The sequence below is a fragment of the Conger conger genome, chromosome 8 (genome assembly GCF_963514075.1).
Source record: "Conger conger chromosome 8, fConCon1.1, whole genome shotgun sequence".
NCBI lineage: Eukaryota > Metazoa > Chordata > Actinopteri > Anguilliformes > Congridae > Conger > Conger conger.
This window is the reverse complement of record NC_083767.1, coordinates 6,220,733-6,343,232: the sequence shown is the minus strand read 5'-3', so window position 1 is coordinate 6,343,232 and position 122,500 is coordinate 6,220,733. Positions and strand designations below refer to the sequence as shown.

Sequence of the window (122,500 nt, the reverse complement as noted above, 5' to 3'; positions counted from 1 at the left end):
CAAATGTGGCCTTCCTCTGGCTGATGAATGTGGGGGTGGAGGAGAGCGGGGGGAGCAGAGGCGGGTGTGTGGGGGTGGAGGAGAGCGGGGGAAGCAGAGGCAGGTGTGTGGGAGCAGAGGCGGGTGTGTGGAAGCAGAGGCAGGTGTGTGGAAGCAGAGGCAGGTGTGTGGAAGCAGAGGCAGGTGTGTGGAAGCAGAGGCAGGTGTGTGGGAGCAGAGGCGGGTGTGTGGGGGTGGAGGAGGGCGGGGGGAGCAGAGGCGGGTGTGTGGAAGCAGAGGCAGGTGTGTGGAAGCAGAGGAGGGTGTGTGGAAGCAGAGGAGGGTGTGTGGAAGCAGAGGAGGGTGTGTGGAAGCAGAGGAGGGTGTGTGGAAGCAGAGGAGGGTGTGTGGAAGCAGAGGCAGGTGTGTGGAAGCAGAGGAGGGTGTGTGGAAGCAGAGGCGGGTGTGTGGAAGCAGAGGCAGGTGTGTGGAAGCAGAGGAGGGTGTGTGGAAGCAGAGGCAGGTGTGTGGAAGCAGAGGCGGGTGTGTGGAAGCAGAGGCGGGTGTGTGGAAGCAGAGGAGGGTGTGTGGGGGTGGAGGAGAGCGGGGGGAGCAGAGGAGGGTGTGTGGAAGCAGAGGAGGGTGTGTGGGGGTGGAGGAGAGCGGGGGGAGCAGAGGAGGGTGTGTGGAAGCAGAGGAGGGTGTTTTCGGGCTGCCTTCGCTGCGGTCGGCACCGGGAGCGTTCTCACGAGCGGTTTAACCACTTTTCCAAACGCTCCTCAGTGAGCCTCCTCCCGCTCTGCGTTATTAACCGCGTGCTCTCGGCCGGCTGCGGTTTGACTGTTTACCGCTGCTGTTCTCTGCTAGTTAACGCAGTCAGGAGCATATTGGCATGGCACAGAGACAGAACGGCATGATGAGTTCACTTGGGCTCTTTCTGTAAGGCTCTGCTCCAGTGTGTGGATGGGCCCCATGGTCTGGTATCTGTTAAGGCTCTGTTCCAGTGTGTGGATGGGCCCCATGGTCTGGTATCTGTTAAGGCTCTGTTCCAGTGTGTGGATGGGCCCCATGGTCTGGTATCTGTTAAGGCTCTGTTCCAGTGTGTGGATGGGCCCCATGGTCTGGTATCTGTTAAGGCTCTGTTCCAGTGTGTGGATGGGCCCCATGGTCTGGTATCTGTTAAGGCTCTGTTCCAGTGTGTGGATGGGCCCCATGGTCTGGCATCTGTTAAGGCTCTGTTTCTGTGTCTGGATGGGCCCCATGGTCTGGTATCTGTTAAGGCTCTGTTCCAGTGTGTGGATGGGCCCCACAGTCTGGTGTCTGTGAAGGCTCTGTTCCAGTGTGTGGATGGGCCCCACAGTCTGGTGTCTGTGAAGGCTCTGTTCCAGTGTGTGGATGGGCCCCATGGTCTGGTATCTGTTAAGGCTCTGTTCCAGTGTGTGGATGGGCCCCACAGTCTGGTGTCTGTTAAGGCTCTGTTCCAGTGTGTGGATAGGCCCCATGGTCTGGTGTCTGTTAAGGCCCTGTTTCAGTGTGTGGTGTAAAGGTCTGAATGAATGGGTCAGCTTTTTATCATCTTCAAGCCAGACACTTGTTCTGTGAGTTGAGTTTATTTATTTTCACATGTGAAAAACAAACACACAGACGACAGTGATAGTACAAAACTGCAGTATAAGAGTAAGAGAGGAATGTACAGCTGAAGAAAAGGGTTTTTGTGTTATCCTCCGCCCGAACCAGACACAATAGTAATAATGACAATAGTGATAATAATAATGATGTGAATATAACAGTAATAATTACACAAATTATATAATAATAATAATAATAATAATAATAATAATAATAATATTGGTAGAGTTCACAGTCAGACCGACCTGCTGTGTTTTACTCGCAGTCTCAGGTGAAGGGATGCGAGTGTGTTGCCATGGCGTCTGGTGACCCAGATCCAGAGGTCGGAGGTCAGGCGGCGCGGCGCGTCTCCTTGGCGAGGGGCCCCAGACGGGTCCGCCCACGCAGACGCCGCTCACCGCCTCTCCTCTCCCTCAACCGCCCGGCATCCGCGGCCCAGTCGCTAGGCAACCGCCCACCTCCCCGGCGCCTGGCGGCGCTGTGACCCGGACAGAGCCGCTGACCCGCCTGGGATGGGCTCGCCCCGCTGGGGGGGAGGGGTGTCCTCACTGAGGGGGAGAGAGGGGGGAGGTGTCCACACTGAGGAGGAGAGAGGGTGGAGGTGTCCTCACTGAGGGGGAGAGAGGGTGGAGGTGTCCTCACTGAGGGGGGGAGAGGGTGGAGGTGTCCTCACTGAGGGGGGGAGAGGGTGGAGGTGTCCTCACTGAGGGGGGGAGAGGGTGGAGGTGTCCTCACTGAGGGGGAGAGAGGGTGGAGGTGTCCTCACTGAGGGGGAGAGAGGGTGGAGGTGTTCACACTGAGGGGGAGAGAGGGGGGAGAGAGGGTGGAGGTGTCCTCACTGAGGAGGAGAGAGGGTGGAGGTGTCCACACTGAGGGGGAGAGAGTGTCCACACTGAGGGGGGGAGGGTGGAGGTGTCCACACTGAGGGAGAGAGAGGGTGGAGGTGTCCTCACTGAGGGGGAGAGAGGGTGGAGGTGTTCACACTGAGGGGGAGAGAGGGGGGAGAGAGGGTGGAGGTGTCCTCACTGAGGAGGAGAGAGGGTGGAGGTGTCCACACTGAGGGGGAGAGAGTGTCCACACTGAGGGGGGGAGGGTGGAGGTGTCCACACTGAGGGGGGGAGGGTGGAGGTGTCCACACTGAGGGGGAGAGGGCGGTGAGGGCTTCATTACACACACCGCTGCCTGTTTCATACGCCCTGACTGGACACACCTGCACCCTCTCCCTGCATACTACAGCAGAACCTTACTGCTCACATCTGCCATTCACATTGAACATTTACACTTGCATTTGTCTTCTGCATTTGCAATTTCCATCACATGCTTTGAAATGGGGAGAGATATTCACTTAGTTGAATATCTGAAAATATGTCCTGTATCCATAATTTACTTTTATTTACCTTATTGTTTTCAATCTCATGAGACTAGATATACTTAAAATAAAAAAACATATAATAATAATAATCAAAATTAATTATAATAATGATTAATTAATAAAATCATAAACGCCCCTCAGGGTTAAATGTGAAAAAACATAATGAGGTCATCTGAACCTGGACAATGTGAGGTTGATGAGGTCCAAGGCGTGTCATTGGCTCTGGGTAGCGTGCTGTTTCTCCAGGGCGTATAAACACATGCCTGTACCGCCTTAAAGCAATGCTGCTCCTCGCCTTGAGATCATGAATAAAAAATCATAAAGGGGAAAATCGGGCCAATAATTGCCCTGGCTAATAACCAAGGAAAATAATAAATCCTTTTTGACGAAGGTAGAAGGGCTGTTGCCATGCCGGTGATTGCCTCGATTGAAAGTTTGCATCACTTAGTATTCAAAACCACAGTTTTCCCTTCAACTGCTTTATTGAATAATGTATTTCAAAATGATAACGTAATGTAGCCTAGCAACATCGCCGATCCAGCCAACCGCTGTGAATTCTGCTCTCGGGGAGGAGATGGCACACAGCGTGTGTGGAGGGTCCTACATGTGCAGTGCACACTATGTAGTGCACACTTTCTGTGTGTGGAGGGTCCTACATGTGCAATGCACACTATATAGTGCATACTTACTGTGTGTGGAGGGTCCTACATGTGCAGTGCACACTATGTAGTGCACACTTTCTGTGTGTGGAGGGTCCTACATGTGCAATGCACACTATATAGTGCATACTTACTGTGTGTGGAGGGTCCTACATGTGCAGTGCACACTATGTAGTGCACACTTTCTGTGTGTGGAGGGTCCTACATGTGCAGTGCACACTATGTAGTGCATACTTACTGTGTGTGGAGGGTCCTACATGTGCAGTGCACACTATGTAGTGCACACATTCTGTGTGTGGAGGGTCCTACATGTGCAGTGCACACTATAAATACAGTATAAACCCACTGTGTGCTTGGGAGTATTTGGAGTATAGTGACACACAGTCGTGTATTGTGTGTGCTTGTGTGTCGGGTGGCGTAGTGTGTATGGGTGTGAATTTCTGGAGCATGGTACATGTGAACACAGGAGAGTGTGTGGGTTTGTGTGTGTGTGTGTGTGTGTGTGTACATGTTACAGTGTGTGGCACTGGGTGTGTGTGTGTGTACATGTTACAGTGTGTGTGTGTGTGTGTGTGTGTGTGTGTACATGTTACAGTGTGTGGGTGTGTGTGTGTGTACGTGTTACAGTGTGTGGGTGTGTGTGTGTGTGTGTACGTGTTACAGTATGTTCGTTGTACGTCGCTCTGGATAAGAGCGTCTGCTAAATGCCATGTAATGTAATGTACAGTGTGTGTGTGTGTGTGTGTGTGTGTGTACGTGTTACAGTGTGTGGCTCTGTGTGTGTGTGTGTGTGTACATGTTACAGTGTGTGGGTGTGTGTGTGTGTGTGTGTGTGTGTGTGTACATGTTACAGTGTGTGGCACTGTGTGTGTGTGTGTGTGTGTGTGTGTGTGTGTACATGTTACAGTGTGTGGGACTGTGTGTGTACGTCCTACAGTGTGTGGCACTGTGTGGAGGTGTGTGTGTACATGTTACAGTGTGTGTGTGCATGTGTATGTGTTACAGTGTGTGGGTGTGTGTGTTTACGTTACTGTGTGTGGGTGTGTGTACGTGTTACAGTGTGTGGGTGTGTGTGTGTGTGTGTGTGTGTGCATGTTGTAGTGTGTGTGTGTGTGTACTTTACAGTCTGTGTGTGTGTGTGTACGTTACAGTGTGTGTGTGTGTGTGTGGATGATAGTGTGTGTGTGTACGTTACAGTGTGTGGGTGTGTGTGTGTAGCTCCAGAGTTCACAGGTCCTGATAATCTGCAGTTTTGCTCATTTCCTCCAGCATAATTACCAGCTGATGGTGAATAACTGAGAAATGTGGGCCTGCAGTTGAAAAATTAATTTCCTGGAGCGATTATGAGTGTGTGAACTCCACTGTCCCTGGTCAGAGTATTCAGCCTTACCGAGAGTATTCCACTCATCCCGGGTGGAATATTCATGGAAATGCACTCGGAACTCTATTGGTGTGAGCAGCGTTATGGAAATTTGCTTATTTTATTGATAATAGTTTCGTTCCGCTCAAGATCCACAAAAAAAGCCCCATGTGCCCGTTTAAATATTGATAGCAGCACAGTTCCAACAATAATGTACTTTTTGTCTTATTAATTTTCAGTTTTGCTCTTAATTTGCAAACAGTTATTCCGTGGCAATTGTGCATGTGTAATTACAAAACAAGTAGGCAATTATCTCTCTGGGTTGCCCTGTTGTGCCAGTCCTGTACGAGTGTTGACCAGCAACAAGCCTTCAGCCTTCTGGGTGGTCCATTCCGTCAGGCACCGCACTGCGGTGAATGAGACCCACTGGTCCATGCTTTATTTTATGTTTTAACCGTTACAGGGAAGGCCATGCTTAACAATTGAGAGCCTGTACCAGTACTGACTGTGGCCAGTAGCTCCATAAGGCGATACGCTATTGGCCACTGCGTTGCCCAGGTTACGGGCGGGTCCAGTCAGTTCGGGGGCCGCCTTCATCGCTCTGCGGTGACCCCCGCTTGTCGACCGGACTAAAGCCGCTTGTGAAAGGTCCTCCTCCGACTCCACTCTGTGTGAGCTCGGCTGTAGCCTGGCGAGCTGACTGGTGACACCACGAGTTTCGGAGGGGAACCGTTGTTGTCTACACTCTCCGCAACACGCAGTGGGGTTTGGGCATTAACTCGGCTGTGCTGGCGGATAATTTGGACGTTCCAAATTAAGGTGGGGATCGGATATGCGCAGACTACATTTAGCACCATTTATAAAAAAATAAAGAAAAATGTATACGCTGCTATGTATATATCTTCATAAACAGGACATGTACATTCAGAATTGTTTATGCCAATAACTGCTAGTATACCTATGGAACGTGTAATTTGATATGACATGTTAATGCCACTTTCTACATCAATGCTAACATAAATCACCTGATAGTTTATTGACATAAATATTTATGAATGTTTTTTTTATGTCTTATAAAAGTGCTACATACTGAGTTATAGCTCTCATTGAAGGACCGCTGACATGAATTATTACCAAATACAGTCATATACTGTATGTGACTGCGCAAGTGCATGGGCGGGAGACTAGAGAGTTATTTTTTCTTTAACGAGCGAAAGACAATTAGAGAGAGGGTAATGAAGGTGGGGGCCACGCTTAAGTGAGCATTCAGACGCGGTTTGACGTGGTTTGAGGTGGCTGACACGGTGGAGATGTCTCGTCATTCTGCTGTCTGCAGAGAATGCCTCACACCAGGCCGCAGACACACGCGTCTCAGTGCGCTTTTATCGTGATGATAAATAATAATCATTTGTTATTTAGCTCACGCTTTTATCCTCAGAGACCCTGCAGGGTTAAGGGCCTTGCTCAAGGGCCCAGCCGCTGTGCGGATATTATTGTGGCTACACTGGGTCTTGAACCACCAGTCTTCCGGGTCCCAGTCATGTACCTTAGCCACGAGGCTACAGGCCGCCCCTTCCATCCTGCAGGGCTGTCTCCCCCCTCTCAGGGTGTGTGAAGTCAGAGGGGCATCTCACACATTTCACTAAGCCTGACATCATTTTATCTGAAGATGCAATTTATCTGTGAGTTCATAAAGTCCAGTAACAACTCACCTGCGTGCACGTGTGCGCTTGCACTTGTGTGTGTGTCCGTGTGTATGTTTGTGTATATTTGTATGTATGTGTGTGTGTGTGTGTGTGTGTGTGTATGTATGTATGTATGTGTGTGTGTGTATGTATGTATGTATGTATGTATGTATGTGTGTGTGTATGTATATATGTATGTGTGTGTGTGTGTGTGTGTGTGTGTGTGTGTGTGTGTGTATGTTTGTGTGTATGGGTCTGTGTGTATTGTTTGTGTATATTTGTGTGTGTGTGTGTGTGTGTGTTTGAGTTGGTCACGCACAGAGAGACACACACACAGTGCATTAACCTCAAACCGCCTTCTCTCACATCCACAGCACAGCGTACGAGTGTTTTCAAGGTCAGCCTGCTTTACATAAACACAGTGTATCTGAGGACATTTCACTTCTGCATCTTGTTTTACATTCTGCTGGGAGTCTGCTTGCCGGCCGTGGTCACAAGGTTGATTCATCTCTGTGATTTCTGGATGCAGAGCGTGTTAACAAGGACCCCGGTGTGTGGGCCTTTTTATTCACACACACCTTCACAACAATCTCAGTCTGTGTGTGCGGATGAACCAGACCTCCAGCAGCCTGGAACCTGAGGTAATCACGACACAGCCACGCTACGGCAGGTAGCTTATATAAAAGGCTACGAGCGCCACGCTAGCGCCGTTAGCGCTTTCTAAATGCGGCGTGACCTTTCGGCGACCCTCGCGGTGACCTACAGCGAGCCGCACCTGACGGCCGCGGCCCACGTGGAGCAGCCCGTCTGCGCGCGAGGCGTCCGCGTCGTCGGGGTGTTTCTACACGGGAAGCGCTTCAAACGAAAACGAAAATAGACCGCCGACTCGGGCCGACCTTCGGATTTAGCAGCGCGGCACGCAGGAGAACGTTCCGGCGCCCGTCGGCGAGAACAGCGGTAAGAATAGCGGTACGAGGGTGAGGTCAGATTCAGAAAACTTTGTTTACCCCCCCGAGGGGCAGTTATAAGGGCAGGGTAGTCAACGAGACGTTAACAAACAAACGATTCGACCGACTGTAGGGGAAGGAAAAGGAAGCGGAATTCAGTTAGGTGGCAGTTGAAATATGAAAAATGTCCAACTGCCGCGCGTCTCGTTCACACTGCCGTTCCGCGCATCGCGCCCCCCCCCCTTGGGGACGGCCGCCTGGTCTGACGTTCTTTCCCGCGCGCGGATAACAGAAGTGCCAGTCAGACTCATGACCGTTTCATATTGTTTTGAAAGGTTTTGTCTCTCGCCGAGTGGTAACGATTGAACCCGCGGAGTGCCAACGCTGCACTGAAACAAGTGCATAATTATATATAAAGTGTCATACTTAATGCGCTCGTTTTCAAACAGCCAAGGGCATGTTCTGAAGTGCCATTACAGCCGGCTCTCTCCCGCGCGGATGTTAAACACTGAAGAGCAGGTTGCCCAGGCACTGCGCGTTAAACAGAATCACAAATTCCATTACATATTTTCAGCTGGTGTTTTGTGCTACATTATGAGCCGTGTCATTTATCAGAAGCCTTTGTCTCTGTATTTATGTGTGTGTTTGTGTACGAGGCTCTTTCAGGGTGTGCTATAATTGAGCTTTTATGTCCGAGCTGGCAAACACGGCAAGCCGCGCCCCCTCCTCCAAACTGTAACCATAGAAACCTGGAGTCTCTGGAGTCCGGTGTCTTGCTGTGTCAGGAGACTAAATGCTCCGTGAGTCTGAGAATTATGTCCCCTCTGGGTGAACCACTCCTCAGAAACAGTCCAGGCCATCAAACCCTCACCGAGCACTTTATTAGGTATTTATTAGACTTATTTTTTATACTTTTATACTTTTATACTTTATCCACTTAGTGTTATGATGCATTGTGTGTTCAGAGATGCTCTTCTGCACACCACTGTTGTAATGTGTGGTTATTTGCGTTACTGTCACCTTCCTGTTAGCTTTGACCAGTCTGGCCATTCTCCTCAGACCTCTCTCATTAACAAGGCGTCTCGTATCAAAATGATAGATCAAATCGTGGTGAAAAGAGAGATTTTGTGATGCGTTGTGAGGTCAGACATTTACACCCCTATGCCATTCAATGGAATTAGCGTAATTTTATTTTTGAACAGCATATGCACATATGCAAAGTCCTTGAAAGCACTGTGAAGGTATTCTATGCAGGTCAATATTCAGTATTTTATATACTATGTACTATATTTCCAAGATAATACATCAAAGTATAAATTGCTGATTATGTCAACAAAAAAGTTCAAAAAAGGTTCCATCAAAACTGTCAGTGGAAAACATTCCCCGTTAATACAACACAGGCAGACGCATGTATCGTTGTTTGAAACTGTGTTTAATAATTATTGTTTTTAATTCAATTGCACTCTTCCTAAAGATGGCCCGCAGTTTTAATTGAAACCAGGAGTTGTTTATTAATACCGTCTTCACTGTACAGCAGAATTTAACGGTATTTAAAAAACACACGTGCTTATACTGTATGTGTGTGTGTGTGTGTGTGTGTGTGTGTGTGTGTGTGTGTGTGTGTGTGTGTGTGTGTGTGTGTGGGTGTCTGTCTAATTGAGAGACAAGTATTTTTTTTATGATTTGTTGAAGTTAAATAAAAGTATGTGCATAAGCATATATTATTTTTAAATACTCATGCTGCATATTAAGATAATTCTGACTGCAGGGCCTTCAGCTGTGACCTGAGACTGAATAATTCTTCAAGTTTAATTCAGCTGAGGTTTTCAATCAACTTTTCAGCGGCGTCTTTGAGTTTTCTCTCTCTTTTCATTCTGTCTCCTCAGCTTTTCTTCACCTTTTTAACTACAGTGTGTTTAAAACCCGAGTAGAGTTGTCTAAATGATAATTACCTCTGACAGCTTGATGTGTGGCTGTATCTGGGGCTAAGTCATTCCCGGCGCAGTGTGGGATTAGCGTGGATTTGCCGGGTTTATCAGCGGAAGCACGGATTAGCCCAGCGATGAAGTTAAACTGAATTACCGGCTACCACATATTTTAAAAATAAGAAGTGGTTCTGTTAGCTCAAGCCATTATCATCCTAACATAACGTTAATCAGCTTTTTAGAAAGCTAATTATTCTTAATACGGATTAGATTTAAACATTAATTAAACAATGTCGGCATTCAGCGCTTAGTTCTTGAAAATATTTGAGTCAAATAAATTTGTCTTTAAATATACCACATCTGTTTTTTAGCCAGCTAATCGAAAGTTACGGAAAAATACAGGAACCTTAGTGATTGATCATAGATCTACAAGTTCATCATTAAACTCCTGAAATTAATCTGGACAGTTGGACTGATGAAATAAATCATGTGTTCATTGGGAGTTTGTAGTTTGTTTGTACATATAGGGGAGGGGTGGTGTGTGTGTGTGTGTGTGTGTGTGTGTGCATGCATGTGTGCATGTCTGCAGGGGCAGGCTGACATACACACACATGCACACACACACACACACGCACACACGATGGGCACATTGATTTTAATGAGTTCATGAAATTAAGCTTAACTTTACCAATGTACAATGACAAACTAATAATTAATGGTTTAAGACCGCTTATTAAATGTTGAACATTTTAATCAGTTTCCTGTGAAGATTTGTTCTCCCTTTTTCGCCTTAATAGCAGCAGATTTAATTGGAAAACAGTAATATTCAGTAAACCTTCTCATTTGTCTGACATTAAAAAACCGAATCCGTAATCATCAGCGGAGCCCTTTGCATGGAAGGAGTCAGGAACTGAAATAGCTAAACTGAATGAAAACAACAAAAACATGAACTGAATATGGAGGTGAATTCCTGAATGGAGTAGTTTCTTTATTGAAAACAACACTGGAGGTATAACCCTGCTCTCTGTACCAGAATCACACACTGCACTGTACACTCTACATATTCATTATTTTATAATATGTAAATACATATAAATACACCCAGAGGTGCAGAAACACTCAATATTGGCCATATGTCCTCCTTACTTTTATTTTCAGGAATTATTCTGGGTAGATATTTTTATTGATTTTCAGTTTTTAGCCGATGCATTGAATGGACATAGCTTTTTTAAGATCCTTGCTATGGAAGAACAGAGATAAGGACAGACTCACTTCCCATGAGGCTGTGTGTGGTACTCAGACAGTTTAAATACAGTATGTCTCATGCGCCATCAGTCAGTCAGAGCGCGATTGAACTCTACTCCCCCCCGGTCCGCAGTGAAACTACCCGCTCTTTCATTTCACTCAGTGTTAGTGTGATAAGCCTGCTTTAACAACGCCACTGCAGCAATCATGGACTTTTAAACAAAGAGTGAAAATATCCTTAAATGAGATTTGTTTTATATTCAATAGATATACGGTGTATGCGGCTGTAATTGTTTTATTTCTCAGGAGAGTGGGAGGTTGTGGAGATTAGCAGTATGTTACTGCCTGTTTAAGAAATTTAAAGGTGATTATCTTAACAATGGCAGATCTGCATGCAGTTGGCTTCTGCCTGACTTTCCATTAAATCTGCATTAAAACGTGGCCCCTCGCTGTGGCAGAGGGGCATGATGGGAGCTCAGTGTGGTGCGTGGGGTGCGGTGGGGGGTAAATCCAAACGCTGGCGGATTACTGAGGGAGAGCGGCTCGAACCCTGTCCAATCCCGATCATCCCAGGCATGCCATTGGCCCTTTCCTAACGCGCAGGGAAATGTGTTACTATGTACTCCTAAAGAAGGTCAGATTAACCCATTAACTTAATTTATTATTATTATTGGATTGCTTATTAAAGGGGCAAATAGTAATGGGCAGTTCTCTGTGTCCTACTGTAAAAGAAAGAGGAATGCTTCACTGATTTGCTGAACACACTCAAGAGTCTGTGTTTTAGTTCTGTGCGTGCCCGGTTTCTGTGTTCCTGATTTTGGAGGGTTCTGGGTTTTACTTAGTGCAGTTACCCAGCTAACCCAGTGCTACAGGGCCCTGGTACATGTAATACCTCACAGAAAAATTGAACAGGAATTGAACATGAAGAAGCTAGTCCACAGTACAGGATAGTTCATCGTGCACAGAAAGCCATTCCTGTAGGTTGTAAGAGGGGAAGGATAGCCTGACAGGGCTTCTTCGTCCTACAGCTGTAAGAGGAGCTCTCTGAAGCTCAGTGTGTCTCAGGTGCTAACGCTAGTCCAATCGAGAGTTCCTCCTGCTGTCTCCTGACCCCACACTCCTCTCCGAGGTGAAAATGGCAGGCGGGGGGGGGTGAGAACGGGTTGTCACCTGTCACAGCGGGGGGTCTGTCCCCTGTTGTTTCGGCCGTGACGCATCAAGACGTGACATGACATGTCCATTTGACCGATTCCCAGCGCTAACGGGGTGCTAAAAGCTAACCGGAGTGGGAGAGACGATGCTCGAGTCTTTCTCCCGTTCGTGTGAGCCACTCCCTTCGCCCGTCTCATTTCACGTCTAAAACCCCCCAAAAGATCTGACTCACTCTCGTACACCTCAGAGAAGCTAGTGCTAAAATTCCCCCCAAAAGATCTGACTCACTCTCGTACACCTCAGAGAAGCTAGCCCCCGTTTCAGCTGGTCTTTAAAGGAGCCTCTTACAGGGGAACTTTCATCAGCGAGGCCTTCATATGAAGCGGTGATTTCATTATTTATTTGTTTGTTTGTTTATTTATTGCCAACAGTAATTAAACTGATCTCCCCTAATCTGACCCCCTGATAAGCATTTTGTAGACATTTTTAACATCTTCATAAACTTGGATTATGTTATTCTAGTAGTCTGGTCAAATCCCTAAATAAATCCCTGGACAGCTTGGCTACCGCCATTTGGTTTCAGAATTAAAACATAGTTAAACACAGACCTGGACATGGACCAGATTAGTTTACAGTGCCTAATGTCCAAATCAAACTGGACTGGTGTTCAGTTTTAATAAAAGCTTTTTTTCTATCAGTATGATATTATCAGTTCTCTGTTCAAATATTCTGTTCATTCAGTTTTAGTTTTCGTTTGGTATTCCCAAACTGTAGGACCAGTTTCCCTTCCTTTTTCCAGGACTTTTACTAACAGTGTGTTAAACACTCGCTGTGTGTCCTACATTTCCAGAGCTGTGACTCATGAAAACCCAAGTGACAACCCGTCTGTGTGATCATACACTTAACACTTTCCAGGGAAAACACGTTCAGTATTGATCTCTCTCTCCCTCTCTCTCCCTCCCTCCCTGCCCGTCAGCCTGTCATGGTTAGTGGTGGAGCGAGACGCTGATTTTGTCCGTGTGTGTGTTTCAGAAAGTGGGGTTCTTGGACGGGTCACTCAGAGAAGCGCTACAGTCAGATGCTCTTTGATGGCGGGGAGCTGTGTTGGCTGGGACCTACCCGCTCAACTGTGGTGAGCAACAGTAGAAAATACCGGAAACACTGCACAATAAGGTTACGTCATCGTTAACTAATGGAGTTAACTAACTACCGAGAAGCCAATCTGTACAGCTTTGTTTACGTATTTGTACATCATTAATTAATGTTAACAACTACATTAACAATTCCAATTCATATTTGGAATGAAAAAAAACAGTTAATGCAAACTGTTAAATTGCTAATGCTTTACTAATTGCACTAATTTATCCAACAGTTTGCTTTCAGGTAACTAATACTTTAGTGAGTTAACAAATAGATTCAATATTGGAAAGTCAATACCATGTTTCATGCATTTGTATGTCAATTAATTAATGTTAACAACTACATTAGCTAATGCCTTAATAATGTACCTTATTTTAAAGTGTGACCACACTGCCTCATGTATCACCATCGTTACATTAGATTAGATAAGATTATGTCATGTTTTTACAGAGGTTTTTTGTCACGATGCTCCATTACAGGCAACTAAGGAAAAAGTGTCTGAAATGACACACACACACACACACACTCACACACTCACACGCACTCACACACACACACACACACACACACTCATACACACACTCACACTCTCACACACACACTCACACACACACACACTCGCACACGCACACACTCACCGGCACACACACACGCACACTCACATACACACACACACACTCACACTCACACACACACTCACACACACACACACACACACACTCACACACACACACACAAACTCACACACACACACACACACACTCACACACACACACACACACAAACACCTAACCTGCTCACACACAGTTAGTTATGTTTCATTTAATGTTGCATTTATTGAACCAACAGGTGCCGCTATCCCTGACCTTGAAAGAAATGACTGCATCTGTCGCTAAACAGCTTCCAAATGTCACGTAGCATTAGCTGACTTTTTTTTTTTCCCTTCGGAAATAGGGTAGGAAATGTAATAACCTGCTTTAATTCAAAATGCAAGTAGTCATTCTCAAAAAATGTGTTTCAAGGCGATTAAATCAATGACCGATTGATCGGAGTGATAGATTCATCGGTACAGCCCATCGATATATCAGAGGTGCCATTGTAGTAATGCTGAAAATGCACCTCGAAAAGAAAGTGGGGGCTCTTTTCCCCGTGCTCTGTCTATCACTGAGTCATGCGGCCAGTGGGGGGTGCGTCTCGGTCCTCATAATGCTTCACAAAGTTATGAGATTCAATTTTTCCCTTGACTCTTTTCTATTGACTCAATTAAATAATATAACACGTTTAATCACATAATTTCTAGAAACCCCTTGAAACCGATTGCCGTGAAAACGCAGTCTAAAAACCTACCGTCACCCGTCTCTCGGCTTTTCAGAAATGTGATTGAATTCCTTTGATTCTTTCCTTGGGTTTCTTTTCGGTAGCGGCATAATGGAGTGTGTGCAGAAGTCACGGCTCATTATGTGTGAATACCTGGCCCCGGCTCTGTCTCTCAGCGCTGAAAGGGGCTCCTCTCCTCTCTAATGAAGCGCCAGGATCAAGGGCTGAAATTGCCAGCGCATTGTTTCAGAGCTGCAGATTAAACTCATTTCCCATCAAAGGTCGTCACACCGTCACTAATCAAGCTTGGACGAGACCTTCCTTTCTCTGAAACGCGGTGAGTGGTCGAGTTCTGCGAAGTCTGTGGATCACTGTCTGTAATTACTTCCCTGATCTGGTAGTTATATCTCTTATTCCTGATGATGAAGTCATATTAGGTCTGTACTGTGACTGAAGGGTCATTTCATATGCATGGAAGTTATTTTCTTCTTCTTACTTGATACAGTAATTGAGTCTCACATACATACATACATACATACAGTGGCTTCATAAAGTATTCAGACCCCTGCACTTTTCACAGTAGATTGCCATTTTTGCCCATCAATCTAGACTCAATGACCCATAAAGTGAAAACATACTTTTAGAAATCTTGACCATTTTGTTTATTGTTAATAAATGTAGATTGATGGGCAAAAATAGTAAATCTACAACACAATAAAGTGTGCAAAAAGTGAATGGGGTCTGAATACTTAGTGAAGCCACTGTATGTCTGTGACAGGGCGATATTGATCAGCCTGGTCGTGTACATTTCTGTACACTGTTGACAGAGGACAGCCGTTCCTGGAGGGGGCTTCAGGTTTATGGGTGCGAAACAGAAGCGTATCGAGCTACAGACCCAGAATTTGCGAGCGTAACGCTGGGTTTTTCAGCCTGTGGCAGAGTTAATCATGGGGTCTCGTGCGACAGAGCACACGTCGGGGGTGTGGAGTTCACAGGTAATCCTTCAGAGGGAAGGTTCCCTATTTCTGCAGAATTCCCAATCTAGGAAAAAACAGGGATAATAAAATGTACATTTCATAAATGTAACCTACATGTATAGTGTAGGCTGACTGGGCACACATGCTCATTTAGAGCCACGCTCTTTGTTCAGTTTCTTCCTGCCATTGTGCGTTCGGATTGGTCGTGCTTTTCTGTGGTTTCCAAGTGAAGACTGCGGACACCAGCGGCCTATCTCTGTTTGATTATTCCTGCTGAAAAACCAGGAAGTAGCTGTCCTCCTCAGCCATGAATTGAGCGCGGTAACGCTACAGCGAGCCTCTCAGGTTCCCACCAGGTAGCTTTGTACCGAGGCTGATCTGTCAGCGTGGAACGGACCCTGACGAGCGGGTTACTATGGAAACTGTAGGAGAAGTAAAAGTGAATTTACTTAAATAAAAAGAAAAGAAGCAGAGGGCATCCAAAAGTCAGCCATTAAAGCTCTGTGGCAGTAGTCATTTCCCATAATCCCCTCTGAACAGGCGCCCGTGACAGGATGTGGATGGCGCCCCTGAGTTGACATATCAAGCAGAAAAAGGCACATAAGCCCTCGAGAAAATGACTGTAATTCAAGACGCCACAGTCAGGAAATGTGATCAAAACAGCCCTGGAAGCAGGAACAGTGAGGATTCAGCTTATAGATGAATGGCTTCCATGTAACAGTAGGTTTGATTAATCAATATTGTCTGAAATTGAGTAATACTTATACTTAAGTCTGTAGAACTTGCCATGTATAGTATAATAGTGTAATGTTTTTGTCTGTATTTTTCCATGTGTGATGGAATAATTCACAATTTCACCTTCACACTCACTAGGGCTCACATCGTTTATAAATAACCGCGACATGTTAAAAAATCCCTCAGTTGAAAGTGCGAAGTAGCATGGGAAATATGGGAATTGTAGTTCTTCCCCAGAGACTTCTGTAAGGACAGCGTGTTGTTCTGCCGTATGTGTGAGGAAAGTTGGGAATTGTAGTTCTTCCCCAGAGACTTCTGGGAGGACAGCGTGTCATTCTGCCGTGTGTGTGTGTGTGGGGAGAGATGGGAATTGTAGTTCTTCCCCAGAGACTTCTTGAAAGGACCGTATGCCGTTCTGCGGTGTGTGTGGGGAAAGTTGGGAATTGTAGTTCTTCCCCAGAGACTTCTGAGAGGACAGCGTGTCGTTCTGTCGTGTGTGTGGGGAGAGATGGGAATTGTAGTTCTTCCCCAGAGACTTCTGAGAGGACAGTTTGAGCCGCGGGGGAGTCTGGCTGGCCGACGCTGACCACGTCTCCTGCGGTTGTTTGCAGGTCACGCTGGCGTGCGGGACACGGACGGCTCTGCGGGCGGTGAAAGAGCCCAGGAAGTGCCGCTACGTCATGGAGCTGGAGAGCCCCGCCTCCTGTGACCCGCTGCAGGGGAGCAGGAAGGTCCACAATGAACTTTGACCCTTGGCTGGCTCCCGCCACAATCGCAGGGCCCCCACATCCGCCAGAACCTGCCAACGGTCCCGGACGAGCCCCCTTTCATTATTCCTGTTCTGTGTCAGACCCCCTGTTTATCTAATCCTTATTCTGTTCTCCAACCGTCTTCTTATTCTGTTCTCCAACCGTCTCCTTATTCTGTTCTCCAACCGTCTCCTTATTCTGTTCTCCAACCGTCTCCTTATTCTGTTCTCCAACCGTCTCCTTATTCTGTTCTACAACCATTTCCTTATTCTGTTCTCCAACCGTCTTCTTATTCTGTTCTCCAACCGTCTCCTTATTCTGTTCTCCAACCGTCTCCTTATTCTGTTCTCCAACCGTCTTCTTATTCTGTTCTCCAACCGTCTCCTTATTCTGTTCTCCAACCGTCTCCTTATTCTGTTCTACAACCGTCTCCTTATTCTGTTCTCCAACTGTCTCCTTATTCTGTTCTACAACGTCTCCTTATTCTGTTCTCCAACCGTCTCCTTATTCTGTTCTACAACCGTCTCCTTATTCTGTTCTACAACTGTCTTCTTATTCTGTTCTACAACTGTCTTCTTTACATTCTTTTTTTGGTTTGCAGTTTTTGTTCCTTTTCTTTTGGAGACAGGGCTATCTTGGAGTTCATCTGAAAGGTGCCTTACTGCGGTGTTACCTCAAAAGGGAGACATGAAGGGTTAATATCCATCTTTTTCTTTCTAATTTGGCTTTTATTATGAAGAATTTCTTAGACTCATATGAACCACGGTCTTCCTTTCCCGAGAAAAGAATTGCTGGATAGATTTTTAATTCAGCCGTTGCACCGGGGAACATCTGCTGAATAAAATATAACGGAATTTGATAGGGCGAGAGCGCTTTTATTTGACATGCAGTGTTTTTGTGTCAGTTGAAGGTGTACTGCGTTAACCTCTCTCCTGAAAGACAGCACCCATGTGCTTTTCAAACTGCCGTTTGCAATCTGCTTTCTGCTGTCATACACCAAGAGAAAGGCATCTTAAATGCTGTTTTAAGAACAATGCACGACTCTCATCTATGTATTATTCTCACTTTACTTCCAAGGTAGGCCCTGATCAGGCACAGACTCAAACAGCAGATAGAGGATTTTACTGTTCGTTCACTATTTTAGCAGGACGAGGAGAATTTAATGGACATTTCTGTTGAGGCAGGTGTTTAAAAAATGATGAATAGCCAAATTGCTTTACCTCGGGAGCAAGAGTGTGTGCACCAAAGTGTTGAAACGTTTCGCTTCATGTGAAAAGAGAATGTCTCTGATTATCTATTTTTATAAGCTGGAGATCATCATCCCAGGAGTTTTTTTTTTTTTTTTGTACAAAACATGGAGGGTATAGACCAATTCAACTAGCTTCTATCTTGCTTCCAGTATTCCAATGTGTTTTAAAGTTTCTGCTCGTGGATTACAGTAGAAGCAGCACTTGAGACGGTTATGGAAAGATCTTATTTTAGGAAGGGCTGGGCTTTGCCACTTCTTTCCAAGTTTGAGTATCCGTGTTTCCACGTTTGTGTGTTTAAAACGGCTTTCAACTAAAATGTCTGTTGACTACTAATTGCGTTTTATCCAGTCCACACCACTGAGAGAATGTGCACATTTTTATGTTTTAAGATAAAAGGCTCATGAATAAAGTTTAATTTTTCCAACCACTTTTTTTTTCTCCCTCTCATTTTGTGTTGCATATTCAGGGAGAGATGCTGTATGAAATATGAAATAAAATGTTTTTTTTCTTTTTACCATTGCAAACAAATTTCCTAATCATGAACATGAATGTAAGGCAGAGCTCCAGGCTGTGGACCCCGCCCCAGAGCATTCTGGGAAGAGTGGTGAATATTCCTCAGTGGGCCAGGGTTCGAGGGGGAAGCATGTTCACATTCAGTCTCGTATCTGAGACCGAGTGACCCGAAATACCCCGTATGCGCGTTTCTCCTGACTAACACGAGCGCTTGAATAACCTGGCCGATTAATAAGAAACGGTCTCGCACACCGTCGCTGAGGTGTGACGTCCGTTTCATAAAATAAACACGAGCGTTCACTTCCAGCAGTCCCAGAATGCACCACCACCGATTTTCATTCAGCTGTGACCTTCGCTCCTGATGACAGTCTGAGGGGTCATGACCTTTGGTGTAGCTACAATGAGCTGTCAATCATTGACTATGGAAGGACACGTATAGTGTGTTTTTATAAGAACACCAGAGAGCATAATGAGGCTTTCAGCACGTCAAGGATCACCATCTCCCCCTGGGTGTTCCCCTGTCTCTGTCCTCGAGTGACATAAGAACATCATCAGAAGGATTATGGGGCTTTAAAATGGCTGCCTTGAACTTTGGTTTGGAGGAAGAAGAGACACTGAGGTGAACGCCAGAAAATCCCACTGATTCAAGCCAGCGTGAGCCCCACTTAGTGCAGCTTTTGAAAATTAAACTCAGATTCCTCCACCATATGCCATTCATGTATTCTTTGAGAAAAAAAAGTCTTAAATTGGGACAGCCAGACTTTTGACTGAATGTTAAGTACACCTAACTTTCCCCACTTCAGATCTCTCCGTTTAGATGCTTTCAAAATTATTTCTGCATTATTTTCCAGTTAAATGAAGGGTTCCGTGATGCATATTATTTTGAATTTCATCCAAACGCAGGGATACACACACCCATGGATATTATTCATTAAGTGTTTTGAGGCACCCCGCACTAAAGTGTAAGACACGCTTAAAACGCCTACTGTCCAGGCTCCCCGGTTTGGTGATTGCTTATTGATTTTTAATTGGCTTTGGATAACGCAGCCCGGAGTGAAACAGTGAGGTCATAAAACCCGCAGGGGTCCGCTGCGGACGGCGAGATCCTCTCTGCGAGAGGGAGGCTCGTTCCAGGGTCGTTCCGGGGCTCATCGAGCCAGGCGGGCAGAGACGGCGCGGTATTCCGTTGTCTCTTGCGCTCTCAATTCCCGGGAAAAGTATTGGGAAGTGGGCCCCCAAACTCTGGGATACACTGACAACTCCGTGACGATGGCATTCAAACCCGACTCCCTTTCCCTCACTCCGCACACTCCTTCCCTTCCTGCTGTGTGTTTTCTGTTAAAGCTGAATCCTGCTGCGTCTCTCTCCTGCTCTGCACACTGTCCTTGGCTGTGGGAAAGGTGTGACATAAATAAAGCATTGTTGTTGTTGTGTATTTCTCTTCTTCTGTGGTTAAAACAGGGACGTGAAGGGAGGTGGAAACCAGGGAGAGAGAAAAGGAAAAAAAAAAGTGGTCTTCCTCCGAACCCAAGTTGAGGGAAAAGCCGTTTTTAAAAGCCCAGTTTTCCTGAGAACGCTGCTGACGTCATTGGTGGATTATGGGTAAGATCCCCACTCAGGACTCCCTGGTGTTCACATCTTCATAATGCTGATGCTGTAGCCTTCTCTCCAGCGTCAGTCAGCACCACAAGTGTGACCACACAACGCTCTGTGCACTGCACACAACACTGAAGCCACGTCCACACCTATAACTACAACCATGTGAGCATCCACACTGACGAATGATAATCCTTCTCTCCACTATGTCATCTTCCATGCTTAAGGTGACACCCTGTAAAATTGGATGGATTTCGATTGGCTGTTTATTGTTCATGCAGCTGGAAAAAATGGCTCTGAAAATGACTCCAGCGATATTATGCGTCTCTGTCATCGTTGTTATAGTTGTGGTGGAGACCATCCACTTGAGTTTTAAATGTTTAAAAAAAAAAAAACACATTGATAGTTGTGGACGGGCCGTTACTGCTGTCGGTCTGTAGCGGTAAACGCAGAGGAAGCTCGGTCATCTTCAGAAGCTGCGGTTAGCGGCCCGTCCTCCGCAGCGTGAGAAGCACACGCAGGATTAACGGGATGTCCGAGCGATGCTCCGCACACGCTTCTTCATCTGTGAGCCAAGAAGCACAGCGAGATGAGCGCCGATGACCTTTGAACCCGGAAGTCATAAATCCGCGTCCGGGAGCAGCAACAAGGGCAGCGCTCTCAGATCGAACGCTGAAATCCCGTCTGTCCTCTCCGGCTGCCGTTTAAAAACAGGATGGTTGCCAGATCTTCGGAGTTATATGTCCTCCTTGGGCGACCTCTGCGTGCGCGGAACGCCGCAGGAGAAACGGAAGAGAAACACGACAGATTATCGCGTGTGAGAGGTGCAAATAAGAGCCGACCCAGGGAAAAAAGGCAAATCTGGCGTGTGAAACGCTCACCGTCTGCCGGTGTCGCCGAGAAACTATCATCGTGACCTTCGGGGTTCTCGGAGGGGACGCGTTGCTTGATGGTGAATTCATCAGGAGAGGGCATTCAAACGCCGTGGATTTCTGTAAGAGGGAGCACACTTCACTGAACAACAGTGCGTCTTCCAGATATTGTTTTGTCTCTGAATATTGATATACAAGCGATAAATCTGAAAAGAGCCAACATGTTTGCCACAGCCATCTGTCCCCTGGTATAAACAGATTGTTTCGCATTGTAGTTTGCACACACTTGGCTTCCTCTATGGAATTTATTTCCTTGCTTGGTGCAATGTTTTGTGAAATAAAACATCATCTTTCCGCTTTGATCCCCTCAAAATTAGACTCCGTGGGCCGCTGATCAGGCATGGCATAATTATAACTTACTTCGCGCCCAAATGTTTGTCAAATATTACTGATCTTTTTGTAACGTTTTGGCTGACGTTTCTCAACGTGACAGAGGAACGTTAGCTTGTTTGTGCAGTTAAGCTATTGCTGTAAAACTTGCTGGAATAACAGTTCCCACAGCGCGCTTTATAAAGCGGCCTCCTGTGGACGAACTCACGCCCGTCGATGGTATCGATGCGCTGTCTGTGAGTCACCCGATTGGGCCTTGGGGCGCCACGGAAACCTGAAGACCGTGGCGGTACAGGGCGGTAAACCCATTAAAATTCAGTGTGCGGTGAAACATCAATCACGGCCTGTGTCCTTGCCGGGCGACAGGGGGGGCCGTGGGGGGGCCGTGTGTGTGTGTGTGGCTGTACCCCCCCAGCACCCCCACCCCCCACGCCCCGTAAATAACGGCGGTGTGGCCCCTGCTCCCGGCGGACTGTTCTGGATCAAACGTTCCCCATGCCCGCCCGCCCGCCCGCCGCTGCAGCAGAGTAAATGGTTTATCCCCCCAGTACCCCTTCAAGATGATCAACGAGGAGACGCGCAGAGAGGAGGGTCAATGTTCTCAACAGACAAACGGAGAAAGAGAAAGAAAGAGAGAGGTACAAAGAGAGTGAGCTACAAAGACAGGGGAAGAGAGAGCCAGAGACAGAGTGAGAGAGAGTGAGATACAGAAAGCGCGAGAGTGAGAGATTGAACGTGTGAAGCAGTTTACTCTCTGAGATGTTCCAGGAGGTTCTATGAAGCCTCCCTGCCCTGCAGTATCTTCAGTAGGGAGCTCAGGCCCAGTGTGTAATTATCAGTTATCAGCCTGATAAGACATTGCTTAATTTCACCCTGCAGTCTCCACATACAGTACTTATACAATTATGCTTCATTTGTTGCTTTGTTGCAACACCTCCGTTGCACATTCTACGCTTCTGTAATTTACGCTGTCTAACCACACCTCTCCGTAGATTCGCTGTTATTTTGGGGACAGTCAGTGATTACCAAAAGTAATGAGACCGTACATAGAGACACGGCAGCCATTTTGTGTGCAGCAGTAAAATTCACTTACCATGCTGTTGTGCCTTCAGTGTCAGACCTTTCTCCTTTCAATAAAGTTATTCAGGTGTAATTCTGTGGTCACCTGTGTGCTGAGGGATTAAGTGGATGCAGTGCATCAGAACAAATTTACTAATAATTTCACAGCACATTTAACACTGAAAACTTATTTTGGACACACCTATAATATATGGGTTTATTAAATTGGTCAGGAACAAAGAAACGTTAATCATTTTGAAATAAGTGCATTTGATATTTACATATTTTGTGTAAATCTATATCTGTGTGTACATAGTGTGTGTGTGTGCGTGTGTGTGTGTGTATTTGTATTTGTGTGTGTGTATGTGTGTGTGTGTGTGTGAGAGAGAGAGAGAGTGTGTGTGTGTGTAATTGGCTGGCACAGGAACACACACACACTCTGATTGATGAAACACAAATGCAGTCACAGCGGCTGCTGTTGGAATCAAACGGCGGTTAATATTCCATCAGAGCTGAACCAGTCCGCTGTCACTGAGTTAACTGACAACAAATAAAGCTCATTTAAATCTGCATCAACAACAACAACATAATAATAATAATAATAATACTTTGTTGCTTAGTAACATTGCATCTTAATATGTTTGCTGAAGTTTCAACAGTATGACAGTATCAACAAGCATTTCTAATGGCACTAAAAGCACAGATTTTGTAATCCACCTTAATCCAAAATTAATACAGTCAATGAATTTGCAGTAAACATTTGCAGAACCGAAACCCAACAGGTAGCGCTATCGGCAGGCGTGTAATCGATACAATCACTGCCCGCCTGTCTTTCTGGGAAACGTCACCAGTTCACTGGCCGCAGTGCGTGTTGCCAGCGTTTCAAATCATTTTTCCTGGATTATGTGAACGTGCACTGCACTCGTTCAGACTAGCGCCAACTCGTTTATAACCAATATTCTGTGTCTGAATGTGTTGCAGCTAAATAGCGCCTTCCTTACTGCTACAGTACGTTGGCGGGTAGTTATCGGGTATCGGGCGTATTTTTTATTCACGTTGGTAATTTCTAACTCCAGAATTATAAATGGCTGCACACAGGTAATTAGACCATAAAATGGATTTTCGATTGCTCAAAAGAGCAATTTTAACATTCAACACAGGCAGAAGCACGCGGACTTGCCTCTTCAGCTTGAACCAATCAGGCCCTGGGACCTTGACCGTGCAAAAATCTATAAGCCCTTTAAGATCGGTAATGCATTATAAACAGCCTGTCTTCCCCCACATCATCATTAAAACATATTTCAATATTTATGCATTTCTGTTACAGGATTGCCATTGTAATGTTGTCAGTTATTTACCGGGGTGGTGGCGCTGCATTGTGCGAAGACTGAGCGAACGGAGACTGTTGCTTTGAGAGGGACAAATGACTCAACGCAGGAAAAAAAGCTCCGGCATTATTTTTAGGGGAAATTACAGCTGTACATCTCGGTAATTACCGGTCCATTGGAAACTGACTGATAGGATTCAAGCCTCGCTTTTTAAAGTCTTATCTTTCTCCCACAAACCCCCGAGTCTCCTGCTTGCATTTTAATACAGTAATTATAGAATGAATTCTAAACACCATGCCTGGAACACTCGTTACTCCATTTAATGGAAGGCGCTATCGGTCTTCGCTATCAGCTACATTCATACTGTAATTACACACTTTTATTTCCTGCGGACGTCTTCTTTACACCGCTGTTAAATGTGTTTATACTGTACATTTCCACAATCATTCCTCTACTAAATTAATCCCTGACGTTATTTATGTCTGCGCGCTTGCTCGTTCATTTTCCTCAATTCAGTGGATGGATTTGCTCTAGATGAGTCCATCGTAAATAATAGTTTACGTTTGACATTCTTTCAGCGTGCAAGCAGCCTCGATTAATCAATTGTTATCAGCGGACTATTCCTGCATGTAAAACCTTCACGCCGTCTCTCCCCGGTTTATATAACTGCAACACATTTGTATTAAATGTGTTTTAAAAAATATATTCTTCACGGGAAACTTAAGTTGGCAGAACTGTTTTTTCCCCTGCCGAAGAATAGGCGAACCTGCGTCGTAATGCGCGGTTTGACACCCCCATCTCCTGGGCCACCGTACAGCGGCGAAAATAAATGGAAACGGAGGCTCCCCGTAGGCCTCCCTGTCTCCAGGCAACTTTTCTGTAGTTTTGATGGAGTTCAATCGACTGAGCGCTTTCCACAGAGGAGAAGTTAAGAATGTAAAAAAGAAACCAAAAAAAATACACCCTCTCCTTCCACTGTTGAATAACGCGGTCTAATAAAATACAGATAAGGACACCGAACAGAAGTCTGAGCATACAGCTCCACTGTAGCCGTCATCAACATCAATAAATCTGACAGCCTACTGTTGTGTTGTGCGAGCTCACTTTACTTTGGATGTCGACAACTATGATGTTTTCACTCATTAGGTTAAGCTACAATGCTGTGGTTCAGTTGTGACCAGCTAGCTAAGCTAAAACACAGACTGTGAAGACGCTGCCATCGAACGTGACACGATAGCTACAGTGGAGCTACTGTCATTAATTACAATGGATTCGTTCCTCAGCGCCCAATGGCTGATGGCGATGGCTAACATCGTGAATCCACCTCCGCCATGTTGAGTTCCCTTAACCCTTTAAGGATGCGAGGTCACAAATACAGGATTAGAACATTCTTAACTGAACATTCTAACACTGATGTCACGATCACTACCGGTAATTGAAAGCGATGGCGTTCTAGAACACCGACTTAGAATATTGAGACAAAAGAAAACATTCCAAACCTACTCTTCAGAGGGTTCATTGCTAATTAATCCAAACTGGAGTGGGCTACACTGTCTTTAGCCCCAGTTGACCAGTAAGACACAAGCAATCGCTTTCCAGGTAAATGGCTTTGTTCATTGGCCACGAGATGGAAAACCCAAATGATCCAGACACAAACATGCCTTCGTTACACACTGAATGTTGGTTGTGGTGGTGTAGGTGGATATCACAGCAAAGAGCATTACTGCTGTTATAACATTATTATTACATTATACTACACCTATTACAAGTAGTGAGATCATCGTATACTGTACGTGCATTAACTCCAAACTCCTTCTCTCTCCTGTGATGAATTTTCCTTGTTGGTAGACTTATCTTACTGGCAGCATTTGATCCAATTACATTCCACTAATATCACACACACATACACATACAGACACACACAGACACATACAGACACACACTTACACGCACAAACACACAGACACATACAGACACACACACACATTCGAATTTGTATCCCATCTGGTGGGTATTTCACAGTGAGATTAGAGTTGGCTGGATAACTGCAGATTTCAGATGGTTCCAGGTTCCAAACAATACATGCATGCGTGTGTGTGTGGTACACAAACCACAAATGGATATACTCACATGCATACACACACACAGGTAAAATAACTTGGTGTCACTTGAGTCATAAATATTATCCTTAGCTTTTCTTTGCTAAGTTTATTAAATTAAAAAATCCAATGGCGAGCACTTATTTATATTTGTCAATATTTATGTCCCATCGCTCCAAGTGAGCAGAGGAAATAGCAGAGACAGCGCAGAGTGTGTGTGTGTGTGTGTGTGTGTGTGTGGGAGGGGGGGAGGAGAGGGTGTGTGTGTATGTATGTGTGTGTGGGGGGGGGAGGTGTGTGTGTGTGTGTGTGGGGGAGGGGGGGGAGGAGAGGGTGTGTGTGTATGTATGTGTGTGTGGGGGGGGGTGTGTGTGTGTGTGTGTGTGTGGGAGGGGGGGAGGAGAGGGTGTGTGTGTATGTATGTGTGTGTGGGGGGGGGAGGTGTGTGTGTGTGTGTGTGTGTGTGTGTGGGAGGGGGGGAGGAGAGGGTGTGTGTGTGTGTATGTATGTGTGTGGGGGGGGGGGGAGGTGTGTGTATGTGTGTGTGTGTGGGAGGGGGGGGGAGGAGAGGGTGTGTGTGTATGTATGTGTGTGTGGGGGGGGGAGGTGTGTGTGTGTGTGTGTGTGTGTGGGAGGGGGGAGGAGAGGGTGTGTGTGTATGTATGTGTGTGTGGGGGGGGGGAGGTGTGTGTGTGTGTGGGTGTGGGGGGAGGTGTGTATGGGGGTGTGTGTGTGAGTGTGTGTGTGTGTGTGATGTTACACACAGAGGCTGCAGATATTATATTATTTTTATTTTGCAGGTAAAAGGAGCCGGTCTCCTGGGGCTTCTTCACGCTAAACTCTGATTAGCCGCACTAAACGACTAAACGTACAAGAAAGGGCTGCAATTTGAATAAACTGTACTGTCAGCAAACAGAAATTAATTAATACAGGGAAACATGTCCGCCCCTCAAGCTCCCCTGACGGCTGCTAGCCGGTGGGGGCAATCAGCTGTGATTGGTTAATAAAGTGATGACAGCAGCTGCTAAATACACCAGGCCCCGCCCACTCCTCGGACATGTCACTTCCTGTCGGGAGGATGGAGACTGTAACAGTGCTCAGAGTCAGGAAAAGTACAATACGCTCAATATGTGTCTGTTTTCTAGGCTTTTGAGGAATTAAATGCAAAACGTTTTTTTTTTTTTAATGCAGAAGAGACATCTTGTTTCATGTAAAGATGTTTAAAAAAGAGGTCAATTCTATATTTGTAAAAATGAAAAAAAAAAAGATATATATTTCAACTTTAAAAGCCTGGAAAAGTCATTTGTTGAATTTGAGCATAATTTAATTCAACTTTAAAAGCTTGGGAAGAAGGCAAACTTTAATAATACACTTTATTTAAAGCGCTTTTCAAAACAGCAGACGAGAAAAAAAGTCACATAAAAAAAAAACCGTCTGGTGGGTGACGTTCCGTCTCGAGCCACGGAGACTCGCCTCTTTGAAAGGCCATTTAAAAAGCAGCAGCTGAACTCCGTCTCCTCATTGGCTGAGGCCCGTCGATGATGTCACCAAACCCCCATCTGAGGAATCTCAGCACCGTGTCAGGTGGTGAAGAGCAGGCGGATGTCTGTGAGGAGAGTCATGCGTATTTTAGACACTACAATAAAGAGGCTCGCAAATACAAGCCAACATGCCAAGTTCTCTAGGCTTTGCACATCCTCACTGGTCAAGATTGGTGACGTTATTTTTTTTTTAATGGTTTTTCATTTTTGCCGCAGTCATAACGCGGCCCTCAGCCGTCTGGAGCCCAGAGTGCCGGGGCTAGAAGCCCTCGCCCTGGAGAAGCCCTCGCCCTGGAGAAGCCCTCGCCCTGGAGAAGCCCTAGACCTGGAGAAGCCCTCGCCCTGGAGAAGCCTCCAGCTTCAGTCCCCGCTCTTAATTACAGCGGTTAATTAGTCAATCAGCGTGAATGAACACAGGTAACAGTGTGCTGGAGGTTACAGAGTGGACTATAAACACAGTTATGAACATCAGCACGGCGGTGCGGTACAGTGCTGCAGCTGTACATATTTATCATGGTTATATTAAGAGCAGTCCTCACTGAGATAAAACACAGACACAGCCGGAGGGGGTGCTGGTGTGGAGGGGCCGCCTCCTAAATCAGCCCTTATTAAAGATGGAGGGAGACAGGGGCACCGCAGGCTACAGCTAAATGCGCACGCACACACACACACACACATATACGCAGACGCAGACGCAGTCACACGTACACACACACACACACACACACACACACACACACACACATATATACGCAGACGCAGTCACACGTACACACACACACACACACACACACACACACACACACACACACACACACACACACACACACACACACACACACACACACACACACACACACACACACACACACACACACACACACACACACACACACAGCTCCTCGGAGGCACGTGTGAATAGGAGCAGTGGGTGTTGCTCGGAGCCCCAGGGGGAGCAGGCTGGTCCGATTCTCACACCAGGGATTACAAAACACAAAATGGCCGAAGCTATACTGTAATTCAGTCTCTTATTGTAGCTTTTTGGCCACATTTATTTATTTATGAATGTATTTTCGGCGGATTTGGACGGGGAGAAAGGATTAAAAGACGAGTCAGAAGATGGCGTGGGGCGCAGTGGATCGACCCTGCAGCACTGGACTGGGGTCCCCAGGGGAAAGTCACCGACTCCAGGCCACACACCAGCTCTGAGCCCCGCCAGACTGAACCAGCTGGAGCCCCATCACACTCTCACTACAGCCACTCACCACAGAGCCGCCAGCACTGCACCAGGACAAACAATTAAAAGGAGTAAAATGAGGAAAAGGTAAATGAATCACTATAATCCTGCTGGAAGTTCTGTAATATTCACCTCAATTCCCTTTTAATATACTCTGCATTACATTGATTATTACATAATCACCGGCCATTTCTGAGCTCCAAGCTAGGATTTATGTCTCTATGCGTGTGTGTATGTGTGTGTGAGAAAGTGTGTATGTCTGTGTGTGTGTGTGTGTGCGTGTCTGTGTATGTGTGTAGGTGTGTGTGTGTGTGTGTCTGTGTATGCGTGTGTATGCGTGTGTGTGTGTGTGTGTGTGTGTGTATGTGTGTGTGAGAAAGTGTGTATGTCTGTGTGTGTGTGTGTGTGCGTGTCTGTGTATGTGTGTAGGTGTGTGTGTGTGTGTGTCTGTGTATGCGTGTGTATGCGTGTGTGTGTGTGTGTGTGTGTGTGTGTATGTGTGTGTGTGTATGCGTGTGTGTGTGTGTCTATGTGTGTGTGTGTGTGTGTGCATGTGTGTGTGAGAGAGTGTGTGTATGTCTGTGTCTGTGTCTGCGTGTCTGTGTGTATGTGTGTATGTGTGTATGTGTGTATGTGTGTATGTGTGTATGTGTGTAGGTGTGTCTGTGTGTCTGTGTGTCTGTGTGTCTGTGTGTCTGTGTGTGTGTGTGTGTGTGTGTGTGTGTGTGTATGCACTGTATCAAAAGAAAGCTGTCTTAGGTAAGAACTGTGAAACGGGCTGTAAAATAAAGGATGAGCAGAAATACCAGGCCCATCGGAGAGGAGAGGAGAGGAGAGCGGGTCAGGACACTTTCACTCTTCCCTGGTCACACTCCCTCCATCGCTCCCTCCCTGGCCGCCAGGACGCCGGGGAACGCCCCGGAACGTTCCGCGCTACATCACAGCCCTCGTGCGTTAACTTCACCGAGTGGAGTGTCTAGAGCTGGGTGCGAGTGATGATTTCACACACGGCCGTTTCAGGAGGTGCTCGTGGCGAGCGCACGGCAGAGTGACCCTCTCGGGCTCCTCAGAGAGGCGTCGGCGACACGGCGCTGGAAGCACCACGGCGCTGGAAGCACCACTCTGCACCACTCAAACCCGTCCAAGGCCACGCCACTTAATATTCTCAAGAGTTTCCCAATGGTGCACAAAATATTGAACTGTTAAATTGTACTTATAGACAGGCACAATTAAGTTAATCACCTGTCTGCACTTCAACACACACACACACACACACACACGCACACACGCACACACGCTTTAAACTAAATGCTGTCATTTCAACCGCACTTAGCTCTGTATTGCACTTGTTAGAAACACAGAAACAAAGACCAGAAGCCATTTTGGCTCAATCACAGACCCACTGAAAAATTTTGTTTTGAAGATTAGACTTGTAAACGTATGTAATGTCATTACCGTATAATTATTTACCAAATGCCCTCCCTCACGGGGGCCAACTGCCATCGCCCAGGACTCACCTCCCGGCCCGGGGTGCAGGACGAGGGCAGACTCGTTTCAGGTTTCCGTGCCAACGCCTGCTCCTTAAAATAGTGTCAGATGGAGAGGTGTCCATCTTGATGGAGTAAACCATGCAGTCAAGTACCATTTCTTAAGCCCATAACATCATCAGAATGGTAGCAAGCTATGTTGCATGGATATAGATTAGGAAACATGATTTCACCAACAACTTCAAGACACAATGAATATGAAGGTGTGAACAGGCTCTTAAACAAACAAAAAAGAATGAATAGACAACTGATGTCACAGTAATCCGGTGCCGTCGCCCGATTGGCTGTCGTCGACGCTCAGCGATACAGCCCGTCCTGTTGCCGGTCCTCTGATTTAGAGCAGGGGGGGGTGTGGGGGGATGGGACAGGTGGGGAAATGTAGGGCGGAGAAATTCAGAGCACCGTAAATTAAACCAGCAGGCAGAAACGCATGTGCGTACAGACATCTGCTGAGCTCAGCACTTCCTGCTCAAATTTAAGGATATGGTTTATTCATCAGGGACACTGAGGGGGGGGGGGGGGCAGAAGCATCTGTCATTCACCCCCACCCTCCCCACCATACATCACGCAGGAGACGGGTCTACACCAAGGCCACTGGCCCCACAGGCAGCCGCCATGAAGCTTAAAGTGTACTTCAGATCAAATCCACAATTTCACGCTTAAATACTTGAGAATTTTATTCCCTTCCAAAAAATGTAAGCAAATGAATCTTAAGTAAAAAATTAATTCTTAACCACCGTACCAAAGCGCGTTCCCAATTTTCCGGACAGCATCTCCGCACAGCACACGGCGGTCCTGTTGCGCTTGGCTGAACATCAGCGTTGTCTCCTTATCCAGGGAACTGGCAGAGCAGCTACTATTGAGTAGGCAAGTTGCATACAAGTAGCCCATTTGCCTACTATTGAGTAGGCAAGTTGCATATAAGTCGCATGAAACTTGGAAAAAGAAAAGATGAAAAATAAAGGAGGGTGGAGACCTGGGATCAGGCCTTCCTGCGTTGCCGTGGTTTCGGACAGTGATTGATGGGCTCTGACAGACACAGGTGAGGGTGACCTACCTGAAAGACCGCCGGCAGGCTGAAGTGTCAGTCACACGGTGGGGTTGGCGGGGTGGGCGCGAGGGTCCAGACAGCCGCGCCGATCTGCTAACGCTTAAACGGGTCAGCGCCTCCCGGCTCTTAGGACCCGTGTCTCTCAGCCGCACCTGCGGCACGGTGCGGTGAGGCCGGACCAAAACACAACCTGTGAGAGAGTACTGAACAAACACTGCCCTGTACCTGCACAGACACTGAACAAACTCTGCCCTGTACCTGCACAGAAAACACTGAACAAACCCTGCCCTGTACCTGCACAGAAAACACTGAACTGCCCTGTACACAGAAAACTCAGCCAATTCCAATTCAGTTAAACTTATCAACTGTATATCAGGGACATTAGTCAAGTTATTAATGAATTTCCGATTCACTGCCTGCATTTAAATGGAGTCGATTCCAACCTCCCTCTATACCTGCAGCATTTCAGGGTTTCTTTGAAGATACAATGCTTAGTCTTAGGAAGAAAGCTAAAACAGGGAATCCATCTTAGTCAATCCATCAAGTGTGTCACTCTTAGCACTTACCTCTAGGTATTGTATGGACCCCCGTTTCGCTGGATACCACTGTACACTAGGCCCAAGTACAGACTGGACATAAAACCAAATATGGCCAAAGAAACTGGATATTGGACAGGACATCCAGTGGCTTGGGAGAGCAGAAGGAGCAACACGTTGCATGCTAGCACAGCAGTATGCTAGCGCTCTTTAGTCGGTCCTGACTGCAGGCCACACAGAGGCCATCGGAGGTGTTGGGTGTGTAGCCTCTGCAGCCAACTTCAGCACAAAGGTACTGCAGTATCCTACTCAGTGCACAAACCCAAAGCTTGCATTAAATGTTGAACAAAAAATGGAAGCAAATGTTTTTTTTATATAATCAGGGCTGTAGAAGTGAGGAAAGTAATGTGACTGAAAGAGAAATTTAAGATGCAGGAAATTAAGTGTAAAATGTATATACTCTGTATGCGGTACAAGGTTCAAGGTCATTCCTGCACCAGGACATTAACAAGATTCAAAAGACTGCTGTAACTCTACTTCAGTAGGGTCGGTGTAACTTTCCAAAGTTGCGTTGATCTGGAAGGCGACAAGCCAGATTGTTCACTTGTGCCTTGCAGTCTAAACACAGACAACCAAAACGCCATGACCTACTGGTGCTCTCACTTCCGAGGCGTTTCTTGTTCGCGTGAAAAGACGACGAAGCACAAAACGCCATTTTTTTTTCCCTTCAAGTTGTTTATTGATGTACTGAACATGAAAAAGTATCCAAACACAAAGAAAAGAACATGTACATCCTTTTAAATACTCAACAAAAAAAGATATATTCCATCCCAACAGCTGAGAACTGAATCATACTGTACATACATAAACTCCAAATAAATATCCAACCTTACATTTAGAGTCTCCGTGGCGGGCGGCGGAGCGGAAGGCCAGCGTTCCGTGCCGCGACGTCAACGCTTCCAGAACGTTCCGGGCATGCGCCCTTTTCCGTACTCCCATTCCGGCCGAGCGTTCCCGGCCTTGGAGCCGGACCGCCGTCGGCGGGCACGGAAAACCCGCCATTCCGCATCGGCACGCACACCGCGGTTTAACCTAATACTCAAATTTTAAACTTCTACGGTTTAAAAAAATAATAACACAAAAGAAAAAAGGAAAAAAGCAGTTGCAAAGATAAATATATAATGCATAGCACACTGCTCGTCATTAGGGGAAGCATGAGTATTGGTTTTGTTTATACAAAGCAGGATGTAGGTACAGTATTCAGTGCATCTAGGCTAGCTCAGCCTTCGTTTGTCCCATAAGATACGCGAGATGGTTTCGCTCGAAACGCCATTTCGATATGCTCGCAAAAAACTGCTTCATTTCTCCCCCACCCATTGTGAATTAAGCAATATACACCTTTTACATTTTTAAGACAGGTTATATGCATTACGTTTCCGTATGAAAAATGTAAGCAAATTGTTCAAAACTGTGGTTTATATCCATTCTTTACCACATAAGTATATATTTGTATAATATTTATATAAAACAAAACAAAAACCAAAAAAAGAGTCTAGTTTCTTCAATAGCAGAAGCAAGACTATCTACATACCAAACGATCAACAAATCCAATACACTAATGCCAGTCCATGGGACAACAACTCAAGTATTTCAACTGAATGTAAACAACTTTCAGAATAAAACAGAAAAACAATATAAGGCAATATATATAGATATATAGATCTCCAAAAATGATATTTTACATTTAAAAAACAAAAAAAACAAATCAAAAAGGTAAAACAAATCAAAAAAAGAAAACCACTTTGCAATTAAGTCCAAAAAAAAAAAGAAAATAAAGAGCCGAAAGCGTATACTCAACTTAAAAAACGAGGACTTATTTACATAGCTCCGAGCTCGGGAGTAAGTCCCACCCCGAGGTCAGTCCATCCCCGATGTTTCCCTCCGTCCTCCCCCCACTGCTGCTTCGGTAGGCCTGTTCTTTTCTTTTATACAAAGCAGGTAAAACCCTTTTTTTCATTAGTTTAATATAAGGACAAAACAATTTTAATATAGCAAGTACATCACAAAACACCATGAGCTTTGTCTGAAGGGAATCCGCAAGGAAGAACTGATTTTATTCTGCCCGTTTAACCTTTAACCTTTTTTTTTCTTTGTCCCCCTCCCCCCCCCGTCCCGCCCCCACCCCACTTTATAATTTGCATGCACTTTTGCAGAACTGACCTTTGTATATACTCTCTTTTTTTTTCTTCCAAAAATCATAGCCGAGTGTGATCAGGGTCACAAGCGCTAACTGGGGAGACTGTGTGGACGAACTCCCCGCGGTGATTTACCTACCCGATCCCCACGCCGCCCGTGATTCTAGAATCTTAAAGTAATACAAAGATCTCAAAAGGTTATCTCCTCTACGTCATAAATCTCTCCGGAAATTTCAACCACTGCAAACCTCCTGGTAAAGTTCAAAAGCTCACGAGGTGTCATATGAAGATATTTCTCAAAGTATCCAAGTCAAAATATTTGTTCCAGGTCCAGTAAAAAGTTTCTCCAAATTTTTTTTTCTTTTTATAAAAATAGACGCTTTTTAAACCCACATCAAAGAGGTTCTTAGCTCTTTGGCAAGGTACTGCTTTAAGAAAAGTTAGTTTTTCCCAGTAATTGTACAATAAGCAACATTATGCAGCCAACCAATAACCCAACTGATAATACAACACCAAAATGTTACAAAATTAACCAAAATGTAAACAAGAGCTTCAATACAAAATAAATACTATGTTAATCACTTAAGAAGCAAAATGCACTCGAGGCAAATCAAGACACTGAGAAAAATGACAAAAGAAAATCACCACACAAAGGCGTACGAGACTTATGCTTTCAAAGGCAACAAAACATAAAACCTTATCTTTAACATTTTAAAAGGTCCTCCTTTAAAGATGGCAATAGAACTCAACATTGCAGGTAAAAAGAAAACCTGCAGCATTTCCTCTATTCAAACATAAAATATATTAAGAAGTTTTTTTCAAAGACTAGCAATAAAAAAACAAAAAACAAACAAAAACAAAATCACATTGTTGGACGCTAAATATTAATTCTGATTTCCCTTCGTAACACTGATTTACAAAGACTTTTTTTCATATTTTTTTTTACTAATGTATAAAGTTTTACGTCAAGTGTTGATTGTTTTTTTTCTGCGTTTTTTCGTTTTTTTTTTCAGTAGAATAGCGTATAAAGGATCTGAGAGGAGACGTTAGGCTTTGTGCGTTTTGTTGGTTTTGAAGGAGACCTGCAGCACGCGGTCGCCCAGGCGGTAGCCGTTCAGGCTGGCGATGGCCATGGCGGCCTCGTCGTAGTTTGTCATGGTGACGAAGCCGAAGCCCTTGCACTTGTTGGTGTTGAAGTCGCGGATCACCTTGACGTTGGTGACGGCGCCGAACGGGCCGAACATCTGCCACAGGATGCTCTCGTCCGCGTCGGGCGCCAGGTTGTACACGAAGATGCACCAGCCGGTGCCCGCGTGCCCCGGGATGTTGATGCCCGCCAGGCTGGTCACGCCGTCGATCGCCATCGGAGAGAACCTGCTGGGGTGGGGCGGAGAGCCGGGTCAGCGCACGCGAAGACGCACCGCAGACGCGCAGACGTGCAGACACGCGCTCACATCACGCGCTCACACACGTACCATGGCATGCATATTCATCGCACGCATACTGGCACACACGTCATACCTGGGGGCACACACACACTTGTATGTAACACGGTTAAACTTTACAGTCCAAGCCTGAGGCTAAAAACACCTGATGCAATCTAATGAAGCAGGATCGCAGAGTTAGCTGGATAACTGCGGAACATTCCCCCACCCACCCGCAGCGATTGTAATGGGCAACAGATAAAGATGGGAATTCTGTTAGTCTAACATTAGTTAGTCTAACAGTATAAACATTCAATAAATTGGCTGCACAATTCAAAAATAATTATTCTATGAAAATTACCGCACCTCATCTGCGGAAAGTGAGCTTTCGCCCGACACATAAAAACATGGGGGGGCAGACAGAGAGCTTTACTGCTCTGAAGAGTCACTCATCCCCTCTACAGTGTGAGAGGGGTAGAGAACACTCGACTCTGCTGCAGTGCGTACCGATACCTTTACTAGTGTCCCGCTGAACTCCGCTCAACATCAAAACTCTACCCCCGTCTGCGTCCTCACCCACCCCCTCCCCCATCACACCCCTGTGCGGCTCCAGAACCAGCTCAGGACGGCAGTAATGGGTCACACTGGAGCAGGAGCGGACGGGGCTCATTTTGGCCCGTCTCTCACCACGGCTTAAACACCAATCAGCCGAGTGGGCCGCTGGGTCCGGGCCCAGGGTCCACACTAACGGGTCAGGCAGGTGGAGTCGGGTCACAGGGTCCACACTAACGGGTCAGTCAGGTGGAGTCGGGTCACAGGGTCCACGCTAACGGATCAGTCAGGTGGAGTCGGGTCACAGGGTCCACACTAACGGGTCAGTCAGGTGGAGTCGGGTCACAGGGTCCACACTAACGGGTCAGTCAGGTGGAGTCGGGTCACAGGGTCCACACTAACGGGTCAGTCAGGTGGAGTCGGGTCACAGGGTCCACACTAACGGGTCAGGCAGGTGGAGTCGGGTCACAGGGTCCACACTAACGGGTCAGGCAGGTGGAGTCGGGTCACAGGGTCCACACTAACGGGTCAGTCAGGTGGATTCGGGGCACAGGGTCCACACTAACGGGTCAGTCAGGTGGAGTCGGGTCACAGGGTCCACACTAACGGGTCAGTCAGGTGGAGTCGGGTCACAGGGTCCACACTAACGGGTCAGGCAGGTGGAGTCGGGTCACAGGGTCCACACTAACGGGTCAGTCAGGTGAAATGTCCCCACTTGCCCGGCCATCTCAGGTATAAACAGTCAGGAACTGACAGCAGTCCCACACACTTCGTGAAATCATTTTACAGAACCTTTTTCCAGGACTTGCATAAATAGCCCAGAGCCAGGGTGAGGTGGACAATGTACAATCACAGTAACCTGTGTGAACTCAGCAACATACAAAAATATGAAAAAAGGGAAATGGGAAGAAATTGCAATCTCAGCTTTAGAAATACTGCTTAATAGTCGAGGGCACAATTTTCCTGAAACTCACAATTATTTCCATGACATTTTGTCAATTTTCCAGGAGTATTTCAGTGACTGGAAAACTCGTCTTTAAATTCCCAGGTTTTCCAGAACAAGCGGGAATTCTTGATTGCGCTATCGGAGAAAAGCTTGACGGAGCATTCAGGAGTTTGGGAAAGCACTGGAACGGTGAGCCGACACCAGCCACCAGTCATCCTTAAACTTGTTAAAACTCCTCCTAACAGCAGGAGGGGAGGTGAATTAAGGACTCCCTCTCTACCCCACGCTCTCCCCCTCCCCCCCGAATCCGCACGCTAACAGGATCTCAGGCTGGTAAAGAGCTGTGAGGGAATAATGACTCACCTGAGAGCTCCACACCTGAGTTTGAGTCACCTCACCCTGCTCAACTCTGGTCCTCATCCGACAGACATTTACCACACCCTGATACCACAGTGGTCCTCATCCGACAGACATTTACCACGCCCTGTTCCCACGGTGGTGCACAGTGCCAGAAAAACAAGCTCCGAAATGACAGCGGAACTGAATGAGAACAGGTCAACCGCCAACCGATCAAACAAAATGGCCACAGGCAAGGAGTGCAACTGAATGATAACAGGTTAACTGTCAAACAACCCAACAAAATAGATCGTATGGATAGCATTTATACAGCGCTTTTCTAGACACCACTTACGATGGTTGAGGCTAGTTTCCCCCTCATCACTAAGTGTGCAGCACCCACCTGGGTGAGGCACGGCTGCCGTTTTGCACCAGAACACCCAGCACACACCAGCTGAAGTGGAGAGGGAGAGAGCAATGCTTCTGCAGATTGAATCAGGGGACAATTAGGTGGCAGGGTGAAAGAGCCAGGTTGGGATTTTAGCCAGGAGGACAAATGGCAGGACAAAATGGCCGCAGGCACGGGATGCAAATAAAGGGCAGTTAAACGGCGGAGCCATTTTAAATGAGGGGCACTGTCGACGCTCTGACAGCAGGATGAGAATACAGAGGCAGGTTTAAAAAGAGCTAAATATACACAGCGCTGGAGAGAGTGCTGTGAGGGGAGCCTGGCGCCCGGATCCTGCCCCAGCGCTTACAGAAATAACACGGCCCATCGCTGCAGGTAGGCTGCAGGTAGGCTGCAGGTAGACTCTGGCTCCGGAGACTCGGATCGCTGGCTGGCTGTCGACCAGGCGTGGGCCGGAGTCTTCTCCATCCCCGCGCTCTCCTCCGTGCTGACTGGCCCAATTAACCAGGAGAGCGGTGACAATCCTCCCAAGAAAGCCCGGCCGTAAACGGCTGCCAATTTCACGCCAACATAAACTTTTCTGTCAAAAAGTAAAAACGCCCCGACGCCCCCCCCCCCACCCCCACCCCCGTCAGGGAATCTCAGAGAATTCCAGCACTCATGGTCTATCCAGGACTTATTACGGAATATTTTACGGGACTCTGGAATAAAAATAAATAAAAATAAAAAATCAGCCAAGGAAGGCATATTAAGCCAGTCTAGCTGCTTGTGTGAGAGTTCACAGTGCGAATTTACACAGCCACAGCCTTGAACAACACTGCTAATGTGAGTCCCCAAACATGGCCATGCTCTTTCTGCCTTCAACCGCAGAAAGATCAGAAACATGCGATTAGAATGTTCTCCACTGATGATTCTAATGCTGATGTCACAATCACCACTGTGACTGAAAGCAACAAAGTTCTAGAACACTGGAAGACAAGTCCAGCTAGAACACAAGGGGGAAATAATACCCCTTTTACCCCTTGAGGAGTAGGTTAAGTTCTCACATTGAGCTCAGTAGCAGTTCAGTTGACCAGTCAGCATAGCCAGAGAGCAGCAGGTACAGGAGCGTGCCACTTCACATGCTCAACACTAACTTATGAAGGAGACCAGGCAGTGCAGCTGACAACAGTAATTCTGACTAAAAAGGGGTTTTCATTCAGGGAGATGCGCTTGACTAAAGGAAGTGTAATTAGAAATGTCTGAAGTGAGACTGGACCCGTTTTTGTGTTGAAACCATCCATGTCGAACACATTTTAAAGCCTCTGTACGGTCAAAGAAAGACCCGTTAGAATGACCGATGACAGAAGGAAAGCCAGCCATCAAGCCGGCCAATCAAAACAATCAACTCATATCAGACCCCGACCAGCCTCTAACCATGGGTCACCACTACCTGCACGTGTGTGTGTGTGTGTGTGTGTGTGTGTGTGTGTGTGTGTGTGTGTACGCCCAAACACTGGTGGACAGATGGGCCTTGAAAGAAATGCGCTGCGTATAAAAACAAATTTAAAAAGTCAAGCGTTTGAGGAGCTGAATCAGGCACCCGTACACGTACAGCACATGCACCTCCATGTGAAACCTCTAGTAACTCCCCCGGGCCAGCATGGCAGGGAAGGTCACACACCTCACACACCGCAGGTGAATCCTGAAGGGCTGAGGGCCCACTTAGCCAGCGTAGCACCCACTCCAGACAAGCACATGCCTGATTATACCCTTCACTTCTGCAGATTAACAGGTACAGTACGCAGCGTGCACTCTGAGGAAAATGTCCTACTGCCGATACAACGAAAAAACGCATGAAGATTAGAGCACATTATAGTATTATATCAGCCAAGTGCCAAAACATACATGCACAGCGGGTAAATGCAGGCTGAACTGAACATTCCACTGCTGGAATTAACAACAATTAACAACATCTCTGTTGCAAATTGAAAGCAGCGGAGTTTAGAACAGATTTTGAATTACATATGTTTAAAAAAAAATAACCAAAGGGTTAATGCACAGTACAGAAGAACGGCAAATAATTCACACGGTGCTGCACGACAGGTACAAAATCCCATCTCATGGCTTTTTGCTCAGAAAATACAAGCCAACTACGTACAAGGAAGGAGTGGAATTAGCAGACTACCTCTCGACACCAAGCGCATTAGCATTAGCGCGCGATACGGACATCAAAGTACCGCCCGCTTTCCTCCGCCTGCATCGCCACCTTTGAAATCCCAAAATACCATCTGCCTCCCCAATTAAACGCACCTGCCTTACGCGGGTATACTTAAAATTATCATTACATAATCCAGCGACTCTTTCAAGTGTCACACTTCAAACAATACCAAATAGTGATGATGCCAACCGTAGGATTTCACAGAGCGCTTTATCTCAAACAGTTACTGCGTTACCGTCCCATTAAACCTTCCCAGACGAGCGCTAGCTTACCGCCTAAACTCTGGGCTATTTATTCCATCAGACGCGTTTCTGAATATTGAGCGGGGACGCACGATTAAAAACAGAAACAGTCTGCATTTATGAAGACGCTGAAGAAATGTTTATACGCACTGGCTGACACCCAAAATGGGGTCAAAGTGAATGAAAATGGTGAACATTGTGCATAATAAGACTAGCAATCGCAATCGGAGGCAGGTTTTTAAGCTCGATTCATGGCTAGAATGCCACGTGCCCTACAATACAGCAGTTTATTGTTCTGACGCGAGTGTATATCATTCCATCGCGTTGCGCTGTAAAAACAGTCTTAGACACAATCCATTTTCAGATTAATCAAATAGGCCCTAGTCTTTATCTTTGTTGTACTCTAAGCACTTGAAACTCTACTTCCCTCGAGGGTCTTTCAGCGCACTTGTCCCTGGTTATGGGTATGCGTTTTGCTGTACGTCGCTCTGGATAAGAGCGTCTGCCAAATGCCTATACTGTAATGTAATGGGTATACACCCCCCCCCCCACCTAAGAATCTTATGGCTGCATTATTTGAATTGCCAATTATACACGTCTCCCATACCGGAGTACCAGGCAGTTTTGTATAGGCAGCACTTAATCACAGCTCTATCAGCTAATGAGCGTGTTAATAATTGATGAGGTATCCATGTTCGCTTAAGAGGCTGCCTTTTAAGCGCCATCAAAATTTCAGGCGCCATCTTCACTCGTGAATTCACCGGTGTAACTTCGCCTGCAGAACTCCATTAAAACCAGATGTGAACAGGCACCTGCCGAAGTCGACCTCTGAAAGACGAATTAAGCAGCAGTTTGCCAACATCCAGGCGACTCTGGTTAGGACACACCTGACGTGTCCGCTCTCCTGATTACAGTCTTTACCAGGCAGATGTCAGAGTCAGACGCTGAGCTCCGTGCTGAATTAGCATTCAGCGCTGGAGTTTATTCTGATCCAATCCCACCCCGTCTCGGTGCCCCTTCCCAACTCCGTACCATCCTCACAAGCTTTTTACAATTTCCTCAAAACTATTCATTATTATTTCTAACTAGGCACACCTCCTACTCGCCTTCCCGTCAAGTTCTAATCAAACAGATGAAGAAGACTGTTAAAACATTGCGTTTAAAGACTTGCATCAAACACTGTTATTTCTGTTTTGATCTTGAATAAGCTACCTGATTTGGCCACAGGCATGTTTCTGCAGAAGTCCAGTCTAATTGCACCAGCGCAGATAAGACTGACAATTTGGTATTTAAAAGGAACAAACGCAAGCTTTAAAATGGCTTGTGTGGGGAAAAACAGACCCCAAACTTTAAAATGAGGATTTGAGAATTACTTCACACACATTACGGAAAATCACCAACTGCTGATGCCAACCTGGAATCCATCTAGCTCCACTGAATTCCTGCTGGCGACATTTATGGGTAAAATACATATTTAATGTGTACCAAGGTAACGTTGTGACCTAAAATATGAAACTATTAGAAATACTTTGGCATCAGTTGGGTTGCATTTTGAGCTTCTAAAAGCTGCAGCGTGAATTATGCACATTCGCATAAGACTGCACACACAGCACAAAACTCTCAAAGTGTACCTGCCTGAGTTACACCCCGGTTTCAGTCTCACAGAAAATTAGAGAAAACTGTGCCAGCAAAATGGCGGAAACAGTGAAATAAAAAAAAAAGCGCGCACACACACACACACACACACACACATCCAAACTTCTCCCAAACTGCACAGAAACTCTTACATTAGTAATGAATAATTACCTCTTGACTCCATACGCCATGTTTAAGAGATTATCCAACCTGAAGGGACATAAAACACAAGCAGTGCATTAGCAGAAAACACCGGCATCAGACTGCAGATATGAAGGCATTACAAAACCACTCCAATGCGCCGCTTGGGGGTTAAAGTAAACTGCTGGACTTCCAGAAAATTCCTGAAACACTTCCATACTTTCCTTTTCATAGCCTGCCGTGAAAGGGGGAATCTGACCAGCAGCTAATAACAATTTGAGAGAAAATAAAACTTTCAATTACCATAATGAAGTGCATTGAATTTGCTTTGATCAAACCCTGCAAAAAAACAGCCTGCAGGAAATCGAAACTTTGTTTAATTATTCAATATTTTGTATATTGGAGCGCGTGTTCTTTCATCGCAAGGGACAAAAAAAAAGAAAATAAAAAACTTTTAAAAAAAGGCGAAACGATGCGGATAAAAGGTTCTTCATGGCACGATGATTTCAGCGAGCGCTTGGCTGCCCCCTTTTCACAAAACAGTTTCTCCCTTATGTTTTAATTTGCAAATAAGCCGGAGGAAGCAAATCCAAAACATAAGGCACGGGCAAAGAGACACACACACACACACACACACACACACACACACACACACACACACACACACACACACACACACACACACACACACACACACACACACACACACACACACACACACACACACACACACACACACACAGTGGCAGAAATGACATCGCCTGCCACAGTAACAGTCGCACACAGCCGGCGCGGTAAAGGAGCTGTCCGTAAACTTGGAGCAGCAGTCCCGCGCACACGGCTCGGGTTCAGCCCGCTGACTCGGCACTTCCTGCTCTGACAGCGCGCTGTCAACACGGCCATTAGAGACGCGGCACTCCTCCTCCACTCCGACGCCCAGCCGCACGGTTCCTAACTGCCGGCTGAGTTTAAACCCGTCAGAGCGGCTCGTCATAGGCCCCACTGTGAGCGGAGGCGCGCGGTAAGAGTTTCACACCCCCGCCCGGTCTCCAGGAGAAGGGCGTTTTTACCTGAAGCGCTGGGCTTGCTGGGCCAGGGGTCCAGGGTACCTCCGGTTGGGGGACTGGTAGAGCTGGGAGAGGAGCGCCTGGCTGGTCTTCTGGCTGGGGTTGTTGGCGAACTTCACCGTGATGGGCTCGGTGGCGCCGGGGGGCTTCTGCCCGTTCAGGCCCTTGATGGCCTCCTCCGCCTCGATCCGCCGGTCGAACCGGATGAACCCCACCCCCCGGGACACGCCTGAGAGGAGAGACCACGGCAGAGTATGAACCCCACCCCCCGGGACACGCCTGAGAGGAGAGACCACGGCAGAGTATGAACCCCACCCCCCGGGACACGCCTGAGAGGAGAGACCACGGCAGAGTATGAACCCCACCCCCCGGGACACGCCTGAGAGGAGAGACCACGGCAGAGTATGAACCCCACCCCCCGGGACACGCCTGAGAGGAGAGACCACGGCAGAGTATGAACCCCACCCCTCGGGACACGCCTGAGAGGAGAGACCACGGCAGAGTTCACATACGCCGTTAACCCATTATGGACCAAGGCTCCCTATAGAAAACCCCATAGAAAGCCCCATAGAAAGCCCTATAGAAAGCCCTGGGGATCACAATGCAGTTCGACCGCCATGTGTTTTGAAAAACAGTCATACGATCATATGGTCACAGATGTGACGCAAACACAAGTGAATCTTTGGGAGTCTGACACACGTCAAATGAGGAGGGCGAAGAATGTGTGCCACTGCGTGAAAGGATATCGTTGAACAGCACACAACGGGAATTCTGAGGTTCAGTACAAGAGGACCAAATGTACGATTTCAAATTAGCGAAATAACCACAGCCTAATCAAACTATGAAGTACTTATTTTTATTAAGCTAGCCAGAAACTAATGCCCAGGGAATTCTCATTAGCTGAACTTTAATCATAAAATAACCAGGACTTATATTTTTGTTTTTATTGTAATTAACAGCAATTATTTTTAAAATAATTTGAAATCGCATAATTCATTTTTATAATGGCATGGTTAAGCATTTAATAACCGAATGCTTACATTCCAAAGTTTAACCGGCTTTCCGTTTATTATTGCCATTTAATAAGGAGCACAGGAACTCATCGTTTATTAGCATTTCATACGAAGCACAGGAACTCAATTCTCTCACGGCAGCAGGGAAATGATAAAATAACAATAATTTGAAAAACATTATAAAAGCTGCAAACGCACGGCATGACCGGCACTGACCCCTAAACCGCAGTGTGGGGGGAAAGGCCGCGTTGCAGCCCCCGTGGCTGGATTGGCCCCCGCGGAGGGCTCACCTGTGACCTGGTCCACCAGGATGCGGGAGGTGATGATGCGTCCGTACTGGGAGAACAGCTGCTCCAGCTCCTTCTGCGTCATGGTCTTGGGCAGGCCGCTCACGTACAGGTTGGCGTCTCTGATGGAGGCCGAGCTGGGCCGGGCGTAGGACACCTGGAGCCCGACCAAGCAGAGGGGCAGGGGTTAAAGGTCAACCTCCCCGCACGCACGCGGGATGGATAAAATGTCACTCCTGACCCCTGGCGAGAGTGCGGAGGGGGGTTTTGCATTTTAAAAGCCGGACGCTAAAAGGCCCCTGAAACACACAACGCAACACGGGCCGGTTCAAACACTAGTCGTGTCTGAGGATTAAACGCTGCAGGAGCCTCCCCAGGGCCAGGGAGGCCTGGGAACGGGACGGGCAGTTTGGGCCAGAGTGGCGCTGACGGTTATTAAACACAGAGGTGTGTTCAGCCGCTTCAGCTGCTGAACCGTCATACGGAAACCAGGGAAAACCAACGGGATGGGGGGGGGGAGAAGTGTGAATCCCATTCCCGTCCGCATCCGCAACATTCCCAATTACACACGCGAGATCACACCTTACGCTGCTGACGCACGGGAATAACGCGAGTGCCCCCAGGAACCGGTCCTCCAAAAATACCACTCCCCAGAGAGCGACAGAGCCATTAGTGAAGAGGGCGCAGCTGAAATGAAACGGCGTTTCTACACCGAGGAGCTGGGGAGCGTACATGGCCTCGGGACTGGAGACCGTACCTCCTCCTCCTCCTCCTCCTCCTCCTCCCTCTCCTCCTCCTCCCTCTCCTCCCTCTCCTCCTCCCTCTCCTCCCTCTCCTCCTCCCTCTCCTCCTCCTCCCTCCGTGTTGGGGCAGAGCCCTGACAGAGGCTGAGGCGATGCAGAGGTATTTAATTACGCTGTCAGGCCTGCTAAACGCCTCTCCTCCACCACCTCGCCCCGTGGATGGCATCAATAAAACTCACTCGCTTTAATTAAATCTCCAAATAGGCTCCCTCTTGGTGCTCCCAGATCAATAGACCCACCCTCCCACCACCCCACCACCCCAAGACCCCTCTCCCACCCCCCGGATCTCACCCCCCATGTCCCCCCCCGTCCCCCCTCACAAGCCCAGGCCTAGGGGAACAGCCAAGGTGAAACACTCACACCCCCCCCCCCCCCTCACCTTCACACTCCATTTGATGATAATACTTGCAAAGTGTATTCCGCATCTCGCCCAGGTTATTTACGCCTGTGACAGGGCGGCTGGGGAATATCTCAGGACGGGGATGTAAAATTGCCCCTTTGTTCTAGTTTTTCTTTTCGTCTTAGTTTTTTTTTTTTTTTTTTAAGACTCTACATTGAAAAGGCAGTTTTTTTCTTTTTTTGGGGATTTAGTACATGAATGGCAAGTCTCTTATCCCCGATTCCAATTTCAGAGAACTTCTTAAAACTCAACAGGCTTAACATAAATTAAAAAAAGTATAGGAGAGGGAACAAGGAACAAGTCAACCCACTTCTGGGGGAGGCTTGAAGAACTGGGAGACCAGGTTCTTCCCTTGCCTTGGAAAAAAAAGCAGAGACAAAATAACCCAGAGACTAAAGTGCGTTAAAGCAGGATACTGTGTTTTTATCAGACAGAAAAAAAAGCCCCAAACCCATATAAATGCAAATATATATTTAAAAAATTACAACAGGCAATGACCCAGACTTGGTGTCTGACATTTGTGTGGTTTATTGACGCTAATATTTACACAGCCATTGGTAGCTTTGCGAAGTTCAAATAGAAAGCTCTTTGATCAAATCTAGGGGGGTCAAACCACATCAGAACACCTCGTAACTCTCCAGTTATCATTAATTTTTACATCATACGGGGCAGCTCTCAGACCGTAAACAAACAGCACCCATTCCATTTAGGCCTGCACTGCCAGATCTGAACACACTCAGGCTGAGTACTTAATGCATGAGTATAAAAATCAGCGCTACTCAATCTAGGGTTAACGCAAAACCTGCATTAAGTGTGGGACACATGGACTTCATTAACCCCGGCACTAACGCAGCTCTTCAAACTCGGTCCATGGTCAGCGGCGCTGAAGGCAAATAAAACCCATTTCAGCACATGAGTAAATTTCACTTCACCACTGGAGGAAGCCACTGCCACTATACTGATACGGACGAGTCGAAGCACACCTGAGTTCAGTCCCACTGCCGGGCGAGGCTCTGAATCAAAGACCTACTCGCTGTGGCACAAATACAAACCTCAAGCCAGGGGGGGCCAATCTGATGCCAACAGGGCCGGCGTGGGTGCAGGTTTTTGTTTCATCCCAGCATCAAAACACAACATCACTCTACTTATAGAGGTCTTGACTGAAGTCCATTAGAGAATTGAATCCGGTGTCGTCGTGCTGTGCCAAGACAAAAAGCCGCCCCCACCCTGGCCCTTTTTCGGATAAGACCATACACCCCGGCTCCAGACAAAAGACCAGGGAGAAAAAGCATGGGGGGGCAGATCCACGATTCGTGCAGCCCGCTCTCCGACACGGAGGGAGGAGGAGGACGGGGAAGGCCTGGCTCTCGCAGGCCCGGAGGGAGGGAGCAAGTGCTTACCTTGATGGTTTTGGTCTGGAGCCTGAGGCCGTTTAGCGTGTTGATGGCTTTTTCTGCGTCTTTCGGATCCACGTAGTTGACGAATCCGTAGCCTAGGCTCTGTCCTGCAGGCAAACACAACACACGCCGTTAAACACCGTCCCCTTCGGGACCCTGTCCCCCCCCCCTCCACAGTACAAGCCCTGCCCAGAGAGCACAGCCACACCCTTAACCCTTAAAATAGGGGCGCACCTCTATATGCTGGATTTTGGTTCTGACCACTCTATAAACTACACTGGTTGACTTCTGTACTGGATCAGTAAAATCTACTAATAAGCAGCCTGTGACTGTGGCTGGTGCTTATACACATATCAGATTTAGACACGATTGAGCCAATTAAATAATTAAGAGCAGAAGTTGCCACAAAATCCTGAAACAGATCGGCCCTTGCTGTGCACCCCCTGCCTGAGAAGAATTCAGCAATCAACTCCATCTATATTAGTGGAACTGACTGCCATCTGCTCACACTCCAAAAAGCCGTCTGTGGAGGCTATAATTTAAAAAGCCACATCTCGTTTAAAAAACACTGGTTCTGTAAACAACCACAACGTGAACATTCATGAAATGGGCACCGGGACATTGGCCTGTAAATGTTAAGCATGCTTTGAAAGAACTGAAAAAGTTTTTCTGTTTGGTTGCGCGCTGTAAAATTGGCTCCTACTCTTCAGTTGTAGGAGGTTAGGGTAGGGTTAGAGTAGAGCCCCAGCATTGCTTAACCCAGAGACCTCTTTCTTTAAGCAAACAAACCAGACCACGCACAACCAAAAAAGAAACCACAAGCTGTTCATTGCAAGTCAAAGAAACACTACAGTATTTAGTATCAGATGACACCCGTTTTCACGGCCCACAGAAGAAGGACTCTTGTAGGACCTCCATTCAGCAGATGGTCTGATGCAGAGCACCTGACTCACGCAGAAACACACAGGTCTGCCTGAGGAACAGAGCCTGTGTAGGGTCATCAGGACCACAGCCAATCAACCAGAGTTTTTGTGAAGTCATCGGGGTCAGAACCAACGGTATTAAAATCGATAATCTTACAATGCCACAGGAGATGAATGAGGAAACCGCATTTAGTTGGATCACCAACCCTGGCCCTCAAAACCAGCTCTGGTCCTCTTTTCTCCCAGGTAATTAGTGCTACTGACCAGCCTGACTCCCAGGTAAAGGCAGGGTGGAAAGCCAGCAGTTCCCTGCCCCCCCTGAGGACCACAAGTTGTGGATCCCTGGTATATAATATTAAGCGGCAGCTATTCACTGCTCTCAAATCAGCCCCGTGCTTCTTCTACCGCATCATCTGTAAGAGACACCAGCGCGGGTTCCTGTCAGTATAACGGCAGCGCTATTTCCATGCGTAGCGCCGGATGCTAGCTCTTGGCACGGCAGCTTCAGAAGAGCAGCCTTCGTTCCTGGATTAAGGAGGGCTGTTTTGGTGAAAACAACGCGAGCATCTTCTCCCAGCCACTCATTGTGTCTTGGCCTAAGCTGATGAGGAGAGGCGCGCACACACACACACACACACACACACACACACACACACTCCCTCTCTCTCTCGATGCTCACTTCGAGGCGGTGGGGAGACGACTCGCGCTCGAAACGCGGGGAATTACGGCGGCGCGGCAGATGGCGAAATTAATTTGAGTGACAGTTCCAATTTAGCGACGGAGAATTCGTTCGCGGCGTGGCCCAGTAAACGTGGCCGCTCGGCTATACGTTTAATCACGAGCCACAGCACTGTTTTCAGTTTGGAGGGGGTGGAGGGGGGGGGCTGCAGGTGATAGCATTTCTGTCTGCAGAAGAGGCTTCTTAAAATCCTGCCTCTCGGGTCTAGAATCCACACTGTACCGAAGACCCCAATCACAGGCCAGCGATACCTTGGGACGAAGGTTTCACCTTTAAGGCATTAAAGCTAATAGTCTGTAATTGTGAATTAGCCCGACATGCAGTAATTGGATGACCATAATCAGTATTTAAATGGCACTCCCTCCCTCTAATTGCACTGTAATTCAGTCTCCAAGTCAGTGCCAAGCTGTTTACTGGCCAGTCAGGTCACGACACCAACAAAAACAACATCTCCGTTTTCCCCCAAAAATAAACTCCACACTCGCCTCTCAGAACAGCGGTCTGCAGGCTGCTGGCCAATCACACCGTGCATGCTGGAGCATGTCTACTCCCCTTCACACAACACGTCCTTGGTCTTCCTGTCTTGTTGTGCAAAGGGCAGTAGAGGTTCCTCCGTTTGGCAAAGCGGCTCTAGCATTAACACTTTTGGGGGTAACCACAGGGCCACGGGGTACAAAAGCCTTCAGAAAGGACTTCAATCGGCGCTCGATTAAGGTTGTGTGTCTGAGGAGCTGAGACGTCACAAGAGGTTTCCTTTTCCCAGGCTCCGTTCAGCCTGGGCGCCACGATTGGCCCCCAACACGGACTCCTGAGCCCCGAACCGAACGCAGCTCATAAACTTCACTTCACCCTGCACTGCCCCCAGCATCACAGCCCAGAGGAAGGAGGAAGTGTGATAAGAAGAGCGTTTGAAAGCAGACGCTGAGACTACACACAGACCCGGAGTGCAGCTAGCTGTCACACAGCAGGGGGGGTGCCACTTATACACACTACCAGCCAGGCTGCAATTAGCCCTCCCAAGGATGACTGCACCTCTCCTCTGTTTGGAAGACTGTGCCCAAAACATCGGGCCCCACGATAACTGGTTCACAAGACGGAGTAGGGAAAAGACACTGGAGGAGGGAGAGGGAGAGGGAGAGGGGTACAAGACAGAGGGAGACCAAAAAATAGGGAATGAGGGAGAGAGATGGAGCATGAGGGAGTGACAGAGACAGAGGGAATGAGGGAGAGAGGGGATGAGGGAGAGAGATGAAGAGCAAGATGGAAAGAGCGAAAGAGGGAGAGATGGAGAGAGAAAGAAAGAAAAAGAGAGAGAAAGAACCCATAAAGCCTGCAGCTGGAATGAGGAGAGAGAGGGAGAGAGAGAGAGACAGAGAGGGAGAGGGAGGGGTAAGAGTGGAGGAGCAGATGAGGTTTGGGGTCCAGGCCAGAGATAGCCTGTCCCCACACGGCCGTTTATTGAGCAGGAGAGGAGGGCCCTCCGCTCCCATTCAGTCTCCCAGCTGCAGCCCGCTCGGCTCCACAGCCTGGGGTTTCTCACTCCTGTCAGAGCCGCCACCGCCCGGTTTTGAGTGTGACATTCACCTTAAGGTTCACTCGAGCAACTGCAGTCAGACAATTAATGGCAAACTTTTCCGAAGCTTCGATTACATATTCCTCAGGTCGGCAAAATGTGAGATAAATGGGTACGACGAGGCGGCGTTCAAAACAAAAATCCCCTAAAAGTAATCCAGGGATTGCAGAACTCATACAAAAACAGACAAAAACTGGCCACAGAGCCTAAATGCATTTCAGGAAAAACACGACAAAACAAAAGCTAGCCTCCCCCCCTGGGGTGGACAAACATTTATTATTATTATTATTATTATTTAAATAACGGAATCTTGCTTGTGGCAGGGAAAGGGATTAGAACAAGCGGTGTTGTAGAATACAAATGAAAGCAGTGATATTTAACAATTAAACGGGCCTAATGAACTGCGTGAAGCACAGCTCGCTGCAGGGAGAGGCAGAGCGGGGTCTCTTAATGAGCGTTTCACTCCCTTACAGTCGGGCTGCGCTCCTCAAACACACGACCTCTGCTCTAATTGGGAGCACGAGGAAGACTTCCATAATTCACAAATTACGGACATCAGACCGTTTTTTTCTTTTTCTTTTATTTTTTTAAACTTAGTGTGCTCGGTATTTAGGGCCTGGTGTCGCCCTTGTTCCACCCCTTCTGTTACTCGCAGTACAGTACAATTTCTTAGGTGATGTTCTTATCCAAAGTCACTTATGGTTGATTAGACTAAGCAGCGGCTAATCCCCCCTCATGGAGCAGTGTAGGGTTAAGGGCCCTGTTCATTTTACGGTGGCTACACCGGGGCTTGAACCAACAACCTGGTCCCAGTCAAGCATCTTAGCCACTAGGCTACAGCTGCCGCCTCATTACAGTGTTACTCTGTAAAGCATCTTTGTGACAGTCCTCCGTAAAAATATAACTGAATTAAAACGCACACAAAATCATTAAAACAAAACTAGCCTTTCTGACATCAGTCCAGAAATTACATCACGTAGGTGGGGGATGGGAGCTTGGAAGGAGCAGGACCGGAAAGATCCAATTTTCATAATGTTGAAACGGTGATAAAAAGCCATTACCACAGTCGGGATTCAGCTACTAAAATCTCAGATGTTCTTCAGCGGAATGTCACTGAACTGCTGAGTCAGCAAAAAAAAATTAAAAAGGCCATCTTGTCTCATCTAATCCAGAGGCCAGTTCATACTCCAGTGACAATAACAACCGTCGCTCGACCGAAATTGCAGAACATTCATGAGTGCTAGTCGCCCCACGTAGACTGCGGTCGTTGACGTCAGAAAAAAATAGATAAAACACACTCCAGTCACCAAATGTATAAATCTGTGACCGGGACATCCAGTGTACATCAGCAGTCAAAACGGTGTTCTGTTGCTGGACTCTAAACCGTCCGTTACACTGCAAGGGAAGAGCCTTCTTAATACAAACCCACTCCTCTTTACAAACATAAAAAAAGAAAAAAGTTTGACCTCCATTGACCACATAGTCACAGAACGTGCTGGAAGAGAAGGCGCTACCTGTGATTTTGTCTCGTACGAGTTTGCAGGACTCGATCTCGCCGATGCTGCCGAACAGACTCTTCAGCTCCTCCTGGGTCATGTTCTGAGGCAGGTAGTTGACGATCAGGTTGGTTTTGCTGTCCTCGATGCTCCCCGACTCCACGGGCGAGGAGCAGTTGTTGGACATGGTGGCGGGGCCGTTGCTCGTGTTGTTACAGGTGGGCCCATTGGACAGCTGTGTTTCCATGGCAGCAATTACCTGCTAAAAAAACAAAACAAAAAACAACAAACAGGAAGTCAGGTGAGAAAGCCCACGGTGGGACCCGGACCGGATGCGGTTAAAAAAAAGGATGCTCTTCAAACCAGTTTCATCTTAGAAACGCTCCTTTCTTTCACTAACATTATTATTATTACTATTATTATTATTATTATTATTATTGTTATTAATTCTTGGGTCTCATTGCCCTCGGTGAATGAATTTCAGCGAAAGGACAATGCTTTTCTGCAGGGTAAGCTGGGTGTTCATTGAAAGGGAAGAGTGTGTTACTGGGGTATAAATTCACTTCGCATGTCTGTCTCAAAATGAGGGCAAATATTCCAAGCTGCCATGGCAACAGTACCCCTAATGCAGGCATTTAAATGGGTAGAGGCCATTTTAGTTTGTTAGAGGGGCCAAACTTAACAGAAAGTGTACTACCGCCTGTGGTTAACGACAGCACCAAGTGTAGGCTAGACGCCTCCGTTTGACGGCTCCACGCCGTCAGTATTCATATAGAACATTTCGGCAATCTTAGCAGTAAACGCACGTGGGCTAAACAAATCAAACTACCACCATAGACGGGACAAAAGGGAGCGCTACTAATCCAACAGCCATGAAGGAGACGCGGTATTGACCGAACCATCGTAGACAGAGGCCATTTACGGTTAACAGGTAACTACCTACGCCTGTCAAACTCATCTGCGGGAGGGTCACAATGAAATAATATGGCTACATGTTGTTTCGGAAGAAAACTTCACCAAGCCCATCTCTGACCTGGGTTTAAGCCACAGCTGGTACAGGCTTTGAACTGCCATCTGGAAGTTGCCCAGTTTGTAAAGAACACATGGCTGCATTAATACCATGATATCACTGAAGCTCAGCAGGTAGAGAATCAGAACAAGATATTCAAAAGCTGCAGTGGAGCGAGTGTTTGAGTGCTGAATAGCCTGTGAATTAAGGGGTTGTTCAGACCCTGAAAAGGTCTCAACCACAGGCAGACGGCTCAGGTGTGCAGCGTACATCAAGGGCTTCAGCACTTCGACAGCAGGGATTCAGGAGAGAAACAAACACTAATCCAAAGCCCAAAGTGTGGTGAAAATGAGCCTCCATATGTCCATGTTATTAATGTGCATTGACCCTGTCAAATAAACGAATGAATCAAATTAGTACCCCGGTGACATTTAGGATCCAAGGGGGTAGGAAGAAAGAAAAACAATCCTGATCAACAGGAAAGAAAAAATGAAAATAAACCTTTCTGTGTGGACTCGAGTGGCAATCGGCTGAGCAGGAGAAGATTTTGATCTGCACCGAGACCAGCGCACCCTGTAACAGCCAATCTCCCTCCACACAGGGACTGAGGATCAGCCAATCAGGGCTCATTAGGCTGCTCGGACACTGCAGCAAAGCCATGAGCAAAAAATAAAATGGGGACAGACCACAGGGAAAAAAACAAAGACAAAAAACATTTTATTTGCCATGTTTACTTTAAAGTCCAGGTGGCAGGCAAAGATAAAGAAACAAGAAAAATAAAACTAAGCACACCCTCCTCGTCCAGAACTGGAGAGAGCAGCTGCACTGGTGTGCACTGATGAATGACAACGCTTCCCCATCCACAGAACCATCTGCTCCGACCGCTAACCACCACCGGGAAACCCATCTGTAAACTGGTACCCCAGCATGCTCAGGGGCGGGAACGGCAATATGCACCAGCATAAAACCCAAGAAAAAGAAAAACAGCGATTCTTCACCCATCGGAAAAAGGACCAGCAAGCTTTTGAATCGACGTCCGCCTACATGTTTGGAATTATGGGTAATGCAGTACCATTTTTCCCTACGAACGTAAGCAACTAATAAGCGATGTCCTACCGGGGCATTTGTCAGAATGGGCCCTATATCTACCGGACTGAACCGCAGAGTAGAGGTTCGATCGCATAAACTTCAAACCGAAATGAAACGTGTCTAAGCAACTGCGTGAAGAGACATCCTTCTTTAACGTCACCGGACAGAGCGTTCACTGAAATTTATATTGAGGAAAGAAAAGGCAGAGAGAAAAAAAAAAAACAATGAAACAATCCCATTAAGGATTGCTTCCATTTATAATACACCATGTTACCACACACCACATTTCTGCTACTGCATTCAAAACAGCAACACATCAATAGCCTATTACAGTCATACAAGTACAGGCTTTTAGACCATACCAGTACACACATAGCTAGGCCACTGCATTTATATATAGCGCTTTTCTCACACTCCAAGTGCTTTACAGTGATTAGGGGAAACTTGCTTAAACCACGAATGCACGGCAGCCATTTTGTGCCAGAACACTCACTACGCACCAGTTGAGGTGGAGGGAGGATAGAATTATTAGCCAATTAAAATCAGGAGATTATTAGGTGGCAGGTTGAGAGAGCAGGGAATTTAGCCAGCACACCAGGACCTACTCCAATCCTACTGCCAACAGTGTAACAGGATCTTTAACAGCCAGAGTGAGACCTCCGTTTAACGCCTCGTCCGCAAGACGGCTGATTACTCCAGATGGAAAATGCACTGACGCCTTTGGCTGAATACTCCAATTAGGCCTGGCGAATCGGAGGGGGCCGTTCGTTGTGTGTGGTGGTATGGCCCGAGCGCTGCTCGCCGATTGGCTACGGAGGAAGGAGAAGTTCCCACGGACCCCGCTCCACGGCTCTGCCGCCCACGAGCCACTTCTAAGCAGAGAGGCCACATCGCACAGTCTGACCGCCATGTTAGTGTGGAGGTGCCGTCTGCAGGTGGACACAGAGAGAGCAGCAACAACAGTCAGGGTTCAGCAAACACAAACGAGCAGATTCCAATTAAAGCCGCCATGTTAGTGTGCAGGTGGACACGAGAGAGACCACAGCAACAACAGTCAGGGTGCAACATTCACGTAGTCATTCATAACGAGAATATTTGAATTAAAACGCCTCTCATTAAACCTGTGGGTCCCGTGCAGACTGGCTAACAGGAGGAGGGGGTCAAATTAAGACTTTTTGACATACGAATTCACACACCACAATCGCCATAGGAGGGTGGAGGGGGGGAGGGGGGGAAGGCAGGAAAAGGTGTGTAAAATGACATTGTAAAATCTCCTGGGGAAATGAGCAGAAATGTCAGATGTTTTGGAAATGCACAAGAACAAGGCGTTGAGATCACAAGGGCGGCACTCTAAAGTTTTAACATCCTTTAGGGTAAACTTGGGAGAAGCAGCAGACTTTTTAAAAATACAGTTTTGGACCGGGACCAAAACCACCTTTCCAGAAAGCCATGACTCATTCTGCCCTTTGTGGGGCGGGGGGGGGTATCTAAAGCTCTAAATTTATGAGCTTTTTTATGACACTCTCTATAATGAAACTCAGAGAAGCAGGGCTGAATCATGCAGCCAGTGGAGCATCGATACAGACGGAGCGAGCTTTAAGGTCACCTCTGACGGTCTTTTCATCAGATGATAAAATAACGTCGCGCTGGCTCATTTCAGTTTGTAAACTTTGTAAAGAGGTGTTCTGAGCTCATACTGTGCATTCTCTAGTGTTATCCTCGGTCCTGATTTTTTTTTTTTTGGTTTTAAGTACCAAAAACAATCTCTATCCAGCTTCACATGTCCCATTCTCTGTGCGGACGCAAACAAAGCGCATCGTCGTGGTGTCACTACTTCACGTTATTCCAAACAGCTCGCTTAAATGTACATTTTTTTGGATGGTTTCTGTGGATCCGTTTGGTGACTGTTTTGATACTTTCAGTGTTTTTAGAACATCGCCAACTCATATAATCCTAGCAGGGGAGATGTCATTTTACACAATATGGCACTTTTAAAACCCTTTTTGTATTAAACGGTGGATGCAGATTATTACCTTGTTAAAATAAACATCTAGGCTATATTCTCAGATAGCGAAATGGCTAGGTACAATGCGGACAGGTCTTACAGTTTATATTGCCACTGTTCATATCACGGTCATTACTGAAAAACTAAAATGGCACCCACTTTGACCTTTTGAGTTCATAATGGTTCCACAGTCTTGCAGAGATGGACAGATGGGCTGATTTTTGGGTTCAGATTTAGCCAGCGTTATACGGCAGGGCAGGACGTTCACAACACAAAGCCTTCAAACTGAAGATTTGAGCTTGATTGAAAAATTCTTCACTTGAAATTCAACTGAAGCAGATAAATGTGTTCAAGGACCTGGACTCATGAATGACAACCTCTGTAAGATTAAACATTATTGTGATCAGAGAGCAAAGGTTTAAAATCATGCACAGGGAACAGGCCAATCAACCTGTTCTGGGTCCACACTGAAGAGTCAACATTAGCAACATCAGTTGTCCCTGCTGACCATTAACTATCAGCATATTCTCACATTTTTCCGGCACCAAGTCACTCCCATTCATTTTTGTGACCTCGCTGAAATGAATAGTTTTAAAGCACACATTAGCAACGCAGGATAGTGGCTCAAGTCAAAAGAGAGTTAATGTGATTGAAGGGGAGATGGACAAAAAGCTAAAAGAACGGGGGGGGGGGGGAAATGTAGCTAACATTCACTCAAATATACACACAAATATCCCTTTACAGTGAAGGACACAAGAAGACCGGGTAAGACACGGTGCAGATGAGATGACCCTTACTGCACTCTATAACATTCAGGGCTGCCCAACCCTGCTTCTGGAGATTTACTGTCGTACCACTACCATCAGCAGTGATTAGAGAGAAAAGGGCAACACACCGCATGGTGGCGATGACCATTGGATAATTAACACTGTGGCATTTCACCCAGCCCAAGTTCCCCATATTCCCCGCATCAATGCAGGACTACTGATCTGAGGTCAGTCTTGCCCTTTGGATTACAGCGGATAAGGTTAGGATATGGACAGATTAACTGATCCTAGATCAGCCTTCCTAAACTTAAACGCTTTATAAATATGGAGCCTGGTCTCTGCCCCTCCTCTCACCTAGTATTTCCACTGCCATTCTGATCACATGATCCATGCACCACAATGCAAAATGTTTGTTTCAAAAGGTCAGGGCTGCCCAACCCTGTTCCTGGAGATCTACGGCCTGTAGGATTTCACTTCAACCCAAACAAAGCACAGCTCAATCAACAGCTAGAGATCTAGCTGAGCTGCTAATTAGCAGAATGAGATGTACTTTGTTAGGGCTGGATTGAAACCCAGCAGGATGGTAGATCTCCAGGAAGAGGGTTGGGCAGCCCTGCTCTAGCTATTGAATGAGGTGTGCTTTGTTAGGGTTGGAGTGAAGACCTACAGGACGGTAGATCTCCAGGAACAGGGTTGGGCAGCCCTGCTCTAGCTGTTGAATGAGGTGTGCTTTGTTAGGGTTGGAGTGAAACCCAACAGGACAGTAGGTCTCCAGGAGCAGGGTTGGGCAGCCCTGCTCTAGCTATTGAATGAGGTGTGCTTTGTTAGGGTTGGAGCGAAACCCAACAGGACAGTAGGTCTCCAGGAGCAGGGTTGGGCAGCCCTGCTCTAGCTATTGAATGAGGTGTGCTTTGTTAGGGTTGGAGTGAAACCCAACAGGACAGTAGGTCTCCAGGAGCAGGGTTGGGCAGCCCTGCTCTAGCTATTGAATGAGGTGTGCTTTGTTAGGGTTGGAGTGAAACCCAACAGGACAGTAGGTCTCCAGGAGCAGGGTTGGGCAGCCCTGCTCTAGCTATTGAATGAGGTGTGCTTTGTTAGGGTTGGAGTGAAACCCAACAGGACAGTAGGTCTCCAGGAGCAGGGTTGGGCAGCCCTGCTCTAGCTGTTGAATGAGGTGTGCTTTGTTAGGGTTGGAGTGAAACCCAACAGGACAGTAGGGCTCCAGGAGCAGGGTTGGGCAGCCCTGCTCTAGCTATTGAATGAGGTGTGCTTTGTTAGGGTTGGAGTGAAACCCAACAGGACAGTAGGTCTCCAGGAGCAGGGTTGGGCAGGCCTGCAGAAGGAGCTTCTTGGACGGGAGCAGAGACACAAAGGGCTCTGCGTGTCAGGGAGAGAAGCGCAGCGCTAAGTTTAACGAGCTGGCCCATCGCTTCCTGCTGCGTCTGCTGAAGCCGATTCCGGCACGGCGTCACACCTTAAGGGCTATATTTAGAGCGCAGCTCCTAAAATAGAGGCGTGAAGTAGCAGGGAGCTCAGTAATCCACCGCGGTCCCGAGATTACCCAGAGGAAGAAAAAAAAAAAAAAAAAAAAAAAACTTCTTTCCCGCCAGGGTGGGGAGTTCGGATGGCACTTTAGTCCACGTCGAAATGTTACCTCAACCCACCAAGTGCAAGTGAACAAGCTCGGTGACCTGATCACTAACTGGAAGAATCCTCCAATAAAGAAATGGTAGAAGATGAGCTATATCCTATATTATACATCACATACAAGTAGGGCAGAGAATGTGTGTTTTCTTCACCGGAATTTAATTTCATAATGCTGCTCAGAAATTCTTTTTTTGTCATTCGTGAACACTAAATCATGCTGTTATTCCAATATTTCATGGCTTACTACAACAGCACCACATGGTGTACGACTTCCAAACTTCCAGCTACTAGCCATTTCAGGTTACGAATAGCCATGAAGAAAATTAAGTCAATTAGATAATTCATTTAGAAGATTATACAATGCCACAGTTGGAGCCAATACCGCTAGAATGACAAATCCAACAAGGCCAATGTTTTGGATATTATTTATTGAATATAAAGAACATTCCCACTAAGTTTGAGTGGTCAACTCCCACACCACTCGTTCGGAATGACCCACGGAATGACCCAAGACCAACTCGTCCCACCCCCTTCCAAAACACAAGCCTAATCGTGCCTTAATCCCAAAACTTACAATTTAAACACCAACATGAGCCTAACCCTAATTAGAACCCTAAAACAGAATTAGCTCCATTAAGTATGACTAATAAGGAAAACACAAGATAAAACAGGATCAACTATTTATATATACATAGCTTTGTTATTTTTCTGGTCTAGAACAAAATACAGTTTAGCTTTTAATGCTCAAAAGGACTTTTTAAAAGCACTTGATAAGAGTTTGTGTATAATTAATAAATCCATTTCCTTTTAATGCAACTGCTTGGAAGATTAACAGCACAAACAGTCGAGCCTACTATCTTCAGGCCAAATCAGCCGTGCAGTAACACTCTTTATTCAAGAGGTTCACAAAAATGACATTCATTTAATAAGACTCGACCACAAATCATCAATAGTCCCATTATTGGGTCCCATATAGGTTCATTTTTTAATTTTCACCTGCGAGCATGAAGAATGCGTGTGTGCGATTTGGTTTGAAACCACTGGCGTGTGCAAGAGACAGTTAACTTAATTTACAGCATTTCCTACAATGCCATATCTTTGTTACCCCCAAACTCTTGAGCGCTGCACACAAGACACAGATCTGTATGCTAGAACAGCAACTCAAACGAGGGTACATTAATGCAATTACGGACAAAATCTTACAAGGGGGTTATTGGAGATTTGTCCTGTCCCTGTCCGAAAACTACCTACACACAAAAAAACAAAAACCATTAATTGGTTTGTATTTTTTTCCTCATTAAAACACAAGTCCACGTTCCGGGAATAAAACGTTCCCAGCGCGCGGCTTTGCCCCCGGGATGCGGTCCCGCTTGCCGTGCAGCCAACCCCCCACGCCCCCCTCGGGCCCGATCGGAGGCGACGCACGCCCGTTTCACTCAGGTATGATTCAGCACCTATTTACCGGCAGGACCTGCACGGCCGTCCGGTTTACACTCACACGGAAATTACCGGAGCAAATGTGACGGCAGTGCAAATCAGAGGCATTCCAAGTCCAGCCTCACCACACACACACACACACACACACACACACACACACACACACACACACACACACACACACACACACACACACACACACACACACACACACACACACACACACACACACACACAGTAGAGGTGTGAACACCAAGGTGAAAGCTCCCATTGTTCTGAGCAATACCCACTACAATACAGCACTGTTCCAATCCAGGTGTCACAAAACGGCCAACTGCTACAGCCACGCTATTTTAGTCATAGATTTTAAACTTTAAATCCCATTCCTGTATTTTTTTTTTTTTTTTTTTTTTTCTTGCTAAATGAGACTGCACAATGAGGTGAGTTTGACTCATTTCAAGATTCGCCAAGGTGAGAGCTATTGTTTGGAGAGTACCATCACACTACTGTTCCATACAGGCGTCACAATGACTAACTTCTATAGCATTTCGAATAAAATTGATTCGACATAACTGTGCGTCAATTGAGCAAACTTAGATCCCCATATTTACCACTGGTTTTGCAGGGACGCAGGATGAGATGAAATCATTACCCTTCCCACATACAAAAGAATGTGCAAAGCAAAACTCGCCTACAAAGTCTGTCAGCTTTTCAGACAAGAAGTCAATGGAGTCAAGTGAGTGGGGCCATCTGCATGCTGGGAAGTGTAGTTCAATTGGGAGAATATGTCAGCTATCAGTTAGAAAATGCACCACACTTACACCAGACCAAAACAGAAGCCAAACAAAATGTTCACACCTGGTTTAACGCTGAAGCAGTATGTCAGAGGGCAGAAGATGGAATCTGACTGCCGTGTGTGAAAAACACTACCAGCAGGAGGCTACAACCACGGCATCACAAATCACATCCACCACCTTCTTATTTCCACAGAAGCTACATTTTTAATATCAATTTTATCATGAAAAATTAGAGTAGAAGAAGCTATGCATCTAGATCAGGGATAATCCATCTTACCCAGAAAGGGCTGGTGTGGGTGCAGGCTTTTGTTCCAACCAAACCGCTACACACCTGCGTCTACTGATCAAGGTCCTCAGCAAAGACTCTAGTGGTTGATCAGTAGAAGCAGGTGTGCAACTGCTCGGTTGGAACAAAAGCCTGCACCAACACCAACCATTTCTGGGTAAGATGGAGTATCCCTGATCCAGGTGAACAAAATAATTACATATAAAGCAAACGGCTTGTTGTGCATTTCAGAAATGCAAATCGCACGAGCGATCGCAAACTGACCACATCAAAGCGAGCGGGCTTCTGTCATTTCTAAGGGCAGCAGAACGTAAAGGTTTTGCTTCTTTGGAGCTCATATCCGGCCCTTTATGTGAAGCAAAAGTAACTGAGCGGGGGAGGCCCGTCTGTGTGCGCCACCCATACCGGCAAAGTGGCGCTTCTGTACCAAATATCAGAGGCACACAGGCCCCCGTCAGCTGACCAAAGGCTCCTTCTCACTGCACTACCTGCTGAGAGATGCCTTATTTCCAATACAAAGAGGAAGACTGTGACAGACCGAATGTTCATTCAGCTCAGAATGACAGCTCATTGTCGCCCCACCCAATCAAGCCCATGATGGGTGTAGCTATGAGCTGTCAATCAAGCCCATGATGGGTGAAGCTACGAGCTGTCAATCAAGCCCATGATGCATGGAGAGACAATGAGCTGTCAATCAAGCCCTTTTCGTGGGTGGAGCTACAAGCTGTCAATCAAGCCATTAACGGGAGGGGACACAATGAGATGTCATTCAAGCACATGATGGGCGGAGCTACAATGAGACCAATCGATCACAGACCAAAGTTTTACAGCTTGCTAGAAAGGGTTTTCCTAGAAACAGAAGAGCACCACTGACTCCAGAACCCCTGGAACAGGTGACAACGCACTCTTCCTGGTGGGCCCTGCGAGCCTCACTCACGATGATGTAACCGGGATTCCCCCGCTCCTGACTCACACCTCCGTCACCAAGCTCGGAGATCCGCATCTTTCACACTCTCCCCACGACCGGGCCGGCGTTCATACCGCCCTCTGCCCTACAGGGGGCGCCGTCACACCAGGTTACACAGCGCGCCGACGCCAAACTACCCACAGCCAGCGCTCCGCAGGTTCCAGCAGGTTCCCTTTCAGCCAGGCAGCTAATTTAGGCCATAGAAACCAGATGTGCGGGATTCCGGCCAATCAACGGCGAGCTTTGAAAGGCGCAGCAAGCCCTCCAGGCCTGGCGATTGTGATCGCTGATTGGACGGCGCGAGACACCACAGCCTTGGTTTGATCGGGGGGGGGTCCTTTTGTGTGAAGAGGCTCAGACAAAAGACCACATCGCGCTCGGGCGAAAAGCGAGATCGGCAAGATCCGAATCGCCATGGGAACGCACTCTGCCTACGGAGCTGACTATTTCCGACAATGATGAACAGCACAGGCTAAATTCTACAGGGGCAATTTGCAGAACATACTCCGCTCATATCATACATCTGAGCTGTGTGACTAGCAGCTCTCAACACTTTTCCAAAAAAGGAAATCGAATAACAGGCCTGCATTCAAACAGCCTGTTCAGCCACAGTGGCAGCAGACTCCGCGCCAGGTTACGACCGGGGTCAAACACGTAATTATTTTGGATTCAAATGCGGTTCTGTGCTCCATTGATCTTGCCAGGAGCAATTTTTTTAAAAGCATGTCACAGGTTCCAACACCAGACAAGCTTCAGTAAATAAAGTATACAAAGGCATTTGAATCCAAATCCGATTACATATTCGACCCAGGTCCGACACGCTAATGCCGCAGCAGAAGGAAGATTAGCCATGCCGAAAGACGTGCTAATTAGAGACCAATGCCATGCGGACCACCACCGATGAGGCGAGCCACAGCAAGAACAGGATGTTAAAGCTGGGTCCTCCAACACTCATACCGGACGCCAAAATAAATAAACTCAACAGGAGTGACCGTTTGGCACAATGGTCCAGGGTCCTGGAGAGTCACAGGGACCGTTGGCTGCTCACTTGAGCAGAACAGGTATCGATCGGTTTAAGCAGCTGCCTAACCAGGCTGGCCTGGGCCCCCTAGTTTGGGTCGGAGTCGAGTGCTCACCCAACCGGCACCCCCCGCAGGGCTCAGGAACCAGGACTGAGGACAACTGGTTTACTGCCAAAAAAAACCCTAAATAAAACCTATAATATGTACACCCAGATCTTTATCCTGATTTCACGATTTCCCTTCATTACACTTCCCTGCTGTGAGAGGTTTTTACAGAAAACCCACTGTAATACAGCACAGTGAGGGAGGGAGGGGGGGGTGAGACGGGCCTTCTTGCTACAGGCTATGCTGACGGAATCCCAGCCTCGGGGGGGGAGTTCTACAGCCCGGTAGCACCTTCACCAGAACAGCACCTTCACCAGAACAGAACCCGCCTGCCTGCCTTCACTTGGCTCACTGCGGGATTTCATAATTGCAGCAAACGCGCTAGGCTCGGCCTGATTTACTCACATTAAAACCGGGTGTCGCGCATGAATTACAAGATGAATAATTTCCTAAAAATAGAGCCGTGTTTCTCCCCCTCCCCCCCTCCCCCCCCGGCCGCCGGATTCACAAGACTAATAAACCGAAAGAGAGAGTCAGCATTTCAGAAGGACGGCAGTAAAAACAGGAAAGTGCCAAAATCATGTGGTCCACATCCTGGCAGAGGACAGACATCACCAGCAAATAAAGCTGCAAGTCAAGGGAGAACATGTCCGCCATGTTGAAACAGGAGGGGGGGCGTCCCAATACTCCTTTCCTCCACTCCTTTCCTTCCCCTATCTGGAAGTATGGGGGGGGGAGGAGACGAGTAGACGAGTGGAGGAAAGGAGGATGTGTTTTTCTACCCGTCCATCCAACCTGACCACACACGGCTGGGCCGGGCCGTCGTTCAGAACTTTACATTGTTGACCCGTGTTAAACTGGGGGAGCCCCATTTCCTGCCAGCGCACAGGTCAAAGGGCAAAGGTCACATTTGGGTACGCAAAAGGGAACCCCCCCCCCCTTTAACCAGTTATGGGGGTCCCCGGGATGCCTGACTCTGGGTGGGGGGGGCCCCTGGATCAAAGCCAGCTGAAGACCCCTGGGACCGGAGAACCCCACCCCCCTAGTGCTGAATGAGCCACAGACTGTGAAACGAAGGCGAGGCGGACACACAGGCTAAAGACGAGGAGCAGAGCAGTAACTTCAGTCTTAACGCGATCGTCTTCGGCCAGGGATGGGCAAGCCACACCACATCCGTCTCAGACCGACTCACGCTCTTAATCATTTAATTAGATCAAACATTTACATGATCTGGCACCTTTAGCCATTTTGTTTTATTTATAGCATTTTGTTGCGGTCTAATTTACCAGTGAATCGGTCATGGTGAATATGGCTAGGACTGGAGTTGCCCTGGTTTAGGCACCAAGGCCCACAGGGCTGGAGGACAGCTCTGCCCCCTGGTGGAGAAACGCACTCCCTGCACCCATCGGCTCCCTCCTGTGCTGCACACGCCCAGTACTGCAGGTCCTCTGCAGACATATCCACACAAAAAAAAGCCCTGCCACTTTGCTAGCAATCGAAACCAAATCCCAGCCATTTATAATGTATAAAGGCAAGCCCAAACTTTAAATTGACTGGAAGCAAAGTGTTGAATAAGAGCTAATTTGACCTTGGGAGGAATGCATTGCATCGCTTGCATTACTAAATGTTAGCCTGGCTCCCAGCAGATTCTGTACGACATTATATTAAGAGGGGAACAGGCTCAAGGCGGTCTGAGCCATATTGCCAATGGCAGTCTATGGCAGGCTATGAGCCATGTAGCAAACTGTAGTCAATGGCAGGGCATAAGTGATGTTACTTACGAGCAATGTCACTAACGACAGTCTACGGCAGTCTACGAGCGACGTCACTAATAGCAGTCTATGAGAAATGTCACTAACGGCAGTCTACGAGCGATGTTGTTCATGGCAGTCTATGAGCAGTCCACAGTATGAGCAGTGTTGCCAACAACGGTCTATGAGCAATGTCGGTAACGGTGCCCAGGTCCTCATGGGCAGGTATGCTGCCCTCTGCTGCAGAGTGTGGCTGAGAGCCACTGAGAGCAGCTTCTGTGGAATTCACCAGAACACCAGAGCCCCAACACCCCCCTCATGAATAGCAGGGGTGCAGGGGGTGTATAACAAGACTTTACACAAAATGGGGAGTGTAGAGGATGATCATTTTCAGCATTAAGCGACACTAGCAGCCAAATCGTGGTGATGGGCAGTTGAACCATTTGGAGTGTGTGCAGTGGAAAAACACACACACACACACTCATACACAAAGACTTGAGCAGAGGCACAGAACAACAAGCTTTGCTACAAAGCAGGCCGTACAGCAGTAGAGCAGGGCTGGGATCTGAAAGCTTTACGGGTTTTATTCTATGGAGAGCCTGGGGCTGACTGAGCGCTTGTTTGGTGCGACTGGGCTGTTTGTTTCACAGGGCAAAAAACAAACGCAATACAACATTACACCATTTCAATATCCTCAGGTCCTGAATCCATAAGGATGGCCCATTTTGCGGATTTCAAAGTGTCCAAAAAAAACTGTAGACGGATTACTTTTAAATTCAAGATTTTAATCTTATTTCACGACTGCATCGCGGATGGAAATGAATCCACGCGCATCGTATGCATCAGCGTTACTCCACCCCTTGTCCTGTGACACAGGGCCTGCAGGTGTTCTCTACACCACCTGATCGCACTCATTTTACCCGCTCGGTTCAGATAAGCCAATTAGTGAAATCAGGTGCTGTAGCGCATTACCTGCAGACACAGCTGCGCGCAGGACGAGGAGTTGAGTAGCGTTGATATACATCAATACACCGAATATAGCCTGTAAAGCCTTTAGCTTTGGTTCAGGTGCCAGGGTTCTCAGAAGGTGTGGGGTGGCACAGCCAGTAAACGTGTCACTCAGAAGGCTTCCTAGATGATTAAAGGCTTCCGTACGCAGTAGAGCATGGGTCCTTGAGGGCTGGTCTGCATACTGGTTTTTGTTCAAACCAATTGCCTTGTTTTTAATTTGCTGACAGCTCTATAAATGACCCCGGGGTTCAAGCCTGTACTTGAGCACAGTAAAATCATTAGGATACACTCCCAGTCTGCAGCTGCAGCCGGTACACATACACACATCAGAGAAGATATGATTGAGTCAATTAAATAATTAAGACCAGAAGTTGGCGTGAAATCCTGAAACAGACTGGCCTTTCTTCTCTCACATAGGAAGTGGCCACGCCCGGTTATTCGCCCCTCCCTTCACCTCTGGGCAGCGAAACACCACCCCCCCCCCCTCCCCCTCCATAAAAGCCCTTTACCACCTCTTTTTTAAAAAAAAAAGGAAAAGAAAAGAACATCCACCTCACAGCTGTGCTGGAGAAACCGGTCTCGTAGCTGCCGGGTTATTTCAGACACGAGACAGAATCCACCCACGGCCTCTCGGAGGTATTTATACTTCAGACAGTGGTCTAATTGAACAAAGTGAGCTTTCATACCAACACGAGCGGCGTCGCGGGCCATTTCGATGGCCACAGAGGAGATGAGGGAGACAACGAGCAGTACCTGATACAGAACACGACAGGAGCGTATGCTGCTTACAATTATTCATTTCCTCCGTCCATGGCTTATTAAAATGAACACGAGGGCATGTTTTAGAGTGCAATGTTTTAATGACCGGTTTCGGTCTTCTGAGCGAGCAAAACCACAAGCGGTTTCCAAACCATCAACTCGGAAACCGTGTACCGTGCAGTCTAAGTATTTGGACGGTGGCACAATTTTGGTATTTTCGGCTCTGTACTCCAGCACATTGGATTTGAAATTAAACAATGAATATGAGATTAAAGTGTAGGCTTGCCTTTAATCGGAGGATATTGCCATCCATATCGGGTGATCCCATGCATCCATTTTCATACAGTGCCCCCCATTTTAGGGGACCAAAAGTAATAGGACAGCTGCAAATCCTATATGGATCACCAGATATGGATGTTAATACCAAAATAAAAGTCTGCCTTCACCTCAGATTTCAGTTTCATTTCAACTTCAATGCGCTGGAGTAGAGCCAAAACTAATTTTGCCCACATACTTAGACTACACTGGACATCTAACCCACTCCCTTTAAAAATTTCTTTTCAAGAGCCCTGGTTGGTTAAATAAAATTCAGAAATGTAATTTCTTTTTTTTCTTTTTTTTTTTTGCTGCATCAACGGCAAGTGTAGCAGCTGCAATTTAAAATGTTAAATGTGTTTTAGGTTGCTGTAGACGAGTTTAAACGCAGGCCAGTAGGAGACATTTCTGCTTTATTGTACAGTGTGCACACAGAATGATTTGCTGCGTGCGTGCCACCCACGTGCGGCGCTCTGTGCACTGGTAAAGCGAGGCGGAAGCGCCCGGATGTAGGGCCTCATCTTACACTTCACATGCGTCTGATCGTTCATACCGACCTGCTGCAGGTACACGGGCTGCTCTTCAGCCCCGCCCTCCATCCATTCAGCCGTGGCTTAAAGTAAAGCCAGGGGAATAAAAAATTTAATACAAATGTCAAAAAACAGCTCCAAGGCTGGTAAAGCAACGCAGCTGATAGATATGATATCGTGCAGCCCCATCATCACCGAGATCTGAACAAGCGAGAAACGACGTTATGTTTTCCTCATATCGTTCAGCTCTAATAGGCCATGATTTGTTTCCTAAAACAAACACTACATTAGTTACTGTAACCGTCTTCATGAGTGTCTGCTAATTAGTGCCAGCCCAAAACCACCAAGCAGAGTGGGACTTGAGACCTTACAAGTTGTTGCGGCAGTCTCTTAGAATCGTTTAAAACAATTTAGGAAACAACTCCACCACCTCACAAGTGAGGTCATCGTTTAAGGTCTGTTTTTAATAACGCCCAGAAAAGCATGGGGCTTTGACTCCCTCACTCACTATACACACTTCTGCTATCCCATTCCCCGTCTGACCCACACACCACACACACCACACACACCACACACACCACACACACCACACACACCACACACACCACACACACCACACACACGTTTGGGTCAGTGCTTCATCCACAAAGTTTTACAAACATGCATAAAAACACAAGGCCGTGAAACACAATCATCTCTTCTGCCATTTTAAATTCCCCGTGGGAAGATAATGAACGCAACTTCCTGTTTCAAGCCTTAATCCCAATGGGAACAATTCCAATCAGACAAAACTGCATATCAAGCTCGGCATATGTAGATGAGACCTTTGAAGACAACGTTTATTAAGCGTTCATTTACATCACATCCTGGCATTTAGCAGAGACTCAACCCAGGCCAACTTGGTTTAAAAGATAAAATTCATATAGTCACCTGGATATTCAGTAAAGCAACACACTCGAGTAACGCTTACGAAGGCACAGTCCACCTGGAGAGAAACCTGCAGCCCCTGGAAGCTGGGCTCCCCAATCATTACTCAACACCGTCCCTCAGCCAATGAGCACACACTGCGTTGGGTAACGCACAGTTTGAACACTGCCTCTCAGCCTATAAGCACACTGCAGTAGGTAGAGCACAGTTTGAACACTGCCTCTCAGCCTATAAGCACACTGCAGTAGGTAGAGCACGGTTTGAACACTGCCTCTCAGCCTATAAGCACACTGCAGTAGGTAGAGCACAGTTTGAACACTGCCTCTCAGCCTAGAAGCACACTGCAGTAGGTAGAGCACGGTTTGAACACTGCCTCTCAGCCTATAAGCACACTGCAGTAGGTAGAGCACGGTTTGAACACTGCCTCTCAGCCTATAAGCACACTGCAGTAGGTAGAGCACGGTTTGAACACTGCCTCTCAGCCTATAAGCACACTGCAGTAGATAGAGCACGGTTTGAACACTGCCTCTCAGCCTATAAGCACATTGCAGTAGGTAGAGCACGGTTTGAACACTGCCTCTCAGCCTATAAGCACACTGCGTTGGGTAACGCACAGTTTGAACACTGCCTCTCAGCCTATAAGCACACTGCGTTGGGTAACGCACAGTTTGAACACTGCCTCTCAGCCTATAAGAACACTGCAGTAGGTAGAGCACGGTTTGAACACTGCCTCTCAGCCTATAAGCACACTGCAGTAGATTCATCAAGCGATATAAAAACCTGCCTAAACCCACTGAAACACACACCTGGAACACAGAACCTGCACGTCGGCAGAACCGTGTAAAAAAAATAAAAAATAAAATAAAAAAAATAATAAAAACCACATTCCCGGCGCCATCCATTTCAATTCCCTCTATGAAAACGCCTCTGGCCCATCGGTCAGCATGACGGGTGCTTCTCCCTCATCGATCAGCCATATTTTCCGGTAAGGGACGGACAATTCTGGACACTTACTGGAGTAAATCCACGTGAACACGGGGAGAACATGCAAACCCCACACAGCGAGGATCTGCCCAGGATTTGAACCCAAAGCCTTCTTGCGAGGCAACTGTGCCATTTGATGCAGGGAAATGTAAAAATACTAAATGTAAAAATAATAATTATAGCAACCAATTAATGCTGCCTTAATTGATACAAATTACCCATTCAACTGTGTGCATTCAGCTGCATTAAAACACAGAATATAAGCAACATTGCCATTTAACCAACACAAACAGATTTTGCTTTATACGGCCGACATTGTGTGCAAACCTACAGCCCTAATTCAGCAAAAAACGAAACTCCTTTTCAAAGCAAGATCTGAGGCAGGAATAAAAAGCAGCACACACGGCCCTCCATGGAGGTGGAGAACACAGGCCTACAGGAGTAAGGTCCTGCTGACCCATCACGCTGGGACTCCACAGAAAGGCAGAGGACCAGGCCGTTTAAACGAGGACTCCGCAGAAACACATTTTAAGAGTTTCCAGACCAAGGCTGCCCACGGGCCTGACGGATGGCTCATTCTCCCAGGGAAGGCACAGTGCCGCAGCAAACCGGGGCCAAGTGGTGTTTAGGTCAGCCTCGCAACGAGACCGTCACGGACCAAGGCCGTTTCACCCGCCAAAGCATGAGAAATGCAAACCGCACAGCCATCCCTGACAATACCAGAACGGAACACCCATACATAAATAAATAAATAAATAAATAAAACAGCTTCCTAAAAACCCAGTCCTGCCTCTAAAGTAGGCCAGAGCGCTCGCGTACCCCTGCTTTGCGATTCCCGTTCTCACCTTCCTGAGGAGAAAATGAAATCACCGGGCACTGCCCCACTTCCAGCCCGGGCTGCGAGGCGCTAATATTTTATTAGATAAACAGTTTGAAAACGCTTGGCGCCCGGCGAGCCGCTGACTCTCCAGCCTGGTGAATTATTCCAGCCCCTGCTGCTGCCGCCATCTCCGTGCGGCTTCTCGCCCGGAGCAAACGCCAGGAAAACACAGACAAACCATAATTAAAACATGATTAAAGATAGTTTTTTTCACTGCCTAATGTAATATGTAGCTCTGCCCCTTTCCTGTGGAAAACCCTTTGAAGCGTGTCGGCGCTCCGGATCCCGTTCCGCAACGACCCGCTCCGAGAACTCCCGCCGCTGTCAGGAGGAAACCGGAACTACGCAACGTCCCAACTTCCCAACCGCCGTCAGACGCTCCCGGAAAAACCTGACTCACAACTCGCTGCCAAACAGTCCCCTCACACAGCTGGCAAACATCCACCCCAAATACAGGTCACAAAAATACATCTTCATTCACCAATATTCAGAACTGAATTTGAAGCTTATAAGCTGAAAGATTTAGATAAAGTAGCACGTTTCTTTTGAAATGCTCAAAGATGACTAAATTTTTGCCAGCAGACGTATTTACAATTACAGTTGACATCTTTACATTATTTAAGCCCATGCAGCATCCTGTCCTGATGTTGTGCATGCGATTCCTCCAGCCAAGGCCCTCATTACTCCCATTCATAACCGACACACGCGGCAGACTGAAGGGGACTCAGCCTGAGGTAACTAGGGCCGCATGATACATTCTACATTCACCGTCATCGAGATATGAACATGGGGGATGAACGCATCGCAAAAGACTGCACAAACTGAGATGAATAGTACTTAAATTGATGCTCTGTAAAAAGTGATTGGCTGTTCATGTGCAATTTGTTCAATAAAAGCATGCTGGAAATAATGTATTCAGTGGGCATACGGTATTCATCGTCTGGGTTCTATGTTAGTGGTGTACCTAAAGCAGAAAGACACATGAGAACTGCTCACACTTGAATATTATGATTATTAAATATTGAACGTATACGTCTCATATTTCCCTCAGAACGCGGCAGCCCCAGCGGTAACCATGGAGATAATTAATTTTCAGGAACGGCAAAGCCGCCTTTTAGCCGTCGAGCTCCGTACCTACAAGGAGCACATAACACATCCCACAGCATCGAAACGCACTGGAAACGACATCGCCATGCCAACCACGCCAGCGTTTTAATACATCAGAAAGGCTGAGTGTGCCTGGCATTGGATCAGGGAACATCAGCGTTTGGAGAGGGGACAAACCATCTCCGCTGATCAGGGCAGACCAGCTTTCTTCAGTAGTTGATATTAGTTTGAAAGCAATGTTAAAAAGGCCATTTTCAAATCAAAAATCAAAAAAAACACACAACTAGCTTTGGGCATTTCCCCCTTCAGACACGATTCTCAGTCATGTAGCTGATAAAAAAAAATGAAATCCCCATTTTCCTAATTTTATTCTGTACTCCATGCTGTTCTTCAAAAAACGCTTCTCTAAAACTCTGCTCTGAACAAGACAGATTTCCAGTTCAAGGACTCCCAACACACAACAGAGCTTCTCTTCACAGCGAAACCTCAGGGCTCCATTACGGCTCCACTCTTTCCTAAAGACCGCACGGGGAAGAGCAGCGCACGGCACAAAAAAAGCCCTCGGGAGTGACCTCTGCAGCTGTGGAACAGCTCAGCCGACACACAACAGCACCCCCTGCAGGCCACCGAGGGCAACACAGCCATTTTCAGCCCTCTGCCGAACAGAGGCTTTTGAGGCCTTTTAACAAACATTTGTTTGTTTTGTTTATTATTTGTTAACGGCCCCGATGTGTTACAACCCCATCAACCGGCCCGATCAACACCAGCACGAGTGTGACCGCAAATTCAGAAGAGATTCACTCGATGTTAAGCCTGCTCACTTCGATGCAAATCGCCCCAGATAGAGATGATGGGAGTATAATTATAGTTCGCAAAATAACCTTGAGCAAAATGGCTTTTATTCCAACAGCTACCCGTTTAATTACAGAAGCGTCAGGTGAATTAAGGCACTGTTTGTAACGTCCTCTCTGACTTTAATATCACAGCCCATCCACCACACTAAAGCAGAGGCAATAAAGGAACCACCACAGGTGGTGAAATGAAATGATGAATACGCCAAACGCTTGCACATAATTACACACCCCGAGCGACTGTTTTTATTACACAACTCTCCGGAACACACAAACCCATCAGTGAAGAGGCAAAACGCACACAAACCCCATCAGTGAAGAGGTAAAACGCACACAAACCCCATCAGTGAAGAGGTAAAACGCACACAAACCCCATCAGTGAAGAGGTAAAACGCACACAAACCCCATCAGTGAAGAGGTAAAACGCACACAAACCCCATCAGTGAAGAGGCAAAACGCACACAAACCCCATCAGTGAAGAGGCAAAACGCACACAAACCCCATCAGTGAAGAGGCAAAACGCACACAAACCCCATCAGTGAAGAGGCAAAACGCACACAAACCCCATCAGTGAAGAGGCAAAACGCACACAAACCCCATCAGTGAAGAGGCAAAACGCACACAAACCCCATCAGTGAAGAGGTAAAACGCACACAAACCCCATCAGTGAAGAGGCAAAACGCACACAAACCCCATCAGTGAAGAGGCAAAACACACACTATGCCATCAGGAAGCAGGAATTTAGTACGTTTAGTATCCAGAAGGGTTTGAAACCAAAAACAAAACCCATTTTGGGAGATCAGGTCTGGCGTTTGCTCTACTGCTTCTGTGACTCAGAGTCTTTGTGACAGCCTTCTGTAAAAGCACTATACAATCAAAACCGATAATAAATAATAAAATGGATAAGTGTCAGCTAAATAACACAAAGTGACTAACAGTTGATTAGACTAAGCAGGAGATCCTCCCCTGGAGCAATGCAGGGTTAAGGGTCCAACAGCTGTGCAGATCTTATTGTGGCTACACGGGGGCCTGAACCACCAACCTTCCGGGTCCCAGGCATGTACCTTAGCTACAAAAAGCATACTTCCAGTGGGTAGGGCAGGGGGAGACTGCAGCACAAAGCGACTAGTTTCCAGTTCCAGTTATGGTGCTCTGACATCATCTACAGTATGACACACTCCAGATCAGGGGCGGCCAACCCTGGTCCTGCAGAGCCACAGGAGATGGATTTTTACCCTAAAATCAGCAACCCATTCAGATGCAAGAACCAGGTAAGGGGAGTTAATTGATCAATTAAAGCAGTTAATTAGTTAAGTGCTGAGTAACAAGGCTCTCCAGGACCAGGGTTGGCCAACTCTGCCCTAGATTATGGTATGAACACATTTCATATAGACCACATAAACTACCATTAGTCCAAACAGATACATGATAAATCGGCATCAGCTAAAAATGATACGTTTGCATTCCTAAACAGAATGAGTACGGCCCCTCCATTTTCCCTCAAGAGCGTTTTTATTTGAGTTCCCATAAGTCAGCAGTCAGTGACATCACCCTGCCCCCTGAGGAACCGCAAAGGAAGGGGAGAGGAGTTCCCTCCAGTGTTAACCACAGAAGATAAAAAATAAAAAAAAATAAAAAAATAAAAAAAAAGCTTTAGCAGCATTTTCATCCACTGACATTGCAGCCTGGGACCAAAATAGTCACCGGTAAAATGTGTCCAAGATTTCCAGCAGTCAGCCGATTCGCGGGGCACTTTACTGAGCCGCAGCGAGGGAGCCGCGCTGTCACCGGTGTGCACAAGCCTGACGTACCGCTGTGACGCACGGAACGCACAGGACGGCGAACGGAAGCCTAAAACGCACAGCACAAACAAGACAAGAGCGCTCCAGAGACCTACAGACTGCTCTTTTCAACGGGGGGGAAATGTTGAGACAACAAATACAAACCACAACACAAAAATAAAAAAGTACTACACAATGACATTTAAAATGCCGCACGTTTGTTACAACAAAGCTCCCGGCAAAACAAACGTATAGGAGTGCCAGCCCGGCCCGAGCCCACTGCGCTGTCATTAGGGTTACATCACACGGCCTGCGAGCCCCTCGGTGCTGCACTCCGGGGTAATAAATCTTGCAGGAATACGGCTCTGATGCTCTTCAAAGTGCTGGGAGCCCCAGACGGTTCCACGGGCGCCGTTCCTCAAAACCCCGTGTCAAGCGAGGTGAGCCGCGCTCAGCCCTGAAGCGGCCATTTTCAGGAAAAGTTTAGAAAGAAAAAAAAAAACATGTTCCTGCCCTCTCAACACAGAGAGCCACACGGCTCGCTGATGGCTGCGCTCCTCCAGAACACGAACACACACACACACACACACACACAACTCCAGTCCAATCACTCATTATTCTCCCCTTTTCCTTTTCTAGCGCCTGACCCGGAAATCGATCGAGATCCGCCGCCTTTAAGCACAGCCCAACCGGTAAAGGAATACGGAGCCAGAAGTTAAGAACTCCAGAACCGTCCTTTCTTCGGAGGAAACACCAGCACAACCCTTGGCGGAAGGATAACGTATAAACGATCGACCTGCGGACGCACCTCTCCCCATCTGCCACGTCTGTAACTGACGTTCGAAGGAGAACGGATATATAATTTGCCAAACGCACACGCGACCTCCCCGTCAGTACTACTTCATCTTTTCCCAGCCTCTCCCGATGGGTGAAGCTCTGGGCGAGAGAAGAGGGAACGTGCACGTGCCAATCCCGAGCTCATCAACCCTTCACAGAAAAGCTGGAGTATCCGTCCTCTTCCATTTCTCTACACATTTCTCAGGACACACAAAGCGAATACTGCCGCTCCTGTCCTCAGAGTAATCTACACCGTTCTCCCTCCCGTAATGCATCCACGCCTGCGTCGGTTTCTCATCGCGGCGGGGAGCCGGCGGAAACCGCTCACAGGTGTGCCCGGCAGAGACGCATCGCATCCTGTAACCTGCGCTCTGCAGTTCCAGGCTCCACGGCGGACGTCTCGGCGCTAATCAGCCGCTGGTGGGAAAGTCACACCCCTGCCCGGCTGTGTGAACGGGAGCGTTTACCCGTACGGGGGTCACCTCGGCCGGCGGCGTACCCCGCGATCGGGCAGTGTGACGGCCGCACCAGCGCACGGCTTTACGCTCGCCGTGCGGTTCCTCAGTCGGGGCAAAAACCCGTTACATCTGCGACACGGCCTGACACCCAGTTACGATGCTCTGCTGACATCTAAAGAACTGTCGACACGGCCTGACACATTATTACATTATTGGCATTTGGCAGACGCTCTTATCCAGAGCGACGTACAGTTGATTAGACTAAGCAGGAGACAATCTCCCCCTGGAGCAATGCAGGGTTAAGGGCCTTGCTCAAGGGCCCAACGGCTGTGCGGATCTTATTGTGGCTACACCGGGGATCAAACCACCGACACCGACACCCAGTTACGATGCTCTGCTGACGTCTAAAGAACCGTCACACACCTAGTAACCGCGCATACGCGGCTGCAAAGGCAATGAGCGGCTAAAGACTGTCAAAACAAAACTGACCGAGTAACCGTTTCTAGGTAGGTAGGTAGGTAGGTAGATGGCAGTAGGTAAACGATGTGGCAGCCATCAAAAGGGCTCTGTGTATTTCGGGTATTGTGTGGGTTTGTAGGAACAGTACGTGGAGGTATGCGTGCGTTGCATGGACTCTGCACATGGAGAGGCACGTTCAGCAACGCTCTGAAGTCAGGCAGGACATTGCCCGATCCTTCAACAAAGGGTTGAACTCACCACCATGATTAGCCTTAGACTGTAATGGCACTTATGTATAGATTGTATAGATATTGTTACTTGTATAGATATGTATGCTCTGGATAAGAGCGTCTGCTAAATGCCATTAATGTAAAAAACAAAAAAATGTAACCGTTAGAGATGCATTTCAGACCATTCGGACAGGTGAGGAGGTACACTACACTATTAAACACTTTGCACAGTAGGTTTGCTCAATGTTCTAAATTCTAAGTCAGTGTTCTGGAACTCCACTGCTTTCAGTCACCAGTAGAATGTTCAGTGAAGAACATTCTAAATCACATATTTGTGAACTTACTCCTGAACGAGTTAAAACGTCCCCGAGGACTACATGCGCCTATGGCAAGGAAGTTTCCATTGTCAGGAGTTTAAAAGCGCAGCAGATTCGGAACAAATCTTTCAGCGCTTACGACAGTGATGACGGAGTATTTTTATACACGGACAAAAACAGGGAGATCATGTGCGATACCCATGCAGCCAGTACGGCCACATCTAAACCCGACACAGACATTACTGACACGGCTGCCTCTCTATTGTAGTGGTGGAAACATGCAGGGCCCAAACTGATCTGACAATCGCGCCAAAGTCGCCTCTAAATATATACCCCACAGAATATCACCACTTAAAACACAACCTCTGTCCACTGCGGTCATCCGAATTGCTGCCAATCTGGTTCTACACGTCAGAGGGATTACAGCGATGAACATTCTCTGAAACGACACCGCTCACGTCAAGCTAGGGGAAGGCTTCTCCCCCCCCCCGCTTTATTAAAGTAGGGCGGGTCGATCAAACAAGCCACAATTCACAAGTCACATTTAAAAACTCTTTAAGAGCAGACCCACAACTTTTCCCACAGCACCAGATGAATTACACAACTGACCTTTCAAAAGTGGATTTTTATTTCTCCTCCTTCCCCCCTCCCTCACAGAATAAGTTGTAGCAGTAGCCGTCAAAAGTTTTGTCCTCCTGAGGACCTGGCTCATATGCTACACTGATGTGACCGTCTAGCTTAACTTAAGTTAAGTCACTAGTGGTAACTGAAAGCGATGGCATTCAAGAACACTGACTTTTTGGGGTGGGGAAACATTCCTAAAAACTAAAGGGCCCTGTCGCTGATGTGGAGAGTCTGAGGACCATCACGACAGTATTTTATTTATTCAGTTTTCCACTGTTTCATGAATGGAAAGCAGAGCTCCTTCAGGTAACTGAGACAGAGGGCATCGAGTCCACTGCCTGCTATCAAAACCTGACAGTGGTGAAAAACTCGAAATGACAGGTACAAATAACAGGAGGGAAAGATTTCCTGGATCCCATAAAGGGCGGAGCCAAAAGAGGTTGTCAATCAATGACTTAAGCCAATCACGTCATGGCGCGCCCCCACACAGCAGAATGAGGAGGTACATAAAGCACAGCTGCTCGGTCTGTACTGGGTCTCAGCACCGCTAAATACGAGCGAGTTTCAGAACCACATCGCATCACAGAACAGCCATGCCTGGCCAACAGCGCGGCCTCCCTGCTACACTGCTACACAGCGTGCTCCCAGAAGAATACAGTGAAGATGCGCAGCTAGTGCTGGAGACCGTGCTGCCACACCCAGTCTCAGACCTTCCACATGGAGACAGCTTTGGGGCGGCGAGACCGGTTTAATCATTTGCCTGGGCATTCAGAGTACGAGGGAAAATGTGGAGGAACACAAAGTAGGTTTAATAAAGTGTACTCATTTAAAAACTGGAGTAGAATATGCATTAAAGAAAGCATTTATGGCAATAAAAAGAGCTTAATGAAGATGGTACAAGCAGGTGATGGTACAAGAATGAAATTATAGGTACAGTTTGAGCTGTAACTTCAAAGTCACAATCCAATAACAAACACAAAATGGCCTCCACCTTCAATGAACTGATTCGAATAGTATCACAATGCAATGCCACTTCAACCGCCAAAAATGGCAGTGACCAGGAGGGGGCGATGTTGAGCGTGCCAAACGCTGCCCGCAAGGCAGTTACATCTTAATCGTCTTTTGGACCTGCCGGTGTAATAATCGGCATTGTTTATAGAATATCACACCAGAACTCAGATCGGTGACCATGCAATGCATTTCTGTCCAAACAAAGTGGCTAATTGAAGGTGAAAAAGAAAATAATACTTTCCAGAGCATTAGTATTATTATTTTTTTAAAGCTTCCCTTTTAAAAAAAATGATAATAGTGGCCGATCACGTCATGCCATGTAAAACCTGTCTCCCCATCCTGCCTTGGCCTCCCGGGAACACGCAGCGAGATGGTATTAATGATGCGTGCGGACAGGGGCACGTGTTGGAGCAGCTCTCTGTCAGCGAGATTCAGCCTGGAGGGAGGGGGCAGGCAGGGGGGCTTTTCACCCCGCAGCGTGGAGTCCCTGACCACTGCCGACGAGCCGTGACTCCACCCGGCACCGCCACAGGGCTCAAGCGGCAAAGCACGCCGCCATCGTGTGTGTGTGTGGTGTGGTGGTGTGGTGGTGGTGCGTGTGTGAAGCCAGCGTAGCGCCACACCTTTCCCACGCCAGCCAGCATCAAACCCCTCAAATCCCCGCTGTCAGGAACGTGGCCCTTCCCCATTTCTCCTCATTACATCAGGGAACGCCCTGAACATCTCATCTCAAGGCTGTTCTCTCTCATCTCCCTCTTCCTCGAGATGCAAACAGCCACAGTGGATGGTCTGAATGCACATGGCCTTGACACGCTCGAGGTATTCAGGGTCTGACAATCTACTCTCAAAAAGGGATGCGCCAATATCAAACGCAATTCTGTTAGTAAATTTGACACAAAAATGTAACTGTGTACTGTAGCAACTTAGACAAATATACCATCTGTGCGTTACAAAGAGAGACATTTTAAAACCAACTGCCGAAAGTGACACAAAATTACATTGTGTAGATTAACGCATCCGTTTTGACAGTGTACAGGCCTCCATTCTACCAGTAATGGCAAAGACTACTTTATTAGGATCAGTGCCCTTTGGTTCTTTGGCAGCTTCTGTTAATATCCCCCCCCACCCTCCCATATCAAGATGCGCGTCCATATCAAGATGCTCAGTGCACACGCAACCCTTCAAAGAAAATAAGCCCAAGGAACTGTGCCAGTTCTAGCCCAATCACGAACGGAGCATCAATGAATGCAAAAATTAATACGCAGAAATACTAAATGAGAGATTAGATCTGCCTACACATACTTAAGGTCATCTCCGAAGCTCGCACGTTAGCGAGACCGAAAATGAATCGGATCGTCGAAACACAAATCGGCAGATCCGTAATCAATTACTAAGATCAGCATTCAGATGCCTGTTAATTAAAAAAACAAAAAAAAGCAAGCAAGCTCATGCCTCCATCAATATTCATGAGGCAGGAGCAGAAAATAATTCACTGATAACCATTTTCCAACGGTGAAAAGTGAGCGAACACAGCTCTTGGCAGCGGGGGGAGAACACGAACACACACACACACACACACACACACACACACACACACACACACACACACACACACACACACACACACACACACACACACACACACACACAGTTCCACAGTTCCACAGTGCTTTGAGAGAACCGTTCTCAATCATTTTAATATTCAACCTTGAGAGCCACTGAAAATGAAAATCAAATTAATTCACATTGCTAACGCATTAACCGCTAACACGACTGGCTAGTTATTAAGGCTGTTCTGTTACCCACTTTACCGCAACTACTGCTGCATTAGGGAGCTGGTAATTAGCCCAAATCGGAAATATTACTCCAATGGTACCGAGTACTAAAAATACATTTGACTCCGTTTATTCCAACGTAGATTTGAGAATACCTTAATTTCATCCCTTGAGTTGCAATACCTGTGCACTTCTAGCATGGAAAAGTTCCATACAGAACGCAACAGACGTTGGGAAATTAAAATCCACGATGCAACAAATATTTAACGTTCCCGCACAGGGAGACCTTACCGTGCGAGTCACCGGCGGTGTCCCACCCAAACTAGCAGTGAAATTTCACTTTTAAGTCCAAAAAAAAAATGGAGTCCATTGGACAACAGCCAGGAGTGCAAGTGAAAGTCGCAGGCACAGCCGACGTGGGAACAAGCGTCTAATTTCGGGGTGCTGAAGCTGAGCAGGTCCGGGCCTGCAGAAGCAGAACCCCTCCCCCCGAGGGGCCCGGGGAGGCGTTATTCAGGGGCGTGAGTTTGTGCGCTTTGGGGAGCGGGGGAGAGGGGGGGGCTGGGGAGAGGGGGAGCTCTCCGCCACGCACAGATGGCGGAGCGTGGCGGTACGGGAGCAGACCGCGGCCCCGCCGGGGGAGATCAGCCGAGCCGCTCAAACCGTGAGCGGTGGGGAGCCGGCTCCGTGGCGAGGCTCAGCGGCCAGCCAATCAGCACCACCGCCCAGAGCATATTGTCACGGCAAAACAAACCCCTCGCCCATCTCCCACTGCCTAAAACAGTCCTACAGCGCAAGAGACAAACAGACAGGCCTGACTCGCAGAGGGGAGAGGAAAAAAAAAAAACCAAGGGCTATGCATCCTACTCCTGATTGTGGTTGATTGGTTTTGATGTTATACTGGCCATTAACCCTTAATTACATTACACATTAACTGCATAAGGTGCCAGATCACAAACGTGACCACAACATTCTTCGCTGAACATTCTAAGGCCGGAGCCACAATCACGACTGGTGACTGGAAGCATCCACTGAACTAGTTCCAGAACACCGACAAAGGGGTTAAGAGACAATGCAATTCTATTTCCGAATTTCATATTGTGGTACGCGGTGTAATGTTCTGTTCACTTACAGAGCGGCAACCGCTCTCCCAAGCAGCACAAGCAGACTCCGTGAGAACACAGAGTCCTATAGGGGTCTGTAAACAGGAGCACAAGGCAACAGGATCAGCTCTGACGACGCAGCAGGGCGGGGATACCCAATCTTCCTCAGAAAGGGTTGGTGTGGGCGCAGGCCTTTCTGCCAAACAAGCAGTTACACCGCTGATTCCACTAATCAACCACTAGAGTCTTTGCTAAGGACCTTGATTAGCAAAATTAGGTTTATAACTGCTTGGTTGGAACAAAGGCCTGCACCCACACCAGCCCTTTCTGGGTAAGATTGAGTATCCCTGCAGCAGGGAATGGACAGGTTCACCCAGCCCGCGTTGCTCTGGTTACCACTACATTAGCGCCCCCTAGCTATTCACCGCATAACTACACGTTAAAAGGCTGTCAGCAGTGGCAGAGCCCTCGGATTGGGCTACCGCGGGAGGCAGGGCCGGGACCAACGCAAGAGGTTATGAGCTCAAGGAACGACGCACATGTTCCCCACGCACTGGTGGAAGCAGCTTAGCATTTACAAGAGCATAGGGCCACTGACACTTGCAGAAAGGGCTCGCTGTACAATAACCCAATTAAAGATTATGGAGAATCAAACCGCACAACTAGGCTTATTGACGCATTTGGAAATGGTGCACGTTCTACACTCTGCCCAGTGCTGACTCACCTGCATCTTAGAAATTGGCTGCTTATATGTGCCAATATCAGCAGGCACTTCAGAATTCAAATCCTAAAACTGGACTGAGGAATGGATTTTCCACCAGGGAGGACGGGGGATTTAGTTCCCCAAATTAAAAACACTTTTGAGATTGCACAAACACAAATGGAAAGGAGCATTGGAAACCATTTCTCCTCACAAAATGAAACTGGTTTAAGATGGAATTTAATTTATACACAGCCATTCAATTTTCTACAAGGAAACTAGTATAACATGGACCAAATTGCAGGGCATTTACAACACACCCAAGCAGGTGGTTGCCAACATGCATTGTGTGAGTTTGGGGGAAGGGGGGCAACTTTCTCTGTGCTAATGCAATTAGTGGCCATTTCATAAATGTACATAACACTCTACTTTGACTACCACAGAAATAAATAGTTGGCCAAACGCATGACATTAAACATCTATGCATTGGACCAGAAGGTGGCAGCTACATGTTCAACGCCTAGTGTTTAATATTCACTGGGTGTATAACTTTGCACGCATTTGCTTTGAACAGTGCTCCCTTAATTAAACGCATATTATATGTGGGAAAGGAGCCAAGTGAAACAGGATTAAAAACTGTGAAAAGGAGAATTTAAAATAAATTAAAAAAAATCAAAGGAAAGTGACCTTTGTGAGACTAAAATGCATATAATTCTAGCGTAATACAAGCAAATACAAGGTCTCCAAGTTGGTAACTCACAAACATGGTTCTAAATTTGAAAGAGCTAAAAAAATAAAATAAAATTTAAAAAAAAGTCCACAACTACTACTGCAGACCTTTATTCCAGGATAACCTTTGGGATTCCATATGGAACATGTATTAGACACATATCAGGGATGCATATTCGCAGCATTCAGCTTGAAATATGATGCAGTGCATGTTCATTTAGAAAGCAAATATATTTCAGGTTTTTGTGCAAACACCATACAAGGAAATATTGTAAACCTTTGTAAGGCTGCACAGAAGTAGGCAGCTCCAGTAGCAAAGGATTCTTTAGAGCAATGCTGCCCAATCCTGTTCCTGGAGATCTACCATCCTGTAGGTTCTCACTCCAACCTGAACAGAGCATACCTCATTCAGCAACTAGAGGCATCATTAAGCTGCTAATCAGTAGAATCAAGTGTCCCAAATTAGGGTAAAAGTGAACCGACAGGACAGTGGATCTCCAGAAACAGGGTTGGGCAGCCCTGTTTTAGTCCGCCCTCATTTCACGCCGAGTACGGTGAACCTCCAGGATCCTGCAAGAACTTATTTTGCGATAGGAATAAAAATCTACCAATAACTAAGAGATCCCGCTCTAAAAATAAAATTGCTTAAGATTGCTTCTCACTGCTAAATAAACCGCATGGGGAAACCATTTTGCAATGACTGATTTGAAACGAAAAAAAAAAAAGTCTAAGTCCCCCCAGTTACCATAACAGGCACTAGGTCAAATTTCACCACAACACACACACACCACCACACACTTACACCACCACACACACACACACACACCACCACACACACACACACACCTTTTCCTACAGGAAAGCTGATCTCCCCGGGCATAGCGGGGTGGGTGAGCCGGGCTTTGGCAGAGCCGTTTGCCAGACGAGCTGAAGATCGGCTCCTCCATGAAGACCCAGCGCAGGCTGTGGGTGTGAGACGCTCAGCGAGAGCGGGCTGTGAACCGCAGAGAGCTGACCACACAGGACTGCCACAACCTCCATATGGAGGGGCGGGGGACGGGACGGGACAGCCCCAGCCCCAGCCCCAGCCCCAGCCCCAGCCCCAACCCCAACCCAAATCTTCTGACAGCATCTCCTGTGCATTGTGTGTCGTGTCCATGTTATTTTTTCCCCAGAGTGTCTGGGTTTGACGGAGACCACCAATCATCACTCCGGATTAAAAAAATTTGACTTTGAAAAACATGTACATTTTTTTCCAACAATGCTGAACCGATAAAGTCCAGAAAAAACCTCATGGCTAAATAAAATAAAATAGTTGGTATGGTATGCAATGCTACGCAGAGCTGAAGACTTAAACTCGACATCGGATGTGAGGGATAGGTTTTAAAGCAGTAAATCCTAGTCTGACTTGCGTACGAGATCAAGCCAATCTTTCTGAGCAGGTAGGAGTGGTGCACCGCTTGCCTGCTTCCGCAGATGGCAGGGAAATTTATTTAGCCACCTGGCTTCACTCAAATAAAATACATTTCTTTAAATAAAAGCTAAGGATATTCGCAAGCTCTGATCTACTGGAGTACTGCACTGTTCCAGATGGGCATGTAGAATCACAATCTAAGGCTTTCCATTTCCCTTTAAATCAACACAAAAAGTAAACCTGATTCAGCCTGGGCGGTTAGTGGAGCAATACGGCTAAATGTCAGGTTGGAACAGGCAGGCCAACACCACGGTCCTGGGAGAGGGATGTCCAGTCACCCTCTCACAGGAAAAAAAAAAAACAACGTGTACACCGAGACAAAATGTTAAATATTCTTAATTAGAAAACAAAGCACTATTGCGCCAAGTCCACTGCATGGTCCCTCTCACAGTACAACCACCGCTGCAGGAAACAAGGTCCCAGTCAAAATGCATCACCATCAATACACTGCATAGAATTATTTAAAAGTTATGTTGATGAAAATTAATAAAACACACACACACACACACACACACACACAGCCTACTGTGTTAAGAGCCCAAGGTCAACAGCTCTGATTTTCTGCACACAAAAAATAATAATCCACAAAAAAAAAATGTTTTTCCAATTGATTGTTACTATAAGCCACGGTGAAATGTTGAATGACAAAGCGTGTTATTCTGAAGTCATGGTCAAAGCTCAGGGCAGCTTTGCGTGTTACATTTGTCACCGATAGTTGATTTTTTGTTCAACATGCAGTTCTACAGAATGAAGACGCTAATCCGTAACGTGTTCCGCTGATGGCCAAAGCAGGCAGAATTTTTTTGCCACCTTCTTCAGGTGCAAAAAAATTCCTGCATTACAGCATGTCCCAAAACCACGGTATGACAAGAGACATTAAGAGTAAAGCCGTTTCCCAGTTTATATACGGTCCAATATCATTCGTTCGTCCATCCATTTGGCCACCACCTTAAACACCCAGAAACCACCGACACATTCCCAAAACGCTAGCCAACAGGTTTTGTGATCATCACCGATGCAATACAACATTTTTATTTCAGCAAGTTAGGTTTTGGTGATGTTAAACCAGGCCAGCCCTCCAAATTGGGCTAGCTAGCTGGCTCTTAATACACGCAAAATAAATTTGAAGCTGCTGGAAACTATTTAAATGGAAATCTATCGAAGTTCACTTCCTGTTCTTGAACGCGGTTTAGTCTCTTTAAAACCACCCAAAAGCTAATCATTGGCTACAACCTAACTGGTTTACTAATAGTTTGGCTAACCAGGTAGTTCAATCAACACGTCTCGCCAATAATATCAGATGGCACTGCATAAAAACTTTTGTTGAAGAAAGAGCTGTGTATTGAAACTTTTTGTATGGGGTTACGTGTGCTGTAGCGATAGCCATTCAATTTTACTTGCATTTACCAAACTGACCAGATATTCTCGTCACATTTAGAGAACACTACGTAACGTTGTGTTACCCAGAGTTAACGTTAACAACCAAATTAACGTGGTATGTTAAGTTAATGTTCAAGCTGGCAATCAAACTCCAGCTGGCTAGCTAGCTAGCCAACTGCCCTGCGACGACGACCAATCCAACACGAATGAGGGCGTTAGCTAGGCTAGTTTAGATAATGGCTTGCATATCCGCAGCAAGATTTGGTCAGCAATGAAATGTATATTTGACTTCGTTAAGTTACCTGGTAACTTTTTCCAAAATGTGTTCTCTAGAAGGCAGGCCCCGTATTTCAAACATGTACACGATAACAATGTACAATTAACTGGCCAATTAACCAGCCGAATCGAGACCAAACGCCGGAATTTGAGGCAGTGTACATTTCAAACTACCTGGCTAACTACACAAAAAGGCAAAATTACATGGTGTTTAGGAACATTTGCAGTTAATGAACTGCAGGACACCGAAAATACGCTTTCCCCCCCCTTAAATAGCCAATATTATTAGCCATGGCTAGTCCATACAGAGAGGCTGTTAAACTTAACTAACGTTAAGACACTGAAAGACAAGGAACTGAAAACTTGTTCCCAATTAGTAGGACAGTTAGGCTAGCTTTCCACCATTTTTAATCAATACCAAACCTGTTTTGTAAAGTACACAAATTATACTTTCCATACCTTGGTTGGTAAATACAGCTCACAACGCTCTTTAAATAATTGTAGACCCATAAAACAAACGCCTTCAGTCGTCGTCCAGGTCTAGCAGGATACTGAGTGGCTGAGGGGAAGCGAGGGGCGATGGCGGGAAATCTAGCCAAGCAAACTGGCAACCTAATCAGCCAATCACAGAGGTCGCTCCCGGACCTCTTAATTGAAAATATGTTGCGCCCTATAAACTAATGGGTAGCCTGCTATTTGGGGTATGGCAGAATACATCAGTATTCTGATTTGTTTCAGGTGCACTGAGATTTTGTACCTTTTGGAAAACATGTCAAGTAGACGATTTGTTAAAACCCAGTAAATAAGTAATATGCTAGTCTCATTTGATTTAATATGATTTTTGTAGCAATTTGAGAATGACACAGTAACTGAGGATATTGCTAACGCCAACCCTCTTCACCACAACTTTGATATCGGAATATGGTAGCCTATATGTGAGTGCCGATTGAATACAGGTGTAGTCTATTTCAGCAAATTAACTGGCATGCAGCTTACTGTTAACGGGTTTCGTGGTCCGAGTTTTGCAGAGGGATCATACTCGTTCTGTTGTATGAAGACACGCAAATAAGCACGAACACACAAGCACCATGGTGCAGAACATGTACGTTGCTAGCTGCGTAATGTGCTATTCATTTGTAACATCCAAATGTATATAGAAATAGATAAGGTCGTTGTGTCCCTTAAAAAAAACTCAGCCTAGTAAACGTGCAATATACATTTATTTTAGTGGCTTGACTACATTTGCGTCCAGTAGCCAATTGTGAACAGTAGGCGATCTCAGAAGGCGAAAAGTGAAGGAGACGCGATTAATAGGCTCGACTCGATTTCCGCCAGTGTGCAGACTAGCCTATTGCTTCCACCCACAACGGAGCAGGTGTAGCCCATTTCACGGACATTGCAGTTTCCATAGACTACGTGGATACGTGTTGAGATATGAGAACTCGTTGCAGGTACCGAACACTGGCTGTGATTGACACTACACCGCATGGGTCATCCGTTTTGCTTAACAAAATATAGGCTACTTTTTCCATATTTTTGAGGCATCATTAAGTTGCGAATCTAGTGCTTTGGCGAAAGTTAAAGCTTCCTTTCAATAATACATTTCCTTACAATAGGCTACCGTGTAGGTTATATGCTGCAAAGAATAATCGTAAACATTCAATGGAAACCATTGCCAGCATTCGCATATGAATGAGAAATCAACTATTTAACATTGCTAATTCATGTCCGGCGTAAATGAAACAGAATCCTCTTTAACTGCGTTCCTATAGCCGTCTTCCGTGTGCATGGTGATGTAGCTACACGCTCGCATACTGACACGCACACACGGGGCTAGACAGCTAGCAACGGTCTTACACGCGACTGTAGTCATTGAACAAACTGAAGATGTACAGGTTTTTTATTTTATTTTATATAAATCGTGGCCGCACAACGGATACAACGAAGAAGCATTGTGAATGACTGGCAGCCCCACATTAGTATGATTCTAAAGAATTCTGCAAAATACAAAACCAACACGAACATGAAATAGTGTCACTGCTGGAAAACAATCCACATAATAACGGTAGGCTATCATCCTTGTGTCAGGGAAGAAATATCAGCAATACTGCAACCAATAGGCAATCGATAGCGGTCCTAGTCCACTAAACTGTCAGCATCACCAAATATGTTTTATATTTCTTTTAAAAAAAAAACTTAAAATGTCTTACCGTTTCTATAAATGAAAGTTACGGATGTCCTTAGTATTAGCCAAATAGTATCTCTGAAAAAAGATGCGAAACAATAAAGCACTAAGCACGAATTTACAGGATGGAATTCCGCCTTTGCTTAAAACTTGCGAACACAAAATAAATAAACAAGACTGATGAAATGAAATATTTATTCAAATGAAACAAAGTACACAAATGGGATTCCCTTTTCGGCTAATGAATTACGTAAATAAAATGAAAAAAAGAACCGAAGAAATAAAAGAAGGAATCAAATAATTAAAAAAGAGCCGGCTTCTGCCTTCTCTCTTTACAGGTTCGCCACAAAAATGAGCGGCATCACTAAGTGAGAACCGAGCAACGAAGGAGGTTGTCTTTAAATGGAAGGTAGTTCTGCCGGTGGATATATAGAGCCGTATCACTGCAGCGCCATACCTCTCCGCTGTGACTGAGCCGCTGCCATTGAACCCTTACACATGGATACACACGCACGCGGAAGTATATGTTCGGTATAGCCGACGAGATGTTTCATCCAATTGGCTGTGTAATGCCATCTTGAGTCGCTCCTTCCAGCCAACTCGAAGGGCTACTGCTCGGCCTTCCCGTCAATCAGCGTGATCTTGGGCGTCCCACAGAAAGCAAGTTGAATTATCAAACAAAGCCCATAAACGCGAGAGAGGAATGAAGGTGTGTGAGGCGAGCAACACTGAAATATTCACTATTATCCTGCCTTTCTCTTCCCTGTAAAACAGGATAACGGATTAAACGTTTTATTTTACGCGTATTTTCAGCAACCTACAAGGAAACGCCAGGACGTAACCCCAGCGTAATTGCAATGATAAGAAAATTGTCTTAAACCTTTATTTTCTCACCGTTTGTCGTCCTAATTTTCTCAAGTCACGTGGAGTAGATTGTCTGTCAGTTCGCCAAAACGTGGAATTGTATTTCTGTAATTTTAATACAAATTCATATTTCGCATATTTCTAGGCTGCCATACATATCAACACGAATTGATTAGGCTATCCTTATTGATGCACAATTCATTTCTGCATTTGTTCATTGTCCTGTAATAACCAAATGGTAGGCTAGGCTAAGTTTCACGTTGAAATGGTGTAGCCTTACTGATAACTTAAAGCCTTATGAACAAACACATGGACATATACTGCATTGCATGCTCCCAGTTTTCCACCGAGATGAAGAACCCAGGAATGTAAGTAGCCAACGTTAGTTAAATTTGGACAATATCGAGGTCTGACGCTCTTGGTGGATGGGATCTCAACGTATGACTTAAATGATAACCGTACACACATGTGCCTTGTAAATCTAAATCTCAAAGCCCACATGTTATTTCGTATGAACGGAAGGTCTAAGAACCATAGGAGTGGCAGAGGTTTCAGTATTACAAAAGGCTAAATAGCCTGCACACAGCAGTCAATTAATTTGGTAAGACGTTGTTCACGTTTTTGTTACCGGCTGTCTATGAACGCTATGCTTATGTTTGCATTGCAATCTCAGCCTTGACGCTTTGGACGCGTTGGATATTAATATTACTAGTTTCCGGCATGTGACATTTGACTGATTTAAGTGGAAATATGTGCACATAAAATATGGGCGAGGCAGGCTAGGTTTTTTTTTGCGCTCTTTTGCTAACCCAATCGTCCTTAAGGAATTCACAAGGTTTCCGGAGGCAATTGGAATTCAGTGCGTGTAGAGTTCCATTTATTTATTATGTATCAAAGAACCCCCGCCCACACACATTTTTGTCTAAACCCGACCCCAAGCAGAGCGATTTCAATTCATTCAAAGCATATCTGAGCTGCGTTACACGGCAGCCATAAAAGTTCGAGATGAGCGTTCAGCACCACGGACAGCGACCGGAATGGACTTGATCCGGCTTTTCTTCCATTTTCAGTTCGAATTTCTATGTTGTATTTTTATTTTGACATAGAGTGTAGTTTTGTTGCTTTTTTTGTCCATGAATAATACGTTTATTTTTGGCATCTTTCCAAACTCGGTCGTAAGGGGACTTTTCACAGTGCATGTATTTTTATTTTTATTTGTTTGTGGGTTGTATGAGATTGTGTTGCTAATTTTGTTTTCCCTACGACTAATAATTATCGAAGACAGGAATACTCGAAGGCCAATACACGTTGGCCAATTTGCTTTAAATTACAGCTTTATGCACTCGTTGGACCATTTTCTATAATTTTGTAATGAGCGATATTTCTTGGGAGTCGGTGAATGTTACCCCTGACACCAGTCGACCCATAACGATGTTGATCTAATCAAAATATTGTCGTTCAGCTAGCAACGTGCTGAACTTGGAATCCAACCGGAGCCAAAGGAAGGGAAAACAGGTTTCTCAAAACCTGTTGTTTGACGTTTACATGCCATCTCTCATTAAATGCATTATGTTTTACCTTCAAGCATGATTTCGTGTAAATACACATACACGTTTTGTTTATACAATTAGTAGCCTATATTTATAGGCAAATTAATTTCCAACATCTCATAGCCTAAGGCACATTTGGTAAGGTACATTTGGCTGTACAATGCTTTTATTTTGTATCTAAACGGCTTGGGGTCCGTGGAGAGAGAGCGAGCAGTAGAAACAGCGGTCTTATCAGCAGACTGCAGAGATGGTGATGGCTGAAGAGGTCCTCTGCTGATAGTCACTTGAATAGGTTTGCAATGCACCAAACTTCACGCTTGATAAGAAACAAGCCATTGGCGACGAACAGGGGAGCCCGGTGCTGTAAATTAAGAAATTCTAATTGTGGTTGCGAAGAGTTCGTTGTAAAGAAAATAAAATAGCCTATCTACCATCGGAATAGTATAATTTGGGATTAATATAATTGTATTCTGAAGACGATATATGTGACTGCATTATTTAGTGTTAGAATAACAATGAAACACTTTATAATTCTGAGAAAAGGGGATGTGTGCATCAGTTAGGCCTACTATCGACTATTTTATTCTTTTATAGTTTTGCTTCAGTTTGGAACCCTTCCGTATGTCCCCAGTGCAACGCACTGAAAGCGATGGTCATTCATCTGACATATGGGTTTACACACCTCAGACATCATCAACCCAGCCTGTAAAAGAAAATCCCCAAATCACTGTATTGTTTTATGTTATTCTTTGCTCCCGAGTATTTGTTTTGTCACGTGTCATAGCAGGAGAAGGGTTGGTTGTTATATGTTCCACTTTAATTTCCGCGTTTCGTTTCGAATTTCTATTGGTAGAGCTGTGTATTGTAACTGTTGTGACGCTGGCCCAGTCCTGACCTGGTAGTGTTTTAAGGTGCTTCAGATGTGAAAATGCATTGAAACCAGCAATTCAGGGATAAATATTTATCAAGCGCGCTTCAGATTTTGTAAACACATCCTTGGTATTCACACACTGTATTCTATCTATGAGATGCCACTTATGCTGAATAAATATGTCACACATTTAAACAATTAAGTTGTGCTGTTCTAAGATATCAATGTAGTATTTCAGTAGTGTTCAGCTATGGCCAATTGCAGTCTAAACACTGATAAAAAGGCCATACTATTTAGCATTGGGACTTTCTGTGTTTGTGTCTACAGTTCAGCAGATACCCAACTGCATCTCACACACAAACCAGGTTATTTGTTTAATTTCTGTTAATTTGATGGTAGTCATCATTGATCTGCTGGTGTATGTGAAAATTAACAAAGCAAAGGAAACCAATGAAGCTAAAGTACTGAATATAATGTGTTGGTTTATTATGCTTGTAGTTGTACATCCTCTTTTAGTTTTGTGAGGAGAAGTCAACCATTTCTGGCGCTGTGTGTTGCCGTTTCAAACAATTCCTGAGAAATATAATCGGCGGTAAAATTGTAGGTTTCGGCCAGACCTTCCAGTGACCTCCGTCTGCTTTTTCAACATAATGAAACCCTTCCGAACAAGAGTATCTCCTGCTGAGTGGATCTACCTGCTCTATAAATAGTAATTAGACATGAAGAGCAACTCCAATCAAAGCGGGTCTCATTCTGATACACAAAGAAAAGTCAAATCACAAACTACTTGGTTTCTGAAGAGCAACAATTATAATCAGCCCTCCACATTTGTGGGGAAAATACATACTCAGTACATATTTACATGTGATTATGATAAAAGAAACTTATTTAAACTAAAATGGAGTGCACATTAAAGCAAGTGTTTATTAAAACCAGAAAACACTACTAAGCATATAATTGAGTTTATGTTGACATATACAGAAGAGAGTGTTATTATATAACATTTCAATTGAAATCCAAATTAATATACATTAATATGTATGTTTGATGCCAGGGAAATTTTATGGAAGGAAAGCTGTTTATAGTTGACTCAGAGCTGCTTCCAGTTCATGTGAAACAAAAATACACGTCTGTCATGAAGAATTAACACACACATCCCATCCATGTAAGATCGTCTCTGCAACATTATCTCTGTGACACCAAGTGACAAGTACAAGTACCAGACCTGGGTCAAATACATAACTGTTTTGGATTAAAATGGTTTCGTATGCTTTACTGATCTTGTGCATTGACACCTATGAAATACTCTCGAAAAGTGCAAACCTGGTCCTCTTGGATGCCTCAGCTGAACCAAGCAATGTCAATCGAGCACCGAAAACTATTTTAATTCAAAACTTATTAGGTGTTTGATGTGTCGCTTATGTTTTTCCTCTTTTATGTTGAATTTATGTTGAATCTTTTATGACCCGAAAATCAACCGAGGTCCACCATCTTCAAGGACATTCCAATCGGTTATGTGTTCTTTCATTACATTACATTATTGGCATTTGGCAGACGTTCTTATCCAGAGTGACGTACAGTTGATTAGACTAAGCAGGAGACAATCCTCCCCTGGAGCAATGCAGGGTTAAGGGCCTTGCTCAAGGGCCCAACGGCTGTGCGGATCTAATAGTGGCTACACCGGGATTAGAACCACCGACCTTGCGTGTCCCAGTAATTTCCTTAACCACTACGCTACAGGCCGCAACATTCATTTCTTGTGAGGAAACATGAGCGCATCCTTTGCGGAATTATTTTTCCCAAAAAGTCTGACGTATCAATGATCGACCTGTGGATCCACCTCTCCCCATCTGCCAGGCATCTGCCACGTATGTGACTGACTGTAGCTTCGAACTGAAGACATTTGAAGGAACCAGGCCATTCCTAATTCGCGTTTTTCCCCATTTCCACCTTTTTACTAGCCTCTCCCAATGAATGGAGCTTGGGGCAAGAGAAGGAGAAAGAAAAATAAAAAGAGGAGAAAAATAAAAGATTGTAATGAGCCCTCTGCACTGAAGGCTGAAACCGGCAGAGACTCACAAGCTCTGACCGACAATGATCTCATGCAGCAGAGCTCGAAATGTCAACCGGTCATATTTACATGTCGGCGTACTCGGTACTCTAGATCCGAATGGGCTCCGAGGCGCATTCAGGTGATTAGAATCGACAGGATTCTACACGAATGCGAAGCGTACGGTAATATCAGCAGGATCTTATTGGCTAAGGCTTTGAGGTCAGGGTTGAAAAGGATAATACGAACAGACAGATGTTCTTCGGCCTCTGCAGTCGTGGTGGTCCACGGCAACAGTAAATTAAATGTAAATGGCGGCCGGTCCCGCCGTTTGAAAAGTAGTCTGATGGAAAGAGCGAATTCATATTTTCACAAGTTTAACTTTTAATGCGACTAAGAAAACATAAATAGGTTTTTGCCCAAGCCCAGAAAACTTTAAATGAGATAATTCAAAGTTTCATTAGGTGCAACAAACAAAGAACAGATTTGCTGCCAGGTTCTGTGGGCATTCTGTATCAACAGATAATATATGAGTGATTACTCCTAAAGTTTTTACTCCCTTGCTTGTTGGTAGAAACAAAGATGTATTTTAGGCATTGTTTGGTAGAGACCTTCAGACATGGCCGCACATACATACACACATACGCTACATCCATTGCATAAGTACATTACATATATTACATCCATTGCATACCTGCAGTACATACACACACACAATACATACATGCATGCAAACACATATATGTACATACACACACACAATACATACATGCATGCACTTACATACGTATGTATATACATACATACATACATACGTATTTACGTACGTTTTGCTCCCTCTTGCACCAGAGTGAGGCCTGTGTCCTTTCCTAAAGACAGCTGACACAGGAATGTTGGGAACCTGGGGGGATTGGCGCATTGATCAGGAATCAGTATTGCTGAGGGAAGTTGGGAATGTCACTCTGAAGTGAGTAATGGCCCCGGCTTCAGCACACTGCAGACAGTGCGTCCAAGTTTCCTCTGGATGTCACGCGGAGTTCGGACAACGAACCCGGGGACGGACATCAGTGCCCTAAACACGTTTGTTCAAATTAAAACCCTCTCATTCACATGTAGAAAACTTTCAGTTTAATGCACATGACACCTGTAACATCAGCACAATGAAATAATGACGATGAGCTGGAAGTGCTATCTGCTATCATCAGTGACGGCCCTTTGATATTACTATGACCAGGTCTTAGTGTGGGGGTTAAACGTATATGTAAATACACACGTGTGCAAGTATTTCTGGAGGCTTTGTGCTATAAGAACATCTCTGAATGTTTTTTTTTTCTTTGTACAATTAGTAAGAACATAAAAAGGATTTATTTTACTGTTCTTTCGCGCTGTGTTGGTAACAGCATATCAAACACTATCCAGTATCGCAACATTCCTTATCTAATCCAGCAAATGGCATTTTGTGTTTCAACGTGTAACGAAATGAACGAAGTAAAACCAAAAAAACTTCCATTTCATTTGACTTTCTGAGAACTATAACTTGTGAAAGGGAAAGCTGTTGAATCATGTTTGTGAAATGTATAAGCCCCCCCCCCCCCCCAAGCTTCAGACATTGGTCTGAGTCACCTTGGCTGTCCTCTGAGATCGCCTGTCTAAAATAGCCTGATTAGCGGGGCTGGACAGAAGCATTGCATCTGCAGAGGTGGGAAGGGGGGGGGCGAGAGGGGGCAGGGCACTAAAGATCGATTTAGCTGCGCACAGATAAAATAAGAAATCAGGGCTTTACACGTCCGCTCTGGCAGGAGTTCAGAGCTCCAGATTAGAAAGAGAGTTTCCTGACAAGAAACAAAGGGCACCATTGAGCTATGGGCTGGGTTACTTACCGCTTCGCCTGAAGTGTGGTCATGTGATATGGCCTTTTCTCTTTCACTGGGGGGGGCGTGTTCTGAGACAAAGAGCTCTGTCTGATCCGACCAATAGGGAAGGCACCTTCAGCTATAGTGTTCTTCACGATCTGAATACCATGCTTGCTGAAATAACTTCCCACATAAGTGAACGGTTAAGCGGTTTAAAGTTTACAGTTTCTATTTCATCTGTAATGGACACACAAATGTGACTAAATATTGACCCTTGCTCTATTGGTCCATGTGAGTGTGTGTGTGTTTGTGTGTGTGTGTGTGCATGCATGTGTATCCGTCTGGTGTATTTGAATGTGTGTGTGCGTGTGTGTGTGCGTGTGTGTGTCAGTGAGTGAGTGTGTGTGAGTGAGTGAGTGAGTGTGTGTGTGAGTGTGTGTATGAGTGAGTGAGTGTGTGAGTGTGTGTGTGAGTGTGTGTGTGAGTGTGTGTATGAGTGAGTGAGTGAGTGAGTGAGTGAGTGTGTGTGTGAGTGTGTGTGTGAGTGTGTGTATGAGTGAGTGAGTGTGTGAGTGTGTGAGTGAGTGTGTGAGTGACATAAGTGTGTATGTGAAAGATACCATACTCAGCAAAATGATGGAAGGAGATAGATTTGGATGCCCAAGAAAGGAAAATGCAATCCAATCTACAGAGTTCAGCAGTCTAAAGTAAACTGCACCATTTACTTTACCAACACCCTTATCTCGAACACCTTTCACTGCTTGTGCGTTTAAAATTCTGTTCATTTCTACATCAGTACTTTTAATGAAAGAGCCCAGGATAAGACCCTTGTTCAAGTACACAATATCCCTTTCTAACCTGGGAATATATTCTGCAATCTTTGAGTTTGCAGTTCTAGAACTGTACCAGCACACCAGCCAGGCTGATCTGTGAGTTCAGAGTGATTTCCCTGGAGTTCATACTGTGTGGTATGAATTAGCCTCATTGAGGATTCAACTGTTTTTTAAAAATCCCATTTGCAAAATTATAAATGAAATTTCACTTTGAAGCTTCTGATTTGGCACGTCCCTTTTACTCAGAAATGTATGACTTTTATAAAACATCAGTGGATTTATAAAGTTATGTCTCAGAAAGTGAGCAAACCAATTACCCACTTTTCCAGTAAATGAATTAATATTACGTAATTGCATTGGGAAATGCAGTTTAGTTCTGCATATTATTAATGAATGCAGGATTTGAAGAAGAAGAATCAGGAGCACAGCAATTGTGTCTGTGGGATTTTGTTGTTGTTGTTCAAAGTGGAGAACGAGAGTATAACATGCCCAAAAACCAGACGAAGCTATGACAAACCAGTCTTTTACTGTAATCCCATGTAATTTATCACATCTTTTTAATCCTGCTTGACCAGCATGACCAGATCCACAGAGAGCACCCCTGAGCAAAAACACAGTAAAAATGCCCAAAAAATGAGATTCACACACTTGTTGTGATGCTCCAAAATGTCCAAAAGGTTGCTAATATACACACGGCCGACACACACTGACAGCCCCAGGCCCCACTGACTCCTGGGATACCATGCTGAAGTTTGGGTGTGGGCGAGGCACGGCACACAGCGAATGATCAGCCTGAGTGCAGCCGCGGTCGGGCCAACGGTCAGGAGGGAGGGCGCCGGAAACGGTGGGCTCGCCAAGCGAGGAACGCGAGGAAGCAGGCGATTGGATGCAGGATTGTGTGTCTCGAGCTGGGATTGGCCTGACGGTGGCAGAAAGGCACACAATCTGCACTGTGTATACACGTACAGTGAGGATATATACAGTTCAGAAGTGCTCACAAACTGTATTATATCTGCACTGTGTATACACGTACAGTGAGGATATATACAGTTCAGAAGTGCTCACAAACTGTATGATATCTGCACAGTGTCTATACAGTACAGAAATGCACACAAACTGTATGATATCCGCACAGTGTCTATACAGTACAGAAATGCACACAAACTGTATGATATCCACACAGTGTCTATACAGTACAGAAATGCACGCAAACTGTATGATATCTGCACAGTGTCTATACAGTACAGAAATGCACACAAACTGTATGATATCCACACAGTGTCTATACAGTACAGAAATGCACACAAACTGTATGATATCCACACAGTGTCTATACAGTACAGAAATGCACACAAACTGTATGATATCCACACAGTGTCTATACAGTACAGAAATGCACACAAACTGTACGATATCCACACAGTGTCTATACAGTACAGAAATGCACACAAACTGTATGGTATCCGCACAGTGTCTATACAGTACAGAAATGCACACAAACTGTATGATATCCACACAGTGTCTATACAGTACAGAAATGCACACAAACTGTATGGTATCCGCACAGTGTCTATACAGTACAGAAATGCACACAAACTGTATGATATCCACACAGTGTCTATACACTGAGGATATGCGCCGTACAGTCTGTGTGTGTTTCTGTGTGCATTCATATGCCAGTCACACTCGGTCATGCTTGGGTGGTCCCAGCCAGCACGCTGTCAGAGCTGTGGCCCTAAGGCAACAGCACCCGGAGTCTGCTTCCTGGAAGCCCGTTATTCTCTGTTTTGTCAGCCATTATCCCGCCCGTGTGAACAACAGCCCGTCGGAGAGGCGAAGAGGACATCTTCCCGGCGCTGATTGCCTGCAACGCGTCCTCGTGGGAAGAATACATTTCAAAACCTCTTTGGGGATCCACAAGACTGCTCTTTTCTGTTGGGTCCATACCAGGCTTTCTCAGGCTCCTCATGCCAATTCTCAACCCCAGCGCGATTTCAAACCAGCGGATTTTTACAAGCTGTTAAGTGTTTTTAAATAGACACTTTTAATGCCTTTTGAAGGATGGTTTACCCTCCAATGGCCAATTTATGTCAGTTATAACTACACACGCCAGGATAAATAAATAAATATCCTTTTAATTCTGCAGATTAACTGATTTTCATTTCTGCAATGAATGAATATAGCTAATAACTCCATTAGAAACAGGTCACTTTTAAAAAAATGGATTAAACTATGGACTGATATCAAATTATAAATTAAATAAAATGACTGAATTACTGAGCTGAAATCAGTGGGGTCCTGAGTGGTCAGAGAAACTTAAATGCACAGCTCACTTTGAGAACCCCAGTTTACAGCATAATATCTGCCGTTGATGTAAAGTAGGAGATACCATACGGTTTTGATGATTCATCCACTGAGTTTTGATTCAAATACTCTCAAACTGGGATGCTGTTATCACTGTTATTTGCAGCCCCGCTATACTACGGTATACTATGGACCATGAATGTGGTCATGGAACAGAATACTTTGCCATCGGACCCTGAGACCATGAGGCTTATCAGAGAAAACAGCATGTGCAATCATACTCTCGTCATTATGAACACATTTGCTGTAACTCTCGGGTTTCCATTCCTCCACCACGGCAGAATCTCTGGTGAGTTCTTAAATCCCTCTTAAATGGAAGGATTCTGAAAACACATGAAATATTTGAGTTATTTCTGAAGCAGAAAAGCCCTTTTGGTACATCAGTTAAATCTTATCCATGTGCCAGTTCATATTTCTGATACTGTTTTTTAAGACGGAGTAAAGGGAATTTTCACTAGAGCTCCGGCGAAAATCAATTATTTCTCTACAGACTTGCAGGAACATCTCAATAAAAACACATTTATCATAAAACAGGGATGTGCGCATTTTCTTATAGCCCTAGTGAACTGCAGTTTTCCATTTCAAAAGGCCTCAATTTCACATTTGCTTAGTAGATGTGTAATTTACAATGAGTCCATGATCGAACAGAAGCAGGCGAATACAGATACAAGGTGCCTGTCCCCATGAAAAAACCACATCTGAGTGACTTCTGTTCAAACACTTTTTCCTGAGATTCCGCTTTTAAATATTGCTAATTTGCCATGGTTAAGAATATTGCAAAATGAATGATTTCACTGCAATGTACTCTTCGCGGTGGAAATCTTTTTCCTACCGGATATCATGCTGATTTACTTGGAATCCTGTTTTGCTTCTTTTTTTTTCTTTTTTTGGTATGCCATCAGATATATACTTTTTAAAAAGAGGTGTAACATTTCTCCAGTGTGCAATCATGGGAACTAAGCTTTACATTCTCTATTCAGTATAGCTATTTCGCTATACATCAAAGAGAGCTGGCAATTGAATGAATATACTCTTAAGGGATTATAATTTGATATATATAATATAATTGAAAGATGGTGTCCCATAGTTGAACATCTACAGTATTTCTTCATGAAGGCACACAGCCTGAAAATATCCAATTAGTTCTAATCATATTACCCGAGACTATTTATCCAATTTTCTTTGTATCTTTGCTCTTTTCTAAACTAAAATAAAAAAAATAAAATGAAGTTGAAATCTGAAGCACACAGTGACAAAGCCTTTTTTAGAGTGCTGTATCAAATGGGGTCTGACCTATGCATTAATTAAAAGGCACCTGAGAATATTATCTTTCAATTAGTGCATCATACATTTACCACCCGGGTACGTTCACTGTTAAGGAGCTTCTCGAAACATGAAAACTGAAATCAATAATAATTCACCGCCGTCAATCTCACATGATTAATCTTCTAAAATCATCAGTGAGCCTCTCTACAATTAATCATTGCAAAAAAAATTGGTAATTAATATATGATTCTCTGAAGACTTACCGCTTTGGTTAAGGGATAATATTTTGTCTTGAGATTTGAGAGAACAATCTCCTGAAAGAGGATCAGTAGAATGCATTAAATAAAGCTGAAATTAATTAATATTATAGGGTGTATGTGTGCGGTGCTGTGCTGAAATGTATTAATCATAGTCAGTTGTTTTACATTCGGACTGATCCAGGCTTTAGGGCTGGCAGTGGTTATATATTGTAAAATAGAATATAATCACTGAGTTTAGTGTGTCTGGTGGGGGTGAAGTCTCATATATACAGTATGTGCAGTGTATTCTCCAATTCAGTGCGTAGTGCTCTGTTAGAAAGAAAGGGTTCTGAAAGAGTTCTTTGGCTTGATTCCATAGGGGAACCCTTTTTAGTTCCCTATGGAACCCATTGTCATAGGTGTGAAGTGTGAAAACTCCCAGACAATGAACCATTTACCCTAGATAGGGTTATTCTATGGAATCACAGGGTTCATATTGGAGCCACAATGGAACAGGGCATCCTATAGCCTAGTGGCTAAGGCACTTGACTAGGACCTGGAAGGTTGGTAGTTCAAGCCCCGCCTTGGCCACGATAAGATCTGCACAGCCATTGGGCCCTTGAGCAAGGGCCTTAACCCTGCAATGCTCCAGGAGGGATTGTCTTAGAGTGTATCATTGCATCATTAGAGAGTATCACTCCCCCCCCCCTCTCTCTCTCTCTCTCTCCTCTCTCTGTTTTCTCGTCTCTCTCTTCCCCCCTGCTCCGGGGTCCATTTTAGTCATCCTATATGCAGTGTTTTTAAAGTTGCATGCTGAGTCCTCCTCAGCAATCAGAGTTAGACAGATTTCCCCTAGAAGTTTTATAGTTTGTTTCCTTTCATATAGAATCTGAAGTTATGTAAAAAGATTAATTGCGTTTCACTTAAAGCTGACTAACTTTGAATTCCTGCTGTAATTTATTCCATTGACTTTGGGCTCTCTCGTCTCCACCCTCAGCGCTCAACCCATCCCTCTGTGCTTTTTATAGCTGCTTGATGCCTGATGTTGTTGTTTTGTCAGCAATTAAGTTTTTTTTTTCTCCCCTTCTTCTTTTTGTACTAGCAGTTAATCTCATCACTGGCGTGTTCCCCAAGACACGTACGCAAGCCGGGACAGGATAGGCCCACGGGGCCGTCTTTGATAAGTGCTAAAACTCCCAAACTGAGCGAGACTGTGTGATGCAGTCCAAAGGGCAGCTGACTGTCCAAACCCCACATGACCCCCCACCCCCTTGCACTCTCAGAAATAAAGGTGCAGAAAATGCCTAAGAAGGTACAAATGCTTGTTGCTGGGGTGGGACCTTATAGGTACATTAAAGTGTAGCCAGCAATATAGGACCTTTTTTGCTTGGAAAACATATTCATTTGTACCCAGAGAAAACACAACTGTACTTTCAGGGTATGTTTGCACCTCCACTGTCACTTATTCCTGAGAGTGTGTGGCTACGGTTTCCGTGGGACTTCCTGGGTGCACTCTCGGAAAAAATGGTTCCAACCTGAACCCATGTGATTCCATAGAAGAACCCAATTAAGCTCAAGGGCTCTTTGTTGGGCAAAACTGTTCTTTGTCTGGGAGCTTTCACGTTTCACACGAATGACAGAGGCTATCATAAAGAAATAAAAATGGTTCCACTAGCGAGACGAGCCAAAGAACCCTTTTTTCAGAGAGTGTACTGTGATCCCGTCTTTGTGTGTAACCTTTTAGAAATTGGTACAAAGAAAACTGCAGTGATGATTGCTATGACTGCAGAGACCATCACTATGACTGCGTGGCCTTCTCCCGTGACAACACATGGTACAAATGATCCAATGAATGACCACCCCAGCTGGACAGGAAGTGTTGCGTCATCGCGTGTTGTTGCCAGGGAAACGTGGCCGACGCCCAGGCCGGATGTTTAGTCTGGTGGAGTGATGTCACAATGGCACACTTGTTTTGCTACCACCGGGCTTGCTCTTTGGTGGTGTTCGAAACCGCATACTAGCTACCCAGGCTAATCTTCATAGTATGAGTAGTGTGTGAAGTATGCCATTTGGGACGCAGCCTTCGTCCCTCAGGAACACGGCCCTGATTTCACACGGCCTCCGTCCACGGCTTGACCTCTGAGACTGAGCGTCCTCCTCTGAGACCTTCTCATTAGGTTCCTCTAGGCTCTTTCCCGCCCATATTATCTCCCGCACACAGAACAGACCTTTTCAGAGACACAGACTGTGTGGGCTTCAGGAGAGAACAAACTGTTGAGTCACTGCTCCTGAGTTAACTTCAGCCTTCGCAGTGTTGGCGGATCGGGCGGGGTGCGGTGCGGTGGGGGGCGGGGGGGGGGGGGGGGGGGGTCAGTGCTTTTTCGGTATCTGGAGTGAAGGTCATTAATTTTCATTAAGTCGCCAGGCCCCTGAAACAGGCTAACTCGATCGCATCCATAATTCAGTCACGACAGCGTTCTCTGAGAATGCAAACGAGAGGATGTAAGAGCTGAATTAAACAGGAGCTGTCGTTACGGTAGATGGACTTTTATTCTAATACGAGACAGAGGCTGACAACAGATTTGAATGCGTTTTGGATTGTGAATTCTGTGGAAGTTTTTCTCACGCCATGGAGGGAAGGGGAGCTTTTGGGATAAAAACCGCCGGCGCAGTTCCAGTTACGGAATGAGCAGCTCTGTCAAAACCCGGCAGTATGGCCGTTTCCATCCCAGCTATTCATTAGAAGTCAGGACTGACACACAAACGTGTCGGAGAGAGAGAGAGAGAGAGGAAGGGAGAGAGAGAGAGATAGAAGGAAGGAGAGAGAGAGGAAGGGAGAGATAGGAAGCGAGAGAGAGAGAAGGAGAGGAGTCTGAAGACTTCCCACTCCTCCGGATCTTTGGCTGACAAGGCCAGCATAATGGAGCTCAGCTCCACTGAGTGATAACACTAAAACAAAGCTCTGGGAAAGAAGAGGTAATTGGAAACTGTGCTATGACAGGCCGGTGTGGATTCGGCTGAGTGGAGCACGGACTGGTGTGTGTGTGTGTGTGTGTGTGTGTCTACATGCGTGTGTGCGTGCGTGCGTGTGTGTGTGCTACAACTGAATTTCCCTCATATCTCGGTGCACAGGCCGTTTTTGCGGTAGAGCAAATGGCTTCAGCTGACGCCATTTTGCAAACCCTGGGAGGAAGGGAGGAACATTTACCCGCTGAAAGTGTGCATCAGGGGCGGCATGGTGGTACAGTGGGAAGCACTGTTGCCTCACAACAAGAAGGTCCTGGGTTTGAGCCCTGCCCGGACCTTTCTGTGTGGAGTCTGCATGTTCTCCCCATGTCTGTGTGGAGTTTGCATGTTCTCCCTGTGTCTGTGTGGAGTTTGCATGTTCTCCCTGTGTCTGTGTGGAGTTTGCATGTTCTCCCTGTGTCTGTGTGGAGTTTGCATGTTCTCCCCGTGTCTGTGTGGAGTTTGCATGTTCACCCTGTGTCTATGTGGAGTTTGCATGTTCTCCCCATGTCTGTGTGGAGTTTGCATGTTCTCCCTGTGTCTGTGTGGAGTTTGCATGTTCTCCCTGTGTCTGTGTGCAGTTTGCATGTTCTCCCCATGTCTGTGTGGAGTTTGCATGTTCTCCCCGTGTCTGTGTGGAGTCTGCATGTTCTCCCCGTGTCTGTGTGGAGTTTGCATGTTCACCCTGTGTCTGTGTGGAGTTTGCATGTTCTCCCGGTGTCTGTGTGGAGTTTGCATGTTCACCCTGTGTCTGTGTGGAGTTTGCATGTTCTCCCGGTGTCTGTGTGGAGTTTGCATGTTCACCCTGTGTCTGTGTGGAGTTTGCATGTTCTCCCGGTGTCTGTGTGGAGTTTGCATGTTCACCCTGTGTCTGTGTGGAGTTTGCATGTTCACCCTGTGTCTGTGTGGAGTTTGCATGTTCACCCTGTGTCTGTGTGGAGTTTGCATGTTCACCCTGTGCCTGTTTGGAGTTTGCATGTTCTCCCTGTGTCTGTGTGAAGTTTGCATACTCTCCCTGTGTCTGTGTGGAGTTTGCATGTTCTCCCTTTTTCTGTGTGGGTTTCCTCCAGGTACTCTGGTTTCCTCCTACTGGCCAAAGGCTTGCAGGTTAGGTTAAGAGGAAAGTTTAATTTGCCCATAGGTATGAGGGTTAACATTGCATTAACTTTGATCGATCACATTTTTATACAAATGTGATTGATCGATGTTACTTGCCTTGTTGTTTTGAAGGTTTGATAATTATGTCACCTGTAAACCTACCAATGCCTTCCCAGCTCTGACTGTAGGTTCTTGGTGCATTTCTGGGAGACATTTTGTTGTTTGTGACAAAATACATTTGAGTTTATTTTTTACCAGTCCCTGATGACTGAGCTCTTCATGCAGAGTGCATCAGGGATTTGAAATCGCATGATTAAAAAAAGAATCGAATGCTTGACTATCAAGGCATGTTATTTTTATGTCTAACAATAATGTCTTATTTATGTGATTCTATATCGTAAAACATGTTTAAAAAATAAGCAGTGTTGGGGTTTTGGATGCTAAATTAAACACAGGAAACTGTTCACCCAGTAGACAAGTAGAAATATGTAGCTTGGATTATCTTCCTTGTGGTTACAACAGTATTCATCAGTTGCTGGGCGACCATAAACATAAACATTTCATTATTAGTTTGCTACAGAACACCCAGGGATGTGGGAGAAAATATACTTACATTATTTCTGTTACAAATTACAAAACACATCTCAGATAAAAGTATTTATGCACTGGAACAAAAATTGTTGAGATATTACAAAGGAATGCTTTGTAGGCGGCACAGATGAACATGTACTCTCAGAAATAAAGGTAGAAATAGTGTCTAAAAAGGTACAAATGCTTGTCGCTGGGGTGGTACCCTATACTGCAGGTAAATACAATAGAACCCCTAGCCATCGATATATAATTCATTTTTTTGCTTGGAATATGAACTCATTTGTACACAAGAGAATATTACTTTACTTTCAGGGTACATTAGGGAAATTTAAAACTTGTACCTTCACTGTCCAACAAAAATGTACCTCTACTGTAACTTCTGAGTGTGCAGAAACCATGCAAAAACAACGAACAACCCATATTACTCGTGAAATATACTGCAAACCGTAACCCATAACCTCTACAGGATATCAAGCTTCAGCATAGGCCTATCTCTCCATTTCTGAGCATCTTTGTCACACAATATCATCCCCGGGGAGAGCAGGCCTGGAAGAAAAAGCAGAGCTACAGCACGTCCTGCTGAAAAATACATGGCAGCTTTGTACAGTATTTATACGCTCCTATAGCCTCCCCGTGTGCCATCCGCCCAAACCGGCGTTCACACGTGTTACTGTGCACACCTATATCTGTATGCACACACGCACCTCTATGAAATATGCAGTGGAGCCGCAATACATATTTAAACCCAGTGAGGTTTCAACGAAAGAGACAAACTGCACAACAATGCACACGGCCGGAACTATCTACAGCGCATTCCGTATGTATTTGGACAGTAACACGTTTTGTTTTGGTGTTTTTTGCTCTGCACTCCAGCGAACAAACCGCTGAGATAAAACAATCATGATGTGGTTCGAGCGCAGACTTGCAGCTTTCATTTGCGGGCTTTTATATTGTGTAGTCGTTGTTATACATAGTCCCCCCCCCAATCAGAATGCCAGTCTACCCATCTATCGATGTTCCTGTCTGTCTATCGATCTTCCTCTCTGTCAAGTCATTGGTTTCTATCTAACTGTCTGTCTGTCAGTCTGTTTATCTCTCTGTCAGTCTGTACGCCTGTATGCATGTCTATCTGCCTGCCTTCCTCTCTGATAATCCATACACTTGCAGCATTAGCACAGAAGCCAACCTAAGACCCTACACTGTAATCCCAGTGGGCATAAAACAAATGATAAGGCGATTCCCAGCCCTATATTAGCCATCCTAAATTCATCATAAGTCCTAAATCCTAAATCCTAAATTCATTATACTCCTAATCGCTTCCATACCACTGTCCTGAGCCCAGCCGGAATGGGGCAGACTGGAGCCTCCTGGTTAAGGTTTGACTAGGACCTAAAAGATTGGTGGTTGTTTGGATGTTCAAGCCCCAGCTTCGCCACAATAAGATGAGTGGAGGTGTGCTGCCCTTGAGCAAGGCCCTTAACCCTGCATTGCTCCAGTGGGGGATTGTCCCCAGCTTAGTTTAATCAACTGTAAGTCACTTTGGATAAAAGCGTCACTTAAATAAATAACACTGCATTCTCAGTGCACCATCCGGACGTCCCCACACCAGCGCTGACACGAGAGATCGTGCCTGACAGTTACCTCTGGGCCCCTCTGAGACAGACTCTGTATGCACTGTGAGGATGAGCGCCCTGTCACACGCCCCAGAGCAGCCCTGTCACACCCCAGAGCAGCCCTGTCACACACCCCAGACCAGCCCTGTCACACACCCCAGAGCAGCCCTGTCACGCCCCAGACCAGCCCTGTCACACCCCAGAGCAGCCCTGTCACACACCCCAGAGCAGCCCTGTCACGCGCCCCAGAGCAGCCCTGTCACACCCCAGAGCAGCCCTGTCACACCCCAGACCAGCCCTGTCACACCCCAGACCAGCCCTGTCACGCCCCAGAGCAGCCCTGTCACGCGCCCCAGAGCAGCCTTGCCCCGAGGAGCCCTGGAGCAGCCCTGGAGCAGCCTTGGAGCAGTCCTGGAGCAGCCCTGGAGCAGCCAGGGTGAATGCCCCGTCATGCTCCCCAGAGTAGTCGGAGGCTGTCAGGCCGCAGGTACACGGGCCTGCTGTCGGTCGGCGGGAAATTTCACGCACCGCCGAACACGGCAGGGCCGCCCTGTCACGCTGCGCGCGAACAGACATCCGGGGAAGAGAAAACTTCTGACAGCCACAGAGAGAAACAAAATGGCCTCCTGTCAAACGCTTACAGTAGGTCAGGATGGAGAGTCGACACATAATATGTCCCCCCTCTCGTGTATCCACACGCGATCTGACTGGTGAACGGGAGATCAGCCCCGCTGTGTTTTGTGGAAAACATTCTTTTATCTGTTATAAAATGACATAAATCAGATCGTCTGCATTGTTAATTATTGCAAGATTCCACACAAGTCATTTGCATAAACGGCAGAACAAAGCCACAGAAATCCTTCAGAGCAGAGACGCTAGACAGCGCTGGATATGCAGGATATTCGAGTAGGCTATCTGCGGAACGTCGGGAATCTCTATCTCCTCGTGGCAGATGGTGCAGAGAATTTTGTCACACCATCACGAAGTTGCTCGGGAGAAATCTGAAAGTGACGAGGGAGAGGCAACACTCTTTCCCCCCCGTCAGTTTGGATCAGAAGCCATCTGAGGAACCGTATGGAGGAGCGACACAAACACAGAAGGCATTGTGAGAGGCTGCACGGTCTGAATTTCAACTTTCCACAGCGTCTTGTTTTAAGAAAAATATGCCCCAAATAACTGTCAGGCTGAAAGCTGGCCATGCCGCACTGCTGAATTGAAGCTAGCAGTAGAATGTACAGGACCAGGAGACGGCGTTAACAAGAGGTACATTACAGTTATTCAGCTGATGCTTTTATCCAGTGACTTACAGTTGATTAGACTAAGCAGGGGGCAGTCCCCCTGAAGTTGAAATTGTACTTACCTCTAGGGTCTTTCAGCGAACTTATCCCTGGTTATGGGTAAGCACTTTGTTGTACGTCACTCTGGATAAGAGCGTCTGCCAAATGCCAATAATGTAATGTAATGTAATGTAATGAAGCAATGCAGGGTTAAGGGCCTTGCTCAAGGGCCCAATGGCTGTGCGGATCTTATTGTGGCTACACTGGGATCGAGCCACCGACCTTGCAGGTCACAGTCATGCACCTTAACCACAACGCTACAGGCCGCCCCAACAGTTGCATGGATCTTATTGTGGCTGTGTCGGGGTGTGAACACAAACACACAAACCTTCATGACACGGGCCTTCCCCCCAGTCTCAGACTATGGGCGGGACACGGGCCTTCCCCCAGTCTCAGACTTTGGGCACGGTCATCTCCCTGTGGAATACTGTGTCCTGGGACGCTGTAAGAGGCAGGAGCAGGTGCCATGCGGGGTGGGAAGGCACATTAAAAAGACAAAGGTCATAAAAATTTCATCACCATTCCCACATGTACCACTCAATTATTTACCATCTTACAGTAGCACTGACTTCATTTTTTTTTTTTTTTTTTTGAAAATCGACAGATAGGGCTTTTTTGGGAACAAATGAAGCAAACACCATCTGCCCCTCCTCCTATTTGCCCCAGCCGCAATTTCCCCAGTCCCATCTGCCCCTGACCCGAACTGCCCCTGACCGCCATGCCCACTACCCGTAAAAGAAGAAAAGAAGAAGAAGAAGAAGAACTTGGCTTGGTTGAAAGCAATAACATTTAAATGTCAAAAAATAATTCTTGCTTTAATATCTTCTAATATTAGAGCAGGACGTTTCCACAGCAGGAAAGGGCAGCGGTGCCCACCGGGGACACGAAAATGACTTATCACTTTCTCCGACGGTTCATAATTCCACTCCTAATACATTTCCCTTCAAAGTCCCAAAGTCTAAGGTCAGTTTTCATAGCAGTACGTCTAAAAGTATAAAATAAGGCTTTAGAAACATTCAAATTAAATAATTAATTGAAAAAAGAATCTGACACAGATGAGATCCAATGACAGTAAAACATGCAGAGCGTAATCCAGCAGTGTTTTATGTAGATACTCGGTAATTGCACAATTTTAATGGTCTATAATTCAAATCAAATCAATGTTCTCACGCTTTTGTTGGACCGGATCAAGAACTAAAATAACAACAAACATTTCTTGGTGATTTTGTGCGGAACCTCAGAGAGGCTCATTCCAATTACTTATTTTTCCCCCTCCCCTTCCTCCTTTCCTTGCTCCTGACCCAAAATTTGATCGAAAATATTCCTTCTCAGAGCTAGAGGTAGAAGTAAGGAACCTGCAATCTTTCCTTTGAGCAAGAAAACATCAGTGCATCCAAGTATTTTTTCGGAAAGCCTGACGCATAAATGATCAACCTGTGGATCCACCTCTCCCCATCTGCCACGCGCGTCTGACACCGTCTGACCTCGACCAATCAGAGCGCTCTTCAGTGGTCCTGTTCACCTCTAAAGCAACCTAATAACGGTTATGGTTTTTATCAAGTTACAGCACAAATGACTGGAGGTGTCGCGGCAGTCTGACGATGTGGCAACACCGCCAGGAGAAAGGTGTAAAAATTGGACAAAGGTGATTTGGGGAAGTAACAGCTGTTTCGTATGGAACGAGGCCTTAATTACAGGATCGTTTCAGCGTGCCGTCTAGCCCTGAGAGTCTCCACATCCATTAAAACAGACGTTATTACCTCCTGGGAGGGGCAGGCATGGAGAAATTGGTGGCGGAGATCTCTGGATCTCAGTCGGCGGTGTCATAATGGCTGGCATTAGATTGCACTCAGCCAGGGCACTGGGTAATTGATAAATTCTCTGATTTACATTTCAGTCTTTCAGTGTTGGGTGTGTGGGGAAGAGAGGAAGGAGAGAGAGAGAGAGAGAGAGAGAGAGACCTGCTTATGTAATTTTTCAAGTTTGATAATGAAATCTGTCTCCAAGTGTCAAACATGTCTGAGGCTGCAATTATCTTGTACCGTAATGTCTTGGAAGGTGACCTGACATTGGGAGAAAACCGCATGTGAATGAAATAGAACGGATGGGACAAATAACTGCCAGTCTGATTTTCTGCATTTCATGCTCTGGCAGAGGCGAGGCGTTTGGCTTATGTTGGGAATTGAAATAGCAACGCGGGCAGGCCTCTGTTTGAGGCGCGGGGAGGTGCAGCACACCATCCCTTTCAGACGCGAGTCTCGGAAAACAGAGGAAGAGAAAAAAGACAGACGCGCCGTAACGATAATGCACGCGGCGAATATGGCAGGAATCCGCACCGCATTATGAAAATAAGCCGGCTGCAGCCAAGAGCGAGCTGTTCAGGCACGCCAACGGAGCGGTTGCCTTGGGACCGCGTCGTTAATGGCTCTAAGCTCCACGGCGATCAATAAACCTCGGGCAAACAGATGGAAAACGATCACGTGACTTCCTCTCTCTCTCTCTCTCTCTCTCTCTCTCTCTCTGAAGCGAGCTTTCTGATGGAACACTCGGGAGCAGTGGAACACGGAGCACACAAAGGTTCTAAGAACACCACTCACACTCCTGTCTCCTGGCATGGAGGATACTTTTGGTCCTGTTCAAAACTGAGACATAGCTATGAAGAATACAATATACCGTAGCCTTTTATTCCTCCAGGAGAGCTGGAAGTCTCACCAGAGGGTGACACCGGCGCCACTTTCAGTCAATCCCGGTGTAAAGCAAAGATATGATCCAAGGACAATTCTCCTTTTACAGTTATTTATCTGACGCTTTTATCCAAAGTGACTAACAGCTGATTAGACTAAGCAGGAGACAATTCCCCCCTGGAGCAATGTGGGGGTTAAGGGCCCAACAGCTGCACTGATCCTATTGTGACACTGGGGCTTGAACCACCAACCTTCCGGGTCCCGGTCAAGTGCCTTAGCTGCTAGACTATGTCTGCCCTTTATATGAAACAACAAGTTTGTGAATATTTTTTATCTGATTTTTTTACAGATAAAAGTGCTTGACCAGAGTGACTATAGAGTATACAGTAAGTTCAGTGTGCTGTATCTCATACAGTATTATACAGAGTTTAGAACAGGAACAGGAAGAACAGATTTCTCCGGCTCAAATTAAGCACTGATCTCAGCCGACTACAGAGCAGATCACTGACGAGTTATGATTATTGTATGTGGGATGTAGTTAATTCACTGAGCGATTGAAGAGATTGAGGAATCTGTTCAGAGGTGTTCCCTCTGTGATGGCGACGGCCTCAAAGACGGCCTCAAAGCAAACAAGCGCACGTCGGACTGCTCTCCCTGCCAGGCAATCAGTTCTACCAACTCTTCTAAAGCACCAGTGTGGCGATCTCCTAGAGCAGGAAGCATCCTCCAACTGCCACACAACCGTCTCAAAATGGCCGACCTGCTTCTGCCCCGCCCCGCCTCCTCTGCCGGCCAGCGGACTGCTCCAGTGCCGAATGTACGAAAACACCGACAGTGGCGGGCCGAGAGTCGGGCGCTGGGTCTGTAAACACAGCACCGGAGGACGGGGCAGGCAGGAGGAAGGGGTGGACTTTGTGTGCGGGGGGGCAGCTGAACTCCGCCCATTGACGCAGCTAATGGCGAGCGCGGGGTTATGGGTAATGGGATAACGGACTCTGTGAGGACCGCGCGGGGTTATGGGTAATGGGATAACGTACTCTGTGAGGACCGCGCGGGGTTATGGGTAATGGGATAACGGACTCTGTGAGGACCGCGCGGGGTTATGGGTAATGGGATAACGGACTCTGTGAGGACCGCGCGGGGTTATGGGTAATGGGATAACGGACTCTGTGAGGACCGCGCGGGGTTATGGGTAATGGGATAACGGACTCTGTGAGGACCGCGCGGGGTTATGGGTAATGGGATAACGGACTCTGTGAGCACCGCGCGGGGTTATGGGTAATGGGATAACGGACTCTGTGAGGACCGCGCGGGGTTATGGGTAATGGGATAACGGACTCTGTGAGGACCGCGCGGGGTTATGGGTAATGGGATAACGGACTCTGTGAGCACCGCGCGGGGTTATGGGTAATGGGATAACGGACTCTGTGAGCACCGCGCGGGGTTATGGGTAATGGGATAACGGACTCTGTGAGGACCGCGCGGGGTTATGGGTAATGGGATAACGGACTCTGTGAGGACCGCGCGGGGTTATGGGTAATGGGATAGCGGACTCTGTGAGGACCGCGCGGGGTTATGGGTAATGGGATAACGGACTCTGTGAGGACCGCGCGGGGTTATGGGTAATGGGATAACGGACTCTGTGAGGACCGCGCGGGGTTATGGGTAACCTGGCCCGGAACGTTCCCGCCGTCGTTTAGCACCGGCGCACCGGTAATTAGGCGCAGACAGAACCCCATTTATTAATCATCGGAACCTCCGGGGAGTCGGCTGGCCTCATTTCGCCCCCCTCCGTTTCGCCGACGCGGCGATAAATATTTCAGACTGATACTGCGTGTGGACGGCCTCGCTGAGATCAGACGGGAGGACCGGCCGGGCGAGGCTTCAGTCCCTGGCAGGAAGCCAGAAGGCAGGGTTCTTAGAGAGCTCAATCAAGACTGAAAACTTATGATTGCTTATATTTCATATGAAAAAAAGGGCTCTTGTAACCTTTTTACATCTTTGTTTTTTTTTCTAATATTACATTACAATACAGGCATTTGGCAAACTCTCTTATCCAGAGTGATGTACAACAAAGTGCATACCCATAACCAGGGACAAGTGCGCAGAAAGACCCTAGAGGGAAGTACTGTTTCAAGTGCTCAGAATACAACAAAGATATGGACTTGTAGATTAGTCTGACAATTGATATATCTATGAACCCGTGTTTTTAGAACACAATGTGAAAGAATAATATACACTTACGTAGGAACAACAATAAACATCTTACATAACCATAGCAATAAAACAATGTTAGAGCAATCTACAGTTCTGTTTTGTGATGGTCCTTCAGTATGATAAAAGTATGCTTAGAAGAAGGCTTAAATCAAAAGGCCGCCTGGCCTGAAATGACAGAATAGTTAATATATGGGCCTGATCTATGTTCACATTCATGTGTACTGCATGTTAAAAACAACATGCTTAAAATGGACAACCCTTTCAGGCGTGACATCACAAATATGTGATTAGAATGTTCTTAAGTGAACATTCCAGCGCTGATGTAGCAATCGCTGCTGGTGAGTGGCAGCAATGGAGTTCTAGAACACTGGCTTAGAATCTTGGTGAAAAAAAAAAAAACCTTATAAAAAAAAAACCTGCTCTTCAAAGGGCTACAGACCGTTACTTATGAGATGGGGATTGGTCTCTCTGTAGGATTCTTACTGTCCTCACTGCACAATGGAAGTCTTTACCCTCGGAGATGATAAAAGGCCAACAGTCCCCAGCTAATTGAAGTAATTGCTCCCTTATTGCTTCCCAGTGGTGACCCAGGGGATTCACACTTTCCCAGAAACTCCAGTGGTTACCGGTGGTATCTCAGCTTATTAAGCCTCTGGTGCCAACAAGCAAATTTCCCCATTGTAGGCCATTCAAATGTACGACTTTACCCAAGCAAAAAGATACTATACTGCCTCTTTCCCAATGCATGCTGGGATAGACTGCAGCCTCCCTATGACCCTGAACAGAAACAATCAAGTTAGATAATGGATAGACAGAGAAATGACTGCCTTTGGGCACACCCACAGAGAAATGCATGAGCAAATCTCCATTGTGGTGAGGAAAGTCTCTTGGCTATCTGCAGACAAACAGAACAAATTCTACAAGTGAAATATGTTCACTTTGCTGCTTGACAGTTGGCAGTAACTTATTTTGCTGTATCACTGTAGCTTCCAAGCTTAGCACTGTTCTGGAAGGCTGTCAATTTTTAAAAAGTCATCCAAGAAACCCCATGATCACTACCGTCGGAATGGAGGAAAGTAGGTATGATCTTTCATGCCATCTTAGGACTTCCTAAGAGACCACTCTAGACATGCGTGTGTCCCGTGTAGTTGTTGCTTTGCAGTCGATGTGCCAGTCAATTAGGGAATGTGTCAGAACGGGACCTGCCAAGGTGATTCATCAACAAGTCGTTACAACCGCAGATGGACCAACCGAGGGAGACTTAAAGGACTCCACAGCAGAAATGTATTTGGCAGCGAAAAGAAAAGAAACAGAAACAATAGCTAGTGCTTTTTTCAGATCAATAGCAAAAGAAAAAAAAAGTTGTTGAGGCAGAGAAATTGTATTGAGAGTCAACACTAAGTGCTCTGCAGCAGAAAACACAGTATGAGAGAACTGGCCTAAAGTGTGGTGTTTACCCAAGCGGACACACGTTTCCCAGAATCCCTCATTCCTAGCAGTGTCGCTGTTACTGTGTAACCCTTGACGACTGCGTGAGTGATGGCAAAGCCCTATTGCAGAACCGAACGAACACGGGGATGACCTCTAACACGGGGATGATCTCTAACACGGGGACGATCTCTAACACGGGGATGATCTCTAACACGGGGACGACCTCTAACACGGGGACGACCTCTCTCCGAACGCGGCCGTCCCTCCGGGAGGGAGACGATTTGGGCTCTTTGTATTGCTGGCGGGACAAAAGGCCCCATTCCCGTGGGTCCCCTGATGGATTGTCAGGAAGGCCGTTCAGTGGCTGGTCCATGCCGTTCGGTGGCTGCTCTGGGCTCGGGTTTCAGGGCTGGGATCTGCTTGGCAGTCTGCCACGGTGCAGCTACTGCGGGGTGAGTCAGAATGAGAGAAGCACAGTCAGCTGTCACCTCCCTGCCAATACGACAGGCTGATGCATCCATACCACAGAGAGACACGGAGATACATCTGCATCATCTACAGCAGCCTGATGCATCCATACCACAGAGAGACACAGAGATACATCTGCATCATCTACGGCAGCCTGATGCATCCATACCACAGAGAGACACAGAGATACATCTGCATCATCTACAGCAGCCTGATGCATCCATACCACAGAGAGACACAGAGATACATCTGCATCATCTATGGCAGATAGGCTTTTCTGGAGTAAAAAGAAATACACGTGTACGCATGCACTCACACTGATGCACACGCACACTCACACACACGCAGACGTGCAAACACACACACACACAGATGCAGAAAGACACACACACAGAAGCACATATGCAAACGCACACACACCCACACACAGGGACACGATTATCCTCATCATCAGCGTGTGCACTCTTGTAGGTGATTAATTATTCAGGTGAACACAGAATGCAGTGATATACCACTTCCTGCATAGATTATGTAAAGTATGGTGTGTATACTCTAATGGCTTTTTCCACATCATCCTGCTAATTCCCTGGCCCTCCTCTCCTGACCATCTCCTCTAACCTGCTGGGGCCACTGGCACAACCCTCCTCTCCTCTAACCTGTGGGGGCCAGGGGCAGAACCCTCCTCTCCTCCCTGTCTCCTCTAACCTGCTGGGGCCAGGGGCAGAACCCTCCTCTCCTCTAACCTGCTGGGGCCACGGGCAGAACCCTCCTCTCCTCTAACCTGCGGGGGCCAGGGGCAGAACCCTCCTCTCCTCTAACCTGCTGGGGCCAGGGGCAGAACCCTCCTCTCCTCTAACCTGCTGGGGCCAGGGGCAGAACCCTCCTCTCCTCTAACCTGCGGGGGCCAGGGGCAGAACCCTCCTCTCCTCTAACCTGCTGGGGCCACAGGCAGAACCCTCCTCTCCTCTAACCTGCTGGGGCCAGGGGCAGAACCCTCCTCTCCTCTAACCTGCTGGGGCCAGGGGCAGAACCCTCCTCTCCTCTAACCTGCTGGGGCCAGGGGCAGAACCCTCCTCTCCTCTAACCTGCGGGGGCCAGGGGCAGAACCCTCCTCTCCTCTAACCTGCTGGGGCCAGGGGCAGAACCCTCCTCTCCTCTAACCTGCTGGGGCCACAGGCAGAACCCTCCTCTCCTCTAACCTGCGGGGGCCAGGGGCAGAACCCTCCTCTCCTCTAACCTGCGGGGGCCACAGGCAGAACCCTCCTCTCCTCTAACCTGCTGGGGCCAGGGGCAGAACCCTCCTCTCCTCTAACCTGCTGGGGCCAGGAGCAGAACCCTCCTCTCCTCTAACCTGCGGGGGCCACAGGCAGAACCCTCCTCTCCTCTAACCTGCTGGGGCCAGGGGCAGAACCCTCCTCTCCTCTAACCTGCTGGGGCCAGGGGCAGAACCCTCCTCTCCTCTAACCTGCTGGGGCCAGGGGCAGAACCCTCCTCTCCTCTAACCTGCGGGGGCCAGGGGCAGAACCCTCCTCTCCTCTAACCTGCTGGGGCCAGGGGCAGAACCCTCCTCTCCTCTAACCTGCGGGGGCCAGGGGCAGAACTGCCCCTAACTCCCGTTCTGTGCCCTCCTGCTCACAGAGGCTCCAGGAGGGACAGATGCTGAGTGTGGTTTAATCGACACCAGCCTGCTTCCCTCCTGATGTGGGCAGCCATTACCCACAGATGGGAAGGTTTTTGACAAGACGGCATGCAGAGAAGTCAACTGATGGGACACGTGTGGTGTTAATGAACGATTCTGCCGTTTGTGTCTGTGAAGAATGCACTTTGGCTTAGCTGGTCTGTGTTATTATATCACTTTGTGGTATGAATGCATTATCTACTACATTGGCTGCATGAATTATAACATAGGGTATGTGGAGTATTGCAAAATAATTACTTTTCCCCATCTCTCTTCCCATTAGGAATTCCCAGTGGTATTCCCAAGAATGTGCTCTCCATAATATGTGTAATGTGTGTAATAAGGAACAGAGTAATCATTCTGCTAATCCAAAAAATATCAAAACAGATCCAAAACAGAGAAATGAATAAAGTACAACACACACACAAATGACCCTGATAGTTTACTGCAGCTTTTCTCTGAACGGTCATTAATAACGCAGCGGTTCACGCTCACGGCCTCTCCCTGTCAAGCGCAGTGTTTTTCGGGGTGCGGACTTGACCTCGATGGGATGATTGCTGGAGGAGGCAGCGTCCGCTCCTCAGCCTGACGGCGCGGGGCTACAGAGGAGGCCGCAGCGACATCCATCACCTGGCTATAAATACCGCCGTCACCAGACCCGTGCGTTTTATTATGTTAAAAAAAAAGGGTGCGAAGAGAGCCTGGCCCAGTTTCAGAGGCGATAATAACGGGTTTAGCGGTAATAACGGAGGCCGTCCGGCCGTCCGGCTGTGATGAATACCCAGCGACGGTCCGGGGAGGGCGGGATGCGATTGGGCATTCAGGACAGCCCCTGCCCTTGCCCTACACTCCGGTGAGCTGAGGTCGCCTTCCCAGCATCCCCGGCGACCCCCTGATCCGACACGTTTACCGCCGGTAAACACGCCAGATGGCGGAGAAAGAGAGAGGATCAGAAAAACACCCCCGGAGGGGAATGGGGGGGAGGAAGGGAGGAGCGGGGGGGTCGAAAAGCTGAGGAATTGTTCTCAAGCAAACAAATCCTGAAGGAGCCATTTTGAATCTGCTGCACCTTGGGGTCCCAGACAGGATGTGACTTAAAAAGACTAACGACGGTGGGGAAGGAACTTAATTTTATTCTTATGGCCTCTGTTTACCTTTTGAACTTTTTTTCTATTTTCTTCTCTGCGTATAAACACAGAGAAACGGCCGAACAATGGGTTGTTACCACATTCAAATTGTCTCGTAAAAAGTTTACTTGTAAATATTGTTTTCATGGCTAAGAATTAACTGGTCACTGCTTTTTAAAATGTTATCGTTAACGTTAACGCTTCTCGTCAAGCTTTGAGGAAAAAAGAAATGTTTACAGCAAGTCTATCGTGCTTATTATTATTCCTTCGGGTGAGCGGCAGGACATTTCCCAGAATCCCCTGCGCCAGCGTGCGGGGGAGCAGACGGCTCGGTCGCGCTCTGAGTGACGCCGTACGGAAGGCCTCGCGGGCCAGAGGCTCAGGCGTATCGACAGGGAACTTCCTCCTCCCGCGCAGGTGCGTGTCCAATCCGTGAGAGGAAAGCGTGGGGTCTCCGGCAAATCAATACAAATTAGCGCCGGACGGAGAACCGCGAACAGCACTTTCAACCCAGCGGCCAGAGAGGGAGCGTTAGCGAGCCTTGCGCTGCGCTGCTTTTCAAGGGTTAAGAAAAGACCTCGATCCTGACCAACAGCAAAACACCGTCAGTGGAACTGCAGTTTATTTTAATGACGTCAAAAAAAAAAAAATCAATGTTCACATGCTTAGAGATTGACAAAAAAAAGCAAGTCTGCTGTTGTTGTTTCTGTTACATGTTTTTCAGATCAATAACCCCTTGAAAGAAAAGAATGGTAACACTTCATATGAGAATATAGCACTTTTTTTCCCATGGTCTCTCCTGCATTGTTATTAGAACATTATTGCTGGTGTTGGGTGATTTACACGCACACGTCATTTACATAATCAATTTCATTGGCTGGGTTTTTGAGATGATCGCAGGCCTCCCCCTCTGTCATCTCCATTTTGCACATTGTTAATAATATGCTGACAAATAATGATTAAAACTGCTCAATGTCAATTTCTCCAATCCCTTAGCGGCATACATTACATAAACATTTTATTCTCAGGCGACCTGGGGTAGGTAGAGTATATGTGATGCAAGAATAGGCAATCAAACAATTAAGCTCTTGATTAATTTAAGTAATGAATCGCTCCAGGGAGTACATACTTACTGAAAGAAAAGAAAATTTGTTTGTATTGACTTTTTACTTGTGATATTCTGCAGTGGATTTGTAAGTAACATGCACATGTGGTGTGGAATGATGTTACATACCAAGCCTGGGTCAGAAATTGTTCGAGATTCAAATACTTTTCTAAGCTTGACTAGTAGTATTGGAACCTATGAAATACTCTCAGAAAGTGCAAACCTTGCCTTCTGGTCCTCTTCATCAGCTCAATCGCGGCAGGCAAGATCAATCAAGCACAGAAAAGTATTTCAATCCAAAACAATTATGTATGTATTTGACCCAGGTCTGGTACATCTTGTCTGGTGTATCGGAACCAATGAAATACTCTCAGGAAGTACAAACCCCGCCTGCTGCTCCCATTGGCTGGCACAATCGTGCCAGACAAGATCAACCGAGCACAGAAAAGCATTTGAATCCAAAACAACCAACAGGTCTGTTAGAGTACATACAAGAGGAGTTATGTTTCAAACGCTTGTATTAATGGCAGATATATCGTTTGATGCACAAGCCTGCTGAGGACAGCGTGGCTCCAGAACTCGGTTCTCCTGCTTTCCGAACGCAGGCTTCCTCCGGACCCCCTGGGAGCGCCTGATCTGAAGAACACTTCCTGAAGAATTAATGACTTCTAATGTACCAGTTAATGCAAAGCGCGGAGAGACGCATCCATCATAACTGACAACTTAATGGCATCTTTTTTTAAACTTTTACTTTATACCACACTCTCCTTCTCCTCCCACTTTCTCTTTTTAACCAAAGTATGAACGCTTTGAAGGAGGAGAGAGAGAGAGAGAGAGAGAGAGAGAGAGAGAGAGAGAAGAACTGTAAACATGAACAGTTTAAACATAGAATAGAATGAAGACTTCTGTCTTCTCTACTGAGCTGTAGAGGAATCAGATTCCTAGTCTGTAAACCAGAATGAGCAAATTTGCCATCCACAAGTATGGATTCTTTTGCATGGATATTGAATTTGCTCATATTCATGTTGATAATATGGAATGCGAGATGTTTGATGGACCATATATATTTTTAATACATGTAATATGTATCGATTCTGCAGCATATCGACTTAAGGGTAATATATGCATGTGTAGTTACCTTTCATCTATATGAAGGCATTGTCGGGGGTGTTTTGTGAAAAAGTAAAACATTTTTATGTTATGTAAGGAGTTAGTATTTACCGGGAAGAATACAATATAGCCTGTGAATATGAAAGAAAAATACATAAATGTATGAATTTAGAATAAAACTCAGCATCTGTAATTGTTTCTGAGAGATGAAGAGAAAATGTAACTTTAATGCGCTAAAAAATGAAATGCAAAATTTTCTGACTCATAGCTGCAGGTTTTCAAATTCAATGTTTTTCAAGATTCACATCAATACTCTGCTTGTTATCTGTCATAGTCTATTCTCTGCTCCATCCGTCAAAAACTAGAAGGAATCAACACAAATAAGCTTACTGCAAGTGCGAAAAAATGTCAATTATGAGCCTTATTCCAGAGTGAGGACGTACAAATATACTGAGTTTTTTTGGGGGGTAGGTTTTGCGTTTAAAAAGAAACTACTCAATCCAAATGTCAACAAAGAAACCAAACTAACCAAAAAGAGTTATTAAACACACAGACAGCAAGCCGGCTGGCTCTACTGAACAGCAATACTGCCCCCCCCCCCCCGTTGGTATATTAAAAAGATGGTTTCACCACTGCACATGCAGTACAGGGGGGCCGGAGGTACTGCTCACAGGAGATAAACTGGTATTAAACTGATTTCATGTTCTGTCCACAAGACTGTGAATCAATAAGAGACTGTGTTTTGAAAGTGGACAATGTGTGTAGATTCTTCTTCTTCTTCTTCTTGTTTTTAAAACTTGAGTAATCTCTGATCAGGATCCAGATCAGTAGCAGTGAGGCCTGTTCAGTGCTTATCCAATGCTTTAAGATTAATGCCTCACTCACCCATTCACACACACCAACACAGAAAGGCCATGCAAGGCAAAGACCAGCTCGTCGGGAGCAACTGGGGGTTAGGTGTCCTGCTCGTGGACACTTCGACACGCCCAGGGCGGGGGACCGCCAGACCACCGCTCTGACCTCCTGAGCTGAAGGCGGCGAAGGCATCAACGATAGGCAGCGTCCCTGAAGCTGCTACTTCCTGTCTGCGCGTCACAACACAACACAACACAACACAACAACGAACCGCAATCAAAAGGAAGATCTAATTTGAGGAGGGGGGCCCTCTGCCCTGTTATTAGCCATCTGGCCGACGGCCCGCCAGAAGGTCAGCCCCGTCACAGAGGTCACCGGCGGGAGCGATTTGCATCCCGGCGCGCTTTCAAAAGAGCACTCCACCACCCCGCTGCTCCTTGGCCGTGTTATTCGACGCCCGATCGATCGGCTGCAACAGAAACGGAGCGTTCCGGAAGCCTCTCTTCATTTCAGAGATTCATGAGAGCCATTCCGGAGAGGAGAGGGCACCCAACGAGGAGGCGCGGATCTATAACTCGCCGCTCCCGGGTTTTTCAGCGGCCTGTTTTGGGCATGAACCCGATTGTGACCCGGTTTCAATCAACCATTTGTCCTTTGGTGTCTCTGGCTTCTTTTTTTCTCTCTCTCTCTCTTCACAAATGCAGTACGCTGAGTTCAGCGGCGGCCGAGCTGCCCTGCCTCCCAGAATCTGTCTCTGACCGTTTCACACAAAACAAACTCCTCTGTGTGGTGAGCATGAGGCTGGTGGACTGTAGAGTGCTTTGGAAGATATGTTATGAATGCTAGTAATGCTTTATTTCACAGCCTGTTAATTATCTACTGTTTCTGAGGAAACACACAGCTACTTATGAGGTGACAACTTTGATTTTAGTGGTGAGATCCATATGCAAGTACTATGCTGTATGTAAGTATGTTTTACATCCTGTTGCAAAGTACTTAACGATGAAATTAAAATAGTGACCTAATAAGTACCTGGTATTTACCCGGTTAACATGTCATGGTAATGTCACTTGCTGAATGAATGTTGACATAACACATGTGTATGTACTGCTTATGAATGTCCTATGTAGTGCCTGGTGCCCTTGCTTGTAGCTGAGCGGTTGCAGATTCGATCCCCTTGCTGCGGTGCTCTTCCTCTTGAGTAAGGCACTTAAACCCGAATTGCGTCAGTAAAATAAATAGCATCCAGCGGAATAAATGGACGGTATTCAAAAATGCAATCTCGTCTGAGAGTGCCTTCTAAGAGGCGGAAATGGATCGGATCTGGACCGGGTTCAGGTCTGACTCAACAGAACCGCGTCGGCGTGATCTCCGGGGGGTTCCGGTCTCTCTACGCCGTGCCGGCTCTCTGCGAGGGAGGCGTTCCAGAACGATCCGGAGACAGACCGCTCCTCCGGGCCTGGGGAGGAGGAAGCAGCACTGAGTGTGCTGTCTGAGGTCGTCACGGTCCTGGGATGAATCACAACCATATACGCCCTAAGTGCACGCCAACTGAGTTAGTATTGAACTGAGAGGGAGGTGGGGCGTGGGTTGTCTAACAAATAAAAGAACAGACGGTTGGATATCACAACAATGCTTGTGGAAAACTCCCCTCCCCCCCCAAAAAACAAAAACAAAACAAACGAAAGCACTGCTTATGACTGTGTTTAAATTTGTCCATTCATTTTCCTGGTAAATTATATTACTGTTGCCATGAAATTCATCTGAGTTACTACTCAGCGTTTTGGCCATGGGTGGAGCATATGTCATTGTAGCCTCAGCTATCTGGCTATGAACTGTTACATTAAATTACATTACAGTTATTTAGCAGACGCTCTTATCCACAGCGACGTACAATAAAGTTCAATCAGAACCAGGGACAAAAACCCTAGAGGGAAGTACAGTTCCAAGTGCTAGAGTGATCACAGAGATAAAAAACTTGAACCCTTATAGAATAATTCGATAAACTGACCAAGTAGCAATACCATAGTTTTGGAAACCTGGGTTTAGTTTTGTTTGAGGGATGAGGAGTGTTGGGGTGGGGTGAGCCGGGGGGAGGGAGGGGGTGCGTTTAGGTCCAGGTCAGATGACACTTGGAGACAGCAGGCACTGTAACTCCAGTCGTACTGCAGTTCATCCAGGCGTGGAGACCCAGGCTTTGCGCTCCAGGAGTTTCACCCTGAACGGGCAGCGCTGGGTCAGTAGCGCAGAATAATCAATGCTCCGCAGGTTTGAAAAAGTTCATTAAGTTCATTATTATCACTCAGTTCAACTGGTGACTCCAGTGCCGGCAAGCGCAATCACACTCTGGAAACCTGAGTGAGATCGACAGGCTTTTCCCTGTTTAACTTGGCACTATTAGGTGCATAACATTATGGCTAATTAACTTGGCAAGCTACTGACACACAAGCAAGATTTGTTTTACATATTAGCTTAGATTTTTTTTCTTCTATTCATTGTGATGGTAGTGCACCAACTTATGACTTATGACAAAGCAAAGTTAAAATGTGGGTATATTTTGCATTTGTGATTATTTCAAGTCAGAACAAAATCAGTTCTGTCTGTTTCCATATGACGGTTCAGCCAAACTGAACCAATCCAATTGTGGGTATGTCAAGCCCAAAATAATCAGTTGGATTTGCAGCCAATTGAATTAATGTTGTCTGGCTCCAGAAAAGGTCACAATTGGCTATTGCATTATGACATCACCATCATGACATCATAACATCTTGCTCGGCCTTGAGACTGCCACTGTACATGACCACGCCCCTCTGCCCACCCCCATCCAATCAACTGCAAGACCTCATAAAACAAGCCCTTCTGCCTCTTGCAAAGCACACTCCCACTCTCTCCCTCTCCCTCTCTCTCCCTCTCTCACTCTCTCCCTCCCTCTCTCACTCTCTTCCTCTCCCTCTCTCTCCCTCTCTCACTCTCTTTCACTCTCTCACTCTCTCTCTCCCTCTCTCCCTCTCTCACTCTTTCGCTCTCTCACTCTCTC

The 122,500-nt window shown here is 46.4% G+C and overlaps 2 protein-coding genes across 5 annotated transcripts in view; one reads left to right on the top strand and one right to left on the bottom strand.

Annotated features, from left to right (window-relative positions):
• Positions 1-18,548, top strand: part of LOC133135385 (glucosidase 2 subunit beta-like) — a 133,708-nt gene extending 115,160 nt beyond the window's left edge. For both annotated transcript variants that reach the window (XM_061252345.1, XM_061252347.1), the window contains 2 exons: positions 12,986-13,085; positions 16,734-18,548. In XM_061252345.1, coding sequence (XP_061108329.1) covers positions 12,986-13,085; positions 16,734-16,871 — 238 coding nt within the window. In that variant the 3' untranslated portion in view covers positions 16,872-18,548. The remainder of the gene's footprint in view (positions 1-12,985; positions 13,086-16,733) is intronic.
• A 15,543-nt stretch (positions 18,549-34,091) lies between these two features.
• LOC133134935 (ELAV-like protein 2) lies at positions 34,092-87,615 on the bottom strand. 3 transcript variants are annotated; one of them, XM_061251552.1, is made up of 8 exons: positions 87,279-87,615; positions 54,605-54,695; positions 51,687-51,930; positions 46,941-47,044; positions 44,341-44,494; positions 43,041-43,266; positions 42,001-42,039; positions 34,092-35,462 (listed from the first exon to the last, which is right to left on the bottom strand). In XM_061251552.1, exons 2-8 carry the CDS (start codon positions 54,674-54,676, stop codon positions 35,132-35,134), a joined length of 1,170 nt encoding a protein of 389 aa, XP_061107536.1. In that variant the 5' UTR covers positions 54,677-54,695; positions 87,279-87,615; the 3' UTR covers positions 34,092-35,131. The 3 variants fall into 3 exon arrangements, with proteins under 3 accessions (XP_061107536.1, XP_061107535.1, XP_061107537.1); XM_061251551.1 differs by lacking the exon at positions 87,279-87,615 and adding an exon at positions 85,528-85,643; XM_061251553.1 differs by lacking the exons at positions 54,605-54,695; positions 87,279-87,615 and adding an exon at positions 85,528-85,645.
• Between the last annotated feature and the right edge of the window lie 34,885 nt (positions 87,616-122,500).

Excerpts from the sequence above, each read along its gene's own strand:
- LOC133134935 (XM_061251552.1), bottom strand. The coding sequence starts at position 54,676 with ATGGCGGTCAGACTGTGCGATGTGGCCTCTCTGCTTAGAAGTGGCTCG. Across the intron at positions 47,045-51,686 it reads CGTACGAGACAAAATCACAG|GACAGAGCCTAGGCTACGGA; the intron begins GTAGCGCCTTCT and ends GTTTGCCTGCAG. Across the intron at positions 43,267-44,340 it reads CCTGGTGGACCAGGTCACAG|GCGTGTCCCGGGGGGTGGGG; the intron begins GTGAGCCCTCCG and ends CTCTCCTCTCAG.